We start from the raw sequence: 144179 nt of genomic DNA on the forward strand, positions 1-144179 counted from the left end.
CAGCCTACTTACACAATAACGTCAAATGTTGTCACAGATCGTAACATGAACAAAACTGGTCTAGACCCTGTCGATCAGCTTTATAGTTACTACCAATTTGCAAGCAAAACAGTGAAATGGTAGAAGAAAACTTTTCTTTCACATTTTCCCGATGTCTACTGTGAATAGTTTTCTTTTCTACAAGGATGTTAGCAAGCAAAAGATGTCACTAGTGTGACTAACGAAAAAAGCTAGTGTGAACTTGGGGGCTGCAGGAAGAGACATTTGATCATTGGAATCACACCAACCATTGGCAAAAAAAAAAAGATAAAAATTTTGGTCCCCATTTTCCAGAAAAGGTACCAACAAAGTAAACTCTGTAAACTTTACTCTGACAAAGGGAAGAAAGAGATAAGGAAAGTAAGCAGTTGGTGGTATAAGACTGCAATGCTGGGCGTTTTGTACCATAACGTTTTCAAGACTACCATTTGGAAGTACATTATCTATAAACTGCAAGTAATCACTTTTCTCATAAAATACGAAATAAATAAGCACTTGTGAAGTTATTTCTTTGTTTTGATTTCTAGTTGAGATCATTGTCAGTAAATGTAGCACTTTTTCCATGAGGGGAAGGGGCCCCGGAGGGAGGGGAGATTTTTCATGTTTTTAGCAACGTTAAAACACATGTGAACGTATTTCCTAATCTGTCAAGTATGTAGTTTAAATCGATGCTGGATGTGTGCCTCTAAGATTTTTGACTGCTTTGTAGTTATTCTTCAAATATGCTAGAAAATCATAAGCTCACCTACGCTTTCCAAGAGGAAAGATGGCAGTGTTGATTGTGTTAACATATAAAACACTAAAATTGACTTGGCTTCATCCTGAAATTAAGGAACACTACTGTTGAAAGCTGTGCAAAGGATATTTTCAAGAAACCTTGTGCAACGATGTTTACTTATAAAATCTGCGACTCTACCCGTAGTTCCATGAACCTAAACTTCCTACATCCTCACTTCAGTACATACACATCAGTTTATAGATTCGCTCGTTCAACTAGTTCAACGTAAAGTGTTGTTTTATCTACGGTACTGCTGTACAGGCTGTACGAGAACTCCATACATAAGCTTTCAGAGGTAGTTCAGCGACACCCTCTGAGTATGAGGACCCACGCTTTCGGGCGGCTTGTTACAGAGTACAGATTGTTACCGGAGTTACCCTTGTTTCTGTGCAACTACCGTCACAGCATCGAAAATATGAACTCACCGAAACATAAAAAACATCCAGCTTCTCGTAGAAGCCTATGTACAGACGCGAACCTACTGCGATGTGGTTGGCGTCGCTGTGGGAACAGCTCAGAGTAGACGTCATTGTGCTGCTTTTTCACTGCATTCAGCAATCAACAGACGAAGTGCTAATAGGCCAAGTCTTCATCGGTGGACATGCACACACTGCTGTGTACCACTGCTAACGTGCAACTAACACTACAGGGAAAACAGTACCGAAATCGACCGGTACAGTACTGAATTCAAGCTTGAGGGCGAAGAATGAAGTGGGATTTATTGTTTACAACAGCAAGTACCGTGAATGAATGGAACAAGTTTTTTTCCAAAGAACACATACAACGTATGCCGTCAACATCTGCACTGTTATGCATTATTTCGTTGTAGTACAGATACATAGATAATCGGAGCAGGGAACTAAACAAAATGTAATAACTCTGTAACGAGCCGCGTCCCATATACCAAAAAACTCAGAAGATGTCGTTGAACGACCTCTGAAACTTTGCCGGTGGAGTTCCGGTTCGCCTTGTATAGTCTATCTTACCGTTAACTTGAGGGTTTCAGACACTAATTGCCGCTGACTAAATGAAACTTAAAAAGCAACGAACTGCTTCATGAAAGTCACATCGTTCAAGCCTGTTTGGTGCGCGAATTAAAGGTCTCAAGAACAATATTGCAGTAGAAAATACGATGCAGTTTGTTATCACAATTAAGACTATAAAAAACATCTGTTCTATTCTGAATTCTGGTAATGGGTCAGTCAATAGTAGCTAAATAGTACTAAGCTTAAAATGTGTCTCATCGGTTGTTTTGTGGAAATAATGAAGAACTTAACATATCATTATCATTTAGGTATTAGGTAGTGCCCAAATCTGATTTGTTTGAACAATCGTCGTAAAACGTTTACACAGCAATCCCATTTCTTCCTTTCTTCTGCACGATGCTTAACTTTCTGGTTGCATAGGTAACTAGGGACGAATCTCTAACTGAATTCAGGGAAATAATCATACAGAATCATATATTAAATCAACGGTGGAGGGAATGATCAAGGTGTCCAATCCACGAATTGTATCCACTTCTCCTTACAATAGGGAACTAGTAGTCTCCCGTCTTATTATTGCATTCGGTTCTGGACAGTAATACTGACAGTAGGTGGAAGCACACCCGATCCAAAGTGCATCAGGATCGCCAACGAGGGACTTTTGAAAAGAACACACATTGAACAGCCAGTAATTGTTTATTTTTCACTTCAGTGCGCTTTAGGAAAGGACTGGACTGAAATTTTATTTCGAATCTCCAGCTACAGTGCCATCATCCTGTTATACCATCCGCAAACGCGTTTCATGTGTGTCTCAAACGGCGAAGTTAGTCAACTGCAGAGAGAACGGCACAGCGACAGAAGGCTGTCTGCAGACTTGCAGTTTCAAGACAACTATTATTTAATGAGGGGATGTATTCATCGTAATTACGAGAATTTTCATATTAAATTAGTTCACTAGATAAAGCATAGGTAAAAGATAAAGTCAAATCGTACCTAACTCACCATACCAGAACGCATGAGTGGCTCCAGTTTACACAGGCAACCACTAACATGTAAAAATTCATTTCGTACTAGGAGATGGAAGAGACGCTGTAGCCAAAATTGGCCAATCAGGAGCAACTAAGGACATTGGTTCATTCATTGTGTCACCTATTTCTTATAAAATAATGGAAATTCATTTTGAATACGAGATAAAAATAATGTAACTTACATTTTATGATGGTAAAAATATTACGCTGGAAGGTGTGTGAAGACTGTTTTACAGAGAGGCGTTTACTGTAAACAATGTCATTGCAGTTTGTCGCTGAGAATCTCTTACGGGATATACGGATTGTATATACACCAGTGGCCATTAAAATTGTTTAACATTTTAATGTTCGGATAATAAGTTGCCGTCTCTTTAATCTAAGAATAGATTATCAATGGAGCTAGCCGCTATCTCTGTGTAATGCCTTGTCTGTATAGACTAATAATCCTTCATTAGTCTAATTTTTCGCCTGTCCTGTCACGGTCGCCATTTTAACATTTTAATGTTCGGATGATAAGTTGCCGTCTCTTTAATCTAAGAATAGATGATCAATGCAGCTAGCCGCTATCTCTGTGTAATGTCTTGTCTGTATAGACGTGTGTCTGTTGTCTTTAAGATCCCTTCACCTTCACACATAAGTCTATACAGTAAAGTAAGGCCCTCCCAGTTCTTGGCTTTTCCGTGATAAGAAAGGCGAAAAATTAGACTAATGGAGGATTATTGGTATTATCTCTATTTTCATTCGCTCTATGTCTTTCTTTCCTTTATCTATGTATAGTTTTTAATATACGATTTCATTACGTGATATAGTGATAAAAAGAATCAGCCAAACAGAATCTTTGCTGGAGTCCTTCGTCTTGGTAATTAGCGGCTGGCTTGCTGTAAGAGATCTTTCCATTTATTATTACTGTTAAACACTGCAGTCAGTCGGGAGAATCAATCGTTTGAACAATTTGTTCCTTTTACGAAAGATTGCGAATTCCAGATGTGTACGAGGCCATTTTGGACGGTTTAACACAGACTCAGTGATTGCAGGCTCTCTTTGACACAGCTGAAACTTCCCCACTAATTACAGGGCCAACGTGATCAACAAATGATTCAGGAAAAACTCATTCGTTCATTCACTCCAGAACAAAAAAGTCACAAACCTTATTTATGGAGGAAATCGTGTATTAAATCCATCTCCATTACATGTCCAGATCTCCGGTGCTTTCACGCCTTAATCATTTTCCTTTTACAATCTCTTTCTCTTCAAAACAAACCGCTAGCGGCACAAATGTTAATTGGCTCACTTTAGCTAGAAGAAAAGCAGAATATGTATCTCTCAGAAACACGTCAATCCCTCAACAGATACTCCAGAAGCTCTCCTAGTTACCACTCTAACAACCATGGTGAATGCATATATGCATCTCTGTTATTTCAAAGAATAAATGGACTAGAAAATACTTTGGCGTCGACGAGCTGTCGCCGCATATATTACGAGAAAATTAGATCAGATAACTTTTCCAAAGTGAATGAATGTGGATGCTTATATTGAAAATGATTAATTGGTGCGTGGTAGAGGGTATTTGCTGTGGGAACATTACAATTGCTACACCAAGAGGAAATGCAGATGATAAACGGGTATTCATTGAACAAATATATTATACTAGAACTGACATGTGATTACATTTTCACGCAATTTGGGTGCACAGATCCTGAGAAATCAGTACCCAGAATAACCACCTTTGGCCGTAATAAAGGCCTTGATACGCCTGGGCATTGAGTCAAACAGAGCTTGCATGGCATGTACAGGTACAGCTGCGACCATCATGATGGTGTAAACAGAACCTGGATTCATCCGAAAAAATGACGTTTTGCCATTCGTGCATCCAGATTCGTCGTTGAGTACACCATCGCAGGCGCTCTTGTCTGTGATGCAGCATCAAGGGTAGCCGCAGCCATGGTCTCCGAGCTGATAGTCCATGCTGCTGGAAACGTCGTCGAACTGTTCGTGCAGATGGTTGTTGTCTTGCAAACGTCCCCATCTGTTGACTCGGGGATCGAGACGTGGCTGCACGATCCGTTACACCCATGCGGATAAGATGCCTGTCATCTCGACTGCTAGTGATACGAGGCCGTTGGCATCCAGCACGGCGTTCCGTATTACCCTCCCGAACCCACCGATTTCATATTCTGCTAACAGTCATTGGATCTTTTTATGCGGTTTCTGGTCCAAGAACATTTAAAAACCAACGTCATTTTGCTTTTTATGCGGTTTTGACCACATAACAATTAAAAATCGATGCCATTTTGCTTTTTGTGTGGTTTTGGCCTCAGTACAGTTGAAAACCAGTTTGTACCATCCGATGTGGTACGCCGTTCCGTGGTGGATGGGCTTATATAACTAACAGTGTCACAGCTGTTGGCTGCCATACTTGAACAGTATGTACTGTGTGATGCGCAACTCAAATCTCATTTGCAGCCGTTTACGTCGCGATACGATAAACCGCAATCCCGATATGCTACAATCCGATCTTTATCAAAGTGGGAAACGTGATGGTACGTATTTCTTCTCCTTACACGAGGCATCACAACAACGTTTCACCAGGCAACGCCGGTCAACTGCTGTTTGTGTATGAGAAATCGGTTGGAAACTTTCCTCATGTAAGCGCGTCGTAGGTGTCGCCACCGGCGCCAACCTTGTGTGAATGCTCTGAAAAGCTAGTAATTTGCATATCACAGCATATTCTACCTGTCGGTTAAATTTCGCGTCTGTAGCACGTCATCTTCGTGGTTTTCTTCTTCCGTGTCCGGATGCACCAATTATATCTTCCCTTCCCAGAAATTAGCAACGTAGATTGCTTTGTCATTGACTTTCAAAATATCATCTTTAGTGCATGTCATAGACATATCTGGGCAGATCAGTAGGTGGTCCAAGTCCTGTATTGCTCCGCATTCACACCTGTCGCCATCACTGTAACCCCATTTAAATAGGTTTGATTTGCACCCAGTTACTCCAGTGCGCAGCCGGTTTAATGACCTCCAAGTTGTAAAAGGTAGTTGAAATCCTGCAGATCCCTCCTCAAGTAGATCCATTGTGGAGTGTGGCACCATTTCTTCCCAAAGAGATAGCCGCCTTGCGGCGGGTTTGGTGACGAGCTCTTCAGTAGTTTCAATGAAACTCCTGCGGGATTTCAGCCGGACACGTTGTTTTCGGTGCATATGCAACGGGTGTCGAGGATCATTCTTTTATTTTGATCTTTCGATCTCGGCGGCTACTTGTCTGCGGATAGTGGGTGGTGCTATGCCTATGATGGGGTAGATGATGTCTGTGGGAGTTGGTTTGAGACATCCTGTGGCAATACGTACAGTTTCGTTTACGGCGACGTCAACTTGCTTAGTGTGAGCAGAGTTCCTCCAAACTGGCGCCGCATATTCCGCTGCTGAGATACTCAGCACCAGACCCGTGGTGCGCAAAACATGTGGTTGAGCTCCCCACGATGAACCTGTTAGCTTCCGCAGTATGTTGTTCCTGGCACAGACCTTTTTTTTAGTGTTGTGACAGTGCTGCTTAAAAGTAAGTGCTCTGTCCAATGTTACTCCCAGGTATTTTGGGCTGTTTGTATGTTTCAGCTCTTCCCCTTGCCACATGACTCGGAGTTTCCGTTTGGCTTGTTTGTTCCTAAGATGGAAGGCGGATACTTGAGATTTACTAATGTTTGGTTTGAGATTATTGCCGTCGTAATAGGTAGCAAGTTCTGTTAAGGCTCCTGTGAGATTCTCCTCCACTTGTTCAAAGGTTTTATCCTGTGTGGCCACTGCTGCATCATCAGCATATATGAACATTCGTGTCCGGCGGCTGATGGGAAGATCATTGGTGTAGATGTTAAATAATATTGGAGCCAAGACACTACCCTGTGCAAGTCCATTTTTCTGTGTCCTCCAACGGCTGTTTTTTGATTGTAAGGTTACATAGTAGCGTCTGTTTTGTAGCAGACATTGCACGAACATAGAAAGGGTGTAGTCCTTAGTGACATTATACACTTTCTGGGTAAGCACCTTATGGTTAACTGTGTCATATGCAGCACTGAGATCCAGGAATGCGATCCCAGTTACTTCTCCTCTCTGATAGCCGTCTTCGATGTACTGTGTGAGATTAAGAATTTGGCCACAGCATGATTTTCCTGGTCAGAATCCAGCTTGTTCTTTAATGAGGGCTTTGTCCACATAATCAGCTATGCGTTTGAGGACCATTCGCTCCAGCACTTTAAATAAATGACAAAGCAGTGATACAGGCCGGAAATTTTTAGCTTCAGCTGGGTCTTTCCCTGGTTTTAGTAATGCAATAACCCGAGCTTTCCTCCACAGTTTAGGAATTTGCATTGTTGTAATACAGTTATTCATTAGCTCTAGGATCCATGCTTGTACTCCCGGTCCAAAATGTTTAATTTGCTCAGATCTCAGATCGTCGAGGCCAGCGGCCTTATTGTTTTTCAAATCATTGATGGCATCTTGTAGCTCCTGAATGAAGAACGGGCGAGCTAGGAAGCTAATCTCCTCGTTCAATTTTCTTTTAATTTTGCCATTCCTGATCTTCCTTTTAGTTTTTCCGTTCATGAGTAGTTGGTGAGCTATCTGATCGGGTGTAACTTCACTGTAATTTGGTTGTGGTTCTGTTGGGTCGTTGTTGAGACTTTTGACCAGTTTCCATGCCTTCCTACTGCTGTGCTTCATGTCCGTCTCTTGTAGGAGGTTGCACCACTTTTCCTTTCTCGCTTCGGAGATACCAGACATCAGTGCCTCACCTGCCTGGATCGTTTCCTCTGAGAAGGGGTCCTTATTGTATAGTTCTTCATACTTTTTCAGAGCTTCCTTGCTGCTACCATTTAGTCCAGCGATATACTGGGTGCGGCACCCTCTAGGTATGCGCCGTCGAGAGATTTTCTTGACGAGGTCTATGAAAGTTTCATATGATTGTATTTCTGGTTTAATTTCCAAGATCTCCTTATCAAGGTCCTCTGTAAAAAGTTCCCAATGAGCTTTTTTGAAATTGAAGCGTCTCTTAAAGGGCATTACATCTGATTTGATTACTGCAGTAATGCAGCAAGTTATTGCTCTGTGTTGCGATCTTGGAATTGGGTCCTCGATTTGCTTTACAGTTTGCAGGGATACCTTTTCGGAGACAAAGATGTTATCTGGATTAAATCCTCGTTTCCATCTTCCGCTGTTAAATGATGCAGGCAACTTTGGGTCATGTATCAATTTCAGTTTAGCCTGGTCTGCCCAGGTCTCCAGCATTTCGCCATCGTCATTTGTCTCTTTATAACCCCATGCGAGACCGTGACAGTTAAAATCTCCTAGTACAACTTTAATGTTTTTTGAATGGAAATTTCCAGGCTCCGTAAATTTAAACCTCGCACTGGGTGGTTTGTACACGGATGTTACAGTACATGAATGTAGCTCAATGGTTAAAATTTCTATATTTTTTTCGCAGGTCAGAGCACAGGAGCGTACGTCTAAGTTCGGTTTCACAAATATAGCACTTCCGTACCTTTCGTGTGGTCTCTCGAGAACTAATTTCATGCCCTGTATTTTTGGTCTATGGCTAGTTGGTGCTCTGTGTGTTTCTTGTAACACTAAAACGTCACAGTTGTTTCGTTTGCACATGTCAGATAATAAAATTTCTTTATTTACAGATAAGCCTTCAATATTGCAGGAAGTTGTCACTAGTGATGGTCTTGATAAAGGCCTTTTTTGAGTCTCTTCGGAGAGTTTTGTCATCTTTGGTTTTGGTGCTCCGGTGTTTGCAGGATTGGCCGACTAGGTCGTTTCCAGGGGACGCCCGATTGCTTGTTGTTCGAGTGGTGAACGCAATCTTCGTGGAGGCTCCTGCAGTGTCTTCGTGGTGTACCAATTTTAATGGCCAGTAGTGTAATTAAATTTCCGGTTTGAAAAGGCTGTAGACAGAGAACGCCTGCTCTCAATGACGTCAAATCTGAACAGCATATTATTAACGCTAGGGGAACGTCATGGAACAAAAGAGAAATTTAACGACAATTTGAACAGTAGACGGCACTGTAAGAGTCAGAATATGCACGCCAACAGACAGGCGGCACACGGTTAGTTCTCAGTTTTTGCCCGAGACGCCCAACATGACAGCCTCCACGAAGAATCACGCGCTGCTGGTAAGGCTCTTTTACAAGATACTCAACGGTATGAAAAAAGGCTTGGTCCGAGGTCTGCTAAGGGTCTGGAGAAAATGATTACAAAATTCGAAAATACGGGTTCTCCTGAAGTCGTCTCAGAGAAAGGAAAGTTATTGATCCGTCATCTGTCGAAGATGGGGCCACAGCAATGCAGGAGAGGTCCAGCGATGGTGTGCAAACGTGCGGTGCACGTGGAATTGCCTGAACGGTGGACATACCTGCGAGCACGGGGGATAAAATCCTACGAAATACCCAGCACTGTTATCCGTACAAAATCGACCGTATTCAGGAGTCTCCGTGGTGACCTGCCAGCTCTGGAATTTCTTGCTCTCATGGAAGTGGACAATGAATGGCCACGGAAGGTTCTATGGACAGCCTATTTTCATCTTCAAGAACATGTCAGTACATAAATTGCAGAATATGGGCAACGGAAACTCGGCACGCACATCAACCGGTACTTCATTAAGCAAAGGTCGCTGTGTGGTGCGGGTTGACGATATTGTTTGTCGTATGGCCGTATTTCTTCGAGGAAATGAGTCCTGCGGGTCCTGTTATCTGTAACTTCATTCACTGCTAAACGCTATGAGAGTCGTTTGTGCACCAATGTCACTCTATCCCTTCAACAGCGTGGATGTGTGGGTAGGATTATTTTTATGCAAGATGGCTCTCCTCTGCACGTACCACAGCTAGTGAAGCGGCTGCTGCAGAGGAATTTTGGAAGTTCTAGAATTATCAGTCGTCATTTTCTTACAGCCTGGCCGTCCACGTCACCTGATCTTAATCTGTGTGACTGCTGGCTGTGGGTTTATTTTCAGTGCTTCAATTACGAGCGTAACTGCATTGCAGGCACCAAAGTGCAAGGCATTCTGAGCGTGAGCCCCGAGTGTCTGTAAACGGTGGTGAGCAATTTGAAGCCGGCCGGTGTGGCCGAGTGGTTCTAGGCGCTTCAGTCTGGAACTGCGTGACCGCTACGGTCGCAGGTTCGAATCCTGGATGTGTGTGATGTCCTTAGGTTAGTTAGGTTTAAGTAGTTCTAAGTTCTAGGGGACTGATGACCTCAGATGTTAAGTCCCATAGTGCTCAGAGCCATTTGAAACATTTTTGAGCAATTTGAACATGTCTTGCGCCAATCTTACGACAGTTAGAAATCTATGTCTTTTCCTTTTTATGCGGTTTCTGGTCCAAGAACATTTAAAAACCAACGTCATTTTGCTTTTTGTGCGGTTTTGACCACATAACAATTAAAAATCGATGCCATTTTGCTTTTTGTGTGGTTTTGGCCTCAGGGCAGTTGAAAACCAGTTTGTACCATCCGATGTGGTACGCCGTTCCGTGGTGGATGGGCTTATCTAACTAACAGTGTCACAGCTGTTGACTGCCATACTTGAACAGTATGTACTGTGTGATGCGCAACTCAAATCTCATTTGCAGCCGTTTACGTTAAACGCTTATAGCATCATCTGTTGGTAAAATTTTCCTTAATTTTTTTGTTCCATGAAGCTTCCCCCTGCGTCAATAATATGCTTTCCAAATTTGACGTCATTCTGAGCAGTGGTTCTTTTTCTACAGCATTTTGAAACTGGAACTTTAGTTATGGACACCCTGTACGTTGTTGTCAATAAAAAACTGATTTATTTTCTCCTTAGTACTGTACTGTGGATCGCATAATGCCGCCGGTACTGTTTGCATATACTGTATGTGTGTTTTTAGCATGTTGTGTTCTCCACCCAAACTCCCCAAATTTCTACGCGCTTCAGTTACAAGAAGTAAATTATTTTCGTGCTTTCTTATATCCAGTGCTGATATCGCTCTACGAAGACCATTATCTTTATCACACTGGATTCTCCGATTTATTGGGATTCTACAAAAGTTCCTACTGCAACCACAAAGTCGAACCAAAACCTGTGTTGAAGCGTGGGAATGTGCTACCAGCTCAGACATCGGTAGCAGATTACTGTAGTGAATGGCACAAGAATTGCTGCATAGTCTACAGAAGAGTCATCACATTAGTGTCTTAAGTTTGGAAAGATCTTAAATTGCGTTTCTCAAGACATGCCGTTTTAGTGCAATAAATTGCACGAAGCCTGCAATGCAGCGTGTGGAACATTAACGCTGCTTCGTAGATCAGCGAGTGTGCCGATATAGAGCACCCACACAATGTGGGCCATCTTATGACCTCCATCTGTTATTGAGTTGTTTCGATGCTTAGAAGTCTTGGTCGGCAGCCAGGTGCTCTTTTTGACACTTCGATGACGTCAGAACGCTTGTCAACACACCTAGACTGTAATACGACCCACTACGCAGCAGTGAAATGGAATTAGAGGGGCAAAGTACTTTTGCTTTCACACGAGCTTTGCAGTTCTTTTAGCTGGGTGAGGACTTCTTTGTTCCTTTCAAGCACAAGCGGCGATTTTACCACTGTGTAAGGGCATATGCGTACCTGCTGTATTATTTTCGAGTTTATAAATGTGACCAAAAATATTTATAAATAAGCCATCGAAATGGTTAAAGAAGTATGTTTCACGTCTGTAATCTTTCTGGTTCTACATGCCGTCTCATGAGACAGTGTCTTGTATGTTTTGACAACAACCTAACTTTACAGAGTGTAGTATACTCCCATATGTAACTCACTCCGGAGATCGTGTAAATATAAGGGGATTATTGTCACCCACAGACCCGCCAGGTTAGCCGAGCGCGCTAACGCGCTTCCTGGACTCGTGTAGGCGCGCCGGCCCCGGATCGAATCCGCTCGGCGGATTAACGACGAGGGCTGGTGTGCTGGCCAGCCTGGATGTGGTTTTTAGGCGGTTTTCCACATCACACTAGGTGAATACCGGGCTGGTCCCCACGTCCCGCCTCAGTTCCACGGCTCGCAGATATCTGAACACTTTCGCACTATTCCATGTATTACACTAGTCGCAGACAGCTGGAGTACACTAATTCCTTCCCAGAGGGTACGGGGTGGCGGCAGGAAGGGCATCTGGCCACCCCTTCAACTAACATTGCCTCATCCGATTAAGCATGCCGACCCTGCGTATCTGGGGGAAAAACCACACAAGCAAAAAGAAAAGAAACCTGTCACCCACAGAACAATAACTTGAGAGTTCTGGATATGCATTCAGCTTCTCGCTAGTATGACAATTCACGTGTGCCATTAAGTTGTGCGCTTGTCAGAAGCCCATAATATTATCCAGTTCTTTCGCTTGTTAAGAATTTTTATGAACTGTTAGCGAAGAGAAGACTTCGTACTGCATCTTGAACATGGAAGTAAGACTTCCGACATTATTTTAATTTTATACCTGCAGTGAAGAGTGAACAAATGATTTGGAAACTAAAATAATGGCTTTTCTCTACAGGCTGCGGACTAGGAACAAATTGTGTTTTTTCTGATGAATCTTCCTTTTGGGTTACAGAGGTGGATGTATACGAGTAACATGTCATGGTAAACAAATCCTACACAGTTGTAAGATATTTTTAATGGGCGAAGTCTTACTCAACAGAAATCGCTATACGTTACGACAATTTCGGGGTCTTAGTACTATCATCAGGTGTATCTGAAATCTAGCAGCAGTAGTAGGACGTCATGTCGATGCTCAGATAACTAGTTGGCAAACATCTACCATAAGTGCACCGTCAAATAACTTCCCAAATTGTGGCTGCAGAAAACCCCAACTTTCAACAACTTTGGGAAAATGCCTCTTGTCGAAAGACTGCCTTGAGTCTGTTTGCCGTAGTCTCACGGAGTTCCACAGGCGCGCTGTAACAGCGCTCGACTGCTCATGCATTCCCAGTGGCAATCTTGGGAATAAGGAATGGTAGAAATAAAACAAAGGTTCGAGATTGGGATTGAACTTCAGAGTGAAAGGACTTCAATCATAAGACTCGCTGATGACATTACTATCCTCGGTGAAAGTGGAGCTGCAGGACCTGTTGAGTGGAATGAACTTTGTAATGAGTACAGTATATGGACTGAGAGTAAACCGAAGAAAAACGAAAGTTATGAGAAATGATAGAAATAAGAATAGCGAGAAGCTTAATATCAAAATTGGCGATCTCGAAATAGATGGTCAGGAAGTCTGCTACCTAGGAAGCAAAATAATCCAAGACGGATGAAACAAGGAGGACACAAGAAGCAGACTAACACTGGCAAAGAGGGCATTCCTGGCCAAGAGAAGTTTGCTGTTGTCAAACATAGGCGTTGATTTGAGGAAGACATTTCTGAGAATGTGTGTTTGGAGCACGGCATTGTGTGGCGGTGAACTGCAGACTGTGAGAAAACCGGAACAGAACAGAATCGAAGCGTTTGAAGTTTGTATTGCGACGGAAAAATATTGATGATTAAGTGGACTGATAAGGTAAGGGATGAGGAAGTCCTTCGCAGAAGAAAGGAACACATCGAAACCAGGGACAAGAAGAACCGACAGGACGACAGGGCATGTTTTAATATACCAAAGAATATCTTCGATTGTAGCGGGGGGAGCTGTAGAAGGTAAAAACTAAAGGGAAAGAATACATCCAACAAATAATTTAGGACGCAGGGTTCGAGCACTACTCTGAGAAGAAGAGGCTGGGACAGGAGGAGAATTTGTGATGGACCGCATGAAACCATTCAGAAGACTGAATAATAAAAATAATAGTAAAAATCCACCAGACTTCAGTTGTATTACTCTATCATCCAGCCGATAGGCGTATATGCATGTCACTCCTGGGAAATGTTGAAAGGCGCCACTGGGATTAAGGCTCTAGCCAGCCTAATTTACCACTGACATACACTGTGTTTCCCCACTCAAGGCTTAGGTCTTCCATTATAGTCCAGGTTTAGGTGAAGCAACTGTACGTCAGGCTATGGAAGGAAACGGTGGCTCTGACATATGGACCTGACTTGGGTGCCATGATTAATTAATAATTACTAAGTAGTGATGGGGACTACCAGCCACTGTAATGAAACGAGGGCTACAAATCACGCACATTTATTGCTCAGGACAGAAAGGATCGGCTACTCATCGCAGAGAATGAGTACACATGTGAACATGTGATAATTATGAGTCTCTCGAAGGAGAGGACCGGAAAATTCTCATAGAATAGGCAGACTGGATAAGAAATCATTAACTAACTACTGATTGCGAAATTAAATTGGTGGTGGTGAGTGCATTGGAAGGTCAGTGAGTAAAGAAGAATAGAACTTCAAAGAGAAAAATCTTGGCCGAGAGGTCACCATACAGTGACTAACCAATCTGAAACAACGTCTACATCATCCTGTACCAATTTCATACGCCATTTCGCTGCAAAATTTGTGTCAGTTGAGGGAAACAAGGCATGTCGAGGTCGCAGGCAGAGACGGACGCTGGCATGGCGTGGTCCATCTGCTCGTGAATAGACTGCTCCTCTCCAAGTCGTGGCAAAGATGTGTTCTCTCTTTGCCTCCAAGTGAAGAAATGCCGTCTTTCTGCGCTGTACGTCAAAGAAGTGTCCTCTTCTGCGCCACAGCACGAAGACGTGTCCCTACTACTTTGCTCTCTTGCTCTCTCGCGGTGTGATCCCGCCAAAAGTGACATTCTGGTCAACATAAGATTGTGTATTTCATTTCGCCAATCCAAAAACTCCAAACAATTTCGTTCTGGAAAGTTCAGCGCCACTTTTCAGAAGATTGTGAATGCCAACCGATCACAGTTCCTCTTTTCAAAAACTTGTGATTGCCACTCTATTGCAAATCGCCGCTCCTGAAGACTGGGAGAACCGACCTATCAAAAAGCGCCCCATCAGAACTTTCTATAACATTGCCTTCTCAAAGTCTATACTACTACCATGAGAGAATGTATCATTAATGTCAATACTAAAATTAAGTCTACAACGACAGAAAACACAAGGTCCGTCGACAAGTGCAGTAGCAGCAACACTCTTAACAGGTGTGCGGTTCTTCTTGTCTCCAGCTGTTGTGGCGAACTCGATGTTCTCGGTCGTTTTATAGACTGTCTGTTTCGAACGGCGACGAAATCTCCTGTAAGGCATCGTGGCGGCGTTCAATGCAGTTGTCTGTGTAGCAGCAGCAGCGCAAATGAGCCTCTGCGCGGCTCTCGCTCGCTTATATAGTGTATGAAGTAGCTTGGACTCGCCACAACAGCTGGAGACAAGAAGAACCGTATACCTGTTAAGAGTGTTGCTGCTACTGCACTTGTCGACGGACCTTGTGTTTTCTGTGGTTGTAGACTTAATTTTAGTATTGACATTAATGATACATTCTCTCATAGTAATGGTTGGCTCACTGTAACCATTGTACGTGGAGGTATAGGAGTACCTAGTGTTCCTGGACTTGAAAGTTTTGTCGATAGAGACATTATTGCTTATCGTACTTACCATATGGCAGAACTTGCAAATAAAGACTTTGGTAAATTTGCTTATATGTTTCCATCAGCATTATCTTTCGCCTGTGGAGGCGCCCCCTGACTACTCATAACAGTTCAGTGTTCTTGTAAGCAATTCGCCGTCTGTGTGGGTGGTCTGTTCCTTCAGAGAAAACTCTGTATTCATATTCGCCACTGGCGAGGGCTGTGTGAGTTCATTGAACTCAGCACACAGCTACTTTCTTCCTCGAGCATTACAAATCTTGTCAAATAGGCACGCCGCCCTCTGCCACATTGAATGTGACGGCGGTTGGCTGCTCGCAAATGCTCTAGGCAGCCGATGTTAACCCCCCCCCCCCAGCACGTTCATCCGGTCACGCCTTGCTTGCCATGGGCTAGTGGAAACTGCAAGGCCCATGCTTCCACTCCCCACCAACTACCGGAGGAACGAATTCAACATGCATTTCAGAATTAACGGAAATTGAAGCAACGCCTCAATCATCGAGCACTCCCACAGATAAGATCGCTATTTGCAGATACATCAGAATTTATCAATCAGTTACACCTATTATATCGAGGAATGGAGCATGCTGAGTGAAAATGAATGAAACACATGTCAGCTACAGCATGATGCATTTCAGTGTCAATAAAATAAGTATACAAGCTCAATGTCTGCCTCCAACGATCACTTTGAGAATGTAATCATATTTATAATTCCTGATGCGACGATCTGTGGACAGTTTTATGTCATTTCGTTCGGCAACCGGGAGAATTCCGTCTATAGCATTCATTTCTGTAGGAAATTGCGTTCTTTAAGTGTCTTCTTTTTGTTCTAGAACTGTAAGAGTTGATTACCTTCAGTATGACTGTTTTCAAAATGAGTGACGTGAACAGAAGAGTTAAAAAATCGAGTCTCTACTGATAGAATCCAACCATTACGATCATATCGCCCTGTAATTTGAAGTTAGAAATAATTTCGTAGCGCCAAGTGAAAAAATAGAAGACATAGCATTAACACGGTAATACGTCTATAGAGCTGTATTCCAACAGGACATTGCTCATCCAGGTGGTCGGCTCCTGCTGGAATGTGGCCTAATGGCATATCGCGTAAATACAAGGAATAACATAGTGAACAATGTAATGCCACTTCCTCGGACGAGAAATGAAAATCAAAAATTAGCTCCAAAATTCGCAAAGATTTCCCCAAAACAAGTTCCAAATTCCATGAAAAATGAACAAGCAAACAAATTTCCAGTTAACACTATTATTTGAATATTAACCAGTAACTGAATCAGGAATCTAATATTTAGTAATTTATTAACATACGAACGAAAGATAGGGTTCCAGTAAAATCAAACTCAAAATTCAAAATCATAGTAAATCGCAAAATCATTATAATCAAAATTCGCAAAGTAGAACCAACGTTCCCAAAGAATACTCTGTGTGAGTACTCTTTGAGATTCGTGAATAATGGCTAAGGATAATTCAATCCATTGTCACTACGTTACGAGAGTTAACCGAAGCAGGTCACACTTTTGAATGCTCGTACATGTAGGCGCAATTAGATTGTTTTTTCAGAATTGATTATTGCGATATACTATGACACAGTAAAACGATACTTTGACTTCAAATATTACGTTATCTAGAATTGAGATAGAGGACTTGCATATATTAGACAGAAGTGACTTTTAATTAGATATCCTGAAGTTAACACTATTTAGGAAGTGAACACAGACAATTTCAATTCGTAATAACTAATGGACTATGGAACTTGGCGATAGTTACGAAGCATATAATTTATAATTTCCCCCCCCCCCCCCCCCCAACACCTGGGAAAGCTTCTTCCTCACGGCTCTGTTAGGAAGTGACTAATATTGTGTAATAAACCAGCAAATCGTGTCAATCCACGCATTTATCATTGAAGTTTTACAATATTATTTATAGAGATAACGTGCTGCGATATTATTTGAATGAAGCGCTCGGCGCTTATATAGAAACTCCTTGACGTTAGGAATTAATAACACTGCTACGAATGATTATAGATTTGAGATTACAACCAGTCTGTAGGGGAATTTGGTGTCCCTGGAACTAATTTGAACTTATCATTAATATTTAAATAGCAACTGATAAACCATCGATTATAAACGATTTAATTACAACATTTGGTGAAGTAAATATCTCGCACAAGTCGCGAGTTCAGTTCATCAATGTTCTGTTTGTAACGTCGATACCAATACATAAGAAATAACAATCTCATTGCTCCACCACTGAGTGTTAGCCAAGACCGAAGCTCCGAAGGACGTTTCAACTTCACATTTTGTGGAAAAGATTGCATCTGGTGTACGCAGCTCACGCAATACATCTAAGCTATTCTGTCGATCGCTTCTGTAGCAATTGTATTGCGAAACCACTAATGGAATGGTTGAAGCCAGAAATAACTTTCTCGGGAAGATGGCTGTGAGCATGTTCAGTTGTGTGGTTGAGTTTCAGTGGTGACGTCACAGGCTGTTTCGTGCGACGTAGAAAAAGATGCAGGTGTGCGTACGCAAGAGGAAATTATGGGCTGCCGACTGAGGAGCACACGTGTCTGCAGGGTTCTTCAATATTTCTCACTGCGAAACAGCTGCAGTTTCAGGATCTGTACCAGCTGACACCGGTCTTACGTATGGGATGTGAAGCTGCCCACAGTGGTCGTCGCTATGCGCCGAGTTCGAGACTCGACCAAGAATAGGTTCTGGAAACTATGCAAAAAGACAGATAACTTCTGCGAGAAAATTCCACTCAGAGAAATGAAGTTATGAAAGTGAATACACTGGAACACCATGAGAGTTTGGAAATTTTTGGATGAGATAAACTTGTTCATACAAACCCAAAATTACATCCGTAACTGACGGGTATGTGCCTGCTTGACTGGACTAATTGATTTCTAAATAATATTGGTGTAAAATTTCAATCCAGGACACTGACATAACCACTCCCCACTCCCCTTGTAAGTAGGCTGTTTATGTTTTCTTATTGGCAACGTTACGTAGCGCTCTGTATGAAAATCACTGGCTGTGCTGTGTGCAGTCTGTGGCTAGTTTGCATTGTTGTCTGCCATTGTAGTCTTGGGCAGTTGGCTGTTAACAGCGCGTAGCGTTGCGCAGTTGAAGGTGAGCCGCCAGCAGTGGCGGATGTGGGGAGAGAGACGGCGGAATCTTGAGACCGGACGATCTGGACGTGTGTCCATCAGAAAGAGTAAATTTGTAATATTGGATATCATGGACTGATATATATATATATATATATATATATATATATATATATATATATATATAATCAGTTTTGAACACTATTAAGGTAAATACATTGTTTATTCTCTATCAAAATCTTTCTTTTGCTAACTATGCCTATCAGTAGTTAGTGCCTTCAGTAGTTTGAATCTTTTATTTAGCTGGCAGTAGTGGCGCTCGATGTATTGCAGTAGTTCGAGAAACGAAGATTTTTGTGAGGTATGTGATTTGTGAAACGTATAGGTTAATTTAGTCAGGGCCATTCTCTTGTAGGGATTATTGAAAGTCAGATTGTGTTGTGCTAACAAATATTGTGTGTCAGTTTAAGCACAGTCACGTATAATATTTCAAAGGGGACGTTTCACCCTCTCCTTGTCGACCAAATACTGGTAGTGTAAATTTCATCCGCCACCAGGATTCGAATCTGATTACTTCCGAACCTTAGTGCGCTAGCGATGTCGGCTATAGAAGCAGTCTATCAGAAGTTACCAGCAGACAATAATTTGGAGGGATTTCCAGTCCGGCATATAACCGAGAGAAACCTCCCTAAAACCTTGACCCAAACTACGGTTTTCTTTATTTATAATTTGTTTGTGGAAAATACTTTGGTTTTTTTGTATGTCCATGGATCTACTTTATTTATTTATTTGCGATAACTCTTCAGATGTAAAATGTATTAGCAGGTTTACAAATAAGATACATTTACTATGTAAAAACATTCGTGCTGCTCATTTACGTAACTTGATTTTTAAACAAATTAATCAACGACAAACCTGGCAAATGTAACACAACCACATATATATTATCTATGCAAAAATTCATCTATGGAGTAGGAAGATTAGTCAATTAGAAATTATTTCAATTTATTTCTATAACTTTCATTGTCTGCCAGCATAATTAATTCACAATATTTTTATGATTCTACATTTTCGTGTTCCTATCCAAGAGTAAGTTTATGTCGTGGATAGAGGACACTCATTTTGTTCCCAGTAATGTATTCATGAATGCTACAGCTATTTTCAAAATGTTCCTGATTCTCACAACAAACGTTATGAGAAAATGTATAGCGATGCTGCTGTTAGTATGGCTAATTTTTAAAGAAGTTGCTTGTATCAAGTCTGAGTATGGATTCCAGGTATTACCGTTACTGCAATAATCAGAGCACTGTGTACTTTGTATCTATGTGTGGAATAAGCCAGGAAAATTATTCCAGACATCAGTGGATGGTAGTATGCAAGGTAAGCTAAGTTTCTGACTCTCTCAGGATCCAAATCAACAATTATGTTTAAAACAAATATTGATGAGCGTTTGAGAAGGTCTGAAATATGCGATTAACAGTTCAGCCTCTGATCAGTATGCACGTCCAGGTATTTCGAACATATATCATTTCCCCCATACTGTATTGTTATTCATGGTGATGTCTTCCTTCGAACAGAATGGAATGAACTGTGTTTTTTCCAGTGATAGACCATTTACCGACAACCAGTCTACAATTCTTTGGAGTATTTCATTTATCTCTCCCTCTTTGTTGAAGCTCTGTTGGGCTTGATTGTGATGTTTGCAACATGGTTCTACTTTATCAGTGTGAGATGGAATGTGACTTATAAACAGCAAGAAAAGGAGTGATCCCAAATGTGAAACGTCCGTAGTAGTTCATCGGAAGAGGATTGATCATGAGAACTGCAAGAGCTGACGAACATAACCGTTCGTTTCCTGTCAGCTGAATATGAACTGAACTATTACTCATCGTACATCGAATGCCATAAACATTACGTTTCTCGAAAAGAATGTTTTGATTTTCACAGCATTAGGTAGATCACAAAAAAACAGTAGATAACAACGACTTACATTAACACGGTTGGTGAATAAGCTCGTGTGAAATCCAGATTGTGACTGATGTAGAATCTTACATTTTCAGACATGCTCACCCATTCATAAACATATTACCTTTTCTGAAATGTAGAGACAGCTAGGGAGAGACTTTGTGCTCTAACGAGAGAAGGATTAGAGGGTGCGCTGATGACCGATGATTGCTAATACGTACCGTAAACTTGAAAGCTATCTGATATAGACGTATTTCATACTACGCATTGATACACTATATCATGCTACTTAAAACTCTGACAAAATAGTGCTGCTTGGTGCGCAGGTCGGTTCCAGTGGACCTGCATAATTCGGACAAAGGCACCACTTCATATTTACACCTGTTGGCATGAAGACGCTCTATTTCCTGTTCGTTAAATATACCCTGCTATTTAGTATAGACATGTGTCTTGTGATTTGGGGTGGGCATACTGAAATGACGTGACCAGGATTTTGGCGAGATGGTTGGTTGCTAGCTTGAGCTTGTTCTGCCTGATTGTCTGTGACGTTTGTTTTCATATTTGTTCACGGGAGGTACTTCATGTGAGCAATGTCGATTCTTTATTCGGTTTCACAGCTTGATTTGAATACTTGGGGATTACTATCCGTTTTATGTTCATGTTTGCAAGTAGTTTATTCCATCGCTTTTCCACTCATTATTTTATAATGTGGGCATTACTTTGAACATTTTTATTTATTTATTGTTTTAAATGTGTGTGGTGATTCGAGGTCACGAGGTCCGTTGAACGGCACTTGTATGAAGAATATGAAGCTTGCTACTCTTTTTCTGCATAATATACGAATGTACATTCTGCTTTCACATAACCTACGATTCTTACGAAATTATTTTACGCTCCACTGAGATTTGTTCTAATACATGTGCGCCGAAAGATCCTAGTTCACGAGAGGTTAAGATTCAGTCTTATTATACTTCACAAAGAGAGTGAGTGAGCAGCATTTAGAAGAATGCTTATTTTATTTTTAAATCCAATTTTCAGCTACAACGTAAGTGCCTGTCGCAGTGTAGCTACAGAGCACGTGTTTTCAGTAACGAAGACATTGACGTGTAGTTATCACACAGCTCAGTTTAGTGTATTAGGTGTTGAAGGATACAGAGTGCACACACATGTGCCTTGCACGAATTATATCTATAAAGCATAATTACCATACACAGATGGCAAGTAGCTAGGTGAAATTTGTACTCTTGGTTTAGCGTATGCGAAGTCCCCCTTTCGTTGCGGAATAAGAAAATCCCGGTTACTATGTCATACAACGCAAAATAATTAAATAAAAATAAAAAAAACATCAGATTTTCATTGTGTTCATTTGTGGTATCAGTTTTCATTTAAATCGGAATGTTTAAGGGCATTCAAATCATGATCATAGTGTCTTATGGGCTCACAGGTTAAAGTCTCAAAGTGGTGACCGATATTCAAACTACACGAAAAGTTGATGGCCCCTCGCCGTTGTTGGTGTAAGATTCGAAGTATTTGCTCGGAATTTATAAGAAGGCGGAAGAGTATCGACCATAACGGTGTTTAATAAAGCTTCTCAGAGTTGAGGGATTTATGGAAACCACCCAAACCTTTCACCAGAATGACGCCACAGAGACTCGAGCCCCAGACCTCTTGAATGTGACCATCTCTTATCTACAGCGTACTTTCCCTGTGTTCCCACGGGTTAGGACCGCGTTCCATCCCATCTGTGGCCCGACCTCGATAAAGGCGCCGGAAGAGTGACGTCACAGAGCGATGAGCGCGGATGGACTTACTAAGCCGCTGTGTATGCGAGGCGAACAGCCACCTGAGTACCGCGCACGGCCCTCAGAGGCTACAGAGACTCAAAAGGGCACGCCAGCATGTAGGCTACAATGCAATGCGAATCAGACGAGACAATGCTTGCTTTCTTTGAGGGTGCCTCTCGTCCTGTTAGTGTATAATTTGGGATCGTTTTAATTAAAGATGTGTTTCCTAAATCCCAACTATATTATCTCCTTGGATTCTTTTAAGTAAACTTCTGTTTTCTTAAAAGTGATATTCTTAACGTCTAAGCTATATTGTATCTTCTGGTTGTGCTTGAGTAAATTTCTTTTTTCTTAAAAGTTGCGTACATCACGTCTGAACTATGTTTTATATCTCTTAATGTTTGAATACTGGTTTCGGCAGAAAAGAAAAATGGACCATAAAAAAATTCATCCGGTCGAGGTAATATCTGTGGTTGGTTAGTAGGTGGACCCACATGACTCTATATGCAGTCTCGTTTACACTGCAGTGAACACAAGTGAACGAGTAGCAGCTTTCTCTTTCGTGTAAATAGTAGGCGAGCGTGAATAAACGTCATAGGGCGTTATGAAAAACTGAAGCACAAACTTGGAAGAAAAAAGACGTTAGAGCATTTACTTGCAAGCAAAAGGAAGAAGCGAAGCTTCAGACTGTACGAATAACCTTTACCTTTTACTCCTGCCTCTTACTTCTAACATAAAAGAAAAACTTCTTGAGATCTGCTCCATATGCATTGTTAGCATACTTTGTTGAATAAGCGCAGGCATCCGATTTCGCTGTTTGGTTGGTCGTAGGATTTCCTTTCGCTGTATTTGCACTAATTAGCAAATGCGACTTGTTAATTAAAGGTGCCCTCATCCGATTCAGATGAAAGCCCAGTTATGTGCAGAAAGTAGAACAGTGTTCGTAATCACAGCTTTAGAAACGTATCCTGAATTATTAGAGAAAACTCAAGTTCTCGTAGCATAAGACACAAACAGGAAGCAACTCCTCGTCTACAGAAAATTCATGTGGCAGGCCACACCCCCTTGAAGAAAGGAAAATGTTTGCCAGAAAAGATGAGAAAAAGGCGCACCGAATCACACAGGCTGGTGCTACTGGAGAAATTGAAACTGACAAGGCTGCAAATGGAGAAAGACTCTATGATAATGAAATTTCTTAATGCAAAGATGAACTACGAAAACAATGCTCGAGAGGAGGAAAATGAAAATAGTTGTAAAATACATACTGATCTTCAGACTATGTATGTTCCCACTAGCTTGTGGCAGGCGATAAGCAGTTTTGTATGTTTTCATAAATAAATTAATTCAGTATGCTGCATTTTGTACTGCAGCTGCAATATGTTATCTTTTTGTATGTCCTCTACTGAAGAGTTCCCTCTCAGTTACAAGCCCCTCTTCATTATCGACATCGACACGGAAATCCGTGCAGTATCTTAAAAGTCTTTATCTTGCAGATATTTCGCAGCCTCATACAGTACAAAGTAGCAAGATATAATTATTGGAACATACTATAACGAAACACTACACACAAACTGAAAAATAGGAAACCGCATCTTTAGGCGAGCAAAACAACGCTCTATCACGACCCTCTCTTTTTTAAAGCCCATGGAGTCATCTGCGACACCCTCTGTTGGACTGCGATAGGGGCTCTTCAACGAAGGCGCTACACCATAGCCTTCATCACCCAAAATAACAGTGCTCTAGAATTCAATTCGCACGTTCCGACACTTGAATTTATCCATATTCGATTGTCATGTACATGCCCGGACTAATTAGCCTCAACGCAGGTGAGTTATTCCATTACAATGCACATAGCCTGTTCATTTATACTAGCGTAATCCTTTCCATTCATATATTCGGCGTCTTAGTGCTTAGGTTTCGGAATTCGGACGTACGTACAATCGATTACACCTATAGCACTTGGATACTTACATTTTATTAGCCACTAGTTTTTTGCCATAGTCACATCATGTGGTGACGACGGAAATTTGATCCGCAACTCAACTTTTTCTATTATCTTCTTAGAAACTCGCCACAATGTTTTACTCGCTATATAATCCCCATTTGTTCTGCTATGTCGGACTGGAATCCTAGATCAGCTGCATATCGAAAGAAAATCTTCCTCAGTTCTGACGATAGTGTTCCACCCCCCCTCCCCCCTCCACCACACCCCACCAACCCCCGTCCTCCGTGCCCCCGTCCCACATGGCTCATATTTGGCAGAAAATGACTGGCTATCCATTTAATATTTTATTCCTTGAAATGATACCGTTTTATAATGCTCTCCATGTTGACATGGTCCATAGCATTTTTCACGGCGTACTCTCGCAACTCGTTGCGCCATATCTGCACTCTGTAAATCTCCTACCGCTGAACACATTTTTAAAGCTATTGCTTTCAGAATAAAGTCAGAGCTTCTCATTATTCGTCGAGTTTATTTAATGCCGAAGCTAGAGCTCAAGGCAAAGGAAAATCTTTTTTTCTCCGTTTTATCCCCACGACCAAAAGCTCTTGTTTCACATTTTATTCGTAAATTTCAAACTTAAGCTTAGAAATTCGAAGTAAAAGCGTTTGCTTCACTTTATTCATACAACCCATTCAGTCTTGTTCGGTTCGTATTCGCAGGTAATTGCACATGTTGCGCTGGTTGTTGGTACTACCAAATGAAGTTCTCCGGCCATTTGACCATCTTCTGTGCGGATGCACAAACAGTGCCCGAACTCTTACGGGAATCGGCAAAAAGCCGCGAGTAATGAGTAGTATAATGGGCAGGGGCACTATGAATATAGTGCAGCACAATAAGTTGGGAATGTGGGTCTCACGGGAGGCGTGCCAGAGATAGGTCCCAGCAGTCGCACTATCCTCTGTGTCCTCGGTGGCTCAGACGGATCGCCGGCATGGTAGCTCAGCGTGTTCGGTCAGAGGGTTAGTTGCCCTCTGTAATAAAAGAACTGAGTGAGTGGATCGATAACGAACTTCAACGGGCGTCTGGGGACGTCCGCCACGAACAATTGCAACGAACTATAACGAACAAAATGAGATTAAAAAAATAAAAGATGGATAGATTGTCCGCCATGTAAGCAGGAGATCCCGTGTTCGAGTCCCCGATGGGGCATACATTTTCAACATTATCAACGCCTGTATGCAGCTAGGGGTATTCATTTTACTGTAATTTTATGGATGATAATGCGCGACTGCAACGAACAGCGCAGGTGAAGGTATTCTTGGAACGAGAGGATGTTCGACGAATGAACTGGCGTGCCCGTTCCCTCGACCTAAATCCCTTCGAGCACGTGCAAGATGCAATGGGGCGATATATTGTAGCACGTCCACACGTACCAACGACCATACAGCAACTGCCAACTGCGGTGCTGGAGTGATATTCTGTACCAATTCATAGGAGAACTTGTGTTAAGTGAAATACTGAACGGTTATTTTCAACAAGATAGTGCAACCGCGCATACAGCTCGGGTTTCAGTGTCACTGCTTACTGACCTTTTTGGTGATGGCATAATTTCACAGGGATTTTGGCCTCCACGATCGCCTGACCTAACACCACCTGTCTTTTTCTTCTCCGGTGCAGCGAAAGCAACTGTTTATAAAAACCGTCCAATATCGGTCGATGAATTGAAAGCTGCAATATCCACTTTCACTGCTTCTGTTACAGAAACATGATTAGTCGAATTGAATTGTGTATTTAAAAACAGGGGGACACTTTCAACATTCAGTGTGAAAATTTGTAAGTGAAAATGAATATTCAATAAATTAATAACTTGTATTTCACTGAGATTCATTTCGGTATATACACTGCGGCATACGGCACGCGCGGCGAACAATCATACGGCACTGCGGAGAGACGTTTTGAACACCCCGTATTTACACTACTTGCCATTAAAATTGCTCCACCAAGCAGGAATTTAGATGATAAACGGGTATTCACTGGACAAATATATTGTACTAGAACTGACATGTGATTACATTTTCACACAATTTGGTGCATAGATCCTGAGAAATCAGTACCCAGAACAACCACCTCTGGTCTAATAACGGCCTTGATACGCCTGGGCATTGAGAGAAACAGAGCTTGGATGGCGTGTACAGGTACAGCTGCCCATGCAGCTTCAACACGATACCACAGTTGATCAAGAGTAGTGACTGGCGTATTGTGACTAGCCATTTGCTCGGCCACCATTGACCAGAAGTTTTAGTTGGTGAGAGAACTAGAGAATGTGCAGGCCAGGGCAGCAGTCGAACATTTTCTGTATCCACAAAGGCCTGTACAGGACCTGCAACATGCGGTCGTGCATTATCCTGCTGAAATGTAGGGTTTCGCAGTGATCGAGTGAAGGGTGGAACCACGGGTAGTAACACATCTGAAATGTAACGCCCACTGTTCAAAGTGCCGTCAATGCGAACAAGAGGTGCCCGAGACGTTTAACCAATGGCACCCCATTCCATTACGCCGGGTGATACGCCAATATGGCGATGACGAATACACGCTTCCAACGTGCGTTCACCGCGATGTCGCCAAACGCGGATGCGACCTTCATGATGCTGTAAACAGAACCTGGATTCATCCGACAAAATGACGTTGTCCATTCGTGCACCCAGGTTCGTCGTTGAGTATACCATTGCAGGCGCTCCTGTCTGTGATGCGGCGTCAAGGGTAACCGCAGCCATGGTCTCCGAGCTGATAGTCCATGCTGCTGCAAACGTCGTCGATCTGTTCGTGCAGATATTTGTTGTCTTGCAAACGTCCCCATCTGTTGACCCAGGGATCGAGATGTGGATGCACGATCCGTTACAGCCATACGGATAAGATGCCTGTCATCTCGACTGCTAGTGATACGGGGCCGTTGGGATCCAGTATGGCGTTCCATATTACCCTCCTGAACCCACCGATTCCATATTCTGCTAGCAGTCATTGGATCTCGACCAACGCGAGCAGTAATGTCGTTATACGATAAACTGCAATCGCGATAGGCTACAATCCGACCTTTATCAAAGTTGGTAACGCGATGGTACGCATTTGTCCTCCGTACACGAGGTATCACAACAACGTTTCAACAGGCAACGCCGGTCAATTGCTGTTTGTGTATGAGAAATCGGTTGGAAACTTTCCTCATGTCAGCACGTTGTAGGTGTCGCCACCGGCGCCAATCTTGTGTGAATGCATATCGCAGCATATCACAACATCTTCTTCCTGTCGGTTAAATTTCGCGTCTGTAGCACGTCATCTTCGTGGTGTAGAAATTTTAATGGCCAGTAGTGTATAATTTCTTACATAAAATTATTGAGTGCCTCGCACATGTCACTGTAGACATGAGAAAGTGTCCCAGATATAGCAGCTACTGAAAAAATATAAAAGCTTGTTAACGTAACTGACTCCACTTGCTAAGAATCAGAGCGTAAACTCTAGCCTTCCTTCATTATGCTGCTCGTCGATAGATGGTGTTCCACTTTTAAATTTCCCCTTCAGCTAAAATTGGAAACCAGCGAAGTAAATCGATAAATGCTATCCAGTCACATTAATATGACCACCGCATGTGTTCGAAGTCAACGTGCAACAGCCACTCACAGATGGCACTTGGCAGTACCAGCAGTGGAGCGTATATATAGCGGGAAACAGCGTCGTCGTTGTCTTAATGCGGAACGGGAACGATTTATCTGACGTCCGAAATGCATGATCGTTGGACTTCGGGCCAGTGGTGGAAGCATTTCCGAAACAGCTAAGTTTGCTAATCGTCCGCATGACTCCACAGTTAAAGCATGCCATGCGTGGTAAAATGGTGCTGTCCAGAACCGGCTAGAGCGCGACGGGCCATCGGGGCTGAACGACGATTGTGGAGATGTGTATGTGAGAACAGCTGTACAACTGTTGAGCAACTGACCGCTCAGGGGAACCAAGGGGCTACCAAGTGTCTTCTCAACGACCGCTCAGAGAAAGCTGCTGTGTATGGAATTCCACAGCAGGCGGCTGGTTCATTCACCCATTCCGACTGCTGTTCATCGGCGACGAAGGCTGTAATTTGCGCGCCAGTACCGCAACTGGGACATCCACTAAGTACCGACAGATAGTCTTTTCAGATGAATCACGTTTTATGCTCCATCTGACAGATGGGCGTTGGCGTGTAGGGCGTGTTAACGGCTGAAAGCAAAGAGTCCAGGCCGGAGGAGGGAGCGTTATAGTCTGGGGAATGTTTTCGTGGCATTCCCTGGGTGACCACTTGTTTATGGGACAATGGATTAATCCTTGGGGACCATGTCCAACCCTACATGCAGTTTGTTTTTCCTCGGCACGATGGCATATACCAGGAGGTCAATGCAACGTGTCACACAGATTGAAGTGTGCGTTCGTGGACAGAAGAGCACCAGAATGAGTTTACTGTACTTCCCTGACCACTAATCTCACTGGATTTAAGCCCAATGGAGAATCTGTGGGACCACCTCGATCCGGCTCTTCAAACCATGGATCCTCAACCGGCACTGGAGTTTGCATGGCTTCCAGGACCTCACTGAGTCTCTTCTTGCTCGTCGCGCAGCGGTCCACTTACAAAAGGTGGTTACTCAGGTTTTGACAGGTGGTCACATTAATGTGAGCTGCCAGAGTGTGTGTGAAACTTTGGAATAATGCTAAGGAACGCTGGAGCTACAGTTCAATGGCAAGAGTACCGCGTCCACGGTTTTCACGCTTGCTTAAAAATTCTTTTCCTACGCCGTTTCGTTTGCTTCGTAAAAAACAGCGCGCTCGCCCTTACAGAATAATCCTATCTGAGTAGCACGGTTTTGTATCACAGTTGTGACTAATGTTGTATCGAGTGAAATATATGCGCTAAGAACCCAACAACACAGGATTCGCACGATATGTTGGTTTTTACGTGTTCCCTTCGCCCGCAGCTCGTGGTCTAGTGACTAGCTTTGCTGTCTCTGGATCACGGGGTCCCGAGTTCGATTCCCGACCGGGTTCGGGATTATCTCTGCCCGGGGACTGGGTGTTTGTGTTGTCCTCCTCCTCTTCGTCCTCCTAATCATCATCATCATCATCATCATCCGTGACAGTAGCTCAATTGGATTGTGAAACACTTGGATTACGTAATAATTGGGAGTTTGTACGGGCGCTGATGACCGCGCAGTTGAGCGCCCCACAAATCCAACATCATCACGTGTTCCCGTCCGTTCGTCCTAGTGTGAAAGCCTGTTCACAGGTACCCAAGCAAATGGTAGTGAATACTGGCGAATGAAACTTCCTGGCAGATTAAAGCTATGTGCGAGACTGAGACTCGAACTCGGGAACTTTGCCTTTCGGAGGAAAGTACTCACCAGCTGAGCTACCCAAGCGCGACTCAAGACCCTTCCAGACTGTAGTTAAGCCATGTCCCCGCAATATCCTTTCTTCCAGGTTTCGCAGGTGAGCTTCTGTGAAGTTTGGAAGGTAGACGATGAGGTACTCGAGCAAGTGAAGCTGTCAGTATGGGTCGTGAGCCGTGCATTGGTAGCTCGGCTGGTAGAGCACTTGTTCGCGAATGGCTGAGGTCCAGAGTTCGAGTTGCATTCCGACACACAGTTTCATAACAGGGCACTCTGCATTGGAGTGAAAAATTTGTTCTCAACACTGGCAAATACACGATCGCTTGTGTTTGTTTTCGTTCGATCTGGTGTAAGGGAGGCTTGAAGAAGGAACGTTAATGTTCAACATTATGCCAGAAATAAGTCAGGAAGCTAGAAAAAAATAGCTCTGTGCACTATGGGACTTAACATCTGAGGTCATCAGTCCCCTAGAACTTAGAACTACTTACACCTAACTAACCTAACGACATCACACACATCCATGCCCAAGGCAGGATTCGAACCTGCGACCGTAGCGGTCGCGCGGTTCCAGACTGCAGCACATAGAACCGCTCGGCCACACCAGCCGGCGAAGCACAGAAGAGGCTCGGATTACATGAGAAGGAAATTAGATAATTTCTTTTCGAGAGAACAATTCCGGCATCCGCGTCAGTTATTTAGTAAATTTAAATCTCTATGTACTGACCGAGTTTCATGCCATTTACTTATTTCTGTGCAGTAAGTCATGATTGCCCACTACAAGACAACAACATCGAGTCTTACGTATCCCTTATCGTCGACGTCAACATTTCAGGACATGGAGTTGTCAGCTGACTCTCACAACCTGAAACCCGTTTGGGAAGCTCTCAGGAACCACACTACTCCTCAGAATTCCCTACGGCACCAAGCCGCTCAGAGAAGATCTTGCCTTTCATTTGGAGCACACAGACGCCAGCATTAGGCATCCCTACATCTGCTGTTTTGTAGCAGCAGATAACCATTCTCACCATGAAAACCAATTGTCAGTCGTTGCCATGACTGGCTCCATTGATATTTAAAATATGGTCGTTTCAGCCATTCGTTCCCTTTTAAATGAAGTTATCTTCAACGATATACGTGAACCTTTGGGCACAAAGATACAGTGGTATAATACTTCCGTAAATGTTACCTGTCTAGATCGTATTAATTACATATTTCCGCACTGCCGTTTCCAGACGCTATAATAACAGAATGAAAAGTAACATAACAGAAATATCACAACAGTAATAAGAAATTTCTGCTAGTGCAATCAGGTTGCAGGCTCATATTTGTCAGTTGTTTCCTTTATTAACATTGTTGTAGTAGTGCAATGTTAAATGCAGAGGAGATAGCGGATAGATGGAAGGAATACATTGAAAGCCTCTATGAGGGGAAGATTTGTCTGATGTGATAGAAGAAGAAATAGGAGTCGATTGAGAAGCGATAGGGGATCCAGTATTAGAGTCAGAATTTAAAAGAGCTTTGGAGGACTCAAGATCAAATAAGGCAAAAGGAATAGATAAGATTGCATCAGAATTTCTAAAACCATTGGGAGAAATGGCAACAAACGACTATTGACGTTGGTGTGTAGAATGTATGAGTCTGGCGACATACCATCTGACTTTCGGAAAAGCATCATCCACACGACGGAAAGACCTGACAAGTGCGAGAATTATTGCACAATCACCTTAAAAGCTCATGCATCCAAGTTGCTTACAAGAATAATATACAGAAGAATGGAAAAGAAAATTGAGGATGTATTAATGACGATCAGTGTGGCTTTAGAAAAGGTGAAGGCACGAGAGAGGCAATTCTGACGTTGCGGTTGATAATAGAAGCAAGACTAAAGAAAAATCAAGGCACGTTCATAAGATTTGTCGACCTGAAAAAAGCGTTCGACAATGTAAAATGGTGAAAGATGTGCGAAGTCCTGAAAAAGTAGGGGTAAGCTATAGGAAGAGACTGGTCATATACAATATGTACAACAGCCAAGAGGGAATAATAAGTGTGGACGACCAAGAACGAAGTGCTCGTATTAAAAATGCTGTATGACAAGGATGTTGCCTTTTGCCCCTACTGTTCAACCTGCACATCGAGGAAGTAATGATTGAAATAAAAGACAGGTTCAGGAGTGGAATCAAAATTCAAGGTGAAAGTATATCTATGATACGATTCACTGATGACATTGCGGTCCTGAGTGAAAGTGAAGAAGAATTACATGATCTGCTGAACGGAATGAACAGTCTAATGAGTACAGAATATTGGCTGAGAGTAAATCGAAGAAAGACGAAGGTAATGAGAAGTAGTAGAAATGAGAACAGCGAGAAACTTAACACCAGGATTGAGGTCAAGAAGCAGATGAAGGAATTCTGCTACCTAGGACGGACGGAGCAAGGAGGACATCAAAACCAGACTAGCACTGGCAAAAAGGGCATTCCTGTCCAACAGAAGTCTACTAATATCAAATATCGGCCTCAATTTGAGAAGAAATTTATGAGAATGTACGTCTGGAGTACAGCATTGTAGGGTAGTGAAACACGAACTGTGGGAAAACCGGAAAAGAAGAGAATCGAAGCATTTGAGATGTGATGCTACAGACGAATGAACTGATAAGGTAAGGAATGAGGAGGTTCTGAGCAGAATCGGAGAGGAAAGGAACATATAGAAAACACTGATAAGGAGAAGGTACAGGATGATAGGACATCCGTTAAGAAATGAGGGAATGAGTTCCATGGTACTAGAGAGAGCTGTATATGGCAAAAACTGTAGAGGAAGACAGAAATTGGAGGTTGCAAGTGCTACTCTGACATGAAGAGGTTAGCGCAGGAGAGGAATTCGTGGCGGGCCGCATCAAACCAGTCAGAAGACCGATGACAAAAAAAAAGTAGTGGCTGATTTTTACCATAAATGTTTCCTCAGAAAGACATGGATCATATTTAATTGAAGATTGTGTTACGTTCTGTTTACATGTCAATGGAGGTGAAACTGCACAATCCCGATGGACTTTGTCTTTACATTTCTCGCATTTCCTGCCACTCTTAGGAAAAGGGATATCAGTGCAGTCGCCCAAGAGCTCTCAAAAGCCGCATTAAAAAAAGATGCTACGTTACCTTGCCATGTATAAAAAATTTTACGAGTATCGTCTGTACAGCAAATGAATTGAGGAGTGAAACAGAAAACGTTCTAAGTCCCGTTTCTTCGCAACAGGCGTTTTCAGCGCTGCTGTGTTCTTGCTACTCTTCTGAATGTCCTTAGACTTGTTCCGATGTCAAATGGTGATAAAACGTTTCAGACATTTATTACTATGTGGAGCATAATCTCTGCAAGGCCGTGCTTCCGAATGGAGTTCCAAGTGCCGTGAGTCAAAGTCTCCTCCATCTAGTTTGGAATGGTTTGAAGAGATAACATACAAGTTTCTGCTGAGCGGACACAGCGTTTTGATATGCGACGAAGATTTTGCATTTATAGAGGAACGAAGGTAAGCAAGTCGCTGCATGTAATTTCAAAGCATATAGTGGTTAGCACACTGGACTCCCATTTGGAAAGACAACGGTTCAAAACCACGTCTGGCCATCCAGATTCAGGTTTCCCATGATTTCACTAAATCGTTCCAGGCAAATGCCGGACCGAGAACAGCGACGTTTGCTTGAAGTTGCGTGCTGTCAGACAAGCAACACTGCGCGAAATAACTGCAAAAATACATGTGGGACGTACGGCGAACGTATCCGTTTGGACGGTGCGGCGAAATTTGGCGTTAACGAGCTATGGCAGCAGACAACCGACGCGAGTGCCTTTGTTAACACCACATCACCTGCAGCGCCTCTCTGGCCTCGCGACCATGTCGATAGGACCCTAGACGACTGGAAAACCGTAGCCTGGTCAGATGAAACCCGATTTCTCTTGGTAACAGTTGACGGTAGGGTACGAGTGTGGCGGTGATCCCCCCAAGTCCTGGACCCGAGTTGTCAACTGGGCACTGTGCAAGCTGGTGGTGGTTCCGAAATGGTGTGGGCTGTGCTTACATGGAGTGGCATGAACAGATTATTGTCCGTAAATGGCTATTTTTGGCTGTTTGGAGTCCATCTGCGGCCATTGTCGTACTTCATGTTCCCAAACAACGATGTCATGTCACCGGGACACAACTGTTCGCGACTGGTTTGAAGAACATTCTGGGCGGACGAATTTTTTCGCCACTCATATCGACCGATATGAGTGCCATCGAACATTTATGGGACATAATAGAGAGGTCAGTTCGTGCACAAACTCCTTCACAGCTAACACTTTCGCAATTATGGACGGCTATACGGTCACCGTGGCTCCATATTTCTGCATCTGACTTCCAACGGCTTGTTGAGTCCGTGTCACGTCGTGTTGCTGCACTACATGAGCAGAAGGATGTCCGACGTGATATTGGAAACGGAAACGAGCGTTTGGCGTTACTGGCCGGGAGGCTCCTTACAGGGCAGGTCCGGCCGCCGTGGTGCAAGTCTTGTTACATTCGACGCCACATTGGGCGACCTGCGCACCGGATGGAGGTGAAATGATGATGAAGACAACACAACACTCAGTCCCTAAGAGGAGAAAATCGCCGACCCAGCAGGGAATCGAACCCGGGCCCCTTAGGACGGCAGTCCGTCACGCTGAAGTTTCAGCTATCGGGGCGGACGTGATATTAGGAAGTATCCTACGACTCTCGTCGCCTCAGTGTACCGGTGGCGACCAGCTGGGAGCCGACGGCGACCCCCCGGCGTGGCCGTGTCTGTGCCGCCGCCTGCGTCTGCGGCTGTGCGGCTGCGACCTTGGCACTGGGCCACCTCGCGGCTAAAGATAAGCTGCCACCTGCCGCTGCCCCTGCGGCACACTTCCAGCAGGACGGCCTCTCTCCTCTGGACTCGAGCTGTGCACAGCTGCCGCCGGAGCGCGACTCCTCTAAAAGGTGCTCCGAGGGAACATTACCTGAACGCTGAAAGGCCACCTGTTCGACAAAATGTAGAGTAGTAGTGCCCATACGGCTAACGTGCCGAACCAGTTACGCACGTTGTCTCCCATCAAAACACTGTGGCTACGCCGTACGTCTGCCGTTACGTAGCTCTACGAAGTGGAAGGCGATTCGGCACTCGTAATTAGTACAGATACTTTTGTCATGCTGTCGTGTGGCAAGTACGTTAACAAAGACGAAGAAACAAGAAGCCGGTGAATTGTGTTACTTACTAAAGCGGAGGAACATAAATAGCAATTAGTTAAAAATGGGTCTAAGCACTATGGGGGTTAACATCTGAGGTCATCTGTCCCCTAGAACTTAGAACTACTTAAACCTAACCAACCTAAGGACATCACACACATCCATGCCCGAGGCAGGATTCGAACTTTCGACCGCAGCAGCTGCGGGGTTCCGGACTGAAGTGAAACAACCGCTCGGCCACAGCGGCCCGTCAATTAGTTAAAAACTCATTAATTTCCATAACCAGCTTTTTTAACATAATTTTATTCATTAACTAGATGGTATCTGCAGCTGCATTCGGCTATCAGTAGCTTTGTTATGACGAGTGATACTGAGTATGTAAGCTATTGTAGCCGCAATAATATCAGATGCCCTCACAGGCCAGTCAGCTCGGGTAAGCATAGCTTGTGTAGTGCACCACGCTCTCCCCCCCCCTCCCAAGCTGTCACAATGCGCGTTGCATCAGTGGGTGCAGAGACCTATCATGCTGCTTCATCTACATCTACATTTATAATCCGCAAGCCACCCAACGGTGTGTGGCGAAGGGCACTTAACGTGCCACTGTCATTACCTCCCTTCCCTGTTCCAGTCGCGTATAGTTCGCGGGAAGAACGACTGCCGGAAAGCCTCCGTGCGCGCTCGAATCTCTCTAATTTTACATTCGTGATCTCCTCGGGAGGTATAAGTAGGGGGAAGCAACGTATTCGATACCTCATCCAGAACCGCACCCTCTCGAAACCTGGACAGCAAACTACACCGCGATGCAGAGCGCCTCTCTTGCAGAGTCTGCCACTTGAGTTTGCTAAACATCTCCATAAGGCTATCACGCTTACCAAATAACCCTGTGACGAAACGCGCCGCTCTTCTTTGGATCTTCTCTATCTCCTCTGTCAACCCGACCTGGTACGGATCCCACACTGATGAGCAATACTCAAGTATACGTCGAACCAGTGTTTTGTAAGCCACCTCCTTTGTTGATGGACTACATTTTCTAAGGACTCTCCCAATGAATCTCAACCTGGCACCCGCCTTACCAACAATTAATTTTCTATGATCATTCCACTTCAAATCGTTCCGTACGCATACTCCCAGATATTTTACAAAGTAACTGCTACTAGTGTTTGTTCCGCTATCATATAATCATACAATAAAGGATCCTCCTTTCTATGTATTCGCAATACATTACATTTATCTATGTTAAGGGTCAGTTGCCACTCCCTGCAACAAGTACCTATCCGCTGCAGATCTTCCTGCATTTCGCTGCAATTTTCTAATGCTGCAATTTCTCTGCATAGTACGTCGTCCGCGATAAGCCGCATGGAACTTCCGACACTACTTACTTAGCTATAACAAATAGCGTGGAAGTACAGACTAAAGACAATGAAGATTGTATAACCATTGTATTCCTTACTTTGAATCGCATCACCGCAGCACATATAAACCAATAAAATCATTTTCATACAAAATATGATAAAGATCAAAAGTCAAATACTAAATAACTTTTTCAGAGTAAATATTTTTCCCTAGTTCGCTTACTATTCTTCACACCAATAAGTATCTTTTAGTAAACACTTTTTAAAGTAGCCTATGTTCTTCCTCATTGGTTAACCTATTTCCATTCCAAATTTCATCGAAATCGGTTCATCAGGTCGGTCTTGGAAACGTAACATACACAGGTTACTTTCGCAGTTATAATATTTGTTTGGATATAACTTAATTACGATATCTTTTTTCTCCGTGATCCGATTGTGATGAAATAAAGCGTACACAGTACCCCAAGCTATGCTCAAGATAGATGCAGAAACACCATGAAAAATAGTCTAGTAGTATTGGAGAAACGTGTTCAGACAGACAACAGTTTTATAGTTTTATTATTAGGATAGAAGATGGACTATTTATATGTGTATGAGCGGTCTGTCGAAAATTGTTGTTGTCGTTGTAGGTGTAGTGACAGTGACTTATTATTGGCAGACTTGCCTGCAGAACCATCCGGAATTTTTAAAATTTCTGTAGAATGAGTATTGGAGATTTTAATAGCGTTAGTAATAACCAGCAGGATAAGGGTAATGGAAATGCTGTTACTTTTTACTTCAGACCAATTGTTTTATCGGAATAAATTCTTATTTAGCTCTTTTGGAAATCGCTTAGAGGGATGGTTCAAATGGCTCTAAGCACTATGGGACTTAAACATCCAAGGTCACCAGTTCCCTAGACTTAGAACTACTTAAACCTAACTAACCTAAGGACATTACATACATCCATGCCCAAGGCAGGATTCGAACCTGCGACCATAGCAGCAGCGTGTTTCCGGACTGAAGCGCCTAGAACCGCCCGGCCACAGCAGCCAGCGCGTAGAGAGATGATCACAATAATATTTTCCCTCCTATCCACCTGTTACGCAGATATACGAGCGACTCCATTCGGATGCACGCTCCTGTTACGTCTGCTCATTGTCGTTGGATTCAGTATACACCAGTGCCTTTAAATGGCCCGATAGCCAAATGTCCTACGGATTCAGGTCCGGCGAATGACGAGGCTACCAGACCTGCTCGACTAATCCATCGTCCACGAAACGTTGCAGTGACGTACTACCGCGGGACCCACAGGAAACAGGTGGTGCCCCGTCGTGCATAAACCACAGTCACTGTCCGTCTGCAACGGTAACGTTCTCCACTGGAACTGGTAATCCATCGCTCAAGAATCGGTGGTACCATGATCTATTAATGTGTGTGCTAAAGTGGATAGTGGTATGACTCTGACATGGACTGTTGCTGGACATACACTGACGCTGAAGGCATCCTGGATGCCTCTCTTCCGTGATTCCACGAGAATTTGCCCACACGTTTATGTTATGGTAATTTACAGTGTCCTCTCTTCTGAACACTAAGACGGCCTACACCACAGAATACTACACATTACTCGTAACAGGTAAAACGACCCATATGTATTACTGTGCGAACTCTGATTGCCCTTATTTTATTATGATGATCATTTCTCCCTATGTAAATCGGTGTCGACAAAATATTTTCGTATTCGGAGGAGAAAGTTGGTGATTGAAATTTCGTGAGAAGATTCTGCCGCAACAAAAAATGCCTTGTTCTCCCCTATTTATCGATAATACAAAACGTGCTGTTCTTTGAATTTTCTCGATGTACTGCGTTAATCCTATCTGGTAAGGATCCCAAACCGCGTAGCAGTACTTCAAAAGAGGATGGACAAGCGTAGTGTAGGCGGTCTCTTTAGTAGTTCTGTTACATCTTTTAAGTGATCTGCCAATTAAAACCACCTTCCCCTCATCATTTCCTGTGTGTCCTTTCTAGGTTAAGTTGTTCATAATTATAATTCCTAGGTATGTAGTTGAATTTACGGCTTCTAGATTTGACTGATTTATCATGTAACAAAGGTTTAACGGAATCCTTTTAGCACTCATGTGGATGACCTCACACTATTCATTATTTAGGGTCAAATGCCAGTTTCCGAACCATACAGATATGTTTTCTAAATCATTTTGCAAATTTTTTTGCTCTTCTGATGGATTTACTAGAGGATAAACCACAGCATAATCTGAAAACAACGTAAGACGGCTGCTCATATTGTCTCCAAAATCTTTTATATAGATAAGGAACAGCAGAGGCCCTATAACACTACCTTGAGGAACGCCAGAAATTACTTGTGCTTTACTCGATGACTTTCTGCCAGTAAGAACTGTAACCCGTCTGACAGGAAATCGCGAATCCAGTGACGTAACAGTCGATATTCCATAAGCACGCAATTCGACTACGTGCTGCTTGTGAGGTATAGTATCAAAAGCCTGATGAAAATCTAGAAATACGGAATCGACGACTTTCAGTAGCAATGATTCGTTTCATAGGACGTATGTATATTTCCGGATATATAATTAAACGAACTTTTCTTCTGCTTATGGGAAATAATATCCGACACCCCGTAATAATATATGAAACTTTTTGAACACCCTGTATATAAGGTGGTCAGAAACAGTCTGAAAAGCTTGTAAGGGTGTTCCAGCGTAGGATGTGTTGAGAAATAATTCTTACGAAATATTTCGATTCGTTGCACCATTTCCGAGTTAATTAGCAGCCAAGTTAGCCAACCAGGTAGATGCGCGCAGAAACTCAAAGGGACGACAGAAACGATGTCGCCAAATGTGTTTTTTGTTTGGTTTCCTAAAACCGAACAAGAGATCGATATAAAAGTAGGAAATTGGACGGTAGTAAGAATCGAACGTGAGCTAAAGGCTGAGCAGCCTTGTGCGCTATCATGTACACTATGAGATCAACTGAAACTAATTTTATCTGGCTGACCAACTTAACTCGTGCACCGCAACGTATCGAAATATTTCTTAAGAATTATTTCTGGACGCAACCTGCCCTACAATAGCCCCTTACTAGCTTTTCAGACTGTTCCCGGCCACCCTATACATTTATGCAGGATGTCCCTGGAAGAATGGTCAATATTCCGGGATATGACAGGAATGATCATTCAGAGCAAAAGCGTCTGGTAAACAGAGATCTAAAATGCATGCCTTAAGAACTGTGAGCGCTTTTTCATCTTCAGTACTATGAAACAAATCCCCTCTAGTGAAAGTTTTTAATTTCATTATTTTGGTATGAGGTAGTATGAACTAAAACGAGAAAAAAAGTCTAGTAAACATGAGCTGAAAAGTTCATACCTCAAGGGCTATGAGCACTTCCTCATGAGAAAAGATTGGTTTCACAATTGCGAAGATGGACAAGTGCTCAAAGATCTTTAGGTATGCGCTTTAGAGCTCATGTTTAAAGGACAAATTTGTCTTATTTTGGTCCATAGTTCCACGTATCAAAATACGGGAATCAAAGAGCTTTAGAAGGAGAGGTATGTTTCACAGTGTCTAAAATGAAGTGCTTTTGGCTGTTAAGGTATACGTTTTAGAGCCAATGTTTACTAAACATTTTTGCTACGAATTATCGTTCTTGTCTTATCCCTGGATACTGACTGTTCCTCCTGGGACACACTCTAAGTGTACACTGATGAAAGCGAACTATTCAAATCAGAAGGTGGTAAATGATAACAAAAATCAAGAAATTACCAATGAAAGAAATAACACCCGGTGAAATATGTATGAAGATAAATTTAGTCTGGCCGGTCTGAGTAGCCGTGCGCTTCTAGGCGCTACAGTCTGGAGCCGAGCGACCGCTACGGTCGCAGGTTCGAATCCTGCCTCGCGCATGGATGTGTGTGATGTCCTTAGGTTAGTTAGGTTTAATTAGTTCCAAGTTCTAGGCGACTAATGACCTCAGAAGTTAAGTCGCATAGTGCTTCAAAAAAATGGTTCAAATGGCTCTGAGCACTATGGGACTCAACTGCTGTGGTCATAAGTCCCCTAGAACTTAGAACTACTTAAACCTAACTAACCTAAAGACAGCACACAACACCCAGCCATCACGAGGCAGAGAAAATCCCTGACCCCGCCGGGAATCGAACCCGGGAACCCGGGCGTGGGAAGCGAGAACGCTACCGCACGACCACGAGATGCGGGCCGCATAGTGCTCAGAGCCATTTTTTTTTTAAATTTAGTGTCACAGGTTCTTGCATTAATAGACTGATTACATTGTCACAAGGATTAAAACAGGGCAGTATAATTAAGCTGATGAACGATTGCTCACCCAAGAGCGTTTGCGAGCGTAACCGGTGTGTGGATAGCGTTCACTAGCGCGACCGCTTCATGTGGAACGGAAGAGTGACAATGTGTGGGAAAGGGTGAGCGTGAAAAGTGAACGGTTCAAGCTTAAGTTGTGCAGTACCGAGCGAATTTGACAAGTAACGGCCTCGTGGTCATGTGTTCACGGTGTTGGGCTATGAAGTCAGAGATCAGTGTTCGAATTCCCCTCGTCCCACTTTTTTTTTTCTCACAAAATTATGGTCTTCCCATTCGGTCATTGACGTGCCTGTTCGCTGTAATCAAATTTGTGTCTGTTTCGTGGTGTAACGTTCGTTTGAAACAGCGAGCTGTAAGGAAGGGACCTCCAGACGTACGTACGTCCTATTTGTTGTACGTAAATGCCATATGTTATGACTCTTGCGTTCCGTGTCGGAAGTTTTGACTCTTGAATTCCTTTGTTGTAACATGTTTCACTATCGTTTGTTTGTTATTTTCATTTCTGTGAGCGGTTCTTATGGCATCTCGCCTGCTGTCACCATTCATCACTTTTACTTGAGACGGTAATATATTCTTATCATATGACTCACATCAATAATCGGTGAATAGTGCCAAGACTGTAGAAGAACAGACACGCCAATAACCGGACGGAAAGTTCATAATTTAGTGAAAGAAGGGACACAAGGGAGTTTTGAACACGGATCTCACGCTTTGCAGTCTAACAGCATGACCGCTATTGCAGTTCGCTCGATGTTGCACATGAGCTTGGATCGTCCAATGTCTATTTTGCTTGTTTTTCACAGTCCAGTACACCTTCTTCCTGTTTTCGTGCTTGACTTGTGTTCAGATTTTGATGGGCTGTTCATTGGGCCATATTACCACTAAATCTGGGGGCGTGGGGGGGGGGGGGTGGGGGTGGGGATGGGGAGTTTCCCTTGAGAGGACGTAGACTGTCGTCAAAAGGGGCGGGATTCAGTCTTCCCCCAAATACAACGCAAACAAGGTCACAGCACAAAACTACTGCCTTATGGTGTAATGGAAAGGACACATTAGCGGAAGAATTGAAACAATTCTCTTGTATTTACACTGCACGGCCGAAGCGAGGAAAAAAGACAAGTAAATTGTCTCTGGCGCAGAAAGCTTTGTTCAATATTGCTATGTGATACTGGTACGGAACTGAGGACTACGTTCCTGAAAGTGTACGTCTAGACTAGAGTTGTAATAGATCGTTTTTCGATGTACTCGTAAATACGTAAGCTTCCACGGACGATATCAGTCTCATTAAAATCCTTCTAGGTATACTGCTGCATAATCTTGTAAAATTCTTTTAATGATTAATAAAAACCACCTAAGTTGTATAACTACACATTTATCGTGCTATGACCGGTTTCGTTCTTAGAACATCTTCAGGTTGCTATAGATAACAAAAATTAGGCTAAAGCTACAACATCTTAAAAAATAAGATAAGCAACTCACACTGACAACAGTCTTTTAGAAAATCCTAACCGAGTTGTGCTACAGTTAAGATAGTGTTCTTGTTTTCGTATGCAACGTTAAAGACCAAATCCAAAAATAATGATGACAAATATCCTGCCGACCGCTTGGCGGAAGTATGACGAGCGGTCACGGCATGCTTTGTGCACTAAACTGTCCAGACAGGGCCGCTACACGAGAGAGGTAAACATTTTAGGTAGGGCTACTTGGATTCTGTCGACTGCGATAATTAACTGCGCAATTGTAATTGTTACAAACAGGGATAAAACCTTAAGCACAGAATTGTATTAAAGAGTTGAAAACCACTACACAATTAATCAGAACAATACAAAAATAGATAAGAATAAAGGACAACAAGATAATTAAGCATAATAACAAGGGATCATCACGGTAAATGATAGCTACCAAACAGTTGCAGGATAAAGATTTATTGAAATTAATTATGTTGTACAGATGGAGGTGATATTTTAATTACTAATATTTTAATTACTATAAGTGAGTGACGTTAAGGCATATTCTGCAAAATAATAGGGAATATTAACATAATATATGACATAAGACACTGACATTAAGTATGTGACTCGGGCGCTGCTGAATTACTATACATTAACAATATGGCATTTTCCGTTCACACTCCATCATATGACTACCTCCCAATAGTATTTACAATTTTTGACCAATCTTCTCCTAAAACAAAGTTTCAATTCTAAGATACATGTAAATACATGCTTTTAAATGATTAACAATTACTGCAGAGCATTATTATTTTAACAAACACACTGATATCCCGACTATAACAATTTCTGTAATGCGTCATTAGCAACGTATGTGCCCTTCTAAGAATTTGAATATTAAACAAATGGCACAGCGCGACATTTAAACAAATTAGCTCTTGCGACTCGAAGTGCTAAATCTATGTCATCCCTTAATTACTAGCGCGTAAAGTCACAGAATGTGTGTTTGATAAAATGGCCACGTTGTTCTATTGGCAGAAACACTATAATTCCAATGGAATCATGGAATTTTCTGTAAGCACTCCAAGCATGATCACAATCTAGTATTCCAAAAAGTACATACATTAAAATACGAGATACCTGAATGTTTAAAAAATTCCATAATCCATTATTTAATGACAAAGAGATTCTTGCTGAGCACCAAGTCCATGTTGTCCCTGCATTATCATTGTATGACATCACTATAAGAGTGTCCATGCTAGATTTGTAAATAACGACAAAAAAACCCACATACACATTGATAAATTTTTGTATTATAATTGTTATTAACGATTACTACGATAGATATTAAAGAAAATGACGTCACTGTAAAGCTGTCCATAGAAGACCTGAAATAACGGTGAAAAAGAATCCACTCACAATTCATTGCTAAATTTACATCGAAAACAAGTTCTCCACAATAGGCTTGGGATGGGGGAAAGATAGGTGAGCGCTTTATTAGAAACGTAACTTAAAAATTGCGAGGTGGGGTCCCGCACGTAACTGCCCAAGTGTTCTATTATAGCTAGCTGAGAAGGCGTTGCCGCGATCTCAAGCTATCAGCCAGGTGCCCTCTGCCCACACAGGAATCTCCGGCATGATGACATTCGGTGTGTCACAACAGGCAACTGTTGCCCGGGCCATAGGAGAGACAGAGGTAGAGAATGCCGGCTCTATGGCCGTTAAAATGAGACAGCAACCGGGGAATGTAAGCAACGTCCACATGACAGCAGCGCCTGTGATGGCATATCAGTTGCAATGCTGGCGAAAGCGGTCAGGATGACGCCTGTCGAAGCGCTGAGCAGCAGAGAAAAATGCAGACTGTGTTAAACACGCAAATATTTTTTTAATTACATGTCTAGCTAATTCTCAAGGAAATTTCCAGAAATTGGAAGTTATTCACTTATTACTACTACTAGCAAAGTCCCCCCTGTAAAAGAAACATTTTTTTTATTATTATGTCGATTGGTCCTTAAATAAGTTATGGTAAAACTGCAAATATGCAGTGAGTTACTTCATGGTGGAATCATTTAGAAGTTTGAGCCTTGTTCACACATGCAGTAATAAACTGCGATCATTATATCACATATCATCGTGCAAAACGCATCCCCCACGTTGGTTCCCACAAGGTATTGCCAAATCTTGTAACTTATTGTTGTTCTCTATGAAGAAAAACGAAAGCCAAAATAAATAATAAAATTTTATTCTCTCCCTGTTACTGACGAAACGACGATCGTATTTAAAAAAAAGAGAAAACCGCTGCCGACATGGCTAGGATATGTTTGCAGGATTTGTAAGCGTTTGTCTGTTTCACAGTTCAGTCTAATAGTGTTCGGAAATATGCATATGTGATCCCTGGACTTATTTTTCATCTTTGTAGTATAATAGGATGCCACGAATAAGCAACAATATAGTTCCCGCGAAATACTGTGGGAAATCTTAGAGAATATGCGTTTCAGGTACACTGCACGATAATTCTACCCCGCCATCATATACTTCGCTGAGAGGTCATAGCTACAAGATAAGAGATAGATGGTGCCAAAAGAAGATTTAATAATACGAAGTCTGTATCACTTGACAATATTGCACAAAGAACAGAGAGACATGTAGGGCCTAAAGATTTATCGTATTATAAATTTTTCCTACAAGTTATTAGAGATTCAATGATTTCAATATTGCATTTAAGGTAGAGTTTGATATCTTTTTCCATTTGCTGCACTTACCTCAAACCAATTTCTTCTGTAGTGATAGGCCAAGTCTGCTCTATACATCGTCACATTCTGGTAAGACCTATGGAATAACAAGATGCATTTTTAGACGCATCGTAACTGCCCAGATCGGTGTTTCGCAGTATTAGAGACAGGAACTTTTTGTATCTTCAAGAAATTGCACGCAATAATGGAGACACAGAGATGCAGACTTACAGGCTTTTTGCTCACATCGCAAACAAGCCAAAGAAGATATACAAACAATATTAAATGATGTATGGTCCCCTGAAGTAAGCACACCGGACAAAAAATTTGTCGTCGCGGGAGACATGAAACCGCCCCTGGCCTTTACAGTGATTTCGATTCAGTGAGGAAGAGTGTCCGCAAATTTCTCCTCGAAAGCAGTATCCTGCTGAAGACACTCAGTGGTGATATTACATGCTGTACAACTGCCACATTGTGGGGACGTGGATTTCTACGATTTACCCACTGTTCTACACAGTCTCAGACATTAACTAAAATATTAAGATCGAGTGATCGTTGGGATGCATAATGTGCTTCTTGTAAAGTAAGTTACATTTTTCGTAGCATATCTTCACATCTTACCTGTTTTTATGTTTGATTCACATGTTTTTTGCACATACATTGAATATATGGTGCTTCCGTTTTATAGAGACTTGATAATGCTCTAAGAGTGAAATTGTACAATCGTACAGCCAGTAATGGAAAAATGACAGCTGCAGGAGCAAATAAATCATTTAGTCAATTTACCGCAGTTGCGGACCAGTCCCAATGAAGATTTCTCCTCAGCGTGTAACAATGGAATTCCTTTTGCGCTATAGTGACGCATTTGTTTTTAATTTCACCAAAGATTGTTTTAACTTTTCGATAACAATCCTTCCAAAGACCATTTCTTTTTCAGTTTCTTCGCATTTTTCCCGCAGCCATTTCGCCTTGACTTTCCGGAACTTCCAGTCTATTTCCTTTCTAAATGACTTATACCCCTGTACTCCCCTCCTTTCTTGAACATTTTTCTATTTACTTCGTTCTGTCGTAGATCAGCTGGAATTTAGCTCTGTTCCTAAGCTTTCTTCGCAATTACCTTTGTAAGGTGTCAGGCAAATCCAACACCTTCCATGAAAACACTGACATGATAGCAAATCAGACAGCATGTCACATAGTTCCGATTAAATCCTGACGTTAAATTAACCAAAGTAATACGATCAACGAGTGAGAAAATGGAATACCACAGACTAACACAAGAACGCCTAAATGCATGTTATACCTTCCCACCGTGAAACAGACGCAGTTCCGAGGGGAGAAACGAGTAAAGAAGCCGAGAGCAGAACCGTGTTAAGCTAGAAGGCCCTACAATAAGGGACGGACACCCACATCGCCAGCCGACCCCAGCCCATGTTAAAAGATAGAGCCCTCCAGAAGAACAGTATAGATCTTACCATAACACTTAAAGGGCCACACCAGCTGCAAGTTTTAGCGTGAGACTATACGCGTCTCTGTTACGTTGCAAACGTTAAAAAACATTGCCCTACCACGAAAAGTATAACGTTTCTCATTGGATGGACAGAATTTTTGTAGGCGGAGCTTAACGTTAACATTGAGACCCTGATTGGTCAGTTGAAAACACAGCCAGATACCTTTTTCTTAAACCAGCTTCGATAAATTGTAGTAAGGAGAAGTTAGGAGAGAGTTGCTTCCGAGACGGCGAGGTGTGTGGAGCCTCGCCGCCTGCGCCCCCTGACGTTACCTAACCAACGACAAGGTAATGAACGCACGCCATGCCGCATAACAGCGCATAAGGCTTCACTCAGAACTGCAGAAGTCTCATCTGTTACACCCCATTTTTGCGTAATACTAGTGTTGATCGTCAATTAAAGCTCATGGTATTCACATTTGCTACTTGAAGTTAAAATCTGAAACGCTATGATTTTTCTGTTATATAGTTATTGAGAAGCCACATCAGTCACTGTAATTTACGAGAAGTTAATTAAGTAATTAAAGGTAATTAAGGGTCACAGTAGACAATTTTTGATAGATTTATCTTTTATGAAATTTAATTTAAACGTAGATTATAGATGTGATATGGCATAGGTCATCCTTCGACCCATTGTAGAACTTGGAAACCCATTCAGGGAGTATTCGTTCACATTTTTTTGAACGCAGTTGGTTTTTATCATCCTGTATTAAAATATTTCCTTTTATCTATAGTGCAATTTATAAACAATGTTTTGTGATTAGAATAGCACTTCCAACGGTAAACTTAACTGTTTTTTCGACGTTATTTTACCAGCTAACTAAAAATAGGAAAGCCTTGAACCCCTTCCACTAAATTTAGTTAGTATTAAGATTCTTTTACAGGGAGTGGAGTGGAGCTGACGCTGAAATCATTAAGTATTTGATTATATCATCGCTAGTCTCACTGAACTCATCTGAACTCTACATGTCATGTGTGGTCTGGCGTCTCCTTACCAGCAACAGGTCCCAGGTTCAAACTAGTCAATTCCCTAAAAAACACGCTTAGAGCGTCGTTGCGCGAAAGTGGTGGGGAGACACGACTTAGAACAAACAGCCACCACGCAGAATGTTAGACCTTCCTTGTACCTATATTTGTCCTTCCAATTTCTGTGATTACCTTTTTTTAGAGATGTTCATCCCTCTTCAAATTAATCGCCTTTTACGCTATTCATTACTACCTTAGAGAACTTCTAACGCTTATTATCATTCCTCAGTACTTTAGTGCCCTATTTTTCACAGCTATACCTATATTTTCTCCTGGGGACGCCTTAGAATCCAATATCTGATTGCTCGCTATCACAAAAATCCTTTTGCTGGTGCACTGTTGAGCATCTGTCATCTGCCACTCATTAGTTGAAGTGCTATGCCTACAAACAACAGTGAAATTTTGCAGCTCTATAGAATGTTTCTGCTGTTCTTGAGAAAGATGGCCAAGTCACGTTATGAGAGGAGCAAAGACAGAGAAGGCAACTAGATAAATTTATGTTGTTTACAGGTAGAAACAACAGCTAGTGTTCAGGAAAACTTAGGTAAATGTCTCACATTACTCAAAAAGTGATCTGTCAGACATGTTGGATGGATGGTGAGCTGTCAACCCTTTTCACTGTTTGCATTCCATTTATAACGTAAAGAAATCCGGTGCATATTAAATTTAAAGAGAACCTCTCAAACCAGCTGGCGATGATAAGAACGTCTCCGCTTTCTCGATATCAGATAATTCCTGAACAATATCGATCATTTCTAGCCTACTACTGCGTGAGTAGTGAAGTTTTTAAGCCAAATTTAAATAAGGACGGGAAAGAGCTACTTCTGGCGAGAAAAATATGCTACATTGGGAAAGAGGATGATTGAAGCGTCTTGTGGGATGAATGAGATGGCATGTACCACGAAAAGCTTTGCGGAAATGTAACCATAGCTGCTGACATTTATCACCGCAACTCAGACACGTTACGACCGCAACCGACGAGAAACGACCGAGGAGTCTGCACCAAGTGGTGCCGCAACACAGGAACGCACGCTGGTGTAACTAAAGTGACTACTGGGGAAGAGATAACGTAATTTCCGCTTTCTCCTATTCTTGTGATCTAAGAGTTACCCGTTTCCTGTTTTCCGGCCAGAAAAATTTGACAGCAGCCTTTGCGCAGCGGAAAACCGTTTCGAACTTGGCTTAACGAATTCTTCACTTCCAAATCAGTAGAGTTCTTCATGCGTGGAATTGCGAGAAACTACCTAACGATTGCGTGTGAATCGTAAATGAGGAATGAGAATGTATTAATTATTTTGTATATGTTACTCATTTCCAATAAAAACTATTTGCGGTGTCTAAAAATTCTGTGAAATTTTGTATGAACCCAGCGTCATCGTCACACACGTTATTTGCCGTGGAATTTGTGGTACTGCTTATTACAGCAAAACAGATCATTTTTTTAATAATTTTCAATGCGGTAGAGTCTGCAGCTGCGATGAATTTTTTGAAAAATTTCATGATGCCTTCAGCTGCCGTTCTCTTTATTCCACTACGACGGCACAATTGTATGTTGGACAAACAGGAAGAAAAGTTAGTACACGATTTAAAGAACACACGAAAATAGCCCGTCCACATTTGCTACCGACTTAAAAGACACCAACCACAAAATACCTAATACAGATGGATCACTTCAAATATTACGTAAGTTACAAAAAGCAAAAATCATGGATGTAATGGAAGAAATTGAAATTTACATCCATCTAAAAGATCAGTCAGAATTTTAAATGAGCAAAAAGACCTGCGAAGTGGGAGATTCCTAGACAACTTTTTAATAGTTCTACGACGAAGCATTACAGAACCATAGAATGTAAAATTATGACTGTAATGCGGAACATCACGCAGCCATAAAGCACTTTTTACTCGATTCTTATAGTTTTCAGTACTGTCTCATTAGAGTACTGTGATAGATTTCATACATATCTTTGTACCAACTATTCAAAAATAATTTCTCCCACAGTAAAAGAATGAATATTTAGAAGTTATTTTAAGGAAACTACATACAGCCATATTTACACCAATGATCAGTGATAATTAAATATAATTGAGAACAAAAGCAAATGCAGGTTAATTAACAAATTCCTGTAAAATAATTATAATCTTCCTAGTGTTAAGTACTTTAATGTATGGGCCTTATATGTATAAGAGCTTTGAAACAACTGCTCGAAAGTAACGTGTTCCTAAAACAGCGTAAAACATCTCGGATTTATTTTATGACCTTAAAATGGAGTCATAGGAGCAATGACATAATAGCATAATTTACTACTAAAAATCATCCATAAAGTAAGTTATAACGCGCTTACTATATCTACAGATATGACTTGTTCATACATCAAAATCACAAGTGCTACTAATGTGTCCAATGTATAATGCTTTCGTTTTAGACACTTGAAAATGGCCTAAGGCCGAAATTGTAAATCGTGCTTCAGATAAAGAGAACGTCAGTTGAAGGCATCATGAAATGTTACAAAAAGATCCTTTTTTTGTATTAGTCTTTTACACTTATACAGAGCGCTTCCGCAGAAATGACAGAAACTGTTAGAGACTGTGGAGAAGAGTAAATACGCCAGTCTGAGACAGGGAACCCTAGTCCGTAAAGGGCTGGATCGAAAGTTATAAAGTGATCTGTGAAAATTCGATATGTATATTCCGTGTTCTGTTTCTGATATGCCGATGTTTGTGTTCCACCAGCACACTGTTTAGCAGCAATGTTCACACAGTTGATCCTTTACGTTGACGTAATTTTCTGCAGCCAAAGCTATTATTCCGATATACGTTTCATTTATCACAACTGAATAATGTCCATTTGTGAAATCGAAAGTAAGATAATTACCCAATATTTATTAATTTTATCGAGCTATTACACTGAAAATGCAAGAAAATCCGTGAGAGAGGGTACGTTTCATACATTTGCATGTTATATTGCAATTCCAGCTCCTTCCACAGATAAATCATGTCAATAAGATTTGTTTACACCATATTACGTGCTGTCATTACTACAATCTTTTCTTTTTTTTTCAATCCGTTCAGGACATGAGCGAGAGGCCAACAGATGTCCGTAGTTTACGCGACATAAACTGTCTTAATATTTACTGAGATAATTGGCATCCTTCTTCAAACAGCTGTCGAAGAAGATAATTCAAAAACTTTATAATACTGTAAAAGCATCAGAATCATCGCCGTCCGTAGACTTTTAGCGTCTCTTGTTTCCAAAGACAATAGTAGCGGTGCACTGTCGAGCGGTCTTTCTGCATCACTTCCAAAAGAATTTGACAAGAATTCTCTCCTTATTACACTGAGGCTAGAGCCTATTAATACCACGAAAGACATGTACTACTACACATCTGTGCGAAACAGATGACATCTCTTAGTACACAGTGTATTATTCTTAAGGGCCGGCCCGAGTGGCCGAGCGGTTAAAGGCGCTACAGTCTGGAACCGCACGACCGCTACGGTCGCAGGTCCGAATCCTGCCTCGGGCATGGCTGTGTGTGATGTTCTTAGGTTAGTTAGGTTTAAGTAGTTCTAAGTTCTAGGGGACTTATGACCGCAGCAGTTGAGTCCCATAGTGCTCAGAACCATTCTTAAGGTTTGCTCTCGTCCCATTCACTTTTCAGCGTGGCGGAAACCTACTGACGCGTTTGTGTGCAACGCATAATTAGAGTTGCGTAATCTTCACCGTTAATACGGTAGCGACGTGTAGAGAGGTTAACCGTGCTCGTAGACTCCAACATGGAAACCGTGTCTTGGGAAAAACAAAGTAGAACCTTTTAAGCAGGTGGTGCCCTCCAGCTCACAAACATTTGAAGAAACGAACATCAGTCAACATGAAGCTGTTATAGCATCCTACAGCGACCTACGCAATAAAAATAAATTATAGAACGTCATTCATGACAAAGATGCAGGCTTATTTTTTACAATTTTATTTTTGTTACTGATGCCACAAGCAGGAATGATGATCTAAAAGTTGCTATAATATTTTTGTGTTGACTGATCGAAAATCGTAGATAATGAACGCCAATACGGGCTTCTTCGATCAGCAGAACTTGGTGTTGTATAAAATGACTTGCATTTTTTAAGGAATTAGATGTTTCCGTATCAGCATCTTCCAGATAAGATATTACAGAATTTCTGTAGTGAAAGCCTACTTCACTTCCAGGTTAAGTGAAGTACAAAAATTAACAAATTCCTACATGAGGAACTATTTTTTTATCTTTGAGTTAGACTGACATGAACAAATGCTCAATTTTTTTTATCAGGTGTCAATGCGTCAATGTTTGGGGGAGCCCTTCAAGGTCTAGAAACGCTTAGGCGACTTTTTTCTTTCTGTCTATTGATCTTTGGGTATCACATGTGAAAAAATTGGGCTAGTTTTCGCTTGATCTTTATTTTCGGAACGTGTTGATGGTGAGTCGCGTAAAAGGTAACATCCCGTTTATTTCCTCATCGCTTTGATACATCGAAACGAATTTTTCGTCAAATGATAACACTCAGCAGAACACGTAATGTTGTCGTGCAGCAAATTTTTAATAGAATACTGTAGTTTTTCAATGGTTTTCTGAAGCTTTCGGTAAGGCGAATACAGCGACATTACAGTGGTTAACGGTATCGTTGAGAGTTTTGCTAGAGAATACGACAATTATACGAGGGACGTTCAATAAGTAACACAACAATTTTTTTTACTGAAAGCAGATTGGTTCTACTTGGGATTCCAATACACCATGTTATTTCCCACACTTTTGCCTACAAAATGCTTTTTTCAACATAATCTCCGTTCAATGCGACAGCCTTACGCCATCTTACTGGGAGGATCTGTATGTCCACATGGTACCACTCTAATGCTCGACGTCGGAACCAACGTCTTGCTGCATCAGTAACCTCCCAAATCATTCAAGTACTGGTTCTCGCGGAGTGCTTCCTTCATTGGGCCAAACAGGTGGAAGTGGAAAGGTGAGAGATCGGGGCTGTAGGGTGGATGGCGAAGAACAATGAAGTTCCCTGAGCTACTCTCGGGTGCGCAGACTTGTGTGAGGCCTTGCTTGCATTGTCATGGAGAACGAGAAGCTGGTCTGTCTTTTGTGGCGACGAACGCTCTGAAGTCGTTTCTTCAGTTTTCTGAAGGTAACACAATACACTTTGTAGTGGATCGTTGCACCATGAGAGAGCATATCAAACAGAATGTCGTTCAGATGGCTCTAAGCACCATGAGACTTAACATTTGCGGTCATCAGTCACCTAGACTTAGAACTACTTAAACCTAACTAACATAAGGACATCACACACATCCATGCCTGAGGCAGGATTCGAACCTGCGACCGTAGCAGCAGCGCGATTCCGGACTGAAGCGCCTAGAACTGCTCTGCCACAGCGGCCGGCTTCGGACAGAATAACCCCTTCAGAATTCCAGCAGGTCGTAGCTATGGCTTTCTGGCTGAGAATGGGGTTTTCAACCTTTTCTTCGAAGGAGATGTGGTGTGGCGCCACTCTATGGATTGCTGTTTTGTTTCCAGTTCGAAATGGTGAACCAATTTTTCATCGCCTGTGACGATATTTTACAGAAAAACTCGCACAGGTGGTCAGTCCTTCGTTCCTCTTTATAGTCTCCTGTCAGGCAGTGAGGAAGCAAGCGGGCACTTACATTTGAGAGCCCCAAATGCTGGCCGACTGTGTTATCACTACCAACAGAGACGTCCAGCTGAGGAGCGAGGTGTCTGATTGTGATCCGTCGGTATCGTCGAATGAGAGTGTCGGCAAGCTGGAGGTCTGACATTTTTGAGCGACCTTGTTACGATGATGAGAGACGTCTCGCCCGACGACTCACCGTGCTTTTGTTCCCTGCTAACTCTTAAGAATCTCGATGACAGCTCTCTGTTTGGAACGCAATTTCGTTACAGTCGGTATTTTGAAGGCAATGTAAGGTGCCGCCACCTATCGGAACTTCATAAAACTATAGGAGCGAAAGTGGGAATGCTCCACGATGTCTCACAACAAATTCCGCATTTTTTCAACCGAAATTGGCCGGGAGAAGATGTGTTGCATTACATATTGAAAGCCCCTCTTACTAAAATTCAGAGGTATGGTGACCAGAATCCACTATTGTATAACAGTGCAGTTTGAAAATCTCACGCCAGGATGAGGCATAAGGGTAGATACTTAGTAGAAATAGTAATTTTCCTAATCCTCTGTTGAAACTTTAAATGTTAATATATCGGGTGATCAAAAAATCAGTAAAAATTTGAAAAACTGAATACATCACGGAATAATGTAGATAGAGAGGTACAAATTGACAGACATGCTTGGAATGACATGGGGTTTTATTAGAACCAAAAAAATACAAAACTTCAAAAAATGTCCGACAGATGGCGCTTCATCTGATCAGAATAGCAATAATTAGCATAACAAAGTAAGACAAAGCAAAGATGATGTCCTTTACAGGAAATGCTCAATATGTCCACCATCATTCCTCAACAATAGCTGTAGTGGAGGAATAATGTTGTGAACAGCACTGTAAAGCATGTCCGGAGTTATGGTGAGGCGTTGGCGTCGGATGTTGTCTTGCGGCATCCCTGGAAATGTCGGTCAATCACGATACACTTGCGACTTCAGGTAACCCCAAAGCCAATAATCGCACGGACTGAGGTCTGGGGACCTGGGAGACCGAGCATGACGAAAGTGGTGGCTGAGCACACAATCATTACCAAACGACGCGCACAAGAGATCTTTCACGCGTCTAACAATATGGGGTGGCGCGCCATCCTGAATTTTGGTTCTAATAAAATCCCATGTCAATCCAAGCATGTGTGTCAATTTTTACCTCTCTATCTACATTATTCCGTGGTTTATTAAGTTTTCAAATTTATACTGACTTTTTGATCACCCGGTACATTTACATAAATCGTAGCTGACCGTGTTGTATGAATGTTGTGTAAAGTAGGGCCAAGAGAAAACAACAAATTATTTTAAGTAGCCTCTGCTAATCTGCTGTTGTTGATAAAGATGGGGCCTGTCATGACTGCCCTGCCTGGCAGTGACAGCTTAAGCCGCAACAGCCGATCCCAGCCATCATGCTTCTCATTTTAGCGCTTTTCTCAGATACTTACGCGAAACATTTCAGTGCCAGTATAACAATCGTTTTATTTATCGTTTCAAGAGCCTTTAATTGCCGTTGAGAAAATATACGGCTTCATTCAAAAATTCATACTTGTTTCAGTATGTTGGTTGGTATAAGACTGAGCATTGTCTACGGATCACGAATTTATTCTCCCTTCTGCGAACATTCATTTTCGATATGTTGTAACGTTTAGGAAAAAAAGTCCATTCATCATGTACTCTGGTTCCCGACGGGAGTGTCGTTGCGTTTTTGTGATCTTGCGACTTACGAGGAGAGATCCCGTGGGGTGGGGTCAAATTTTTCAAACCATCTATACAGTGACGTAGATCAGGGTCCCAGATATCGCACCATGCAGCCAGTCACCCTGGTGTGCCCTCGTTTCCGAGTAATCGATGAAAAAAAGTCCGTATTTTTACCTCTAAATTCTAGAGTCTGAAAATTGACAGTAGTAGATACGGGTGTTATAATGTAACGGTTAGCTTTTGATCCTGATGGGCAGAACAGAAGGTTGTGGCTTCGTAGCTCGTTACGTCATTCAAATTTTTTAAAACTTTATCGACATGACTGTTCGTTACTTTTATTCAGTTAGTTGGTTTAAATGTAATTTTTTTTAATTTGTAGCCTTCTGTCACGTCATGTTTAACATCATATTAACTTTTACATTTACTCGTATTTTTTCTTATTATTATTATTTTTTTCATTTGGCATGTTTGTCCGTGTGATTTTAAGTTTTTTATATTTCTGATATTAATTTCGATTTAATTTCTTCCGTTTGATCATCTTATATTTTCGTCCATCTTATTCCTCACTTTGCTTGAATATCGTTATGTTTCTAATCCCTTCTTTCGTTTAAATCTTCTTCTGCATTGTTTTGTGCATGGTGAACAAGAATTTGCTTCAAATGTTTGTATGACGATTGCCATTAAAAAATTTGCATCTTTTATTAAACGAAAAATGTATTTTGGGCACCACTGCACAGGTAATATAAATAGATGATTTCATATTTTGTTTTTTAACCGATAGATAAGAAATTTCAAACGTCGAAATTCAAACTGATAAATAAAGTAGATAAATAAATGGATAAAAATAATTAAATAAATAAATGGATAAAGGTAATTAAAATCACGTGCACAACGATTGCAAATGAAAACAGAATGATAGGAAGCAAAAATAACAGCAAACGAAAAAGTTAATTTGATGATTAAAATGATCTGACAATAGGTTAGAAATGTATGAAAATTACATTTGAACCATTTAAGTGAATAAAAATAACGATTTAGAAAGAAAAAAATAAACTTGAAGCACTGGACGAGATTCAAACCCACAATCTACTGCACGTCACGCTGGCATGAAAAGAACTACGCTACAAAACCTTTATACCTAGTACTATTAATATTAAAACTGTAGAATATCACGCAAAATTACAAATTTTGTTTTCCATCCATTATTTGCCAACGTTGGTTCACCAGGGTTAATGGCTGCACGGCGATATGCCTGGAACACTAATCTACATCAATGTTCACATGATTTAAAAAATGTCTGTTAATAATCCTGTTGGTAAGAGAAACAGTGATGGGGACAACTTCACAGCTCCTCTCTACATTTGGAGATGGTGGTGCCTCGTTGGCTGTCTGAAATCTTACCAAAACTGGAGAAGACATTTTTTCTTGGACAATATTTGTAGATGTATGTACATGATGTCCATAAGACTGAGCTTAACGAACAAATTGATCTAGCATTCCCTGAGCAGAGAACGTGATCTATTGTGAGCGTGTACACAAGTAAAGCTCATTTTACATGTGAATATTACGGAAATGCTGTATTACTAAATACGTGCAGCCAATGTTGGTAGATTGGTTCAAATGGCTCTGAGCACTATGGGACTTAACTGTTGAGGTCATCAGTCGCCTAGAACTTAGAACTACTTAAACCTAGCTAACCTAAGGACAGCACACACATCCATGCCCGAGGCAGGATTCGAACCTGCGACCGTAGCGGTCGCGCGGTGCCAAACTGAAGCGCCTAGAACCGCTCGGCCACTCCGGCCGGCAATGTTGGTAGAAATAACTGTACATTAGGAGGAATTAAGATCGCAGTACACTATTTCCCAGACTCTGCATCGCGATTTTTCGCAGTACTACTCTCTCCTGTCGTCCCGGAGAATGTGAGTCACTGTATAAATTACGTCCAGTTACTAACGTGCAACCACGGAGATTCTTTTTTCTATGATACAACTCTTAAGTCCGCGCTCTTAATAGTGACTTTCGGTTTTAGAGTGCGGCGCTGTAAGCAGCAGAAATGATTTTTTCGGGTCCACGTTCTTCAGAAAACTTGTAAGTTGACTTCTGAAGGTCTCCCGTAATTCAATATGGCTTCCTCGCAATAGTTGAGCTCTGTGCGGGCAGCACAAACAGCGCTGGGAGAACAGTGCGTCCGCTCTGCACTCCCCGCGGACAAACGGCAGGCACCCGACAGCCCGACAGGTAGCACCGCATGGACGCCATCCCAGCAGCCCGCGTTAAAACAAGCGCTCTGAGTCACACACAGGGTGAATGACAGCGCGGGGCGGTAAGAGCACCTTCCAGGAAGGCTTCAGACGGCACGGGGCGCCCACTCCCTGTCTCGGACATTCCACACGGTTACGTCGCAGCACGCCGCTTTGAACTGCTGACTCGGCGATTGCGAAAGACGCCGGATTTCATTTGTTTTCAGTATGGTTTTCGTTTCAGGTAACACGAGAAAGTTTATCCAGTCACAGGAGCACGTGTGAGTTCTTCAGTTGATTCCATAGTTCTAGATTTCCGGAAGTCTTCTGACACAGTTCTCCACAAGCGGTTTCGAATTTAATCGCATGCTTGTGGAGTATCGCCTCAGTTGCGCTCCTCTCCTGAGGTAAGCCTGCCCAAAACTGTCGTAAATGGCTCTTGAATTCCTGGATAGTGGCACTAGCATGGAGTGACGCCCGAGCTGGTTCCACATATGTTGTGTCGGGGACAGATCTGGGGACACTGCTGGCCACGGACGTACCTCAACATCACGTAGATCGCCCATAGAGACACGTGCTATGTATGGCGAGCATCGTCCTACTGAAAAATGGCACCACGGATCTTGGTGGGTGATAAGTAACGCATGAGGACAGTATGTCCGCGACATGCCGTTGTGGCGTCAGAGTTTCCTCAATCATTTTCAGCCATAACCTGAAGTCATACCGGATGGTACCTCGCGTAATGACCCTAGGAGTAACACCGCTGGGCCTCTCCAAAGAGTTGGAAGAACCTGATCTACATCCAGGTTGACACCATACCACCCGATGATGGTCATCCAGACAAGTACAGAACTTCTTTTCACTGATGGACATTCATCAGCATGCTACTCCAAACGGCAGCCTGCACATGGGAATGCAATTCCCTAGACTGGTTGCTGCTAGTTTCCGACCAATGGTGTGGGGTGGCACAGAAATTTGCAGGGAATCCATTACTTTTTCTGGGAAGGCAGCCACAAGTGTGAAGAGGTTACCATGTAGCTCGTGCTAGTAGGGCCGTCTTCCCTCTTGATGGTCCGACGTGGTCTTCTGGAACCTAGATGACCAGGTGTGCCTGTCATCACATTCTCATCCAATCTAGCGTCAGGATACTGCCACATCCGAATGCCCCACAAGTCTCGTTATTGCGCGAGTCGACTAGACGGCCAAATGGAGAACCTAACTGAGGGCCCTTCCAAGGACTGTCACACACGAGTACGCAGCGTCTGTGTGTCATCCACTGTGATCACTCAACATCTGAAGCGGTTCACGCCCTTTATATACGCTACTACGCCTGGTAACAACACTAAACTCAAACAAGATCAATGCTCTCTGGTGGTTGTTCTACCTGTCACAGACAATTGCAACTCTAAAACTTTACACGACCCCCGAAGATGCGTTCGTATACCAAGTTACATTATCATCTGACGATATCTTTTGGGTGCTTCACTTTCTTTGTTAGTGTATTTCCGTGATGGGAAGTAAGTTGAATCTTTTGTTCTGGGTAATTTTCAGAGAAAAACTCTAAATGTTTCGTAGGATGTTTTTTCTCGTCCGCCAATTATGAAGTTGAAAATTTTCTTAATTCGGGAGTAATTAAATTCACGTCTGTTTTGCACTATGTACATTAGCCATACGTTATCCCTTTTGTATCATGTATTTTACTGTTAGCTTACACGAATGGTATTATGCTTCGACTTATTGGCAAGTCGTCAACAAATCATCTGTTCGAAAAGAAAGAAAAAGGGAGATTGCAAAACGTTAAGAAAATAAGTTACAAATCAAACTGTTTTCCGTGCACAACTATACGTACTGGTATACGGTATATAGTAGCTTGTCAAGTGGAAACGAACGGGAAGTCGTGGCATTGTGAGGAAATTTCTGCACCCTGACTCTTCAGTTCAGACAGTCTTCACCGTCTGACATCTGTCAGTTACAGTTACTTTAATGATCAACAGACCATGCAGTAAATGAAATAATTATAATGAAAGTAATATCAATATGTGAAGCATTTTTTATCAGTGATGGTGGACAAGTGTACGGCACAGGATAAGTTGTAAGCCTCCAGTTATCGATTCGTGGCGCCAGTTATGAACATCCAATTGCGGTGCTTAAACCTTCAATCTTCATATAGTAATTGCATGCAAAATGCAACAAATAATTACCAAGGCATTACATCCTAAGCTACCATGTGTCAAAATCATGATACTGACGTTACGTAATAACTTCGAACATGAAAACGGAATAACCGCAACCGTATATTAATACCGAAATTAAATTGTAACACTTCAGACTACCTTAAATATAACGCACACTAGAACCATCATAAAATTTTTGGATATATCACGTTGCTCATTTCCGGACGATACTATTGAGAGATTGGATTAATTCTCACTTTTGACGAAGAGTGGGCAGTATTGGTAATATTGCTCCCTCCTACGTATATCTCGCGAAGAGACCATGAGGATAAAATCAGAGAGATTAGAGCCCACACAGAGGCATACCGGAATCCTTCTTTCCACGAACAGTACGAGACTGGAATAGAAGGGAGAACCGATAGAGGTACTCAAGGTACCCTCCGCCACACATCGTCAAGTGGCTTGCGGAGTATGGATGTAGATGTAGATGTAGATTGCAGCATAGGGGCAGACTATTTAATACAACAAATATTAGGCTTTCAGACCTTTGTGTGTCATTCGAGTATAGTGAAAATAACATACCTATTTAGTGCCTTGAACATATCGGGTTTTATACTTACAAAACAGCATTTGTGGGAAGTGTTACTGTTCTGCTTTCATCTTTTTACATCTGCTGTGAAAAGTCATTGTTTGCTAGTGGAAGCGTATGGAGAGCAAGCTCTGTCGGAAACAACGTGCAGAATTTGGTTTCGACGGTTCAAACACAACGACTTTCAGTTGAATGACAATGCATTCTTGTCGATGTGGTGCATCATGAGCTGCTGGAACCGGGTCAAACGGCGAATGCTTAACACTAAAAGGCACAGCTACTCAGTTCGAATTGCACACTTAAAGGCAAACGCCCCCACTATGTGATCAAGTCGTTCCGCTTCATGTCCTTGCCAAACCACATATTGCAAACGAAGAGATGGAAACCTTGAAGGGACTTCGATGGGATATCCCATCCCAGCCACCATATTTAGCAGACATCGGCCCTACCAACCATCACATGTTCGGTCCATGCAGCATCGCAAAAACTGGCACCATGGGTGGATCACCTTAAAAGACTGATTCTTTTTTTAGTTTAGCAACTCTTTCACATGTTTGGGCAAATAAAGATAAAAACCGGAAAATTAATGTGGATGATTATGGTTGTTTACTCAGTATACAGAGAGATATCAACAATCAGTTATTTCGTTCAACTTATATTCTCTCAACAAATTTTCACGAGTGAGTATATAATTCCCCAGATAACTTTAATTCCATCTTTATTTTCCTCCTGCTAGCATCACAGTAGACCAATTAGCACAGCGGCAGCGTCTTGATCATCCAACAGTTTCATCAGAATAAGTATTGCACAATATTAATGCAAATTTTCTCCAAGCAGTCTCGGGAGAACTTCAATAAAATCAAACAGTATTATTTTTCAGTAATATTAACGGCCAACGGGTCACTTCAGGTTTTCTCTTAAGCTTATAGGAGGGAAATACGTGGATAGGCTACGGCCGAAAAAACTGGAGGACTACTATTTTTAAAAAAATACTCCACGTCTCACAGAACTGCCTTAAGCCGCCCTGGCGAACCGCCAATAATATTGCCGGTCGCAGGAGCCAAGAGTCTGCTGTTTTAAAAAAGCCGTCGGATTTTGCTTGAGGCGAACCTTTTCATGTTTTGATTGAGGTAATAGGATCCGTTATAAAAGATTCAGATGATCGTTTTTCAACTTTTCTTTTAACCTATGGATTGCATAACGAACCTCCCTTCTATATGCATTGAAGTAATTATTACATCATATGTCCTACTTCGCCGGCCGCAGTGGTCTAGCGGTTCTAGGCGCTCAGTCCGGAACCGCGGGACTGCTACGGTCGCAGGTTCGAATCCTGCCTCGGGCATGGATGTGTGTGATGTCCTTAGGTTAGCTAGGTTTAAGTAGTTCTAAGTTCTAGGGGACTGATGACCACAGATGTGAAGTCCCATAGTGCTCAGAGTTATTTGAACCATTTTTTGTCCTACTTCCCCCCCCCCCCCCCTCCCATGAACCATGGACGTTGCCGTAGGTGGGGAAGCTTGCGTGCCTCAGCGATACAGATAGCCGTACCGTAGGTGCAACTACGAGGGTTGTTTTTTAAGTAAGGGCCGTTCGCGCGTATAGTCCCGTAGTTCGCGCGGACGCCGCAACAAGCCGACATCCTTCCCGTTCACACTGATGCAAGTTGCAGTTCTGTAGCTGACGTGTCCGCATCGCTGTGCTACTTTATAATGTTTACGATTATTGAATCGCCCGCCGCGTGTGAGATACGGTCAATGATACGTTTTTTGACCGCGAGAAGCCTATCAGCTGCAGAAATTCATCGTCAGTTAACAGAAGTTTATGGCTTGAATGCAATGAGTGAAGGTAAAGTGCGTCAATGGGTTAGAGAGTTTAAAAATGGCCGTCAAAACGTCCATGACGAAGAACGCTCAGGCCAGCCCTCTGTGATCACTGATGATTTGGTGGCTGCAGTCGAAACAAAGATTCGTGAGGACAGAAGATTCACAATTTCCACTCTTTCTTTGGAATTTCCACAAGTTTCAAGATCGCTTTTGTACAAAATTGTGTCTGAAAACCCAAACTTTAAGAAACTGTGTTCTCGGTGGGTACCCAGACTCCTCACAGAGGACCACAAAGGGAAGAGATTTGCCACTTCATTGGACTTTTTGATTCGTTACGAGGAAAAAGGGGATGACATGTTGAGTCAAATTGTCACTGGAGATGAAACATGGGTATCCCATATCACTCCCGAAAGCAAGCGACAATCGATGGAATGGCGACACACAACCTCACCCGTCAAAGTCAAAGCCAAACAGACGCTGTCAAAGCGCAAGATTATGGCAACTGTGTTCTGGGACCGACGAGGTGTTTTGCTAGTGGACTTTATGCCACGAGGAACGACAATCAACTCAGATGCCTACTGTGCAACTCTAAAGAAGCTCCGCAGAGCAATTCAAAACAAAAGGCGCGGCATGCTGACAAAAGGAGTTTTGCTCCTGCACGATAACGCTAGGCCTCACACCTCTCAAAAGACTCGGGATTTGATTGATTATTTTGGCTGGGAAGTTTTGGACCATGCACCATGCACCTTGCTCCTAGCGATTTTCACCTTCTCCGGTACCTGAAACACCATCTTGGCGGGCAGCGCTTCAATGACGACGATGAAGTGAAGGCGGCCGTGAACTTTTGGCTGTCGGAGCAGGCGGCCGAATTCTTTGAAGAGCGAATTTAAAACTTAGTTGTACGGTATGACAAGTGCTTAAATAAACAAGGCAACTATGTAGAAAAATAGGTAAAAGTGTGTAGAATCAGAAAATAAAAGTCTTTTTACAAAAGCATTTGTATCTTTTTTTAAAAATAAAAACGGCCCTTACTTAAAAAACAACCCTCGTACAACGGAGGGGTATCTGTTGAGAGGCCAGACAAACATGTGGTTCCTGAAGAGGGGCAGCAGCCTTTTCAATAGTTGCAAAGGCAACAGTCTGGATGATTGACTGATCTGGCCTTGTAACACTAACCAAAACGACCTTGCTGTGCTGGTGCTGCGAACGTCTGAAAGCAAGGGGAAACTACGGCCGTAATTTTTCCCGAGGGCATGCAGCTTTACTGTATGGTTAAATGATGATGGCGTCCTCTTGGGTAAAATATTCCGGAGGTAAAATAGTCCCCCATTCGGATCTCCGGGCGGGGACTACTCAAGAGGATGTCGTTGTCAGGAGAAAGAAAACTGGCGTTCTATGGATCGGAGCGTGGAATGTCAGATCCCTTAATCGGGCAGGTAGGTTAGAAAATTTAAAAAGGGAAATTGATAGGTTAAAGTTAGATATAGTGGGAATTAGTGAAGTACGGTGGCAGGAGGAACAAGACTTCTGGTCAGGTGACTACAGGGTTATAAACACAAAATCAAATAGGGGTAATGCAGGAGTAGGTTTAATAATGAATAGGAAAATAGGAGTGCGGGTAAGCTACTAAAAACAGCATAGTGAACGCATTATTGTGGCCAAGATAGATACGAAGCCCACGCCTACTACAGTAGTACAAGTTTATATGCCAACTAGCTCTGCAGATGACGAAGAAATTGAAGAAATGTATGATGAAATATCAGAAATTATTCAGATAGTGAAGGGTGACGAAAATTTAATAGTCTTGGGTGACTGGAATTAGGTAGTAGGAAAAGGGAGAGAAGGAAACGTAGTCGATGAATATGGATTGGGGCTAAGAAATGAAAGAGGAAGCCGCCTGGTAGAATTTTGCACACAGCACAACTTAATCATAGCTAACACTTGGTTCAAGAATCGTAAAAGAAGGCTGTATACATGGAAGAAGCCTGGAGATACTGACAGGTTTCATATAGATTATCAAATGGTAAGACAGAGATTTAGGAACCAGGTTTTAAATTGTAAGACATTTCCAGGGGCAGATGTGGACTCTGACCACAATCTATTGGTTATGGCCTGTAGATTAAAACTGAAGAAACCGCAAAAAGGTGGGAATTTAAGAATATGGGACCTGGATAAACTGAAAGAACAAGAGGTTGTACAGAGTTTCATGGAGAGCATAAGGGAACAATTGACAGGAATGGGGGAAAGAAATACAGTAGAATAAGAATGGGTAACTTTGAGGGATAAAGTAGTGAAGGCAGCAGAGGATCAAGTAGGTAAAAAGACGAGGGCTAGTAGAAATCCTTGGGTAACAGAAGATATATTGAATTGATGAAAGGAGAAAATATAAAAATGCAGTAAATGAAGCAGGCAAAAAGGAATACAAACGTCTCAAAAATGAGATCGACAGGAAGTGCAAAATGGCTAAGCAGGGATGGCTAGAGGACAAATGTAAGGATGTAGAGGCTTATCTCACTAGGGGTAAGATAGATACTGCCTACAGGAAAATTAAAGACACCTTTGGAGATAAGAGAACCACTTGCATGAACATCAAGAGCTCAGATGGCAACCCAGTTCTAAGCAAAGAAGGGAAAGCAGAAAGGTGGAAGGAGTATATAGAGGGTCTATACAAGGACGATGTAGTTGAGGATAATATTATGGAAATAGAAGAGGATGTAGATGAAGATGAAATGGGAGATACGATACTGCGCGAAGAGTTTGAGCACTGAAAGACCTGAGTCGAAACAAGGCCCCCGGAGTAGACAACATTCCATTGGAACTACTGATGGCCTTGAGAGAGCCAGTCATGACAAAACTCTACCATCTGGTGAGCAAGATGTATGAGACAGGCGAAATACCCTCAGACTTCAAGAAAAATATAATAATTTCAATCCCAAAGAAAGCAGGTGTTGACAGATGTGAAAATTACCGAACTATCAGTTTAATAGGTCACTGCTGCAAAATACTAACGCGAATTCTTTACAGAAGAATGGAAAAACTAGTAGAAGCCGACGTCGGGGAAGATCAGTTTGGATTCCGTAGAAATGTTGGAACACGTGAGGCAATACTGACCCTACGACTCATCTTAGAAGCTAGATTAAGGAAGGTCAAACCGACGTTTCTAGCATTTGTAGACATAGAGAAAGCTTCTGACAATGTTGACTGGAATACTCTCTTTCAAATTCTGAAGGTGGCAGGGGTAAAATACAGGGAGCGAAAGGCTATTTACAATTTGCACAGAAACCAGATGGCAGTTATAAGAGTCGAGGGGCATGAAAGGGTAGCAGTGGTTGTGAAGGGAGTGAGACAGGGCTGTAGCCTATCCCCGATGTTATTCAATCTGTATATTGAGCAAGCAGTGAAGGAAACAAAAGAAAAATTCGGAGTAGGTATTAAAATTCATGGAGAAGAAGTAAAAACTTTGAGGTTCGCCGATGACATTGTAATTCTGTCAGAGACAGCAAAGGACTTGGAAGAGCAGTTGAATGGAATGGATAGTGTCTTGAAGGGGGGATATAGGATGAGCATCAACAAAGGCAAAACAAGGATAATGGAATGTAGTCGAATTAAGTCGGGTGATGCTGAGGGAATTAGATTAGGAAATGAGACACTTAAAGTAGTCAAGGAGTGTTGCTATTTGGGGAGCAAAATAACTGATGATGGTTGAAGTAGAGAGGATATAAAATGTAGACTGGCAATGGCAAGGAAAGCGTTTCTGAGAAGAGAAATTTGTTAACATCGAGTATAGATTTAAGTGCCAGGAAGTCATTTCTGAAAGTATTTGTATGAAGTGTAGCCATGTATGGGAGTGAAACATGGACGATAAATAGTTTGGACAAGAAGAGAAGAGAAGCTTTTGAAATGTGGTGCTACAGAGGAATGCTGAAGATTAGATGGGTAGATCACATAACTAATGAGGAAGTATTGAATAGGATTGGGAAGAAGAGAAGTTTGTGGCACAGCTTGACCAGAAGAAGGGATCGGTTGGTAGGACATGTTCTGAGGCATCAAGGTATCATCAATTTAGTATTGGAGGGCAGCGTGGAGGGTAAAAATCGTAGAGGGAGACCAAGAGATGAATACACTAAGCAGATTCAGAAGGATGTAGGTTGCGGTAGGTACTGGGAGATGAAGAGGCTTGTACGGTATAGAGTAGCATGGAGAGCTGCATCAAACCAGTCTCAGGACTGAAGACCACAACAACAACAACAACTGTCCTACTTGTATCATTTATTGCGTGATAATATTACAAATTTGCAACTAATTTGTTGGAACCGTTTCTTAAATGTTTTGTCACAAGCTCCACCCACCGCTTTTCCACCGATGGTGAAGTAATGAGTAAGATGCAAGGAAGAATTTCGTTACAATTTTATGTTGTAAAAACACATTCTCAAAGTAGAAATGAAGCCCCTCTTCATATCATTCCACGTTTGAGAACAACACGTAAGAATTTCCGGTAATGTTCAGAATTTCCTGAAATACTGAAAATTCGGTACAGCATAGTCATGTGGACTGGTATAATATAGCACGAAACCGGAAACGTTACACGCCTAGAACTCAGCTGTCACAAAACGATGGACTGTTTTATTCTAAAGCACCGTTCTCAATGCATTTCAGTAGTCGAGGCCTTATTTTGAAAACACCACCGTGTCATTGCTGATTTATTTATGGATTTTAATTACGCATTAATATTATGTCGCCTGAAATGGTGGAAGATAATTATTACATCTCGATTCTTTAAGCTCAAATACTAATATCCCCGGAAGTTTCTCTGTCTCTCTGTCTTTGTGTAGCTCTCTCTCTCTCTCTCTCTCTCTCTCTCTCTCTCTCTCTCTCTCTCTCTCTCTCTCCCTCTCCACCTTTTCTTCTTAGATGCAGATAATGACCATACTCTCGTTTCAAGACTTACGGATACTGATAAGTTTCATTCAATAAACATGACCCAATCTGTTGAAATCACGTGCATGTCTGCATAAGAAAGCTCCATACCTCATCAGCATTTTGATTAATTCGATTGTAAACCCCCCTCTCTTCCTATATTGCGCTACTCTTTTCGTCTTTATGTAACTACTACACTTAATATGTAATGTTCTGCATGTGTATTCTTGGTCTGCTTCTACTACTGTTACCATCTGCTGCTCCTTCATAGATGCCGATCAGATGTAACATTAACCTGACCCTTTTTAGGTAATGGTTTTCCAACGACTTGCACTGATGAGCCCAAAAATAGTTGCTGATCACCTACCTGTTTAATAGCGTTTTGGTCCATCTTTGTGAAGCAATTTCTGCGTGGCATGTGTTCCACTCGTCCTTGCTATGTTTGGGCACCATATGTCTACGCTCAGATCACCCAGTCCCCGTAAATTACGGGCCCTTAGTGGGCGCATAAATAGTGACAGCTAGCGTCCCAGGTGTTTAACGTCAGGTTCAGATCTCGAGAATTTGGTGCCCAAGACGTCAACGCGAGTACACCTTTATGCTCCTCAGACCACGTTAGTGGCCTTGTGACGTTGACAGTTCTGGTGGAAGATTCCACCGCCGTTTGGGAAGAAGTCAAGCATGAATGTATGCAGACGATCCACAATAATGTTGACGTGGTCCACAGCGGTTATGGTACCTTCGGTAGCTGTCACAGATCCTACTGAAGCCGCACCGGCATGTGTCCAAGTCGCTGTGTATGTTTCGAGTAGCCGTTCGCATGCATGACGGCGTATCCGGGGCTGGCGTAACAAGAAACGTAATTCTTCGAACCAGACGACACGTTTACATTGATCCACGGTGCATTCTCAATACGGGAGCAGGTAGGGGCCATGTATTGCGCCGCCCCTTCTTGAACGTTGTGCGATTAACGATTAACGGCGTACATCGAAACTCTTGTGCCTACTGTGTCATTGGACTCTGTCGTCAGAAATGCCACAGATCGCCGCCTATCCTGCTTTATAGAGAGCGCAAGTCCCCGACCTCCACTTTCTGTGATGAAACGTGGACCTCCAACCTTTTGTTGCCTACCGGTGGCCATCCACTTTCCATAAGTGCTCGCTATAGCGGCGCGCGAACAGCTGACCAACTTCGCCGATTCCGAGAGACTCGTTCTCAGGCGTCGGGCCATAGCTCTTTGTTCTTTGTCAAAGTCCTTTATGTCAATGGACTTCCCCGTCTGCGGCCCGTGTCGTTGTTGTTGCTTTCCCATTCGTCCCTGTTCCGCTCAAGTAATGGGTGATAATTATTGAACTATGTGAAAATAACGCAAATTAAAATTAGTTGCAAACTACGACGTGCGCACACTTTATTGAACAAGTAAACGTCACTACAGATACTCGGATTTAGGGTATGCTATGTTCGAGATGCCTGCCATCAATGGCGATGATGTGGCGCAGACGAATGGCGAAATTCTGCATGACCGCTGAAGTGTCGGAACATCGATGCTGTCGATGACCTCCTGAATGGCTATTTTCAGTTTAGCAATGGTTTTAGGGTTATTGCTGTACACCTTGTCTTTAATAAAGCTCCACAAATGGAGTCGCATGAGTTCAGATCCGGAGAATATGGGGGACAATCGAGGCCTATGCCAGTGGTCTCTGGGCACCCAGAGCCAGAATGCGATCCCCAAAGTGCTCCTCCAGGACATCAATCACTCTTCTGCTTCGATGGGATCGAGCTCCGTCTTGCATGAACCACATTTTTCCGAAATCAGGGTTACTTTTGTAATGGGAATGAAATCGTCTTCCTAAAACTTCACGTATCGTTCGGTAGTCACAGTGCCATCAAGGAATATCGCACCGATTATTATTCGGTGACTGGACATTACACACCAAACTGTCATCCGTTGAGGGTGAAGAGACTTCTCGATCGCGAAATGCGGGTTCTCAGTTCCAATTTTGCTTATTGACGAACCTACCCAAATGAAACTGGGCTTCGTCGCTAAACCAAACCAAGCGCACGCATAACTAATTCCCATCATGCCCCGCGGCCAACCGTGCTGTTTGAACGTCCTAACGCAAACCGTTCAGATGTTATGCCGATTTTATTTCATTTAGTTCAATTGCTGTCACCCTATACTTCCCTTATCGCGTCATGTCCCCATAACGCAACCAGACGGCGTCAGTCTTGCTAATAACTGACTTTTGGCTCTACAGTGTGTGTTTAGAGTTCATTCGTAATTGGCTCTAGATTGTTGTCTGAACCAATTACGAATGGAATCTAAAGCACACTGACGACCATTAATACCGATTTTTTCTCTTTCGAGAAAAGCAGTCTTATGTGCTATAGAAAAGTAGACACTTCTAAAAACCAGTTGCAAAGAAGTCGAAATGTACAACACTTACTAGAAAATAGTGCTTGCGCTGAATCAACGAGTGTCACGTAGTTTCTATGGAACTGGAAATTGTGGTTAATATGGGTGTACCATAACTTGGTGGAAGTCTGTGTTACTTTAGAATCACTTCTATACACGAAATTTTATCTCTTTTTGCAAAAATGATTTCACTGAACATATAACAGAACTGCTTAATACTGCCCATTATTCCGATTATTTTCGAGTTATCGAACCTAAAGATTCGTATTACTTGAATACAGGTAGATTGTGATTTAATGTTAAGACTATGTGTATTTGCATTGACTGGTCAATACGCCGGTGTTTAGCTTGTAAAACTTATTACTTTTCCCTATGTTGACTGAGATCAGTGCGGTTCGTAAGTTCTGCTTAGGTAAGGTTAACGAACCAAGCGTATCAATAATAACTTTATTTCAGTGTTATTTATTACTGCTGAGGTTCAGTTCAAGTGGTGGGTGCATGAGAGAGAGAGAGAGAGAGAGAGAGAGAGACAGAGAGAGAGAGAGAGAGAGTGAGAGAGTGAGAGGGGGAGGGGGCGGCGAAGCTTGCATCTGGCTCATATTTAACTGCAGTCACTTTAATTAATCCAATTGGTAGATGAATCGCTTTCATATGTGCGTTTTAAAATCCCAGAGGAAAAACTTACAGGCAAAAGCAGAAATAGAAGACATGACATGTTAAGAACTATCTTTCCACAGTGTTTTGTAGTATTCAGCGCTTGAAGCGCGTTGAGTGCCCTCGGATACTGCTGCGCCTGTCAGAAGTTCATGATGCAACCCGCTCAATAGTATTGTATGGAGTGTTGCAGAACTTAGCGGTACTCATGCTAAGGGGCTATCGGTTTAAGTTTATTAAGTTACTAACTCCAGTACTAGCAAATATCATACTCTATCAGCAATTGTCTACTTTGTTTATATAATCCACAAGTGGGTGTCTATTCGATAATGTGCAAATAAAGAAACGTATTCTATCCAAAGGCGATCCAGAATATCACACCACATCTTCTCCAAAATGTCGATATTGAGACGTCAGAGAAATGTAAACGCACGGGAGCTCTGAGACATTGTATAGCATAGATGTTGTACCATCTTTCAATCAAATGCTTCCTTTTCCTATACGTTTCAGAATACTTTTGTCAAGACCGTATTCAGTCATTGTACTTATTGTCAGTATGAAACTTCCCTAAAAATCTGTCACAGATTCATATTAAACATTCGCAAGTCACCGTAATTATAGTTGTGTAGGAAGGTAAATGTGGTATATAATTCTAAGAGGAAGGTAAGTAACGAGAGAAATTAACCAATACTTTATGTCATAGTGGCTCGTTTTAATTATAGCCACAGGCAACATGTTTACTTAATATGACATATTTAAACTGAATGGAGTATGTTAGTTTCATAAAAAGAACTTATCACTAACTTCTGAGATACTTAATGCTTCAGCAGATCCAAGAATGTTAAACTGAACAAATTTGCCAGGAAGGTGTAAAGAATGCCAGCTTCAGTACGCTTTGCGGAAATGCATTACATCAAAATATTGTTTCCTCTCAGCAGAGTAAATGCAAGAAGGGACTTTCATCATCATGTTTTGCTATGTCAGTGACTGTAGGGTAAATAATTTTACGCGGGGTATTACTCATTGTTTGAAGATGAAGCAGGAAAGCCTCTTCTGTAGTACTACATTTCAAAAGCTTCTGTTCTCCCCTTCTCTGTGTTTTTTATCGTCTACATTTCTCTTCTGTACAAAGTTAAAATCGAGACATATACTATCAGAATAAATTTACTAACAGTTAAATTTATTTTAGAGGTGAAGATATTTCATGTTTTCATGAACTCATTTCCTACTATTCCCAGTCTGCACTTTATATCTTCTCTAATTCTTCCATCGACATTTAGTTTGCTGCCAAAATAGTAAATTTACAACTAGTTTGAGTTGTACTGTTCACTTTATTTCAGTGATATAGCTAGGCATACGTTGCTGTGTGTACAATCTGTGACTTGCTGAGTAACTACTCCAGTTTCTCAGCACCACCTATTTCATTGGAATACGTCCCATTTGCAGTTTTTTAACTTTTGTTAATGTTCGTGTCATAACTTCCCTTCGAGGCACCATCCACTCCATGCAACTGATCTTTCAGGTCCCTTGTAGTCTCTGACAGCATAACAATGCCATCAGCAAACCTTAATGATTTTATTTTTTTCTCTGAACTTTGTCTTTCCTAATCTTTCCTTGGTTTCCTTCTGTACTTGCTCAATGTAGAGACTGAACATCGATCCTTTTCAAATTTGTGATAAGCGATTTTTCTTTTTGGTCACTAGCAGTGGCGCGAGTCGAAATTGTAATGCATCTACACACACTGTTCTTTGAGAATCAGCTCTAATAACCACCGACGTTGCATTGCCGATGACAAAAAGTTTAAGCTTTCAAGGCATCTAAGGCGAAAATAGAAATCAGAATTACTATTGTAATAACTGTGGAAGATAACCACTCGAACAGACAATGAACATTTAGGAAGACTGGTCCGAATTTTTGAGGTAACGAAAAATTAAAGAGAGAGGAAACCAGTACTTGTATCGGTGGAAGTAAAAAAGGGAAACCCAAGCACTGTTAGTAGGAGAAGAAAAGAAGCAAAACGGGATGGAGGTACGCTCGCTTTCGGCTGCGCGACTATTGGATTCAGAAGGGGCGCCACACAACTGGAATCCCTATCGACGTCGCCCAGCGAGATGCTGTAACATAAACCGTAACGTCTGCACGAGTTACACGTCTTTGTACTGTTCACTTTCTTTCAGTTACAGAACTAGGCATATGTTGCTGTGTGTACAGTCTGTGACTTGCTGCAATAATAGTCCAAAGGAAACGAAGCTAGTAATGCACACTATTCCGTACTTAGAGTACTTTTAAGACTGATAAGACTAATGTTTCGTTACTGAAGAGCTGCAATATTACATCTAGTGTGTGTCGATTCTGTTCTTGAGTTACCAGTCACCGACGGAAGATTGAAATAGCGGTCTCGACACATAGCAACCTTATACATAGCAGAAATAAGCAAAGCAGTGACCTCTATCTAAGATGGATGTCAGACTGCAGCTGTCTGAACATACCGGCTAAAGATTCTCATGTTCTGATTCTGCGCCGACATGACTCCATTGCAGAGAAGTTTCTGCTGTTCCAGAACACTGTCTTGGCTTCGGTCTTCCTATGGAATATAATAACACGTAGATTCTGGCATGTACTTCCAGCTATCTGGATAGTGTTATTAAGGAATCGGTTGAAATAAAACTAGGAAGTAACCTTGTACGGTAAATAGAGATGGATAGATTCCGCGTGGAATCCTGATACCTTCCTTGAAGCGCGTCAGAAGGAACATCGGACAGGAATGCGAATCGAGCATTCGATTAATTCAGTGACATATGTCAAAATCAATTTTATTACACAAGTGAGCTACCATGGACAACGCATGACTCTTCTCATATATGAAATCAGAGGATTCTTTTAATTAACTCGGTAACATTTACTTCAGTTTCCGCAAAATATTGACTGGAGCTCCATTGACCGTTTTATCAACAACTACCCATAAAAACATACAAAGTAAGAATGTCAGGCCACACTTCTTAGAAGAAAACATAACATATAAAAAAATAATTACGAGCCACTACGCTTTGTCCTGCCCACTACAGTGATTTACTATATCAGACAGGACATGATATGTGGAAGCTCTGATAGTTGCATTATGACTTTAAACTGAACAAACGCAATATGTAAGGAACAAATACCTTCCGTGCAAATAAATTAACATACTCCAAAAATTTAGGAGAGGCTTACACAGAGGCAACATCCCATACCTCAATATATGCTAGTACTATAACAGTTTGAGGTTTTCCGTGATTTCCCTAAATCGTTTCAGGCAAATGCCGGGATGGTTCGTTTAAAAGGGCACGGCCGATTTCCTTCCCCATCCTTCCCTAACCCGAGCTTGCGCTCCATCTCTAATGACCTCATTGTCGACGGGACGTTAAACACTAACCTCCTCCTCCTCCTATAACAGTTTGAAGGTTTGGATTCATGGGTCCGGGGGGGGGGGGGGGGGGGCGCTCCCCTCCCATCCAGTCCCCGAATACGGATCGTACGAGCCTGTTCAATTAAAAAAAAAAAAGAAAAAACCAACAGAGCAGCATTAGACACTAGTGACGAACCATGCGTAAACACAGGCACTTCTATAAACAGTAACAGGGCACGAAGCTAGTTTGTGAATACTGGTTAGTATCAATAACGACACGCGACCTGCTCATGCAACGAGGAATGAAGAACGTTATTCTTGTTCGTTAACAAGCACCCTCAACAGCCTGCCGTGGGGTACATAATTCAAGTCTCACAAGTAGCAGATCAGTCGTCCGTAAGTGGAGCGCTGCAAACGAATGAACAGAAAATAAGTCGGGTGGTGACGTCGGAAAACAATCTTCACGTCCAAGCGGCGGGTTACACTCGCGTCCAACATTCCGGCACACCGCCTGCTCATCCAAAACACAACTCCAGCACTCCGCTGCGTCCGCCGCACACCTCCTCCAAGCACCACCACCAGACTTCTTTCTCCCGCCAATCTCCCGCTATCCCACGATAGGTCGCCTCACCGCCGAGAGGAAGCATGACCAACCTAGGTGGCGCGGTTAGTCCCAACCTAAACCAATAGAGCCGTACACGGCACACCCTTGTCAAAAAACAGGCTAACAGAGCTAATGCTGCCTCAAATGTTATTTAGTAATTGTCACTAACGACAATATCTGGCATCGATCATCTTTGGTTGTTTAGTACTGCTAGTGCTCATAGCACGCGCGCGCGCGCGCGCGCGCGCGCGCGCGCGTGTGTGTGTGTGTGTGTGTGTGTGTGTGTGTGTGTGTGTTTTATCTTACCGGAATTGCTCTGCAAACTGAGATTTTAAATTCCCAGACAGCCCTTATTTGCTGTTCACTGTTGTGTCCCCCCTAATCTCCACCTCTACGCCCTTCATCTCCTTTCCCAAGGTGGCTTTCATTGACTCCCCTTCCTGATGACGCCTTCTCTCCCCCCATTAATCCATCCTGTCAACTCTGACCCTCACCTCCCCCTTCCTTCCTCTGTCCTTTTCCCGGGCTCCCTCTCCCCCCTCTCCAATCCTGTTTTTTTTCCTTTCCCCACCTACCCTCTCTTTGACTCCCTTCTCTTCCCAGATTTCTTTTGCATTCCCCTCCTCTGCTTTTCCCCACCCCTTCTCGCGTCTTCCCTGCCCCCTCTTATGAGTTCTCTCCTCCCGTCGACTCCTTCCCCCCCCCTCCCCCCAAATTTCATTTTTCCTCTCCTAGCCCCATTTCATTTTCCCCCTCATCTGTCCAGGTCCCCCCCCCCCCCTCCAATCTACCCTTCGCTGTGGTGTGTCATGCCAACATTTTAGTACAGTGTTTTAAGTGAGTGTTAAGTGTTGTGCACCTTTTTCCGTGTTGCTCAGGTCTCACGCTTATATTCTGACTGCGACCTCAGAAATTGATCCACAAAGTCAGTATACAATTTTTCACTTGTTTTTCCACTGGCTTAGAGACCAGTATCCCTTGCTTCTTATCCCAGGGAGGATATTTATAGAACACAGCTTGCATTTCCACACCATATTGCTGATATCTGTTCTTCTCTGCTTTTTGCATGTTTTATGCATACCTAGGCGCCCATACACTGGCAACTGATGAGAAGCTAATAGAATTCGGACCACTTCAATGGGCATGACTATCCCAGGGCCGCGGCTGCCCCTGCTGGTACAACGCACTACCCCATTCTGCAGGGTGTAATGCTTGTGAGACCACTTTTACTAATACTTATATTTTGTATGAAAAATTTTGTGTAACAGGTCAGGGCCAAAGAGTTCATGTACCAGAACCGCACGGCCACTCCAGCCAGCGTTCAAAATCTGTTCGAATATTTTATTATAATACCAGTCCACATACTTACGTTAAAGATCATTGTACTGCCAGTTCCATTATCCATCCTTTCGTGGGAGAAACTTGGCACCGTTCTGCCATTGGTGTGAATTTCTTACTAATTTTCAGTATCTTTTTTCTCTTATCGTACTACCTGAACCTGCTGTTATTCGAAGAAAAATTCCGAGAATTTTAACTAATTACATCGCATGGAGCAGCTATCAGATGTTGATACGCAATCTGCATTTTCATAAATTCGATTAGTTCACACCTTTAGTTGCGCGGCTCCCAACACCAATCTGGGACAATTAGAACAGGCATTATTTCACTGGTTCGGCACTTACACTGCTGAGCTAATAGATAGTGACCACTGCCCACCGCAACGTTGGATACAGCCTGATTGTGTTTCAGGCACGTGACGCGGTACCAAATGTATGTAAGCGGGGCAGGTACAGAGGGGAGGATCACTCTAAGGAAGACATGGGCTGCAAATGGGGAAATCTACTGCTGAAAGCGACTTTGATAAAGAGCAGATTATTATTAAGCAGATCCTGTGAACGAGTATCTCGAAAACGGCGAAGCTGGTTGAATATTCAGTGCTACTGTCGTGAGAATCTACGGAAAGAGGTAGAAGGACAGTGAACGCATGGCTTTAAATAGTTATAAGTCCACGACTCTTCACGGAATGTGGGTTCGGGCGCTTGTATGCTCTGTAAAGTAGGAGAGATGGTGAGCTGTGGCATCTCTGCCGCAAGAGCACAATGCTTGTACACGCACAAGTATTTCGGAGAACGCCGTTAGTCGTACATTGTTGATAATGGAGCTCCGCAGTAGACCACCCCGACGTGTTTACCTGTTGACCCAACGACATTGACAGTTACGCTTGTAGTGGGTACGGGAAAAACGGGATTCAATCGTCGATCAATGGAAACGTGTCGGTTCTTCGTGTGAATCACATGTTTACTACACTAGGTAGCTGATCGTCTCCACAAACACGTTCGTCGAGGTAAACGGCGGCTCGAAACGTGCAGCGCGCCACGGACGCGGGCTGGTGGGAGCCGCGATATGCTATGCACTTTCATGGGAACTGTGGCAGTAATCGAAGACATGCTGACAGCTGCGAAGCAACTGCTTAGTTAAAAAAAATGGTTCAAATGGCTCTGAGCACTAGAGGACTTAACATCTATGGTCATCAGTCCCCTAGAACTTAGAACTAGTTAAACCTAACTAACCTAAGGACATCACCCAACACCCAGTCATCACGAGGCAGAGAAAATCCCTGACCCCGCCGGGAATCGAACCCGGGAACCCGGGCGTGGGAAGCGAGAACGCTACCGCACGACCACGAGCTGCGGACAACTGCTTAGTTGATATCTACCCCGACGACGACGTCATCTTTCAACAGTACAATTTCTAGGAAACTAGACTTCACCTTATGCGGCTTAATTATTAGCCTTGCGTTCCTAAGGCATGTAAATATTTCCATTAAATGCTCAATATGCTCCTCCCAACCATTACCGAACCAAACAAATTTTATCACGGCATTATAAAATTCGTTTCATTAAACTGTATGTAGACGGATCTAATGTGAAAATTATCATCATAATATTACACGCAGTAGAGAATGATACGGCAAGAAATGTTAACGACGCTAGTTTGTTTAGAGTTTGACATTGAATATGTAGCTCTACATTGAACAAAGTGATGTGGCTGATATTACGCATCAAATACAGTTAATCAGGGAATCTGCATTGTGTGCTAAACCACCATCACCAAAGAACAGTCGACGGTGGTATAAACAGTTTGAAGAAAAGGGGTGCCTCTGTAACGGCAAAAGTGCTAGCCGAGAACTTGCGTTACCGCGCATGACAGTGTGGCGTGTGTTACGGCGTCGTTTAGCCCTCAAACCATACCGATTACAGCTGGTACAAGCTCTTCGAGATACTGACAAAGTTAAGCGAGTGGACTTCAGCAATGCTATTCTAGAGGACATGGAAGATGACACTTTTATGTCACGGTTGATATTCAGCGATGAGACAACTTTCCATATTAGTGGTACGGTTCACCGACATAATGTGCGTACGTGAGGACTCGAAAACCCTCACGAAACAGTTGAACACGAACGTGATTCACCAAAAGTGAATGTTTTTTGTGCTCTTTCGCAAAGCAAGGTTTATGGACCGTACTTTTTTAGGAAGAAACCGTATCAGGACAATCATATAAAACAATGCTAAGGAAGTGGTTATTCCCACAACTTGACTCTGACAATTTCATTTATCAGCAAGATGGAGCATCACCGTACTGGCACAACAACGTGCTCAGTTTAGCCGGCCGGAGTGGCCTTGCGGTTCTAGGCGCTACAGTCTGGAGCCGAGCGACCGCTACGGTCGCAGGTTCGAATCCTGCCTCGGGCATGGATGTGTGTGATGTCCTTAGGTTAGTTAGGTTTAATTAGTTCTAAGTTCTAGGCGACTGATGACCTCAGAAGTTAAGTCGCATAGTGCTCAGAGCCATTTGAACCATTTGCTCAGTTTCCTCAATGCCAAGGTGCCTCAAAGTAGGATAGGGCGTACAGGACCACGAGACCTGGCTTTACATTCTTGGCCTTCTAGGTCCCATGACTTAACACCATGTGATTTCTTCCTGTGGGGATATGTTAAAGTTTAAACAATATGTTTACGTTCCTCGCTTACCTTGTGACATTGATGAACTAAAAACCAGAATATCAGCTGCTGTAGCTTCAGTGACAGAAGACACCTTACGCTCAGTTTGGGATGAATTTGGCTGTCAGCTAGATGTCGTCCGTGCAGCCAATGGAGGACATATTGAACATTTATGATGGATTTTTATAAACTTCTGTTTTTTATGAGTAATTTAGTGTGCAATTTGTTGGTGTTAAGCCTTTCTTCCTAATAAATAATTCTATTTAAAATCGGGTCTTTCTTTTTGGGACACCCTGTATTGTTACCAAACTGAAAGAAGATTGAAAGAGACATAGTATTAAGAGATGTGTTGTATGTTTTAGAACACTGTGACGTCACGAAGAAATTTAGAAGCAGCGTAGTTCTTTGATATGATGCACTCCCCAGCATGTTCTAAAGGAAAAGTATGATACTAATGATCGAAGGATGCAGAAGAAAAATATTCATTAAATGTAGTTTTCTTGCCACAGTCATATTCATAAGTGGAAAAGGTGCTTCACCGAATGTCTATGATGGCAAAACATTGACGGACATTAATCCTGTACTATTCGGTCTTCTTCATGGTGTAGGTGGAAACGTTTTCTTAATTTCCTGTGATGAATCACACATTCGTATGAGTGAAAAAAAGTACCACCACAGCTGTATTTTGAGAATGTCTTTATTCTATCACACGACCAGTTTCTGCGGCACATTCCCGCCATCCGCAGGCCCCACCACTGCCAAAAGAGTATTGATTTCCTCGACGCATTAACTGTGGGATCCTTTTTACTAGCACACGTGGGACAGCTTTCATAATTAGTCTACACTCGGCACCTTGGTGTCTCCAATTGCATAGACTCCTGATGAAAGCTAGCCCACGTGTACTAGTAACAAGGATTACATTGTAAAGGTGCCAAGGAAATCAAATACTCTTTTGGCAGTGGTGGGCCCTGAGTATGGCGGTAATATGCAGCCGAAATTAGAAGTGTGATAGAATAAAGACATTCTCAGGGTACAGATGTGGTGGTACTTTCTCTCATGTACAAGGCTTGTCCAGAAAGTAAGTTTCGGTCAGTTGCGAAATGGAAACTACACTGAAAATCAGAAATTTTTATTTGCGACAGCTGGCACCACCTTCCAGCTACTTCTGTACATAGTCGCCGCTCCAGCTAGGACATCTGTTGCACCGTTATACCAAATTTCCAATACCCTCGTCATAGAAGGCAGCCGTCTGTGCTTCCCGCCAATTCTCTACGCTCATCTGTAGTTCGTTGTCGGTGCGAAAAGGTCTTCATAGAGAGTAGTTAATGTGAGCAGAGATGAAACACAGAGGGAGCCAAATACCGGCTGTAGTGCGGGTGATTAAACACTTCCCATCGAAAACGCTGCAGGAGCATTTTCATTGCCCCTGCAGATAGTGACCGAGAATATTGTCACGAAGTAGGAACCGTACGACAGTTCTGTAATGTGGGCTGCATAACATCAGGCGAAATGTGTCACCAGGACCTCATACTTGGCGGAAGACACTATTTTCTACGCATCTTTATGTGCTCACCATGCGCTCAGATCTGAAAAGAGCGAAGTGATGCAACCGACAGGGATACTAGAGACACTGTCGAAGACATTTGTGGAAAGCTTTATTAGATTTTCACAGTGGTTTCCATTTCTTGACCGATAGGAACTTACTTTCCGAATATCCCTCGTATATCATCACCTAAAGTCCCTCGTCCATGCAGTATGATGGACATGCATAAACAGGCACTTTCGTATGTTCCCAACGCAGCATTTCACAGAAAAATGGTTCATATTGTGGGAAGTAGTTTTTACTTACGATAGTTAGTCGATTTTTTAAATGAGATCAGCTGCTAATGATGTGTTCATACGTCTGTAGGGCATCTTAATAGTGTGTGGCGCAGGATACTTATGACACCACTATTTCCCTGCTTTTCAGCCGAGACGAACCTAGGAAGATTCGTTGTCAGTGACGAGGCAGCCGCGCGGGATTAGCCGAGCGGTCTATGGCACTGCAGTCATGGACTGTGCGGCTGATCTCGGCGGAGGCTATAGTCTTCCCTCGGGCATGGATGTGTGTCTTTGTCCTTAGGATAATTTAGGTTAAGTAGTGTGTAAGCTTAGGTACTGATGACCTTAGCAGTTAAGTCCCATAAGATTTCACACACATTTGAACAGTCACGAGACATTTTAACAGGGGCATCTACAATGATGAAGACTATATTTTCTTTTATTTTGTAAAGAGATAGGCTGTCGTGTATCTATTTTGAAGGGTTTTATAAACGATGTGGCTGGATACCGATGTGTAAGTAGAATATTAATACAGCTGTTTACAACTCTAGATATTCGAGTAACATGCGGAACGGCTGGTTAATGAGGCATGCCCTTAATTTATTTTTGGACGCACTTGAGTCAGAGACTTCCTGTTATGTATTTTCTGGCAGCTTGTTGAATACTTTAATGATAATATTACTTTCCATGACACTGACAGGTATATGCAGACCGTTTTAGCTGAATGACTAGCAACAGGCCACACTAAGGAACATCTAGAAAGTGTGCAGCACACTGATGGACCCTCTCCATTACTTACGGCAAGTTTTAGTACCGTTATCACTGTATTTTAACTGCTTTGATATACTGAACAGAAAAGTTGGTAAGTGCGAAGAAGATGACGGTTTCAGAATACTAACTTTTCCAACACAGAGCTCTGTGAACTATATTTCTAGCGTTCGGCAGTATTGCTTGACGGCCGCATAAAATACGAAATAACATAATACTTCGTACTTCATCTACAACCCTTAATATATGGTCTCTTAAATGTCTGCGTCCGTCTGACCATGAAGTCTTAGTTTCTGGATTAAAGATCCCTTTACGAGTGAACTGCCACCGTGCGCGGGAAAGACAGGTTCTTGCAAATTGTTTAGATGTGTATTTATTACAACCTTTCACTATTTCTGAGCCAGCAAACGCAAGCATATATCACTTGTTTGAGACGCAAGACAAGATTCAGTCGTGGCTTGTAAGATAGCAACGGAAGTGTATTTAATACGAATTGAGTTGAAGATAATACCAGACATACAAGCTCCACTAATAACGGAGTGGAAGAAGATCGGTATGGTTATTAAGGACTAGTTCTTCGGACTATGCTATACGAAAGCATAGTGAAAGGAGACCCATGGCTAAATTACTTACATACCCATAAGGAACAAAATACCTAAGGGATCTGAGTTTCTCATATCCCAAGTATTTCTTTATGTTTATACCGACAAAACATATAACTTCGACAGAATGGTAAACCCCCCCCCAAGGCCTACTCCGTAAGCTATTTTCCAGGGAATCAACGCATGACTACGCGCCGTTCATTTTCAAAATATGATTAATTTTTCTGTTGTTTTGTAGTTTCGCTATATGCGTAATTTGTCAATCAAATCTGTTATTTATTATATTTAATGCAGTTTGATGTTATCGGATAAACGCAGTAAGTTTCAAAACTTCGGATTCAAAATTATATCTTAAGCTGAAAGTTTTGAAACATTGAACCAATGCTCGGAAATGATTATGTCAGGCGGCAGCGGTCGCTAAACAGTAATGCGTGGGAGTCATGTGTTTATAAACTTGTAACGAACCCATTATATTCGGCGTACATATGTTTTTTATTTCCCCCACTGAAGTCGTGACGATAGGTTGATGTAAATATATTCGCTGAGTGATACAGTACAATAGAAGTAGAATACCATAGACAGACAACGCTGCAACCAGAGTGAAACAAATTGAACAAGCCTCCGTCAGGTTTTATGAAATCACAAGAGTGGGGCATGCTGTAGGATAGATAAGGAAAATGTCAGTTACTGTAACACATACACATAATTAGTCCAGTCCCAGACGATCTATTCCGTGACATTCAGAGTAAGAAGAGATGATTCAGAAAATTCAGTTTAGGATCATACTTCGCATGATTCAGTAGATCCTTCACTATATGCAAGACACATCCAGTACAGAAAAATTCCGAGAGCAGTTGGAGATATGTCTAACCCATAAGTTCCAGGGAACAGAGACAACCACGACTCACGACCTTTTCCTATTAAAGGAGACAAGCTAAGATACATTGTCTCAAGCTTAAAATGGATACCTCCTGTATATCATGATTGGTACAACTCAATCCAAGCAGAAGGAGGTACTGCGCTACAGCAACAAGAAGACTAAGAAGAAAGATAGACAATCATGTACTGAGAAAACAATGTTTTAAGTAAAATAATAATGTTAAGTAAACGCATTGAGAATAAAATATTTTCAAGTAAAAAATGTTAAGTAAGTGTGTTGAGACTACAATGTTTCGAGTAAATAATGTTAAGGACGTGTTTCTCAAATTTTGAAAATTATTTTTAGACTTGATATTACATACTAAAAGTATGTAACTACTGACGCTGTGTAATAAAGCAATGCTGTACCCCAAAAAATATTATTTTGTATGTATTTCAGATATCTGATTTATGGGATTTTATTAAAATAAATGTGGTGCGTTTTCTCAGAACTACTGATTTGTCCCTTACCATTTTCTACTGCCGAGCCCTTCAAATATTTCGCTGTTTATTTGCGAATGTGTGGCGTTTTCCGAGGGTGTGGTCAACCAGGGACCTAAGAATACAGCTTTAATTGCTGTGACTGAAACGAGCAGCAATGAAATCCATATTCTGCTATTTTACTAATATCTGGCTCTTTATTTCCGAATATGTGGCGATTACCGAGTGTGTGGTTAGGCAGGAACCTAAGAAGACAGCTTAAATTGCTGTGAGTGAATCGAAGAGCAATAATATCCTATATTCTCCCTTGTCACAATGTCGGCAGCCGATACAAGGTCGTCGATATTGGGCGTGACGTCAAAATGATGTAACGTTTGGAGGAATTCTTGTGAAACGAGCATTACCCAACCGCAAGCTCCAGAGACGATGTACTGTCCTTACGTGGACGCCACTCGATGCAATACTGTTGCTGACTTCATCACTACTCTTAATTGTTACGTAATTACTAAGTGTAATAAGATTTAGAATGAGCGACTCTGGATTAAATCGTACCTGAAGGAGTATTTCTTGTTAATTGTCGTAAGCCATCTTAGGCACATACGAGAAATGTCATGTTTTAAGTTAACTGGAAATGAAAGTGCAATATCAAACGTATTGAGAGTGCTGTAAGAAAATTACTCAATAAATGGATCAAATTAAGGTGCGTCTTCAGAGTTAATTTTTGACTTACCAAGAACCGTTATCATTGAGTAACTGCCAGGCTACAGACTGGGGTTGCATACGACTCGGCTGCATGGAAGACTCTGCAATTTCTACACTGTCGTAATATTACTTTGTCATCATTGGACAATTTAACAAGAAAATCGCATTCGCTTCGCTCCACGAACTCCGAATTGATATGTAAAATTCACCATTATACCCAGGTGAGCACGTGGATATTTGCACGGCGTAGCATCTGCTATTTCTGTGTGTATCGTTCTAAAGAATTTCAGGGGGCGCAGCAGCTTCCTGAGATTAACGTAAAAGGTGAGTGAGCTTCATCAAGTAAGTTAAAGCTGTATATGTGGGATGAGTGATCAAGAGTCAAAGCTATGTCGACGGATTATGCAGTTAAATAATTTTTTCGCTCAGAACTAAAAATTGATGACAGCCTCTTTATACTAGTTCAGAATTTTCTCTTGGACATTCGGTGCAGTTATTCGTGATTTGTGGCATTGATTGCTGTCACTTAAAACCAAGTTCGTATTCAAGAGCTACTTTAAAGATCAAATCTGTTAACGGCAGTACCAGTTAGTGAACTATTGATTCAAGAGTTGAAATATCCAACCACTTCGAACTTAATAATTTTCTCAGCTTTAAGTCGTGTGTTCTTTATGAGTGTTTGCTGTGAAGTCCGGACTCATCGTGGCCAAGCGGTTCCAGGCGCTTCAGTCCGGAACCGCGCGGCTGCTACTGTCTCAGGTTCGAATCCTGCCTCGGGCATGGATGCGTGTGATGTCCTTAGGTTAGTTAGGTTTAAGTAGTTCTAAGTCTAGGGGACTGATGACCTCAGACGTTAAGTCCCATAGTGCTTAGAGCCATTTTTTGATCCGAACTCATTAGATTAGACCACCGGCTATCCAAACAAGTTGGGATTACATATCACGAGGACTTTCTTATGGTCACGGAGAATTTAGTTGCCAAAAAGAAACTAAGACATAAAGAGTACATACATCCGCATATACTTCGGTAAAGAGAGAGATAATATAGCTGACCTGTTGTTTTTGCCATTATGCTCTTCTGAGACCTATTCCAATATTGTTAGCCATACTTCTTGCCCCAAACTCACAGACTCCCAATGGGACAACATCTGTTTCCCTGAACATTTTCCCTGTTATCTGGTCTTCTGTTATCTTGTTGTGTATTATTTTTATTTCCATGGTCTACCCCTGTTTTAAAATTCTATAGTCCCATTGCTGTTCCTCTCGTTTTAATGAAAATCTTATGTTTACCTCTTCTTGATACTCATTCCTGCAATTTCCTTCCTCTCGTCTCTCATGATTTCCCTCATCAAAATTTTGATTCCAGCTCACATGATGATAACGATTAATTTCTCCTTGACTGAAATTCTGTCTTTCCTTTGTTCTAAAGTTCTCAAAGGTTCTAGCAAACATAACCTGCTCTTTGTTGAAAAGATTTAATTTCGAAACAAATCTTTTTCCCCCAGAGTAAAGACCGGTGACATATTGTCTTAAGATTCTTACAGCAAATTATGTTACGTGCGTTATAGAAGGTAACGTGTCTGTCGTTAAGTCATTAGCGATAAAAGTAAGTTATTTACAGTTAAAGTTAGTGTATGAAAATAATAACGCCGTTACCGACCGTTACGTTTGAATAGAAACTCTGTTCATCATAAGAATAAAGCTGATGTAAACAAACACAAACGCAGTGACTGGCCAGGAGCCGTAACACACCTACACTGGTGTTGCTATGATATAGGAAGAAGATCCCACGTATGTATTAGGTATCTTACTACTAAGTTGCAGTAAAAGAAACTTTAAGATATTCTAATCTATTAACAGCGATCAACGTTTTTCTTAATTGCGCTTTAGCTATATAATTTTTATTTCAAAGATCGTATACAGTTACAGTCTCTGTACTGTTGTAATCTGACTGTAGCGCTGTTAATACGCAGTATGAAAATGAGGCTGATTCCTGCTTCTTAGTGAAGTTCCGAAAAATAGGTTGTTCTTAATGTTTTTCATAAATTTACAGAAAAAATCGGCTTCGAAATTGCCGAGTGACTGTATTTGATACACTTGACACACAAAGACACAGGATGTATAGCGGAATCTGTAGCGTGGTAGATTTATAATCTGGTGCAGTTTATGGATGGCTGGTAGAAGTCTCGCCTTGGTCACCATTTCATTTTTTTTTTCGTTCAATTTGAAATACCCACATCTCGTAATTGTAAAATTAATCATCATTTTTTGAAAAATGTTCGTCGTCTTGTTTCTAATTACGTATTGCACGCGAAATTCCTTATTGCATTTCAAATACAAATTCTTAGTTATCAATATTTTATGAAAGATTTTTAATAAAGGTTGCTTATATTAAGAAAACATAACAATTCAATTTTTACAACAAAAATGGAGAAAACCAAGTACTCTTTATTTGGACTACGTCCATTGTTTTATACTACAGATATAGTCCCTCACAGATCAGAGTGATAAGTGTTGTAGAAACACGAAAAACAATCATTTTCACAGCATCGATCACTTCATTTAAATACTGCATTTTTACATTTGCGACTGTACCATTGAAATATGAAGCCAACAGAACTGATCTGGAGCCAAGTTAAGGGAATGTCACGAGAAAAAACAACACTGTTAAAACTGCCAGACGTACTGGAACTAACGCACGCAGCTTTTCCACGCGTCACTGCCGAACGCTGGCGGGATACAGAACGAAACGTCTTTCAAGAAGAGGAGAAAATGCGGCTCCCGGATGGCTTCGTGGATCCTGTTGTTCAGCGACTCGTTATCAGCATAGCAGATGATAGTTCCAGAACTGAAATGAATTTCTCGTATTCGGATTAGGAAGGACCTAAGAGATTACCGGACGACTGACTGTAATTAATACCTTCAGTGGCTTCAATATTCAACAACACGGTGAAATCACTGCAGTACGCTTTTGATCACACATAGCTCGCTCAGAAAAATTGCGCTCTGTTTAAGTTAGAAATTTTCATCACTTCTGTTTGTAATTAGAACAAAAAGAGAGTTCCGGAACCTGTACAGAAAATTGGAATAGAGATCATAAACATCATTTCTGCCCTTTTTATTGCTCATGAAAACCACACATTGGATGTTGTACCATCATACGACGAGACCTTCAGATGTGGTGGTCCTGATTGCTGTACACACCTGTACCTCTAATACCCAGTAGCACGTCCTCCTGCATTGACGCATGCCTGTATTCGTCGTGGCGTACTATCTACAAGTTCATCAAGCCACTGTTGGCCCAGATTGTTCCACTCCCCAACGGCGAATCGGCGTAGATGCCTCAGAGTGGTTGGTGGGTCGCGTCGTCCATAAACAGCCCTTTTCAATCTATCCCAGACATGTTCGATAGAGTTAATGTCTGGAGAACATGCTGGCCACTCTAGTCGAGTGATGTCGTTATCCTGAAGGAAGTCATTCACAAGATGAGCACGATGGGGGCACGAATCGTCGTCCATGAAGACGAATGCCTCGCCAATATGCTGCCGATATGATTGCACTATCGGTCGTAGGATGGCACTCATCTATCGTATAGCCGTTACAGCGCCTTCCATGACCACCAGCGGCGTACTTGGGCCCAACATAATGCCACCCCAAAATAGCAGGGAACCTCCACCTTTCTGCACTCGCTGGACAGTGTGTCTAATGCGTTCAGCCTGACCGGGTTACCCTCCAAACACGTCTTCGACGATTGTCTGGTTGAAGGCATATCCGACACTCATCGGTGAAGAGAACGTGATGCCAATCCTGAGCGGTTCATTTGGCATGTTGTTGGGCCCATCTGTACCGCTCTGCATGGTGTCGTGGTTGCAAAGATGGACCTAGCCATGGACGTCGGGAGTGAAGTTGCGCATCATGCAGCCTATTGCGCACAGTTTGAGTCGTAACACGACGTCCCGTGGGTGCACGAAAAGCATTATTCAACATGGTGGCGTTGCTATCAGCGTTCCTCCGAGCCATAATCTGTAGGTAGCGGTCATTCACTGCAGTAGTAGTCCTTGGGCGGCCTGAGCGAGGCATGTCATAGAGAGTTCGTGTCTCTCTGTATCTCCTCCATGTCCGAACAACCACGCTTTGGTTCACTCCGAGACGCCTGGACACTTCCCTTATTCAGAGCCCTTCCTGGCACAAAGTAACAAAAATGGCTCTGAGCACTATGGGACTTAACATCTGCGGCCATCAGTCCCCTAGAACTTAGAACTACTTAAACCTAACTAACCTAAGGACGTCACACACATCCATGCCCGAGGCAGGATTCGAACCTGCGACCGTAGCAGTCGCGCGGTTCCGGACTGCGCGCCTAGAACCGCTAGACCACCGCGGCCGGCACAAAGTAACAATGCGGACGCGATCGAACCTTGGTATTGACCGTCCGGGCATGGTTGAACTACAGACAAGTCGAGCCATGTTCCTCTTTCCAGCTGGAATGACTGGAACTGATCGGCTTCCGGACCCCCTTCGGTCTAATAGGCGCTGCTCATGCATGTTTAGTGACATCTCTGAACAGTCAAAGGGACTGTGTCTGTGATGCAATATCCACAGTCAATGTCTATCTTCAGGAGTTATGGGAACCGGGGAGCTGCAAAACTTTTTTTATGTCTGTATGTTAGGTGAGACCGAGAGTATTTTATGCTTTCCGTCTGGTCACCTAAGACGCGTGCGATAGTGCTGGAGTTTTAAAGAGTGTTATTTAATTCTCTTTAAAAAGTAAATGACATTCGAAGCTATATTGTTTCTCTTCTCGTCTCTTTACATCTGAACTTCAGTTGCTCACATCATTGCAGGTTAGTTGGACCAGCTGGCTCGCCAGTACTGTTCAAGTTAAATGCCTCAGTAAAGATTTTGATCTACATTATCGTTCTGTCTATGTGCGTGTGACACAGCATAAAACGTATCCTTACGTTCTTGCTTGTCTGTCAAGTAGGCTCTCAGTGACCAGTGTGGCCTGAGCTCCCAGTTGGTGCACATCGACAGCGCAGAAAGATACGTATATAGCTTCTTTTCTGTGTTTACTTCTTAGATTCTTACTTAAATTGCGTGTGAGTTTCGTATAGGAGGTGTAATTTCGAGTTTTAGTTACTGTAATCGTAAATTCAGGCAGATTGTAGCGCAGTCGTTAGGCATTTGTACAGGTTAGTTCATACATTCTTTGCGTGTTTCCCTTGCGTTATCTAGGCACGGACTCGTGTTTCAGTAACTGTTGCTCAACATCGATTAGAATGGACAGGGACTGTGACTGCTGTGTTCCGATGAGGGCTGAGTTGGCATCCCTTCGCTCACAGCTGCACTCGGCGTTGACTTGGGTCGCGCAGCTTGAGGCTGTTGCCAATGGGCACCACTGTGGGGAGCCGGACTTCGGTATCACGGGGATGTCAACCTCGTCCCGTATGTCCCCGGATCGGTCTGCGTTGTGGTTGCCCCCGTTGCTGCCCGCAGTGGGGCTGAGCCCTCGCCTGTGGTTGATTGGCAGGTCGTTCCAAGGCGTGGCAGGCAGCGAAAGACGTCCCCGGAGGCTGATCAGAAAGCCTCCCCGGTGCGTCTGACAAACAGGTTTCAGGTACTGTCTCTGGCTGAGCCAGATGCAGCTGCCTGCCCTGTTTCAGAGGATGATTTTCAGCCTTCAAGGTCCGGGCAATCGCAGAGGGTGGGCTTATTGGTAGTTGGGAGCTCCAATGTCAGGCGCGTAATGGGGCCCCTTAGGGATATGGCGGCTAAGGAGGGGAAGAAATCCAGTGTGCACTCCGTGTGCATTCCGGGTGGAGTCATTCCCGATGTGGAAAGGGTCCTTCCGGATGCCATGAAGGGCACAGGGTGCAGCCAGCTGCAGGTGGTGGCACATGTCGGCACTAATGACGTGGGTCGCTTTGGATCTGAGGAAATTCTCTCTGGATTCCAGCGGCTATCTGATTTGGTGAAGGCTGCCGGTCTTGCTTACGAGATGAAGGCGGACCTTTGGTGCAGAGCCGGGTGGAAGGTCTGAATCAGAGGCTCAGACGGTTTTGCGAGCGTATAGGCTGCAGATTCCTTGACTTGCGCCGTAGGGTGGTGGGGTTTCGGGTTCCGCTGAATAGGTCAAGAGTTCACTACAATCAGCTGGCGGCTACACGGGTAGCGGAGGCTGTGTGGCGTGGACTGGGCGGATTTTTTAGGTTAGAAGGCCTCGGGAAAGTACAGGGTGGGCTGCAATCTCAAAGGGTGCATGGCAAATACAGGACGTGCTTGGATCAAGGAACAGTCGGAATTGTAGTTGTACTGGGAAAGTCCCTGAGCTTCAAGCGCTAATAGAAAGCACAGAAGCTGAAATCGTTATAGGTACAGAAAACTGGCTAAAGCCTGGAATTAGTTCTGCAGAAATTTTTACGAAGTCTCAGACGGTGTTCAGGAAAGATAGATAAGGCAGAATTGGTGGTGGAGTGTTTGTGTCTGTCAGTAGTGGTTTGTCTTGTAGTGAAGTCGAAGTAGATACTCCGTGCGAATTGGTATGGGTGGAGGTTATACTTAATAGCCGAACTAAGTTAATAATTGGCTCCTTCTATCGACCCCCAGACTCCGATGATATAGTTGCTGAACAGTTCAGAGAAAATTTGAGTCTCGTAACAAATAAATACCCCACTCATACGGTTATAGTTGGTGGGGACTTCAACCTTCCCTCGATATGTTGGCAAAAATACTTGTTCAAAACCGGTGATAGGCAGGAAACATCTCCCGAGATTGTCCTAAATGCTTTCTCCGAAAATTATTTAGAGCAGTTAGTCCACGAACCCCCGCGAATTGTAAATGGTTGCGAAAACATACTTGACCTCTTAGCCACAAACAATCCAGAACTAATAGAGAGCATCATGACTGATACAGGGATTAGTGATCACAAGTTCGTTGTAGCTAGGCTCAATACCGTTTCTTCCAAATCCATCAGAAACAAACGCAATATAATTTTATTTAAAAAAGCGGATAAAGTGTCATTAGAAACCTTCCTAAGAGACAATCTCCATTCCTTCCGAACTGACTATGCAAATGTAGACGAGATGTGACTCAAATTCGAAGATATAGTAGCAACAACAATTGAGAGATTCATACCTCATAAATTGGTAAGAGATGGAACTGATCCCCCATGGTACACAAAACAGGTCCGAATGCAGTTGCAGAGGCAACGGAAAAAGCATGCGAAGTTCAGAAGAACGCGAAATCCCGTAGATTGGCTAAAATTTACAGACGCGCGAAATTTGGCACGGACTTCAATGCGAGATGCCTTTAATAAGTTCCACACCGAAACACTGTCTCGAAATTTGGTAGAAAATCCGAAGAAATTCTGCTCGTATGTAAAGTACACAAGCGGCAAGACGCAGTCAATACCTTCGCTGCGCAGTGCCGATGGTGCTGTTACCGACGACTGTGCCACTAAAGCGGGGTTATTGAACGCAGTTTTCCGAAATTCCTTCACCAGGTAAGACGAATGGAATACTCCAGAATTTGAAACACGAACAGCTGCTAGCATGAGTTTCTTAGAAGTAGATGCCTTAGGCGTTGCGAAGCAACTCAAATCGCTTGATACGGGCAAGTCTTCAGGTCCAGGTTGTATACTGATTAGGTTCCTTTCAGATTACGCTGATACAATAGCTCCCTACTTAGCAATCATATACAACCGCTCGCTCACCGATAGATCTGTACCTACGGATTGGAAAATTGCGCGGGTCGCACCAGTGTTTAAGAAGGGTAGTAGGAGTAATCCATCGAACTACAGACCTATATCATTGACGTCGATTTGCAGTAGGGTTTTGGAGCATATACTGTATTCAAACATTTTGAATCACCTCGAAGGGAACGATCTATTGATACGTAATCAGCATGGTTTCAGAAAACATCATTCTTGTGCAACGCAGCTAGCTCTTTATTCGCACGAAGTAATGGCCGCTATCGACAGGGGATCTCAAGTTGATTCCGTATTTCTAGATTTCCGGAAAGCTTTTGACACCGTTCCTCACAAGCGACTTCTAATCAAGCTGCGGGCCTATGGGGTATCGCCTCAGTTGTGCGACTGGATTCATGATTTCCTGTCAGGAAGGTCGCAGTTCGTAGTAATAGACGGCAAATCATCGAGTAAAATTGAAGTGATATCAGGTGTTCCCCAGGGAAGCGTCCTGGGACCTCTGCTGTTCCTGATCTATGTAAATGACCTGGGTGACAATTTGAGCAGTTCTCTTAGGTTGTTCGCAGATGATGCTGTAATTTACCGTCTAGTAAGGTCATCCGAAGACCAGTATCAGTTGCAAAGCGATTTAGAGAAGATTGCTGTATGGTGTGGCAGGTGGCAGTTGACGCTAAATAACGAAAAGTGTGAGGTGATCCACATGAGTTCCAAAAGAAATCCGTTGGAATTCGATTACTCGATAAATAGTACAATTCTCAAGCCTGTCGATTCAACAAAGTACCTGGATGTTAAAATTACGAACAACTTCAGTTGGAAAGACCACATAGATAATATTGTGGGGAACTCGAGCCAAAGGTTGCGTTTCATTGGCAGGACACTTAGAAGATGCAACAAGTCCACTAAAGAGACAGCTTACACTACACTCGTTCGTCCTCTGTTAGAATATTGCTGCACGGTGTGGGATCCTTACCAGGTGGTATTGACGGAGGTCATCGAAAGGGTGCAAAAAAGGCACCTCGTTTTGTATTATCACGTAATAGGGGAGAGAATGTGGCAGATATGATACGCGAGTTGGGCTGGAAGTCATTAAAGCAAAGACGTTTTTCGTCGCGGCGAGATCTATTTACGAAATTTCAAACTTTCTCTTCAGAATGCGAAAGTATTTTGTTGAGCCCAACCTACATAGGTAGGAATGACCATCAAAATAAAATTAGAGAAATCAGAGCTCGAACAGAAAGGTTTAGGTGTTCGTTTTTCCCGCGCGCTGTTTGGGAGTGGAATGGTAGATAGATAGTATGATTGTGGTTCGATGAACCCTCTGCCAAGCACTTAAATGTGAATTGCAGAGTAATCATGTAGATGTAGATGTACTTGACTGTACTGAACACACCTTGGCTTTCGTTCGGTGTGGAACGAAATCAAATGAGACTCAAGCAAACGCGGAAGAATACGTGGTGTAATGTTTACATAAGGTTTATTCTTATGATGAACACAGTATATTAACAACGTTAGAGGTAACGCATCACTCCCCAACTCTTATTAAAAGCTATGTTTCACAAGAAACAAAAACTACAGCTGGTGCAACGGACTACCAGTAGATGCTAGGAGCGTGCAACGGTCGTACGACCTATTCCAGTGTGGACAGTAAAGAAATGCAGTTGGTGTCGAATATGCTTCCCGCTGTTCGCGAAAGGGTTACCTGTCTTACTGAACCATTCTAAAGCACTAGCGCACCGCTGGATGTGGCAGTGAGTAGCTTATGCAAGGAAATTACCTGTTTACAGAATAAATGTTTCCTTCCGTCGTAAAGAGTACATTGTTAGGAAAGTTGTCTTCACTGAATGATCCGTGTTTGAACGGGAGGCAGAAACAGCAACAATTCTCAGCTGCTAGACACACTGCAGAAGGCAAAGGGCAACTAATAATGACGCACTGAAATGAAAGGCGACGAACGCTTACAGCTGAGAGAACATTAAGCTTCGCAGGTCATACTTGCGCTACCCGCTCGTATTCGGAAGGATAGTGCACCACTTGCTGTACTGGCGCGTGTTTATGAATTACTCGAACTCTGGACCCTCAGCGACACACAGAATGGGACGGAAGCACTCACCGCGCTTTTGTGCTCCTATGAACCACGGCTGCCTGGCACTTTGGAAACCGTTTACCTATTTCTAAATTTATGGTCGCGCATGACGTCACTAGGCAAAGTCTGAGCCAAGCGAGACGAAGGCGTCTCAAAGGCCACCCATCGTAAGCCTCCAAGATGGGTCTCCAATGAAAAATAATTCTTTAGCTTCAAACGCCGACTTACTGCGCTGTGGACATTCCAGTTAGACGTTTTGTTCGTTTCTTAGACCGACAGCGAGGAGAATACCGAGAACGTACGGTGTGTCAAAAAACATACATACAAAAATCTGGTACGATAATGTTCGTTCCACAGATTCCAAGTAAGTAAATGCTCAAGGATGCGGAAAGATAATTATAATTTTTATATCCATATTTTGATATGCAGCTCCTTGTATTGGTCGTGTTTGCAGTTAAAAATGTTTGGATGTGAGGTCCCCCAGTTATGTAAAACACCGTTTTTCTCAGTACCCAAACATGTTTCGGCACCACTATGCCGTCATCAGTGGGTTTTCGTTTTTTTTATTTATTCCGTGTTGTGTGTCTGGAACTCCTTCCCGTGGGATTTGCAGTTTATTTTTCTTGTTTGCTGAGATCCGTGGATTGACGATCGGCCGGTCCTCGGATGAAAATGGCACCTAACAAATGCTGCTCGAACTAGTTCCACTAACAGCAAGATGCGAAGAGCACCTGAATATCTTCACACACCTAACATCTTTACAAACCATATTACCAAGAACCAACATTCTCTGCGTCTGCATCTCAGTGTTCTGCTAGTTGTGTTCTCAAACTGAACAGCAGAGTAACCGATATCAGAGTCTGTCACTTAATAATCCACGAATGTTACGCTATCAACGACAAACGACTGGCAAACCTAAACCCACTGATGATGGCACAGTAGTGCCGAAACTTGTTTGGGTACTGAGAAAAACGGTGTTTTGCATAACTGGCTGACCTCACATCCAAAAATTTATAATTTTCATTTTGTCGACGCTTGGGTACAAGAACCTCTACATATATTTAAATATTTTGTTTTATTAACATTAGAATTGATATTGCTGAGGCATACAACCTGCTTAACGCAGTACAGCAGCCATTCTGCGTGGAATGGATTCGACAAATTCTTGATACATTTTAGAAGGTATACAATGATGAGCCAGATCGTTATAATCACTGCCCACCTCCACGTTGGATGCCTCCTGGTAGCGTTGCGGGCACGTGACTCGGTAACAAAAGTATGTTAACGGAGCCGACACGGACGGCGGATCACCCTAGCAAAGACTTTTTGAGTCGTCAGTCTTCTGACTGGTTTGATGCACCCCGCCACGAATACCTCTCCTGTGCCAACCTCATCTGAGAGTAGCACTTGCAACCTACGTCCTCAATTATTTGCTGGACGTATTCCAATATCTGTCTTCCTCTATAGTTTTTGCCTTCTACAGTTGCCTCTAGTACAATGGAAGTCATTCCCTGATGTCTTGACAAATGTCCTGTCATCCTGTCCCTTCTTATTGTCGGTGTTTTCCACAAATTCCTTTCCTCTCCGATTCTACGCAGAGACTCCTCGTTCCTTACTTTATCAGTCCACTTAATTTTCAGCATTCGTCTGTAACATCACATGTCAGATGCTTCTATTCCCACAGTCCATGTTTGACTGCTATACAATTTGTGCTCCAAACGTACATTCTCAGAAATTTCTTCCTTAAATTAAGGCCTATGTTTGGTACTAGTAAACTTATCTTGGCCAGGAATGCCCTTTTTGTCAGTGCTAGTCTGTTTTTGATGTACTTGCTCCGTCCGTCATTGGTTATTTTGCTGCCTAGGTAGCACAGTTCGTTAATTTCATCTACTTCGTGATTGTCAATCTTGATGTTAAGTTTTTTCGCTGTTGTCTCTGGTACATCTCATTACTTTCGTCTGTTTCGATTTACTCTCAATCCATACTCCGTACTCATTAGACTGTTCATTCCATTCAGGAGATACTGTAATTCTTCTTCGCTTACACTCAGGATAGCAACGTCATCAGCGAGTCGTATCATTGATATCCTTTCACCTTGAATTTTAATTCCACTCCGGAACCTTCCTTTTATTTCCATCATGGCTTCTACGATGTACAGATTGAACAGTAGGGGCAAAAAACTACATCTCTGTGTTACGCCCTTTTTAATCCGACCACTTCCTTCTTTGTCGTCCACTCTTATTACTTCCTCGCGACTCATACTGGATCCCCATGTTTTCTAAACTGACTCCTTTTTCTTCTTCTATCAGACCAGACAAATCTTCCTCCTCATAGAGGCCTTCAGTGTATTTTCCACCTATCCATTCCCTCCTTTGCATTTAATAGAGGAATTCCCGTTGCACTCTTAACGTTACTACCTCTGCTTTTAATTTCAGAGAACATTGTTTTGATTTCTGTATACTGAGTCTGTCCTTCCAACAATCATTTCTTTTTTCAGGCAACCATGTCGTCTTAGCTTCCCTGCACTTCCTGTTAACTCACGCAGGATGGCGTGAGGTCTGGAACAGGTCAAGGTCTTATAGTAGCAAATGACGTAGCTGAAGGCTATGCTAACTATCGTCTCGGCAAATGAGAGCGTAATTTGTCAGTGAACCATCGCTAGCAAAGTCGGCTGTACAACTGGGGCGAGTGCTAGGAAGTCTCTCTAGACCTGCCGTGTGGCGGCGCTCGGTCTGCAATCACTGATAGTGGCGACACGCGGGTCCGACGTATACTACCGGACCGCGGCCGATTTAAAGGCTACCACCTAGCAAGTGTGGTGTCTGGCGGTGACACCACAGTCATCTTTCAGTAGTATAATCATATCCGTGTCTCGGAGCCAGTTGTTTGTGGAGCGTTATACTGAACTCACGCTGACGTCTCGGCGACTAATTCGCCTGATGTAAATCCTATGGAGCCCATCTGGGTCGGTATTACGCGCCGTCACCGCGTACACAAATCGTCGGCCCGTTATTAACGCGAATTACATGACCTGTGCGTAAACATCTAATGCCACATCCCTCCACAAACCTACCACCATACTGTCGGATCCCTGATACGCAGAATCAGTCACGTATTTCGTTCCAAGACGGAGAAACAAGCTATTAAGCAGATGGCCATAATGCTTTAGCTTATCGATGTGGAGCACCCTATGTCTGCACAGATGTCACACATCTACTGCAAATTACAGACCAGTGGTTTAAAGACACCCAACTGAACACTGTCCCTAAACGGCATTTCGTTTCTGCACGTGTTTTATCATTTTTCTCTTGGTGACGTCACTTGGTCAAAAATGTGTCTGCCGTTTATTATCGTCTATGCATAATATTCTAAAACAGTGCTTAACAACTGGCCGGTTTTGAGCGCGAGTACTCGCGTCTGCTCAGGCACGTGCTCGCGAGCAGCTGCAAGGTCGTGGAGTAGGGAAGGAGGGGAGGGAGGGGAAATGCGCGCGCACGTTTGAATAAGGCCGCAGCATGCCTATTGAATTCGCACCGACTGTGTAACGTTTAAAGTACTACGATCAGCTCTAACCGTCACTTCGCTGGTTAAGAATCATGTCAAGTCACCGTTGTGTAACCCCAACGATGCTTTCGCAGTTCAACCCCCATTGGGAGGAACTGTATTTGTTTACAGAAAAATATGGAGTTGCAAAATGTTTAGTATGTCACAAAACGTTGAATTCTTTTAGGAAATTTAATTTGCAGCTACATTATATGTCGTACCACGCGAAAGACTACGGAAGTGGAAAATGTGATGGACCAGATCGTGCACAGGAAGTTATTGAACTTAAAAGGAAGCTATCCACAGAAGATCTGGATGACGAAGAAAAATCAACTGAGACAGCTCTCAGAGTGAGTTACAAAACTACTTTGCTTTTAGCAAAATCCCTGCGCCCCTTCACTGATGGCGATTTAATAAAAGAATGTTTGGTAGCTGCAGAGGAACATTTGTGCCCATCTCAAGTTGAATAGTTTCTGATTCTGCCATTATCTAACATGACCACTATGCGTCGCATACAGGACATGGCAGACGACGTCCAGAGCCAGCTTGCAAATATCTGTAAAGATTTTATGGCGTATTCTCTAGCTCTGGACGAAAGTGTTGATATCACTGAAACAGACCAAAAATGGTTCAAATGGCTCTGAGCACTATGGGACTCAACTGCTGAGGTCATTAGTCTCCTAGAACTGAGAACTAGTTAAACTAACTAACCTAAGGACATCACAAACATCCATGCCCAAGGCAGGATTCGAACCTGCGACCGTAGCGGTCTTGCGGTTCCAGACTGCAGCGCCTTTAACCGCACGGCCACTTCGGCCAGCCTGAAACAGACAACTTGCCATATTTATTAGAGGTGTTAATAGAGATCTTCAGGTGAGGGAGGAGTTCCTCGATGTAGTAGCCATGAAGAACACTGCAACTGGAGGTGATATTTTAAGTAGTGTTGAAGAAAGTGTTGAAAATATAGGATTGTCATGGAATTCTTTAGTTTCAGTGTCTACAGACGGTGCACCAGCGATGACAGGGAAAAAATCAGGTTTCGTTGCGCTGTTGAAGGAGAAAATGCAAAAACTGACCGTGCCGAATGAAATAAGGGGCGTTCACTGTGTGATCCACCAGGAAAACTTATGTGCAAAGAGTATCACTCTAAAATTTAATGTAATGAGTGTTGTTGTTCGTACAACCAATTATATAAGGAAGCATGGGCTACAACACAGACAATTTAAAAGCTTTCTTGATGATGTAGAGAACCATTATGGTAGCCTGCCTTATTACAGCGAGGTCCGCTGGCTTAGTCGTGGCGAATTATTAAATCGATTTTTTTGCCTATAAGATGAGATAAATATGTTCATGGAAATAAATAACATGTGTGTTCCTGAATTGAAAGAGCCTTCATGGAAATGTGATCTCGCGTTCTTACCAGATTTAACTGGCCATCTGAATGCTTTGAACATTTCACTACAAGGTAAAGATCTGCTAATTACTCATTTCATAGATCGAATACGAGCTTTTAAAATGAATTTGACACTTTGGGTGAGTCAGCTGGAAACAGGAAATCTAGCTCATTTTCCTAAATTACCATCCATGCAAGATGTTCACAAAAACTGTGAACGTTATTCACATAGTTTAGTTGCCCTTAAGGAAGAATTTGATCAACGCTTTCAAGATCTGACAGCACTAGAGAGTGATTTTGATCTGTTCTCCTCTCCATGTTCAGCGAATATTGAAGAGATTCGTCCTGAGCTGCAATTAGAAATTATTGACCTGCAGTGTGACAGAGAATACAGAGACAAATTTCAGAACAAGAAAAACATTTTGGAATTCTACAGACACTTCCCTCAGCATAGATTTCCTCGTTTGCACAAACTGGCGGCTACAATAATATCAATGTTCAGTTCCACGTATGTTTGTGAACAACTGTTCGCTGCAATGAAATGTAACAAGACGTGCCTGAGAAACGCATTTTCTGATAGAAATTTAAACTGCACGCTGCGCCTACAGTGCACAAGAACAATTACTCCGAACATAAACGCAATTGTAAAGGGCAAAAAGTACAAGATAACCGAGAATCCCACACTTCAGTGACACCTTTTATTGTGTAACAGTTCACAAATTAATACGAATGTAGAGGCATACACTAAACTAATAAAATTATCTGGCACGTGTACATTCTCCTTTATTTGTTTCATTTGTCGCAGTATAATTCGTGAGTGATATCCCTGCAGGTGGCCGCGGATTTACATTGCTGGCGGCAGCCGTTGTGTGCCTCACATGACTCTCCCCACTCTCCGCTCTAGTCCGGTAGTGGGGGTAGCGTGCTCGCGCTGCTCCGTGCTCGCGCCTTGCTGCTCACAGCTTGCTCCGCGAGCACGTATGTTGTGAAGCCCTGTTCTAAAATATACATAGGAAATATTATATGTTGTCGGTGCCGTCCTTGCATTTCGTTCTTGTTCATTCATTCACAACATTTTTGTTTGAAAATTTTATACACAACAATGAATATATTACAGTCACATGACACATCGAAAGTGAATAATATATAACCTCTGATGTCACACTCGTTTCCACATCTTTCGCATGTAGAGAAGGAAGGCCTTGACCAGCTAATGGTCAAGTGTTTGAATTTTTGACATTGGATGTGAAAAATGATTCCTTTCGTTGTAATTGGTGGGCTGGTGGGAAAAGAATTCCAGACAGCAGAGCTCTATAGCGAACTTAAGAAAAAACATGTACAGGTTAAGTTTTTTTTGCTTGGTATTAGCATTAAGTACTTTAAATAAAAGTGTGGTTGATACTATTGTTTTATTTAAATAGGAATAAGTTCAACCTCAAAACAAGCAACACTTAACTCTCAAGATGACTCTTCAGCTTCACAATATGTAACCCAAAGCATGATTGACAAAGCAGAAACGACCTTTATCCTAGACACCACTCACCCAATCCGCATAGTAAAGGAGCCGTCATTTAAAGACCTGAATTTGGCCAAGTCCCTGTCAGTTGTGTCAAGATAAAAAGTAAACGAAAGATTAAACAAGGAATTTGACAGAATGAAAAATCAAATCCAAGGTGAACTTGAGAAGGTGAATGTGGTGGCAATTACCATCGACGTATGGTTTAAAAGCAAGAGATACTCTCATAAATCTCACATATTTTAGATTACATTCATTTTGATTTTTTTCTTAGTTTTTTTTATAACTTAATGTCGAGGTTAGTACCGTTCTCAGTAGCGTTCCTTGTGTTTTCAAGGTCTTTACGTTGATTTTTCAACTACATTACGCGACTGATGACCTCAGAAGTTAAGTCGCATAGTGCTCAGAGCCAACCAACTACATTACGTTATGTTTTAGTAGGTTCATTAGAATAACTAGTCACTGGCTTGATTCAGTCACATTGAAAAGAAACATGACACTGTTGGCATGTAAATGTATAAAAAGAAGTTACACATTGTTGGAATACAACATCTTCCGTATTAATAATAAATCTGTAAAACAGCTGTGTCTGTCGGTTTATCTTCGAGCATGCTAATCTCCGAAACTAATAAACGGACGTTCATGGGGTTTTCGCATATAACTTGAGCATAGTTTGGGGCACCGTACAGGCTTTAGTTCATCAAAATCGGATGATGAAAAAAAATATCGTGAAGTTTTACTAAAACTTTCTTGTTTGTCTGAGCATGCTAATCTCCAAAACTACTAGACCTATTTTTATGGGGTGTTCATTAGTGACTTAAGCGTAGGTAGGGACATCGTATAGGCTGTATTTAATCAAAATCGGTTCACAGAAAAATGATGTTATTACATATTATAAAAATGAATGTATATATGTTCCACATCTCCTCCGAAACCATTTGACGGCCTTCAAATGTTCAGATGTGTGTGAATTCCTAAGGGACCAAACTACTGAGGTCATCGGTCCCTAGACTTACACACTACTTAAACTGACTTATACAAAGAACAACACACACACACACACACACACACACACACACACACACACACACACACACACACACACACGCCCGATGGAGGACTCGAACCTCCGGCGGGAGGGGCCGCGCAGTCCGTAACATGACAACTCAAACCACGCGGCCACTCCGCTCAATCAAATTTCGTACACGCATGACTTACTGCCTGGAAAAAATCGCTGTGCTAGTAAGAATCACCTAGCTATCAAAGGTGTCATGGTGAAAAAGAAGTGCAGGCCACAACACACGTATACCTGGATTTTATTCATCCACTATTTAAGAACGAGAGCACTTAGTGACTTGCAAGAAACTTTACACATAATTTCAAATCTTTACAAAATATTTTCTCGGTGATTATCCCCACAAAATGTTGAAGGAAGTAAGTTTATTGCTTACTACATTTTTGCTGTCCATGCAAAAAGACTTTAGTATCAGGCGTGACGTCATGACGGTTCGATTATCCCCACAAAATGTTGAAGGAAGTAAGTTTCTGCTTACTACATTTATGTTGTCCATGCAAAAAGACCTTCGCATCAGGCATGACGTCATGACGGTTAGATTTATTGCTTCTTCGCTACGAACTCTGTTGACAACACATTTAACAGGCGGTATCCACACATGTTGATGAATGTACCTACAAAATTATATCGTTATACGACATATAGTTCAGGAGATATAAGGGAAGAAGGAGATGGACAGACAGAGGCGGAAGAGGAGATGGAAATAGAAAGGAAAGAGGAGGAGATGGACAGAGAGAGCGGGAGGAGAAGATGACAGAAAGATGGGAAGTATCAGATGGGCAGAGAGAGGGGCAGGAGATGATGGACGGAGAGGAGGGGGGGGGGGCGGATGAAGGAGGTGGAGAGAGCGAAAGGGGAGAAGAAGGGTGATGGTCAGAGGGGGGCAGAAGAGATGGACAGAGGGAGGGGTGAAGGAGGAGGAGGTGGACTAATACAATTGAAATAAATACGTACCAGGGCAACGCCGGGTACACAGTTGCTACAAAATAAATTGTGCGTTACCACAGCGGACAATGGCACAAACTTTTACAAGGCTTTCAGATTGTTACAGAGGCAAAATATTGCTGATGAACAAGAAGACTATAGTGAAATTAGTGATGATTGTGATGACTTAGAATTTATAAATGACTTCAACATGTTAGAATCCGTAAATGGAACTGAATGTGCTGAAAAAGAGAGATTATTGTCGCCCACCACCATTTTACTAGTCATACATTGAATTTGATTCCTGTGAAAGATTATGAACATGAACTTGAAAATAAAAAAAATCAAAATAGTTGCAAGGAACACCATGGCAAGCCGCTCCAAGCTTTGGAACAAACAGAATCAGTCAACAGAAGTTGTAAATCATATCAGAGCTTCCTATGGTGACTATTTAATAACGCCTGTTAATATGAGTTGGAACTCCATGTATGTGGCCATTCAATGTGTACGCAAATTAATGAAAAAATTGACAGTTACATGGATTCCTGTTCATTGCCAACACTAAACCCTGAAGAAGTTACTTTGTCGACAGCATATTGTGCAGTGATAAGTCCACTGGCAGAGGCTCTGAATTGGCTACAAGGTGAAAACAATATATTCATGGGTTTCTTTCTCCCAACTTTCCTTTGAAACAAAAGCTGAATAAGTTATCTACTAATCTGACACTGTGCAGACCTCTTATTAACGTAATTCTTGTGAGATGCGAAAGAGGTTTGAAATTGCATTTGAAAATAAAGATCTTTTCTGGTCTGCATGGGTCTACTGGAAATTTAAAACCAACTGGATGGATCAACCACATGCCTGCATAGCCAATTGTCGTATCCTTAAGCCACGCTGCGAACTACAGCTTTAAGAGATACTGCCAGGGAGGACGAGAGCTATTTACACATTAGTTACAATTATAATTTTTAAAAGTAACTGTGAAAATAATTGTGAAAGTAACTGTAATGATAGCTGTAACTGATACAGTACCTTTTGCTGTATAGTAACTTTAACCGCAGCTTAGTTACTTTTGAAAAATAACTTCCCTAACTCTGGTTTTAATTCTCTTGAAAAGTCCCTTGTGCTTTTGAGGGACCTTAGAAAGTACGCATGCCATTAAATAACGTTATTTTAACGGCCACTGGAAGTATGCTTACACCAAAGTAATTTTTCGACTATAAAAGGGAAGCAAAATTAATATTTATTTTTGTGGACTGCGGGAAGCATATTTAGTACCAAGTTAATTGTTTAATACGTTTACAGGATATACCTTACCACCTCTGGAGGTGCCTAACACATTGTGGCAACACGCTGTACCAAGTGTCTAAGAACTGCTACAACAGTCAGTTTCTGCTTGTTATGAGATCAATACTGTTGTCATTTACGAAGTCTGAAAACATTGCTTCGTTCTATAGTAAATAGTATTGTGACTTGTATCAGCTCATTTCTTATTTGTGAGATAAACGAAGTTTCACAAAATGTCGCTTTCATTATTTTTTCTCGTGTGATGGCAACCCATAGCAGCTGACAAAAGGGCTGTGGGAAGTATACTTCCTACCATAGTTTTTGGTCCTAAACCACAAAAATAAAATGAATTGATCACAATTCTAGAATCATATAAAAATATTTACTTCGTATAGTCGCTAGAAAAAAGGTATCTGAGAAAGGGTTAAATCAAAAAGTCGATGTAAAACCGATTAGTAACAGTCTTAAATGGTGTAATTCGATGGATGGGGAAAGTATAAGATCATAAGAAAAAATATTTCTGAAGTTTATATTTTGTATTTGACACTCATGATTTACCGTGGTTAGGTAAGACAATTATTTTAAATTCAAAAGTGTTATTTAAATATTTTCTTGCATTTATTCCAGGCAACAGCTTTGCACTCTAAGACGTAACTGCGGCAAACAAAAGATAATAGCGCTTCCTCAGAGCTTGAACAGAGCGATCATTTGATACGTCAAATAAATTCACGAAGTAGTTGACTCAGTCTACAATATACATCTAATGAAAGGAAAGTATCTTCTGGAAGATCTTGTACATCTGCTCGATCAGAATTTTATCTGAGGTTCCACTGTACTGGCAGCAGTACTTCTGTTCTTGTTGGAGGCAATCTTTTATGGTCTTTTGTACGAATCCGAGCATGAGTGAGCCAGCTGCTTTCTGCCGCAGCTGATGTTGGCGATACAGTTAAAAGCCTCGGAGCCAAAGTGCACAAAGGTTGGCTAGTGCACAGTCCTCGCCACCAGGTCGATGAATACACGTGATTAGCAGCAGTCCAGAGACAATATGTCGTAAAGAAAACAACACCTGTTCTATACCGCTAGATTTGCTGTAGTAATTTCGGAATTAAGTTGAAGCAAATCACTGACAAGGGAACCTCCCCATCGCACCCCCCCTCAGATTTAGTTATAAGTTGGCACAGGGATAGGCCTTGAAAAACTGAACACAGATCAATCGAGAAGACAGGAAGAAGTTGTGTGGAACTATGAACAAATTAGTAAAATATGCAAACTGAGTAGTCCATGCGAAGATAGGCAACATCAAGGATAATGTAAGTCAAGGAGCGCCGTGGTCCCGTGGTTAGCAAGAGTAGCTGTGGAACGACAGGTCCTTGGTTCAAATCTTCTCTCCGGTGAAAATTTAAATTTTTTATTTTCAGATAATTATCAAAGTTCAGGCACTCACACATAATCAACTTCGTTCTCCAAAATTCCAGGACATGTTCAGATTTGCTTGGACATATACAGAATTTGACGGTCTACGCACGGAAACATTTGAAAACGTAAAAAACATATGTTTTGACAGAGCACAGGGAAAACTGTGCGACTCTGAAACTGTTGCATTCATTTGATGCAGTTTATGTGACAAACTCTTATGTTTTCATCACTTTTTTGGAGTGATTATCACATCCACAAGAAAACCTAAATCGGGCAAGGTAGAAGAATCTTTTTACCCATTCGCCAAGTGTGCAAGTTAGGTGGGTCGACAACATATTCCTGCCATGTGACGCACAAGCCGACACCAGTGTCGTAAAGAATATATCAGACGTGTTTTCCTGTGGAGAAATCGGTTGACCTATGAACCTGCGATCAAATGTTTTCGGTTCCCATTGGAGAGGCACGTCCTTTCGTCTACTAATCGCACGGTTTTGCGGTGCGGTCGCAAAACACAGACACTAAACTTATTACAGTGGACAGAGACGTCAATGAATGAACGGACAGATCGTAACTTTGCGAAAATAAAGAAAGTAAAATCTTCACTCGAGGGAGGACTTGAACCAAGGACCTTTCGTTCCGCAGTTGCTCACTCTAACCACGAGACCACGGCGCTCATCAGCTATCATTGTCCTTTATGTTGCCTATGTTGCACACGGACTACTCTGTTTGTATATTTTGCTTATTTTTTCATAGTTCCACACTACTTCTTCTTGTTTTTTCGATTGATCTGTGTTCAGTTTTTCAAGGCCTATCCACTGTGTCAATTTATAACTAAATCTGAGGGGGGTGCGATGGGGAGGTTCCCTTGTGAGTGTTGTTGCATAGATCGTTGCTTGACTTTCCTCTTATATCGTAAGTTTGCTACTCTTTATTTTCACGCAGCTTCTATAACTCATTGGTCTTCTGTAGAAAATTTTTACTCTCCTTCAGCACTGTCTTTGCAGACAATCAATTATTGTTCCCAGTGTAGCTTTCATGTATTGCTACAGCAGCCCTTGTCATTGGAGGTGTAAATTTGAGTATCACAGGTGATGTACCATATTTCTCTTTTCTCTTAGCCCCCAATATTGCATTGGGAGTATGACTGTACTTCAAATATCTAGTTACCTTTTTCGCTACTCAGTTAAACCAGCCGAAAAACGCTCCTACCTGAACACAAAAAAGGAGAATATGTTCCTGTTTATTAAAAGATCTGACTGAAAAATGGGGTAGCAGCTGCCTCATTCTACCATATTTAGCACCTTTAAAAATTTCCCCAGAATTTTCTGGCATGCGAACATATTCGCGCTCTTTTGAATATACAACTCACATCTCACTCGTACAAGTTTCCTTGCTTGAAAATCGTTCACATCTGCTAGTCCAAAATTGTAAGTCGCTCATACCCATCCACTCCCACTTGCCCAACCTCACTCACTCATTCATCCCAGCTCATTGTCATTATCTCTTTGTGTGTCTCTAACTGCCACTGTCTCCTTTACCACAGTCACAGTCCCCTTCGTTCTGTCCTGCTACTAGTGTCTCCTCTCAGTGTCACTCTCTCTCTCTCTTGCCGTTAGGTGCTCCTATCTCCCACTCCTTCCCACCCGTGCTGTTGTGTCTAGGAACCCTGCGTGCTCGGTTCGCTAGACAAACAATCAAACAACTCGTATTAATGAGTTTTATTACAACAAGAGAAGTACAAATACTTAACTTTGATCCGAGAATTTTGTAGTCCTTTATATATGATCATCCACAAGTGCAATAACACACATGTGTCGCAAGCAAAGGACGACACACAAAATAATCAGTCTTCTTCAGAATAGACAAACACAAACAACACTTCTGGTCCTAGCGACCGCTACTAACAAGAGTCTGTCAACTGAACTCAGGTGACTGCTGATCTCTAACTGAAGTATGTTGAGATTGCTAATGAAGAGACTATTATGATTCGGCTAATGAAGTGGCTAATGTTGAAGCTGCTACCGTAGTGGGCTGCCACCAGTCGGGCGAGGCGCTTATGTCGTCTTCACCTAGGGGCCGCTGCTGTCGCGTTGTCATCCTGGAAGGAGGTCGGTCAGCGTGGGATTGGCTGACCTCTTCTCACCGCCTTCTCTTCTCTGTAGTTCCCGATTGGCGTGCTGGCGCTGACTTTACTCAATAACAACTGCTGTCTCTTCTTACTGTCACTCTCTCTCTCTCCTCTCTCTCTCTCTCCCTCGTTTTCATAGTCGTAGACTCTCTCTCGTTATCACTGGCATTCACCCACTTTTCCTTTCTACTTCTCTTTATATCTTTACCATTAGAAGTGTTTCCTCCACTCTTTTCATAGCACTGTTCTATCACTGTCAACTGTGTTGCACTGCCACTGTGTCCCTCTCTTTCTCTCACAATACCATTGTCTACTTCACTTTTTCTATACCGCAACCACTGTCTACCATCTTCCAGTATTTATTACTTTCCCGCCTCTTTCCCACTGACACCTGCTCCTTCTCTTTCAGTACAAAAAAGTGCGAATGTATACTCATCCCAAATTTTTTGGGAAAATTTTTGAAGGTGTCGAGGAAGATAGAATGAGGTAACTGGTACACCACATCTCAGAGTCTTTTAATAAACAGGAGAATATGCTCCTTTTTTGTGCTCGAAAATGAGCATTTTTTCTCAGCTTCCTTCTTTTCCCTGATATAGCAGGCCATGTCATTCGTGTGAAAAGAACATCATGGGTCAGTAAAATTTTTATAGTTTACTTTTGTGAAATTGAAATAACACAAAACTAGTGTTACACCTCAGACAGGATTTTACGTGCACAAAAATTTTGCATGTACAACAACAGCACACGGTTGCCAGAACCTTTCTGATGATAACGGAGATTCTTTACAGCATATTTCACCGTGCTACGTCACTTTATGAACTATGTTTTCGTCTCACCCTGGGCTTTGCATGCGTATCTTACGTGTACAATTGGGGTAATTTTGAACCTCTGTATTTCGGAAACGGATAAAAATATCAAGAAAGTTTTCAAACCTTTCCGAGATTGGAGTCTTGGATATAGTGCATCGCAAGAGTTTCAGCCATTTTCTGTGCGTAACCGACTTGGAATTACCGGCTGAGTTTTGGTACCGGTACCCAGAAACAATGTTTTTTTTGTGTTTTCTTAGGAACCGCCCAAGAACTAAATGGTGCCTCCGTAAGTCCCTTAGGACGCAGCGTGGAACACATCAAATGTAAAAAGAACCAACCGATTTACACCATTAGCCTAACCTGGAAGAAGTGCGTAATATTCAATCTTTGACTATACTGCAGGACAATTATAGAAGACGAGCCTTCTGTTGGGCATACAAATGGTCCGTAACCAAACGGCTATCCAAAATAATTTACCCAACCTTTCAAACACCAATAGAACACGAGGTATGAGCCTTGGAAAAATCTCACTTTTATGCGCGGCGTTTTTGAACGTATTAAGTAGCAAATACTGTCGCACGCATAACGATTCATGAAGTACTTTTAGAGTCATAGCGTCTTTTATCAGCAGGCTGTTGCTGTGCGCTGCGCTGCTTACGCTGGCGATATGCTGATTTCGTTGGTGTAACATGTTGCCTGCAGCCAGCATACTTCTAGCATTGTGTCTCATAATAGCTAAGAACTTGAAGCTTCATATCAGATGCTCTAACAGTATAAGTGATACATATGTTGCTTACACTGCTCTAACAACACTTTCGCAACTTCTTCGTCTGTGACATTTATAAACGGCAGATGGCGATATATGCAATAGTAATCAATCAGCTTAGAACCTGTGCATACCACAATGTGCTCGTTGACGTGGAGGGCGTATACTCAACACTATTCCTTTCAACTTCTGTCTGGGACTGTGTCTGTTTGTTTTTTGCCGTAAGTTGTGACAAAACCACATGTTTAATACATTGCAGACGTACGTGATGTTCATTGAAACGACTGCGCAGTCGCAACTTCAGTGCATAATCACAGAACTTGCTGCAATATTTATTTACCTTTGGCTTTTATCTTTCCGTCCATAGTTCGTTTTTTATACTGATTCCATACATTGTCAGGAGGCCTCATCGCTGCAGAAAACTTGATAACTATGTTGACCAAAAACAGTCCCGTGGATTTATACACCTGGCCAACGAGCAAACAAGACTGTCGTTGGATCGAATGTTCTCCATCCAACAACTTCCACCTCTCGCACTTCCGCTAACGAGCGTTTCCCCACCTAGGGATGTTTCGCTACCTTCGGATCACATGGGTTTCGTGGGTTGCAGCAATAACCGAATGAACGTGTTACACAAAGAGTTTAAAACTATGCCTGTTACAATTAAACCGTTTAATACGGTATTTTTACACCTCTTGTCACACCCTATCTTCTAGGAGCGCCAAAGCAGGAACGTATGCACGAAGATCTGTGTACAACTTTCGTCGAAAACACGATTTTAGTCAGTGAGATAGTTTTATTGTACGATATGATTAGTTAATGTAGAAATACAACGTATAGCGGGTAAAGTGCAGATACTTCTGTTGGTGACTGCGTATGGTGTTCTGAACAACATTACATCAGTATTTACGTTATTTGCTGACTAATAATTATAGCTATTAGAAGTTGTATGTTTTTTAGGTTAGGTAGTACCTCCAAGTACATGTCGCAAGAGTCAAGCCATTACTGTTTATTTTCTCCTGGGCAGCATGTCTAGTGTTGCTGTGTGGATGCGTCAATGCTAAACATTTACTCTATACTGACAAGTGTAGTCCACTTAGTGGTACAGTTACGACCACGCAGAAAACAGAAGTTTGTGACATGTTTGTGGGAAGAATATCCAATTCAGAGAAAAGGTACCACATATAAAAATACCTGCACTCACACCCATTACACCCTGTGTATTTGTTTAAGGCATAAAACTTACACAAGATTCTTTTCTAACTAAAATAGGTGGTTTGACTAGCAGGTGTAATTCATTGGAATCCAGAAGTTCTGTAATATATTTTACCTTGTAGTAACAACTATTAGCGACACACAGACATCAAAACAAGCAGATGCGCATGAGGTTTCCTGGTTCACGATACACGAAAGATGTGTACAAGGGAAAGAATGCCGTATCCACGTGAATGCATTCCTGTGTCGGCCAAGTGTGGAATAAGGTTGTCCTTCCAAAATTATCACTCGCTTTCGCATGGTTGTCTGGTACATTTTGTAAGCATTGATGAAGTAGCTTTAATGACATCTTTATAATGTGATCAAGTTTTATGTGAATTACCAGTTCGGATAGGCGTGGGTGTTAATGGGTCTCTTCCAGGACTAGGATGTGCGCCGTTTCCGGATAGAAACCGCATAGCGCACTAACAACGAGAATCGGTGTGCCGCCCGGTCGAGGTGTGGTTTTTAGGCGGTTTCCCACATCACACTAGGTGAATACTGGCTGCTACCAACGGTGTGTCTCAGTTACACGATTCGGAAACACTTAAAAAACTTTCGCCCACTTTCACATGTATAGCACGTATGCAGACAGTTGGGGTACACATATTCCGTCGCGGGGGGTAAGGGGCTGGCGAGAGGAAGAGCATAAGGCTCCTCCTTAAACTACCCACGCCCAATCCTTTTATAACCATGCTGACCCTGTGACGACGCGAGACAAAAGCACGAGGAAAAAGGAAAATGAAGATTTTTCTTATGAATTAGTCTTACGATCTTACGATTTGTCATTTGAGATCTACAGAAAAGTGGCGATAGCTCCGTAAATATTGTTTTACGAGAAGAATGGTACATAACATTTGTTCTCTTTCAGTATTAATTAATGTCACTTGATTTTTCATACACATATAAATTTATATATTTGGTTGGAGAGCTGTGTTTGAACTAAACAATGTTCACGTAATGATAGTGTTATTTCCAAAGATATTATATAACTTTCGGATTTCAATGCATCTGCTGATGAAACAGATATTTTAATTATAATATCTTGCACAAAGTTTGTAGAAAATAATTTGACGTATAGCTATTTCACACAAGAGATTTTGATGGAAGAACTTGCATTTCCTGCATAGTCTCTTGGCTGTACGAAATAAAATTCTGCCACGTGCGATCGTTTATTGTGATACTCATTGATGCTAGTACAGGTAGGTTCACACTGCACAGTGACAGAAGCTGGCCGATTATGGAACAGCCGGCCACGGTGGCCGAGCGGTTCTAGGTGCTTCAGTCCGGAGCCGCGCGACTGCTACGGTTGCAGGTTCGAATCCTACCTCGGACATGGATGTGTGTGATGTCCTTAGGTTAGTTAGGTTTAAGTAGTTCTAAGTTATAGGGGACTGATGACCTCAGATGTTAAGTCCCATAGTGCTCAGAGCCATTTGATCCATTATGGAACTGAAATGGAATAATTACCCATACAGTGGCTGCGACTCCTTTCAATTTCTTTGTCATGACTCTGGGACCAAGCTGGCTTAATTTTTCCATTTTACACAGCCATGTCTTCTGCCTAATGTGAGATCCTGCCAGAATGCTCATCTGCTTTTACTGAACGGATTTTTCTTACATTATGTTTTCAAATCGGGGCGATTAGGATAAATGCAACTAGATCCCGAGATTATTAAATAAAAGTAGAATTAAGCTCGTGAAAGGAGTGCTTATATTTTTTTCTCTTTGTAGTGCTTGTGACGTCTGTGGTATTTTAACTGCTTGCGTATCGAGCTTTCTGAGTGCGGAGATTAATGACCAATCCAGCAGTTGCTAATTTGAACGCGGAAACCTCCTAAAACCATTCTGGGGCTGACGGGTGTGCCAGACCTCGAATTATCACTACAGCGCTCGAGATCAACCCGGCTCTGTCCCGCCTCCTGGTCTCCCACGCTAGAGCTCTGCGCGTTATACAGTTCGAGCGGGTCTAAAGAATTGGGACTGTTAAGACAAATTTTAAAATCTGGTTTATTTTACTTTCATCAATTAAAACTGGGAGTAATTTTCGCTGGCTATTTTATTTCTATTCTACCGATTCAAGTTTTCCGAACTCTTTATTGCCAAAGAACCTTGGAATTAGAATCTTTCCAAACCATCTGCTTGAAAATACCACTAATTTTATAACAGTTTTACGAGTAGGGTATGACAGACTCTTAAATGTGTAATACACACTACGTAGCATTTCACTGCAGCGCTTACGCGAAGGTCACTCTCTTCATAAAAATCTACATGTCGGAGACAGCCATCATCATTGGAAAGTGGTGATAACATAGCCATGCCTAATCGTACTGTCATTGTACAACAAAGTGTGAATCATTTAGAAGTTGTAGACGAGAATTGTTTGTGCAAGATGTAGTGTGCAAATTTGTTTCGTTTATGCAATTCACGTTTTATTGTCTATGCCTATCACGTTACACAATTTTTTGATAGAGCATCTAACGCATAACGAGTCACGTATTATTGAATTCTCGTGCCACAACTTAACGCTCTTGGAATCTTTACACAGGTTGCCTGCATCGAGCTCTGACCTTTTCTTGCAAACTGAGTCGAGTAATACCGGACGTTATATTATACTTTGTTTTTATTTTCAAGATTGGTGCTGTACTGGATATTGCAGGCGCTACACCAGAACGAGAAAACTTAGTTTTTTTGTCAGCATAGTGCGTCTTATTGTGTGTCTCCGTCGTGTAAAGTCGACAACAAACTCTCACATTTGTGTTTGGCCTTAAATATATTTATTTACTTTTCATTTATATATCCAAAGATCTGTATTTACGTAAATAATGATATACACGTTCAATGAGATATATACAACGGTAATTACTTTTTGAAGTAGCCTGAGAGAGAAGTAGACAGAATTACTGTTGCCATGGTTTTTACAAGTTGTTTCTCTCTCATTCTGGAAAAGCACGAGTGGCGTTCAATAAGTAATTCAATATACTTTTTTCTGAAAGCAGAGTTTTATTCAGCGTTCGAATACACCATATTCATCCCGACTCTTTTGGCTACAAAACTCTTTCTATCAACGTAATCTCCGTTCAATGCGACAACCTTACGGCACCTTACAGGGAGGGGATGTATGCCCTCATAGTAACACTCTACTGGTCGACGCCGGTTCAGAAAAGTGGTTCATATGGCTCTGAGCACTATGGGACTAAACTTCTCAGGTCATCAGTCCCCTAGAACTTACAACTACCTGAACCTAACTAACCTAAGCACATCACACACATCCATGCCTGAGGGAGGATTCGAACCTGCGACCGTAGCGGTCGCACAGTTCCAGACTGTAGCGCCTAGAGACGCCGGTTCAGAATGGTTCAAATGGCTCTAGGCACTATGGGACTTAACTTCGGAGGTCATCATTCCCCTAGACTGAGAACTACTTAAACCTAAGGACATCACACACATCTATGCCCAAGGCAGGATGCGAACCTGCGACCGTAGAAGCCGCGTGGTTCCGGACTGAAACGCCTAGAACCGCTCGGTCAACACGGCCGGCGTCGACGCCGGAGCCGACGTCTTGTTATATCAATAAACTCCTCATAATTCACGTACTGCTTCCCGCGGAGTTTACTCTTTATTGGGCCAAACACATGGAAGTTGCAAGGTGCGAGATTCGGGCTGTAGGATGTATGAAGAAGAGCAGCATAACGATGTTTCGTGAGCTCCTCTCGGGTGCACTGACTTGTGTGAGGCCTTGGGTTGCCATGGAACAGGAGAAGTTCTTTTGTGTCTTTTGTGGCGACGAACACGCCGAAGTCGTTGCAACACATCAGGAGTCACGGTTGTGTGCGGCCGGCCGGTACGCAGGACATCGGACAGATTTGCGTGACCTTGTTGCGATGATGACAGACACCTCGCCCAACGACCCACCGTAGTTTTTTTCACTGCCAGATCTCCGTAGACATTCTGCAAGAGCCTGTGAGTATGGTTTTCCGCCAAAATAAAATCATTGACAGCCTTCTGCCTGGAACGCACCTCCGTTACAGACGCCGTTTTCAAGGCTCGGTATAGCACCGTCACCTATTAGAATATCATGAAACTGTAAGGACTGAAGTGGAAACACTCCACGACGTACGCAACAAAAATCCGCATTTTCGAAATTGGCCGAGAAAAAAATGTGTTGCATTACTTATTGAACGCACCCGTATTTCGAAACATAAAGGCACAAAAACATAATTGAAATAACAAACTTCAGCCTCCAGTGAGTACTCGGTGCGATAAGACTTGTCAAAGTCGCAAAGTATCAAAAATAGTATGAAAAATACACACTTCAGCAAATAACACCTACTCAATGATTAATCAGTATAACACAACACAAATATTTATTTAATTTCAACTGAGTATTGAGAAAAGTTATTATCATAGTACTTTTAAGTAACGTGGTATCTCAGGTTTTCCCGGCGCAATTGATTAACAGTGAGCTTCCTGGTTTTCTGCCGAGTTGATTAGATTTTATGCATAATATTTAGACGACCAACCGAGCCGTGTTCTTTATGTGCTGCGAGTTTTGCTGTTCTGTGTACTCGTTGCCTGAACAACTTCGGTCACCAGTATTTACAGCCGAATTCGATTCATGATGCCCATTACACCATTTGAAGCTCTTTCGTTTTTCAGAGCTCGCACTGGCACTCCATGAAACACAAACACTCCCAGCATTTTCCAATTCCGGTGGATGTGATAGCCGAGTGCAATCCAAAACTTCATTTAATTAAATTGCCGTTCCTGTTTGTTAGGTTTTCTGACCTCTTTATTTCAATACAATCCTTCATTATGCTTCCCACAAACTCGGCGTTTGCACCGCGGTACTGGTCTCGTCGCGTACTCATTTCATGATTGTATTAGAGACAGTGCTCGGAGACAGCTTATTTGCTTGGTTGTTTTAGACATGGTGCTGATGTTCCTTACATCTCTCCTCGATTTTTTCTGATAACCTGCCCCCCCCCCCCCCAAAAAAAAAAGACATACCACATTCGCATGGAGTGCGGTACATACCGGCTTTAGAAGAGCTACATTGCCTTCAACATTACAAAGAATACTTAAGTGTGGGGAGTGAAATACACTGGATGCCATGTTTCCGTTGGTGTTACCGATCTTTCCGGATACTGCGCCAGCATAACGTTGTGTGATAGGACAAGTGTTGTTCTCTTTATACATAAATGATTTGGCAGAAAGGGTCGGCAGAAATCTGCAGTTCTTTGCTGACGATGCTGTGATGTACAGTATGGTGTCGAAGTTGAATGACTGAAGGAAGATACGAGACGGCTTAGACAAAATCTCTAGTGGGTGTGATGAGTGGCAACTAGCCCTAAATGTGGAAAAATGTATGTTAATGGGGATGAGTAGGAAGAACAAAACTGTAATGTTTGGATACAGTATTATTAGTGTCCTGCTTGATACAGTCAATCCGATTAAATATCTGGGAATCACGTTGCAAAGCGATATGAGGTGGAACGAACGTGTGAGGACAGTGGTAGGGAAGGTGAATGGTCGACTTCGGTTTATTGAAAGAACTTTAGGAACGTGAGGTTCATCTTCAAAGGAGACCGCGTGTAGGACACACAGATCACCGAAGTTAAGCGCTGTTGCGCTGGGCTAGTACTTGGGGCGATGACCATCCCGTCTGCCGAGCGCTGTTAGCAAGCGGGGTGCACTCAGCCCTTGTGAGGCAAACTGACGATCTACTTGATTGAGATGTAGCGGCTCCGGTCTTGTAAACTGACATACGGCAGGGAGAGCGGTGTGCTGACCACATGCCCCTCCATATCCGCATCCAGAGTCGCCAGTGAGCTGAGGATGACACGGCGGCCGGTCGATACAGTTAGGCTTTCATGGCCTGTTCGGGCGGAGTTTAGTTTAGTTTAGTATAGGACACTAGTGCGACCCATTGTTGAGTACTGTTCGAGAGTCGGGGATCCATACCACGCCGGATTAAAGGAAAACATCCAAGCAATTCTGAGGCGGATTGCTAGGTTTGTTACCGGTAGGTAATTACGGAGATGCTCTGGGAATCCCTCGAGGAAAGACGACGTTCTTTTCGAGGAGCACTATTGAGAAAATTTAGAGTACTAGTATTTGAGGCTGACTGCAGAACGATTCTTCTGCCGCCAAACTACATTTCGCTTGAGAACCATTAAGATACTATTAGAGAGATTAGGGTTCATGAGGAGGCATATAGATAGTCGTTTTTCCCGCACTGTGTTTGTGAGTGGAACAGGAGAGGAAATGACTAGTGGTGTTACAAGGTATTGTACGGTGGCTATTCTTAGGAGTCGTAATTCTTCTGTGAGACTCTCTTTGTCTTAAAGTGTTCGAGCTCTTTGAACCAGAGTGTTAAGCACCGAATTTCTTTCTGACGGATGGCGATGGCTCGAAGCATGGAGACAGAGGTCAGCGCGCGAAGGTTTACCATATACACTGTGATCCAGGGATCCTCGTTCTTCTCTTAACTGACACGTCGGGGAAAGGTAGTTAATTAGCCCTCTTTTTCAAGTTCCATCGTGCATTTTATGTTACCATGGATGAAGTTTATATGTCCCAGTAACTCTTTAAGCTTTTCCACTTCATGTGGCCACACTGCGAATATGTCGTCCAAGTACCGACGTTGGTTTCAACCAGGCCAATTATAGTTCCTTTGCTTCGAAGGGTTTAATGTACAGATTCGCAACAACAGGTCATAACGGATTACCCTTCGCCACACCATCGGTTTGGCTCATCTTTTCCGTCGAATACGAATACGAAACAAATAGATGTCAGAAAGTCCCTAAAACGTTCTGTGAAACAATCGTCGAACTTTTCTGTGATTAGTTACAAGAAATCATAAAGTGAAACACCCGTAAAGAGGGAGACAACGTCTAAACTGATCATAATATCCGTGTGCTGGAGCTGCTGTTGACTTAGGTGGTTCACAACATCAGCGGAGTTGCGAATGTGGCTTTTGCACTTCCTCAAACGTTCACTGTGAATGAGTTTCGGGTATTTTGTCAGCTGGTTCGTAGGTGCGCCAACATTATTAACTATGGAAATTAGAGTAATTCTTTCCTTTTGTACTTTAGGAAGGTCACATACACTCACGCTCATAAATTAAGGATAATTGCAGAATGTGGTGCCACACAACGTGGTATTACATAAAATTGGTGCTAATAGCATAGGGACATAGGGAACACACACGGCACAGATCTGTAAGTCCACGGTATTGGTGATAAGCTGAGAAAACCGCCCCGAAACACATGTGCTACAAAACGCCACTGTTTCCTGCTCATGTACCCTGAAATCAATATGGGATATGATCACCATGCAGACGTCCACAGGCTGCACAACAGGTTGGCATACTCTGGATCAGGTGGTCGAGCAGCTGCTGGGGTATAACCTCCCATTCTTGCACCAGTGCCTGTCGGAGCTCCTGAAGTGTCCTAGGGATTTGAAGGCGTGCGGCGATACGTCGACCGAGAGCATCTCAGACGTGGTCGATGGGGTTTAGGTCTGGAGAACAGGCAGACCACTCCATTCGCCTGATATCTTCTGTTTCAAGGTACTTTTCCACGATGGCAGCTCAGTGGGGCCGTGCGTTATTATCCATCAGGAGGAAGGTGGGACCCACTGCACCCCTGAAAAGGCGGACATACTGGTGCAAAATGACGTCCCGATACACCTGACCTGTTACAGTTCCTCTGTCAAAGACATGCAGGGGTGTACGTCCACCAATCATAATCCCACCCCACGCCATCAAACCACGACCTCCATACAGGTCCCTTTCAAGGATATTGAGGGGTTCGTATCTGGTTCCTGGTTCACGCCAGATGAAAACCCGGCGAGAATCACTGTTCAGACTATACCTGGGACCATTGTTCCAACGACCATGTACTGTGGTCTTGACACCAGGCTTTACTGGCTCTCCGGTGACCAGGGGTCAGTGGAATGCACTTTGCAGGTCTCTGGGCCAATAAACCATGTCTGTTCAGTTGTCTGTAGCCCTGTGTGTCTGGAGACAGCTGTTCCAGTGGCTGCGGTAAGATCCCGAGCAATGCTACCTGCAGTACTCCTTGGCCGACTACAGGCACTGATGGTAACATATCGGTGTTCTTGTGATGTTGTACACTGTGGACGTCCCGTACTGTAGCGCCTGGTCACGTTTCCTGTGTGCTGGAATCGTTGTCATAATCGTGAGATCACACTTTGTGGCACACGGAGGGCCCGTGCTATGACCTGCTGTGTTTGATCAGCCTCTAGTCGCCCTAGTATTCTACCCCTCATAACGTCATCAATATGTGTTATTTGAGCCATTTTTAACACACAGTCACCATTATCACGTCTGAAAACGTCTGCACAATTACTCGCTGCACCGTACTCTGACATGCACCAACACACCTCTGTCTATGTGGACTGCTGTCAGCCGGCCGCGGTGGCCGAGCGGTTCTAGGGGCTTCAGTCCGGAACCGTGCGACTGCTACCGTCGCGGGTTCGAATCCTGCCTTGGGCATGGGTGTGCGTGATGTCCTTAGGTTAGTTAGGTTTAAGTAGTTCTAAGTCTAGGGGACTCATGACCTCAGATGTTAAGTCCCATAGTGCTCGGAGACATTTGAACCATCTGATTGCTGCCAGCGCCATCGTGCGACGTCTGCAGGCCAAATGCACTGCATGGTCATACCCCTAGGTGATTTAAATCCGCAAACCGCCCACCAGAGCGTTGTTTAATCATGTATTAGCATTATCGTTAATTTATGAGCATGAGTGTAGTCGTGATGATACTATGGTTCGTGTTTAGAAGACCCTTACTGAAGTTACATGACAAGCTTTACTCAGTGAGGAGATTAATCACCTTCCTCTCGATTTTATCCAAAATCGGTAGAACACGCAGAAGCGCAATCTTAATTGTACGTAATTTTACTCGCAGGGAAGGTAGACGATGGAAAAGACATCCTTCTGAGAAAGGAACCCCGGTTAATCAATGTGACTCATCTGGAGTACGAACCAGAACGCTTTTGAAACACGCATAATGTGCAGAATAAGGGAACTTAACATTCTTGGATTAAGATCACGTGCACAGCAGATAAATTTGTCACCCTGCATCTACGTTAGAATGAAGGTACTCGCTATGGTCTGAGGCACTGAATAGTATTTGTGAAACCAAACTATCGCTGTCCCGTCGAGGACGTTTGTCAGAAGTGTTCGTAATTGTGAACAAGCTCCTTGTCACCATAACTTTTGGAAGCACATCAAGTGGTGTCATGTAAATAATGTATACCGTACTATGTGAAAGGAAGGTCTCCTCAGTCTATTGGTCAACAACTTGGACAAAATGATCTATGGCTCATCATGATAAAATAAAAGCTGGGACACCGTTCAGAAGTCATTGTCGAGTCTTATTATGATGGATCACTACCAGTATGTAGCATAAATTCCGTTTATATCTCACAGTAGCTGGAAGAGGTGAGCGGCACACGAGTATGGTCGTTGATAGTGGATTCATATGGATATCTGTGTCCTGCATCCTTCAGTGCTTTTAGAATCAGTAGAAAAATGCATGGTGGATGATTCACTCAGCGATCAGTACTATCGAAGTAACCTCATGAACCTTCGTATTTTCAAATGGGATTAAGGTCTGTGAAACTGGAGGGCTGACTGCGCTCTGCTGGCCATTTGAGGTCCAGTCGTGTAACGAGCCATATTGTTTCTCTAGAAGATCACATCTTCATTGGGGGAGACGGTAATCAAGAAGATAGATGTGGATTACGAGAGTCCGCAGCTCGTGGTCGTGCGGTAGCGTTCTCGCTTCCCACGCCCGGGTTCCCGGGTTCGATTCCCGGCGGGGCAGGGTTTTCTCTGCCCCGTGATGACTGGGTGTTGTGTGCTGTCCTTAGGTTAGTTAGGTTTAAGTAGTTCTAGGGGACTGATGACCATAGCTGTTAAGTCCCATAGTGCTCAGAGCCATTTTTGTGGATTACGAGAGTCAACTTATAAATAATGAGTCATTCGTAATGATCCTACGAAATATAATACAGCGTTTGCCAGATCTTATAGCTGCCGTCATTCCCTTGTTGTCGTGCAGTAATTGTTTGTTCTCATCACATGGCGATCAAATGGAAAATGTGCTACACTTGGGGAATGTTAGCTGACGTCAATAATTAAGAGTACCGTTTCGATACTATTGACTAAATTCAAGTCTTTGTGGTCAGCGTAGCGATGTTAGCAAGCGTGAAGACACTCCCCGTTAGGTTTAATGCTTCATACGCTAGAGTTCACTTATTTATGTTGATGAACACGAGTCCCCATTGAGCTGTCCCTCTGTAGCATATTGTTTGACCTTCACGTACAATCTACGTCTACATTTCGGTCGGCCATCTGCAACAGGTGAATCTTATCCAAAGATAGTTCCACAACGTTGCCATTGGTGCTTCCGCTATGTGCTTTCGCCACAAAATCACGAGAGCAGTCTCAAAATTCGATGTTTCTGAAACCCTGCATTTTTATGATTATCATCCCGTTTGCAACTCGTGTAAGTAGATTCCTTTCACCACAATAGTTATTAGCAAAATATACGGAGCCTGTTGGTCCCTTATAGTATAATTTGAGAAAAAAACATCGTGGGGATGTAAGCAATGCGTTTTAGTTGTCACATCTAGAAACTGTAGTTATATGACTGGGCTGCCTACACAAACTAGAGATGGGTCAATTCGTTCGTCTTTGTGAGCTAGTTCACAAGTGGCCCGTCTTTTTTGGGATATGCTCATTTTTACTTGTACATCATACCTCTCTTTGACTCATTTAGAAATACTGTACGCCTCTATCAAATTTAAATGTTTTAACAGGAGCATTAATTTAAAATAAAATCATTTGTACCAAGATATTTTAAATAAACGTTTGTTAATCAACATTTCTATTTTTTTAGTGTGTATGGAATTTAAATAAAAGTAAAAACGTTGTTAATAGATTCGAACCGACGACTGCACAGTTAAAAAATGCCTGCATTATACAGTCAGGTACGGGAAACTTCACTGAAAATCCGGAATTATTTTGTACTTATCAGTGTTCGGAATCCTTGCAATCTTCAAACCGATTTATTGAGGTTTTTGAGAACTTGTCGTACTGTTGTAGGAAATTGATGTCCGGGCAATGATCTTAATATCCTATAAACGTGAGGAAAACAGAAGAAGATAGAGCTCCTCTTATTAGATAAATATCGAATATACGTCAAATTCAAGTAGCATTAGGAAAGTTCGAAACTCGAACTAGAATGTTGATGAACTAAACAGAATGGAATGGACTTCTGTTTGTCCGACTGCCCTTTAATTGCTTCAGTGGATTAATAGTTGTGCATCAGAAGCAGAAAAGTGAGAATGTTATACGAAAATGTTGTCATAAATTAATTACATTCCTTGTTAAATTACACTTGAACTTGAATATTGCTGTTGATACATATTATATGTAAATGCTAACGTGCAAATTATGGGCATTTTTTTTAAAGAAACACGCGCTAGAATATTTAAAAAAATTCCAGCGAATCAGGACAATTAGTACTTCTTGTGTTAATTTTAGTATGTAATTATGACAGATTTATAAATTATCTGTTGTGGACGTTGAACGATTCATACAAATAATTAGAAGCCGAGATTTCGAGAACAGTTTGAAACTAAACAAGAATTAGAGAGCGCAATGAACGAAAGAAACTACAAGTGAGCGAAGAACGGTGGAGCTGGAATAAGGATCAACTGCCCACCCGAAAAAGAACGAGACCAGCCGCACGAGACCGAGGGGGGAACAAGGAATGGTGAAACTGGAACGAGGAACAAAACCAAAGTGGGACGAGCAATGGAGGAACTGAAAAGAGGAACGAGACCGAACGTACACGATGGAGCTCGTTACAGCACTTAGCTGACATGAACGGTGAACGGCTGTTCCTTCGTGAACGACCCACCACTATCACAATCTACTAGAATGCTCGGGAGGCTGTGTGGAAAAATAATCTGACTAAAAGTATCCGCATACCTATTAGTAGATCCTTCGCCTGTATGATGGCTTGAATCCTGCTGGAGAAACTTTCAGTGAGGTGTCTGAGTATCTATGGAGGAGTGGCAGCCCATACTTCCTCAAGAGATTACACCAGAAAAGTTAGTGATGTTGAACGCTATGGTCTGGAGCGTAGTTGATATTCTAACCCATCCCATTGGTGTTCTATTGTGTTCACGTTGTGACTGTGAGCAGGAAACTCGGTTTCAGGAACGTTATCTTATAGAAGCCATTGCCTTATAGAAGCTGCTGTATGAAAGAGTGCATTGTCAGGCTGCACAAACAAGCGTCGTCTCCGAACAGTTCCTCTAAAGTTCATCGTAGACAACGCTGTAAAACGTGGTCATGCACGTTCGCATTTATTAGCGCTTTCTTTAGCGCAAAAAGGAGACGACGACCTACCCACGAAAAACAACGCAATATCTTAACCCCACGTTCTCTGTACTTCACTGTTGGTACTACTCATGACGGCAGATAGCGTTCTCCAGACATTCCCAAACCCAAACCTTTCCATCAGACTGCCACAAGTAACTGCATGATTCATCACTCCATACACTCGTTTTTAGTCATCCACGGCTAATTCGTGTTGCTCTTTACACTGTCTCAAGCCTCGCTTATTACTGACTACCGAAATGTGTATTTCTTTTTTTTTTCCTCCAAACCCTCCTCAACGGTCCCTATTCGTCGGTATATGAACTCTGCCCAGTCCTGCCTTAACTGTGGTTGCTCCTTCGCGTTTAGCCGGCCGTGTTGACCGAGCTGTTCTAGGTGCTTCAGTCCGGAACCGCGCTGCTGCCACGGTCGCAGGTTCGAATCCTGCCTCGGGCATGGATGTGTGTACTGTCCTTAGGGTTGTTAGGTTTAAGTAGTTATAAGTCTAGGAGACTGATCTCAGATGTTAGGTCCCATAGCGCTCAGAGCCATTTGCTCCTTCGCGTTTTCACTTCCAAGTCACTTTTCCAGCAGTCTATATTGGCAGCTTTGGAATTTATATGTTCCTGATGAATTTGTTACCAGGTGACATCTAATGAGTAGTCCGCGTCCCAAGTCACTAAACTGACCCATTGTGCTGTCACTGCTTCTCTAATGTCAACACAACACTCGCCGCCCCCTTTTGTAGTGACGGGTCCGCCCCTCGTGGCATCTAGTGCTCAATCTCGCATTACGTATGTATGTTCGGATGTTTTTGATCAGGTAATGTACGCTTTCCTCCAGGTTTCATGGATGAAACTTAAGAGTTATTTAGCATAGCAGTTTATTCTTCTGCAGCAATTGCTTTTATCCTTTGATATATATATATATATATATATATATATATATATATATATATATATATATACAGTAATTTACAGTCTGAAGCAGGGCCGCAGAGGAGAGTAATATTCTGAAAAGTAAATCCCATTGTCAGGAGGTCATTTCAGTATTATCGTCTTTACCTCAAGTGATAAAAAACGAAGCAGATTCTTATTGCACTTGAAAAATTACGTCGATCTGATGATGACGCGTAGCTGTCTGCATTTAACTCTGTTGTACTGATGGAGTGACGTGTAAAAACTTCAGCTGCCAAATGCTCTCTCGTTCGCTGGATATTCTTAGATCGGCGGAGTAAAAAGAAGAGCGAGGAAAGTGGGATACAAATTGTTATTTATGACGACTCTAAAGCCGTCTTTACATCTGCCCGTGAGTTTGCTAGTCCTGGGAGATCTGACCCAATGTTAGGGCCTGTTATTTTAGGATGCGGCGTGAAGCAGCACCTGAGCGCCTCGCCACAGCGTTTAACCCGCCTCGCAAGCGAGCGATAGCCGATAGACAATCAAGGACTCGTTGGCTTTGTTTGTGAACGAGGGACTGTGGAGCATAGAGTTACTGATTGCTTGTTACTTAATAGTACTGCTGGAATACTCCACCATTCTATCTATATACTCAAGGTACAATCGTAATTTACCGAAAAGAATCACGAAACTGTTTAAGGCAAAAAAATGCGATCCTTTGACAGCTGAAAAGATGATAGCGCTCCAAACGGCTAGAATGTAGTAACAGAAGAATGACATGCTATAAACTGAGAACTCCTATTTTTAATATTGTAACTTTCATATTTCCCAGTCTCTAAACATGGTGGTGATTTTACCGATTCGAATTGTATGTAACAGGCTTGTGTGTGTGTACGTAGTGACAGACTTTTCTCCACGCCCTTCCACCGCCACTCTCTCGCGGTTGAAGTGGCAGATAGCCTTTGGTGTCATGCTGTTAGCATGGGAGTTTGGTCGCGGTGCGTGGCAGTGGGTGAGCGTGACGAGCAAAAATTCGGGAAATATGGAGCAATAACAAATCTTAGAAAAGCTATATACTCTGTGACTTATGAACTTGGCCGCGAATGTCAAAATGCGTTTACGGTTTCATTCGTCCGAAATAATACGATGCTTGCGCGGTTTCGCCATTCAGACCTAAATGACGATGTGTTAAGTTAAAAAATCATAGCGAATACAACTTTTTCTAACAATACTAAGTGCCGGCCGTGGTGGCCGTGCGGTTCTAGGCGCTGCAGTCCGGAACCGCGGGACTGCTACGGTCGCAGGTTCGAATCCTGCCTCGGGCATGGATATGTGTGATGTCCTTAGGTTACTTAGGCTTAAGTAGTTCTAAGTTCTAGGGGACTGATGACCTAAGATGTTAAGTCCCATAGTGCTCAGAGCCATTTGAACCAACAATACGAAGTATCCCACATCACGCAGTGTATTGAGATATCTGCCAACCACAGTCACCCACTTCCACCCTTCACAGTATGGATGAAACACGTTGATGCCTCTATCACCATTACGTTGCATCGTGAATGAAACAATAAAAACATTTTGACATACACAGTAAAGTTCATAAGTCATATTTTATTTAGCCTTGCCTAAGAGTATTTATTGCACCACATTTCGCAGATTTTGCCCACCACACTCAACCACTGCCACGCACTGCGACAAAACTACCTTACGGAAAGGATACCTGCATTCATTATATCCTTAATGAGATAAACGTCTCTATGAATCTCATATGTGGAATGGTACTCATGGCTTCTCCTACGTCATATACACTGAAGCGCCAAAGAAACTGGTATAGGCATGCGTATTCAAATACAGAGGTATGTAAACAGGCAGGGGTAGTTCATCATTAAGAAAAAAGTATTCATTGTACAAAAGCGTGTAATCAGAAGAATAGCTGCAACCCACCCAACATCACCTGGCAGACATTTACACTACTGGCCATTAAAATTGCTACACCAAGAAGAAATGCAGATGATAAACAGGTATTCATTGGACAAATATATTATACTAGAAGTGACATGTGATTACATTTTCACGGAATTTGGGTACATAGATCCTGAGAAATCAGTACCCAGAACATCCACCTCTGGCCCTAATAACGGCCTTGATACGCCTGGGCATTGAGTCAAACAGAGCTTGGATGGCGTGTAGAGGTACAGCTGCCCATACAGCTTCAACACGATACCACAGTTCATCAAGAGTTGTGACTGGCGTATTGTGACGAGCCAGTTGCTCGGCCACCATTGACCAGACGTTTTCAATTGGTGAGAGATCTGGAGAATGTGCTGGCCAGCGCAGCAGTCGAACATTTTCTGTATCCAGAAAGGCCCGTACAGGACCTGCACATCTGAAATGTAACGTCCACTGTTCAAAGTGCCGTCAATGCGAACAAGAAGTGACCGAGACGTGTAACCAATGGCACCCCATACCATCACGCCAGGTGATACGCCAGTATGGCGATGACGAATACACGCTTCCAATGTGCGTTCACTGCGATGTCGCCAAACACGGATGAGACCGTCGTGATGCTGTAAACAGAACCTAGATACATCCGAAAAAATGACGTTTTGCTATTTGTGCACCCAGGTTCGTCGTTGAATACACCATTGCAGGCGCTCCTGTCTGTGATGCAGCGTCAAGGGTAACCGCAGCCATGGTCTCTGAGGTGATAGTCCATGCTCCTGCAATCGTCATCGAACTGTTCGTGCAGTTTGTTGTTGTCTTGCGGACGTCCCCATCTGTTGACTCAGGGATCGAGACGTGGCTGCACGATCCGTTACAGCCATGCGGATAAGATGCCTGTCATCTCGACTGCTAGTGATACGAGGCCGTTGGGATCCAGAACGGCGTTCCGTATTACCCTCCGGAACTCACCGATTCCATATTCTGCTAACAGTATTGGATCTCGACCAACGCCAGCAGCAATGTCGCGATACGATAACCCGCAATCGCGATAGGCTACAATCCGACCTATATCACAGTCGGAAGCGTGATGGTACGCATTTCTCCTCCTTACACGAGGTATCACAACAACGTTTCACCAGGCAACCCCGGTCAACTGCTGTGTGTATGAGAAATCGGTTGGAAACTTTGCTCATGTCAGCACGCTGTAGGTGTAGCCACCGGCGCCAACCTTGTGTGAATGCTCTGAAAAGCTAATCATTTGCATATCACAGCATCTTCTTCCTGTCGGTTAAATTTCGCGTCTGTAGCACGTCATCTTCGTAGTGTAGCAATTTTAATGGCGAGTAGTGTATTTAAGGAATTCGGGATATTCACGGTACGTTCGCAATACATATATTCACTTATGAAATTTGTTGTTAATAACCCATCTCAGTTCAAAAAAAATATCGAAGTGCATAGCTACATCACTAGAAGAAAGTATGATCTTCACTATTCTGGGTTAAATCTGACTTTGGCACAGAAAGGGGTGAATTATACTGCCACAAAAATCTTTGGTCATTTTCCAAATAGCAGTAAGTGTCTGACAGATAGCCAACCAACATTTAAAAGCAAATTAAGTGGATTTCTGAATGAAAACTCCTTCTACTCAATAGATGAATTTTTATACACAAAGTAGTAACTGTAAAAAAATTTAATTATTTTGTGTAAAGAAAACTTATGTTAAAGTGACACGTTCCACGTCATTATGAAATGTTTTGTTCATGACCTATGGAACAAGTATTATTGTATATATGTATGTATGTATCTTGCAGAACACGGCTCTGCGGTCGCCAAAGCCCATATAAGACAACAAGTGTCTGGTGCAGTTGTTAGATCGCTGGTTTCTGCTACAATGGCAGGATTTAATTGAGTTTGAACGTGGTGTTATAGTCGGCGCACGAGCGATGGGACTCAGCATCTCCGAGGCTGCGATGAAGTGGGAACTTTCCCGTATGACCATTTCTGAGTGTACCGTGAATATCAGAAATCCAGTACAACATCGAATCTCCGACATCGGTGCGGCCGGAGAATGATTCTGCAAGAACGGGACCAACGACGACTGAAGAGAATGGTTCAAAGTGACGGAAGTGCAAACTGCTGCAGATTTCAGTGCTAGGCCATCGAAGTGTCAGCGTGCGAACCATTAAACGAAACATCATCGATAGGGGCTTTCCGACTCGAACGCCCACTCGTGTACCCTTGATAATTGCACGACACAAAACTTTACGTGTGGCCTGGGCCCGTCAACTCCGACATTGGACTGTTGATGACTGGAAACGTTGCCTGGTCGGACGAGTCTCGTTTCAAATTGTATCGAGCGGATGGACGTGTACGTGTTTGGAGACAGCCTCATAAATCCATGGACCCTGCATGGCAGCAGGAGACTGTTAAACCTGGTGGAGGCTCTGTAACAGTGTGGGTCGTGTGCAGTTGGAGTGATATGGGACTGCTGATACGCCTAGATACGACTCTGACAGGTGGTACATACGTAAGCATCCTGGCTGTTCACCTGCATCCATTCATGTCCATTGGGCACGCCGACGGACTTGGGCAATTCCAGCAGGACAGTGCGACGCCCCACACATCCAGAATAGCTACCGAGTGGCTCCAGGAACAGTCTTCTAACACTTCCGATGGCCAGTAAACTGCTCAGAGATGAACATTATTGAGAATATCTGGGATGCCTTGGAACGTGCTGTCCATAACAGATCTCCAACCCTTGTACCCTTACGGATTTATGGACAGCCGAGCAGGATTCATGGTGTCAATTCCCTGCTGCAACTCCCTTCAGACATCAGTCGAGTCCATGCCACGTCATGTTTCGTCACTTTTGTGTGCTCGCAGGGGCCCTACACTATATTAGGCGAGTGTACCAATTTCTTTGGCTCTTCGGTGTATTCTGACCCAGACTGGTGTCAACATACAATAATAAAATTTCAATGCCATGTTATATACACGATTTATAGTGATAAAGTCGTAATATTATCAACTAAAAAGCTTTGAGATGAGAAATGAATTCGAACCTGATGTATTTTAAGTTCAAATTTCATTACATATGTATCCGCGAACGTGATAAGTACTTTGATGCTTTGCGCCAATTGTAGTTCGTTTCACTTGATCCTCTGTGGAATCCAGACTCATTTTAATACAGTCAAAGCTGGAAAAGTTTTGCTTTTTTGGAGATTAGCTGCTACTTCTTCTCATAAACGCCGATTTGGTCTTATCTTTCAAAATGGCTCTGAGCACTATGGGACTCAACTGCTGTGGTCATAAGTCCCCTAGAACTTAGAACTACTTAAACCTAACTAACCTAAGGACAGCACACAACACCCAGCCATCACGAGGCAGAGAAAATCCCTGACCCCGCCGGGAATCGAACCCGGGAACCCGGGCGTGGGAAGCGAGAACGCTACCGCACGACCACGAGATGCGGGCAGGTCTTATCTTTACTTCCGCACTTTGTGTGTAGCTACCATGTTTATCTGTTCTGCTTCCCAGGTATCAACATGTATGTACATATCTTCAAGATTCTCTTTCCCGCTTGTTAACATTAAGGATCCCAGGATATGCACCTGTGAAGTCTGTGTGTTATTTATATTCATATCTTAAATACTCCCTGCAGACTTTTTTTTCTTTTTTGTCTATATTGTGATCTCATTCCACTGCCCCATATGGGCAGGGGAGGGCTGTCAGTGGCGCAATCCGCCGCTCTTCAGCCTAGTGAGATGACAGCTAATACAAGAAGAAAATGTTACATATAAGGCGATAAAAAGGGGGACATAAAACAGAGTAAGGGGAGATAATGGTGGTAAAAATACACTGACATGGAGACGTCTTGTTCAAGCTGTCGAACAACAACGACCAAAAATACTCAGTGAAGTGAAGCTACTCCACGATAACGCCCACCTAATAAAAACATTATACAGGAGTTGGATTGGGAAGTCATTCCGCACCCACCTTATTCATCTGATCCTGTGCCCTCAAATTTTCACCTCTTCCGCTCCCTATCGAACAACCTTCAAGGAACTTGTTTTCTGGACGAAAATGAGCTCCGAACATGGCTCGACGAGTTTTTCATCTCAAAACCACTTGATTTCTACAGTCGCGGAATCGAAAAATTATCCCAACTGCTCTAAGTAGTGAAGGAGAATATATAGTTTATGTCTAAAGTCCCTGATATATCTGTCTGTTGTGTTCATTAAACTTATGGAAAAACGCCACGAACTTATGCACCAACCCAGAATAACTGTCTTTTGAAACTGTAAGCAAACGACTATGATTTTGGCTCTTTGGTGGATTTTATTTTTAATGTATGTTTTCTCAAATGTTTCAGGTGGTAAAGTATCAATCCAAGGAAAATTTTTTTCTAAGCCTTTGCAAATAGTCTTGAGTACCTCCGAGGTACATTCATAGATGTTTGCTAGATTTGATAAATCACATTTGTTAAACATTTAAAGTAGAAAAAGACAGTAAAATAAAGGTATGAAATGTTTGAATCTTGTATTCTCAGCACCTAACCACTCTCAGATCCAGACTACCTACCATTTCAAGCACTATTTGCGGTTCACGACTGGTTGGCAAAGTTCGAGCATTATTCATTTCAGGAATTTCAGACAAGTGTTACAAGTATTGTGTAGCACGATGTAGTACCCAGAAACCCAGAGGAAGTTTCTCAACGAGTGTCCTTCTAACTGGAAAAAATTTCTCAGAATCGGCGAAAACTTAAGAAAAACTGGAGCATTCATACGCGAGAGAGGTGGCCAAGGTATTTGGAAAAGTACAATTTGAGAATGTGATGCTGTATCATTTATATTTTATTTATTTATTGCAAATTTAGAGACCTGTTACGTGGCATTTTAAAAAAGGTCGCACATATTATAATTCATCTTTATTGTAGTTTTTTGTTTTGTTTTGTTTTTGTCTGTAACATTTGACACAAAATAGATATTTTAAAGAAAGTAACAAATGATTTGAGTTTGAAATATAAAAAATTTTTTTGATTCAAGAAAAAATAAAAAGATGGTAGGATAGAGGAAAAATTTGTTGGTGCCATCAACGACTGTGACTGGTGGAGAATACCTCGGATTGGTTTCTTCCAGTTGTTGACAGTCAGTCACAACGAAATAAATGGCTCTGAGCACTATGCGACTTAACTTCTGAGGTCATCAGTCGCCTAGAACTTAGAACTAATTAAACCTAACTAACCTAAGGACATCACACACATCCATGCCCGAGGCAGGATTCGAACCTGCGACCGTAGTGGTCGCTCGGTTCCAGACTGTAGTGCCTAGAACCGCACGGCCACTGCCGGCCGGCCACTCCGGCCGGCCACAACGAAATAGTTCATAATACTAGAGAAATGATATTGCTAAACTGGGTGCTCTCTTGGCTAGATTGCCAATACCTTACAGTACGTTTACTTTAGTATTTGTTATCCTTAATTATTATTTGCCTGATATTACAATTAACCAGTCGTATTCATAGTTATAGGTGTCTTATTTACTGTTGTATATCATCTTCCTCCTCCTCCTCATCCTCATGAGTGTTACTGTGGGTGGCACTGCCCACCCTCTGGATATTGTTGTTACTTTGCATAGACATATGTCTGTTATGTCGTTTCCACAGGTACTCTTCATGTGTTGTCTTTGAAATACTGTCATCACCGAGCCGTCAACGTGAGTTCACTATAATGCTCCTCAAACTACTGTAGCACGGTTCTGGCTCCGAATCACGAACAGTTATACTGCTCAAAGGTGGCATCGCTGTCGGGGAAGAAGTCAAGCATGAAGGGATGCAGGTGGTTTTCAGCTTTGAGCGTGTCTTCAGTTACTACCACAGGTCCCGTGAAATCGCAGGAGAATGCCTCTCATGGCGTAATACTGCTCCCACGGGTCTGAGTTTGTGGCGTGCTCCACGTTTCGAGCCAACGTTCACCTTGATGACGACGTTTGTGGAGACGACCATCGACCTATTGTAGCAAAAAAGTGATTCTAGCGGAAGAGTTGACACGTTTCCATTGGTCAACGGTCGGAAACCGATGGTCCTCTGCCCACTGCAATCGTAACTGACGATGTAGTTGGGTCAACATGTGAACACATAGGAGTGGTCTGCTGCGGAGCTCCATGTTCAACAATGCACGATGAACAGTATGCTCCGAAACACTTAATGCGTGCTCTTTCGGCAGAGATGCCACAGATCACCATCTGTCCTACTTCACACAGCAGTCAAACCTCCGAACCCTACGGTCTGTGAAGAATCGCAGACGTCCAACGATTTAGCCCCAAGTGGTAGTTTCACTGTCCTTCTACCTCATTTCGTAGATGCTCACGACAGTAGCACGTTAACATTCGACCAGCTTCGCCGTTTTCGAGATACTCGTTCACCGGCTCTGCGTAATAATAATCAGCCCTTTGTCAAAGTGGATTATCTCAATGGATTTCTCCATTTGCAGCCTATATCTTCGGTAGAGTGTCCCCCTCCGTGTCTGCGCCGCTTGTATACTTTTGTTACTGCGTCATGTGCCCGCAACGCCACCAGGCGGCATCCAACGTCGCAGTGGGCAGTGGTCAGTGGTCATAATGTTTTGGCTGATCAGTGTACGTATTTCTGTTTCCGTGTAATGTAGGTGTAGCGTATGTCTATTGTTCGCGTATTGCCCGCAGAATAAGACAGTACGTTCTGGAGAACCTCCTTTGTCGCAGGTGCTTGTAGGTGTCTGTCTTAGGCACACGCGGTTTTAAGTCTGTGTACAGTTAAAAAATGTACCCTATCGCAGCTGGGATAGATGTGATCCATTCTCAACTGCTCCTTCAGGGAGGAATTCGTGCAGTCTACGCCCCTTGCCATGTGAAATCTGGTTCCGCAGGAAAGAGCGGATCGGGTTGTGGAAAGGGGCCAAGGTCAATTACTGTTAGTTATACAATTACACATACAACATTATTCCTCAAACAAATGTACAGTTTTCTCTTTAAAACAACAAACATCGATTCACGGCTGAGGGCCCAAGTAACTTCTCCAGAATAAGTTTAAATGATTGCTTTTAAAATACCAGGATTCAGAGTAACGGCTGAAGGCCTTAGTTAAGTAAAATTCAATATCTTCTCGGCTAAAGGCCGAAATAATATTTCAGATCAGGTAAGGAAATTCTTTAAAAGCCAAGCATTAAAAAAATCCGACTGAAGGCCATATTAAGGAAATTCAAGTTAATTCTTCGGCTGAAAGCCCAAGTAAAAAAAAATTTTCTTTACAGAATAAAAGAGAGACTTTAAAGATAAGCTTTTACACAGTACAACAGAAAAACATCTTAAGAAAACTTGAAGTATCTTGTCAGCTGAACGCCCAAACAGGTACTCAAGAGTAATTAAAGACAACCTTAAGATAAACATTTACAAAACAGCCGGCCGCGGTGGTCTTGCGGTTAAGGCGCTCAGTCCGGAACCGCGCGACTGCTACGGTCGCAGGTTCGAATCCTGCATCGGGCGTGGATGTGTGTGATGTCCTTAGGTTAGTTAGGTTTAAGTAGTTCTAAGTGCTAGGGGACTGATGACCACAGAAGTTAAGTCCCATGGTGCTCAGAGCCATTTGAACCATTTGAGCCATTTACAAAACCACAGATTCTGAAACAAACGCAGCTGAAGACCTAAATACAGAGCAACAAGAATTTTAAATGAAACATGTCTGAAAGCCTAATCTTAAAGTTGTTATGAAGTTCGGCTGAAGGCCATATACTAAACATAAAACAGACAATATTAATACACGGCTGAAGGCCTGACACAGTACCTGCGAGCAAATAAAATGACAATCAACAACAAACAGTGGTGCTCAGAAGTGGTCGTGCGGTAGCGTTCTCGCTTCCCACGCCCGGGTTCCCGTGTTCGATTCCCGGCGGGGTCAGGGATTTTCTCTGCCTCGTGATGGCTGGGTGTTGTGTGATGTACTTAGGTTAGTTAGGTTTAAGTAATTCTAAGTTCTAGGGGACTGATGACCATAGATGTTAAGTCCCATAGTGCTCAGAGCCATTTGGTGCTCAGAAGTGTTCCAAGGTTCGACCTGGGGAGGAAACTCTAACTATAGTTTAGGTGAGACAGACAGCCAAGCGTAACACTAAACAATCGGGTTGCAGCATGACGTACGTACAGCTGACGAGCCAAAAAACCGCCTAATGAACTCCCTTCCACCCGACCAACAGCACGACAACCAAAAGTAACAGTGAAGGTGAGAATTGCAGCAGGATTATGTCTTAATAATTGGCGTATAAACACAGTCAAGGCACATAAACACTCAAAGAGAAAAGGAGAACAACACCTAACCGTCGAACTACACGCCGTGCCGGACAGCATCAACACGGTGAGGAAAACACACTGCCGCGAAACTATGCTAACGATTAGGGCAGGTAACTGCAAAGTTAACGGCCACAAGGCAGAATGTACCACTGGTGCACTTCACTAATAAATTTTAATCATTTCAAAGGTTAATCACTATACAGGGAGATGGCTGCAAAATTTTGCTGCTTGCGAGGACAGCCCAGGATGTAACAAGCAGCAATCAACGAAGAGAAGTCACAACGGTTGAGCTTTCATGAGAGGTTCACTGATTACTTAACTCCAGTATGCAGGTGCGGTGGGTGACGAACTTAGCAGTTCTCACAGCTAATGCCACACAACTTCGATCGCGGGTGCACGCCGCCAGCGGTCCCGGCCTGATCGCACGCTGCATAGACTTTCGCTGTTCCGCCACAACCGACCAACTGCCTCACACACCATGACACGGAAATATAACTGCCACACCAAAGAAGTTACAGCAGTACTAGTATCGCTAAACGCTGCTGCTGCCACTGTCGGAGGCAAGCGAGCAACTCGTTCAGACAGTAACTGAGGGAGGAATAAGACGCCACTCGATGGTGACAAAATGCGCAAAAGGAAAAACGGCATTAGCGCGAGCCGACCTTAGCTCACCATGTATCCGAATGCCAACTCTGAAGGTGACGTCTCGTTTGTATCAGAACACTAGTTTTCGTATGTGCCTTATCTAGTCTACCTACCTCGAGTAAGTTGCAACTCTGTATTTGGTTGTGATATCTATCGGGCACATTCTGAGCATCACACACAGTGCGTTGGGTCGTGTGGGAGATAACAGATCGACTGCCGTATTGCCACTACAGTAACGTTCAGTAACGACTTGGAACCAGACGGCCCACATTAAGGACGATGTGACGAAATCAGTGAAATAGCAGTTGGGAGCAGACAAAACACGAGGAGAGTTGCGAGGTGAGCGGCGGCCCGCCCCATTGAGAAACCCGAGCGGAGCGGCCGCGGCCGCGACTGGCCCGGCTTGGCAGCGGGCCCGCGCTGTCACCGGCGGCCACAGCGGAGTGGAGGCGCAACTTGGCCGGGGGTGCGCCGCTGTTTACACGGCGGCAGGCGCCGCACACGTGGGGAAGCGCTGGCCGCGGTCGCTTGTTTGGCGCCCTGCCAAGCCGACCCTCACAACACACGCACTTCTACATTCCGAGTATAATAGGATTATGACACTGCCTGCCTTAAATCTGTTAACCCCAGCTGGTAAGCGCGCCTTTCGTATTTCGAAGGGTGTGCGCTTTGCGGCTGTACACTGAACTTAATGGCTCGACGACACTTATTTTGTCACCAGCGGAGAAAGGCTCCTATCGGAGTACAAACAGTGTGAATATATTTCTGTTCATTTAAAAGACTGACTGAAAAAATTGGATACCAGCTGGCTTCTACAGCTCCTTCATAAATTTTCCCAAAAATTTAGGCATACGAAAATATTTGCACTTTTTCTAAGCTGCAAAAGAAGGAAACAGCGGCAGTGGGAAAGAGGAGGAAAGTAAGAAAAACTGGGAGATAGTGGACACTGATTGTGTTACAGAAAGCCGGCCGCGGTGGACGAGCGGTTCTAGGCACTTCAGTCCGGAACCGCGCGACTGCTACGGTCGCAGGTTTGAATCCTGACTCGGGCAAGGATGTGTGTGATGTCCTTAGGTTAGTTAAGTAGTTCTAAGTTCTAGCGGACTGATGACCTCAGATGTTAAGTCTCATAGTGCTCATAGCCATTTGAACCAATTGTTACAGAAAGAGCGAAAGAGACAATGACAGCGTGAGAGAAAGAGAGGAACACATTGGCAGTGGGACATAAGAGATAGCGATAGAACGGTGCTAGGAAAAGGGTGAAGGAAACAGTGCCAGAAAGTGGGTGCGAGCCAGTGGCAATGAGGGACACAGTATATGAGAATGCCGACGAGGAAGAGGGAGATAGCAACAAGGAGAAGAGACAGCAGCAGTATGAAGGAAGGAAGGAGATATTAGCAGTAAGAGGGAGCAAGAGGGAACCAGTGACATTGGTAGGAGACTGTAGTAGTAGGACACAGGAGACAATGATAGAGAGACACAAAGAGATAATGACAATGAGTGAGTGAAAAAGGGCAACTGGGAGTGGATGGGTATGAGCGACTTACAGCAGTGGACTAGTGGTTTGAGCGAACTATAGTTTGGTGAGCCTGTAGGAGTGAGGCATGAGCAGTATGCTAAAAAGAGGGCGAATAGTTCCGCTTTCCAGAATTCTTGGTAAATTTTTTAAAGCTGCTAGAAAGCTAGAATGAAGCAGCTCCTACTCTACTTTTCATGCAGAACCTCTTCAATAAAAGGTTCAGATTCTCGTTTTTCCACTGGTTTCCTTCTTTTCCCTGCTACAGATGGGCGTGTAGCCCCTGTGAAAAGAATGTATTCGTCACGTAAAATTTAGGTAGTTTACGTACGTGATATTGAAATATCGCAAAACTAAATTTATGCCTCAGACTGGATTTAGGAGCAAACCCGTAAGAGTGAATCAAACTGTGGCGACTTCTGGCCGTTTTATCAGAATATAAGAAAAAATGAAACAGTTTGCCTTCATCTAAGTGTATTTTCACTGAGAAAAAAACATGATGTTTGCCTGCTGTAAGATTTCACACCGATGCAGGTTGTGTCCGTCACACTACGTTCCACGGAAAGGTTTTTATTGAAAAGATTTTACGGAGACCGCCACCAGAACGAAAGTTTTGAAGACTTACTTAAATTATGCAGTGAAGCAATATATTGTGAGGTACAGACCACATCTCGATGCTACAATGACAATACGAAAAATCATTTAACATAAATACACATTAAAGCTGTTCTTTACATTCTTGGTATACGCTGTGCTGTGCTTTAAGCAGACCATTGATCAAGTGCTAGAACACTGGGACTAATCGATGTTCGGTGCTTATATTAAATTTAACACGACTAAAAGTGTCACAACGCGTTGTTCGCCGCATTTATAGCATGGAGAGCCCCTGGTAGGATAGCAACTGATCAATCCCAACACGACCTAGTTAAGTATCCATAAGCGAATTTTTATGTCAGAGGACTCCTTTTCAAACGTGAAAGAGAAAGGCAACGACGTGCACGAACAGCTACGGACAGAAACAACCGTTAACTCTGTCCAGAGCCCACTGGAGGGGGCAGCTGGATGCGGCTAGATTGCGGCGTCAGTCACGGGAAAAAATACACGGAAGAATATCAGTTAATATTTGCCGCAGCCGTACACGTGACGAATCTCTCTCTAAACATTGTCTAAGGTAGCGGCCCTTTAAATGCCACACATTCACTGCAGAGAGCCTTCCGTGCTCTCTAATTGCTAAGCAGTACATTACACGCACGTTGACACTAACATCTACGGTAAACAAGGTTAATACTGTAATCTATCAGCAATCAGACTAAATGCGGATTAGATTATCAATAACGTAATAGGATATACTCCGTATATAGACACTAGGAGATCCGAAGTAAATTGTCCTTCAAATATTTGCACTGTACGTCAATCCTATTTAACTCTTGCGGAAATATTATTAGTTAAGTGCCGGTACATAAACAAACACACTCACACACACGAGAGAGAGAGAGAGAGAGAGAGAGAGAGAGAGAGAGAGAGAGATCAAAAGAGTAATAATACTACACTGCAGTCACGACAAAGATGTAATACAGTACCTTATTCACAACATAGAAATACCACAGAGCCTTGGAAAAGGAAATGAAATTTTGTCACGCATTTGTTTCAACACACGCATTCTTGATTCATACAAATACAGGTAATAATAATTCCGTGTGGCTCAACGGCCTGTTGCAAATATCTCAAATGGATACCTCTTCGGCGACATGCATGTCCCTAACCCGCTCAGCAATACTGCCGGGGAAACAGCACCTGCAGTTTAATGTGGAATCCGACCCACGTGTTCTTCCACCTGGATTTTCACATCACTGAAAGGCGAAAGCTAAGTTAAAGGCCGACTGAAGTATTCCAGGATTCGGTCTTGCAGCCCTTCAGTTTCCAGGAAGACAGTTTGCCATTTCGCAGCCAATCTACACTGATGCGCCAGAGAAACTGGTATAGGCATACGTAGTCAAAAACAGAGATTTTTAAACAGGCAAAATAGACGCTGCTGTCGGCAACGCCTATACAAAACAACAAGTGTCTGGCGCAGTTGTTGGATTGGTTACTGCTGCTACAATGGAAGGTTATCAAGATTTAAGTGAGTTTGAACTTACTGTTATAGTCGGTGCATGAGGATCTCCGGGATAGCGATGAAGTGGGGATTTTCCTACACGACCATTTCACGAGTGTACCGTGAATATCAAAAACCTGGTAAAACATCAAATCCCCGAGATCGCTGCGCCTGGAAAAAGAGCCTACATGAACGGACCAGCGACGACTGAAGAGAATCTTTCAACGTGACAGAAGTCCAACCCTTCGCAAATTGCTGCGGATTTTAATGCTGGGTCATCAACAAGTGTCAGCGTGCAAGCTATTCAACGAAACATGATCGATATGGGCTTTGGAGCCGAAGGCCCACTAATGTATCCTTGATGACTGCACGACGCAAAGTTTTACGCCTCGCCTGGGCCCGTCAACACCGACACTGAATTATTGATGACTAGAAACATGTTGCCTAGCTGGACGAGTCTCGTTTGGAATTCTGTCGAGCAGATGCACGTGTACGGGTATGGAGACAACCCCATGAATCCATGGACCCTGCATGTCAGCAGGCGACTGTTCTAGCTGGTGGAGGCTCTGTAATGGTGTGAGGCGTGTGCAGTTGGAATGATATGGGACGCCTGATAAGTCTAGATATGATTCTTGACAGGTGACACGTAGGTAAGCATCCTGTCTGATCACCGCCATCCATTCGTGTCCATTGTGCATTCCGACGGACTTGGGCAATTCCATCAGGACAACGCGGCACCCCACACGTGCAGAATTGCTGCAGAGTAGCTCCAGGTACACTCTTCTGAGTTTAAACAGTTCCATTGACCACCAAACTCCCTAGACATGAACATTACTGAGTATACCTGGAATGCCTTGCAACGTGCTGTTCAGGAGAGATCTCCAACCCCTCATGCTGTTACCGATTATGACCAGCCCTGCAGGATTCATGGTGTCAGTTCCCTCCAGCACTACTTCAGACATTAGTCGAGTCCAAGCCACGTCGTGTTGCGGCACTTCTGCGTGCTCACTGGGGCACTACACGATATTAGACAGGTGTACCAGTTTCATTGGGTCTTTAGTGTATAAGCACACAGCCATTGCTTAATTTGTGGTGGTACGCACCGGTACACCGTACCGGCATCTCTGTCGAAAAACAATCAGAACCACATATTTTCAGATGAGGTACGATAGACCTTTTGCTGTGACTGAAGCGATGTAAAATAGATGTTATATTCACTCTTCTAAAATTCTCAGAAAAGAGTTAAAATGAGGTTTTAAGAAGTCTAAACTGCAAAAAGGCCTCCTGAAAGATCACAGTACCGGAACCTCTTTTATTTACAAATCAAGCACTGCATACTGGTAATACTATTGCTGCACAAACAGTTGTCATAGTACTTCCAACAAAACCTGCTAAATGTTTAATATCAAAACCCTGCTGTCGATAGAGAATCCTAAACCGGGAGCTTTGATGTAAAGAACTAATGGTCTTAAATAAATAGTTATTTTTAAAAAGTCTTGTGCTGGCAATTTTTCCAGCAGCTATGTATAAATTGAAATGGAGACAGCTTATACCCTGAGTTAACACATAGGCTACCTGAAATATACCTACCTACCAAAGGGGTGGGGGTGAAAAAGAAGTATAGCTCACTAAGCGCGAATGCCCGTTCTTATTTGAGAATGAGAAAAATTGGAAATTTGTGGTAAGGTCTTATGGGACCAAACTGCTGAGGTTATCGGTCCCTAAGCTTAGGAACTACTTAATCTAACTTAAACTATGTTACGCTAAGGACAACACACACTCCGATGCCCGAAGGAGGACTCGAATCTCCGACGGGGGTAGCCGCACTGCCCGTGACAAGGCGCCCTAGACAGCGCGGCTACACAGCGTGGCTGAGAGTGAAACTCTTAGTGACTTTCAACAATCCTTACACATACTATCAACCCTTTATGAAACCTTTCTCGCTGAAAAACCTTCACAAAATGATGAAAGCAAAAAAGTTTGTCGCTTACTACTTTTTCACAGATCATGCTGCAATGAAATGTGCGTATGGCATTTGCGATCGGGATCGCCCTTCAACACACACACACACACACACACACACCCAGCCCGAGTGGAGAAAAACCCCGAATCGGCGAGGAATCTAACCTCGGCTTCCGAGGTCCGCAGTCAGTAATTATCCACGAGATCGCAAGCTGCTGACTGCTCATGCAGTAAAACTGCTGCATGAAGCATAACGTTTTAATTCATTACTTCTTTACTACTAATTGTATTCGCGATACATTTTGTAGATATTATTCACATATACCACTGAGTGTACCAGAAAAAATATATCATTGTACGACATATACTTCAGCAGATATGATGTAAACCTTGAACTGCGTGAAAATGAAACTGCGGGGCGAAATTCGCTAGAGATACAGGTGAAATGTGTGCACAAATACGTGTCAAATACGTTAAATATCTACTAGATATATTTGACGTGTACGTGCTCGGGCAAAATAACGGATAAAAAGCTCGCCCTAAACCGCGGGAATGATTTCAACCAAATGTGGTGCACATACGATATGGAAAGAAATACTGTGGGTGTAAGAACCACCAACCTCTTATTGGGGTGGGGGTGATAACGTGGAGAGAAAATGGGGGAGGAGGAGATGGACAGGGAAGGAAAGGGAGATGGACTAAACAAAGATTCGAGTAAACACATACACGGGCATTTTCTTTACGTATAACTGTTCAATCGCGGTTAACTCCACGGGGCGGATCTAGTTTTATATAAAATTTCAGTGTTGGCTACTTGCCTGAAGATCGTCTATTAAGAGTGAAATGGTTCACCAGAAATAAAACATAATTTGTGATGACGACTTATGTTTTCATTGAAATTACGAAAGTATTATTGTTGCAAAACAGATTCATTTATATTTTTAATCGTTAGGTATTTTTTGTTTTAATAGTGGTGAATTTAAGTTGCAAAGAAATACGAGTTCATGAAATATGTAATTTCATTTAGGATCTCGTTATCTACTTTCGGCCACATATGGTTATTTACATTTCCTATATTATGTTCATTTTCCAGCTCTCATCTAAAATACGCATTCCACATACAGTGTTTCTGTTGTGTTTACGCGTCTGTCACGTTCCAAGATTTCGTGGTTCCTATGCTACCAATTCTTCAAACCTTTGCGTGGCCAATAAGGTGTGTGATTATTCTTGGAAACTGAATCAATCCTCGTTATTTCAAATGATTTTTTACATGACCAAGAAAAAAATGATTAAGAATCATATGCCTATTATCGTGGTGGTTGAATATGGAAAATATGTTTGCATTACATACAAAAGACTTGAAGAGAACTTCGAAGAGAGAAATTTCACAAATATATACTTGTTCACATCACAATGTATGTAACAGCAACATATTCACAAGGCATGTAGCGCTCAGTGTACCTCATTAACGACTAAATTACTCTCAGCAGTAACTCCACAAATAGAAAGAGTTGAGACGTCAATTACAAATAACGAATAGCTATGTGGATATGTGTCGAGCACAACGCTGTGTTAAAAACAAAAACAATATCTATACCACCGAAAGGTGAACTCACTGATGAAAACAAATAGTTATCACGTACTGACAGACACAACGTCATATAGTTCCCGAAGAAATCTGCTCGGGTTATTAGCCCAATAACAGGACTTCAGCGAGGCAACTTCTCCATAAGTAGTCTGTTCATCAACCTAAGGGAAAATACCAGAATGCAGACAAACTTGGCCGTGGGTTACCCCATTAACTGACACTGGCCATCGTCAAAACTGAAGCGTCACTCAGGATGAGGACTTCAGTACTGCAGAGAAAATGAGGAGTTTCGCGTTTCGTCTATGACGCACAAGAACTGTCTCGATTGTATTCTGAAGAAAACTGTTAAGGTGACGAATATTAAAAATACTATTTTGTTTGTTACTCGACTTATTTAAGCTGCAGCTCGATTTAAACTGTGTATTTTTCATTACTGCTGCAACATCATATGACAGTGACTCATATACACTGTGCGATAAAAAAAATTAAGCACCCAGAAGATATTGTTGGAGTTGATGTAACTTAGTAGACATAAACATCATCAGCAGTAAGGTAAATGATTAAAGTTGAAAAGCTCTATGACGGGTAGTAGAACAGAACAGTGCATTCATGTGGTTCGTGTTGGCTTTGTTGCCAGGCGAGGTACAATGAAGAACCAAAGAAACTATTACACCTACCTAATATCTTGTAGGGGCCCCGCGGACACGCAGAACTGCGACAAGAAGACGTGGCATGGACTCCACTAATGTCCGAGGAAGTGCTCTAGGAAACTGGCACCAAGAATTTTGCAGGGTTGACCATAAATCCGTGAGAGTACAAGGGGATGGAGATCTCTCCTGAACAACGTGTTGCAAGGCATCTAAGATATGCTCAATAATGTCCATGTCTGGGGAGTTTGGTTTCCAGTGGAAGTGCTTAAACGCAGAAGAGTGTTCCTGGAGCCACTATGTAGTAATTCTGCACGTGCGGGGGCCGGCCACTGTGGCCGAGCGGTTCTAGGAGCTTCAGTCCGGAACCGCGCTAATACTACGGCCGCAGGTTCGAATCCTGCCTCTGGCATGGATGTGTGTGATGTCCTTAGGTTAGGTTTACGTAGTTCTAAGTCTAGGGGACTGATGACCTCAGATGTTAAGTCCCATAGTGCTTAGAGCATTTTTTTTTTTTTTTTTTTTTTTTTTTTTGCAAGTGCGGGGTGTCGCACTGTCTTTCTGGAATTTCCGAAGTTCGTCGGAATGCACAGTCGACATGAATGGGTACAGGTGAACAGACAGGACGTACGTGTCACCTATCAGAGTCGTATCTAGACGTATCGGGGTCCCATGTCACTCCAATTGCACGCGCCCCACACCATTTGAGAGCCTCCAACAGCCTGAACAGTCTCCTGCTGACATTCGGGGTGCATGAATTCATGAGATTTTCCTCATACCCTTAGACATCATCCGCTCGATACAATTTGAAACGAGACTCGTCCGACCAGGCAACATGTTTCCAGTCATCAACCGTCCAATGTGTGGTGTCACCGCCAAACACCACACTTGCTAGGTGGTAGCCTTTAAATCGGCCGCGGTCCGTTAGTATACGTCGGACCCGCGTGTGGCCACTATCAGTGATTGAAGACCGAGCGCCGCCACACGGCAGGTCTAGTCTGGAGAGACTCCCTAGCACTCGCCCCAATTGTACAGCCGTCTTTGCTAGCGATGGCTCACTGACTACATACGCTCTCATTTGCCGAGACGAAAGTTCAGCATAGCCTTCAGCTACGTCATTTGCTACGACCTAGCAAGGCGCCATATTCCGTTACTATGTATTCTGAACAGATAATATTGTGACTCATGTACCGTCAAGAGCGACGCTCATCGTTAATGGATTAAAGTTAAGTATCAAACTAGCTACGTTCGCTTTCTGAATTCTAATTCCTTATCATGTTCCAGACCTCACGTCAGTATAGTTATTCCCTCCTCATGCCAGCCTGCGTGAGCTAAAACGCGTGCATTTCGGCCTCCTCTAGTAACACGGTGTTGGCTCTTCAGCCAACACTACACAATGTCGCTGTTGACGGGCCCAGGCAAGGCGTAAAACTTTGTGTCCTGCAATCATCAAGGATACACGAGTGGGCCTTTGGATCCGAAAGCCCATATCGATGATGTTTCGTTGAATGGTTCACACTCTGACTCTTGTTGATAGCCCAGCATTGAAATCTACAGCAATTTGCGGAATGGTTGTACTTCTGTCACGTTGAACGATTTTCTTTAGTCGTCGTTGGTCTCGTTCTTGCAGGTCCTTTTCCCAGTCGCAGCGATGTCGGAGATTTGATGTTTTAGTGGATTCCTGATATTCACGGTACACTCGTGAAATGGTCGTACGCGAAAATCACTACCTCGGAGATGCTGTGTCCCATAGCTCGTGCGCCGACTATGACACCACGTTCAAATTCGCTTGAATATTGATAACCTAAGTAGCAGTAGTAACTGATCCAACAACTGCGCCAGACACTTGTTGTCTTATATAGGCACTGCCGACCGCAGCGCTGTCTTCCACTTCTTTACGTGTCTCTGTGTTTGAATACGCTTGCATATACCAGTTTCTATGGCGCTTCAGTGTATAAAGGCCGTGAAAGTGTCAGACGTTGAGAGATTACTGTAAAAGGATACGGTGATGCGATGAAGTCATTTGAGATAACATTGTCAGCACCTGATAGAATTTGAGAAGGGCCTCGTTGTGGGCCTCCATGTGGCCAGCTGGTCGAATCGTCAGTGTCCGTGTCTGTTGGGCATACGAACCTGACAGTGGCTCGAAGTTGGATTGCATGGGAATTTGAAGGCGGAAATACTCGTAATCAAGGTTCTGGTCAAACACGTCTGGCCAAAGCCAGGGAGGATCACCATATTATGCACCAAGTTGGTCTTAACCCATTCACGTCTGCGCCTGCCATCCGAGAACAAGCAGCGGACTTCCTGCAACATACTGTGTAATCCAGCACCACTGGTTAGATACTAGCACAGCCAGAGTAGGGAATTACTGCCACATACAGAGGCTGTTATTATCACCGCAACACAAGCGATTGCGTTTGCAGTAGTGTCTTGACCGGAAACCATGGCCTGCTGATGAACGGTGCAGCGACGAATCGAGGTTCTGCACAACCCCAGATGACCTTCGTCGGTGAGTAATGAGTAAGGGGGGGGGGGAGGGGGGGCTGGGAAGGGGTCCCAATCTTCCAGTGTTTCTGAGAGCCACGGCGGTGTTACTCCTGGCGTCACAGCATGGGGTATCACCGGGCATGTCATGGCTTGTAGTGACAAGGAAATCTGACAGCACAACGGTACATCCGGGTCATCTGGCATCCTCATGTGTTATCTCTCACGCAACAGTATCACGGTGCCATTTCTCAACAGGATGATGCTCGTTCAACATGGCTTATGTTTCTATGTACTGTCTGCTTTATAATGATGAACTCCGTGGCCAGCGAGATTCCGATATGCCAGCTCTCTTCCAGTGACACTGTCTAGGATATCAAGTATCCGTAAGAATGGTTCCCAGCCAGCCGGCCACGATGGCATTGTGAGACACATCCCAACTGAATCAGTGCATGCTTCTAAGCCAGAGATATTGCAAAGTCAGGGTGATAAGTGGGTTCATACTGCCAAGTTATTTGCAAATTTACTCAATACTGTAATCACAGAAGCGGAATCACATACCCTCTTACCCTGTGAATTTTCATTCCGTTTTCGCTTTACAATGCCCTCCTTCTTATGTGTGGCATTGTAACGAGAAGGAAGCGACTCTGCCTTCCTTCTCTGGTGTCTTTATTACTAACCTGGTGTTTTGCTGCTTCGGTTGTCCCTCGTCGCAGTAGTAGCGCTCAGGCGCCAGGTTCAATGTAGGTTTGTGCTCCTGCTGAAATGTGGTGTATCGGGATGCCAGTTGTCAATATTCGTTATAGATACTGCCCACGACACGTGGCTTCCACTGATAATTAATGCCGTTCACTTTAACTTTATATCTTGTTTATCACTTCTATATTTGTGGTCAGTGGCGCATTCTGCTACTGAAACTGCGTACTCGCGACCGTCCTTTTGGAGCCGTCTCCGGTTACTCGACCGTGCTTTTTGAGTGGCGCCTTGCTACTAACTTCGCACCGTCTCCCAGACGCACAAGAGAGACCCCTCCGTTCTCCCTCAGCCAATAGGGATACTCCACTCATCTCCTACGTATATAGATATCATAACTCTCAGC

The sequence above is a fragment of the Schistocerca piceifrons genome, chromosome 4 (assembly GCF_021461385.2).
Source record: "Schistocerca piceifrons isolate TAMUIC-IGC-003096 chromosome 4, iqSchPice1.1, whole genome shotgun sequence".
Taxonomy (NCBI): domain Eukaryota; kingdom Metazoa; phylum Arthropoda; class Insecta; order Orthoptera; family Acrididae; genus Schistocerca; species Schistocerca piceifrons.